A 144,179-nucleotide genomic window follows, 5' to 3' on the forward strand; every position below is an offset into this window, starting at 1 on the left:
TTTTATAAATTATTCCAATTATTGTAATATCCATTTTTATAAAATAATGAAATAAAAATATAAAGTAATGATTAAGAATGTTTCGTTCTACACTACCATAATTCCAGTGCACAGTAACTTTCCGAACATATTATAGAAAAAAGTTTTTTCCTAATTTAAAACGTTTATTAAAAAATTTGTTGATTTTTTTTTTTAGTTTGGCGGACTGAGGATCACATGAAACAACATTTTGAATTCATTACTCTTTCTTCTGATTCTTCTGTGTTTTCTTTCCTTGACTTTCAATAGTTATTCTTTTCCTTTCTCTCTTCTGACCACTAACTTGTTTTCTAGCTGGTGGATAACCAACTAAATTATTTTTTATAAATTTTTATTTAGATTCATTCTCAAAAGTAAATATCACGTTAACTAATCTTGTACATTCATGATAAATCATAAGTGAACATTTATGTCTCAGCATAAGTGATGGTGGTTCTTTAACAAAAAGACCAAAAACTCTTATATTTCATAATAATAAGTTAAATTTTAATAATAAAAAAACAAAAATCATAATTTCTCAAATTCGTACAATTTTAAAACTCTATTTCTCTATGAAAAGAATGACTTCTCACAGACATTAATTAGTTCAGTTTCATTGCTTTTTTTTTGAGTTAAGTTGAATGAGGACAATGTGAAGCAACATTTACATTCATTTCTCTTTCTTCTGGACATTTCTTTTCTTTTCTTCCAATAGTTTTTTCAATTTTCTGTTTTTCTCTTCTGATCAGACGATACTGGTTTCTTTTTTCTCCTTGGTACGTGAATCCTTGAAATTTTGTGCTAGTTTTCTGAACATTATTCTGTCTTTATTATTTCTTCAGATATATTCATTCTTTTAAGTCATTTTGAACCATTGTGTTTCATTTATTTCCGTTTTTTTTTTTTTCTTGTTATAAATGTGGTTGAAGATTTGTTTTGTTATTCTGTTATGCAACAGAATTCATACAGTCCTGTTTTGATTACCATATTGTAATCAAATCACGTCATCAGTATCTGATTTTGACTTTTATTGAGGTGACTTTATTTTATTGACTTTTTTACTTATATTTTTTTGACTTATTATTATTATCATTATTTAAGTTAAATTTCATTTATAATTTATTCTAAATCATATAATGTTTGTAGAACCGTGATCTACCAACAAAGTGTTAGATTTTTATTATTTTCAGAACGGAATTTAGATAGGGCTTATATGAAAATAAAGTGAGATTGTTTATATAAATCATACATTCTAATTACTGCGAATAAGTTTAATTTTTAAATCGTCAAAATTCGTTCAGTTTGTTTTATCTGTTTTAGAACAGTTTAGAATAATAAAATGAGAATCTGGAATTGTTAAAATGATTTAAATATTGTTTAATAATATTATTTACAGTAAAATATAATAATAATAATAAAGCACTCCAGAATATTTGTTGAAAAAAATTGTAGCTCCTTCATAGTTATTTCAGTGGCGGCCACGTTCCTCTGAAAGTGATATGCAATAGCACTGGCAGTAGGAAAAAAGATTTAAATAATTGCATCGAAAAGAAGTTTGTATTTTTTTAATTGAAATCTTACTTCTTTTTACACCCCAGTTTTGAATTTGAAATATGTAAACAAATACAAATTAATTTTCTCATTAATTCCCATTCTTCGTAGAATATTATTAATCTTAACATTGTTGATCTCATGGATAGAATTCTTATTAATGATAACGATAGTATTTTCTGTTGCCCACAAAGCGAAACTTTTGGGCGTTTTATTAGATGAAAAATCTCGTGAAATGATGATAATGATTTATTTTGAAACAAAATCAAACCGTACTATTTTACTCTGGAGCCCTTTAATAAAAAGATAAGCTTTTAAAATTATTAGATATTTGTTATGCCTACAAAAAATAATATTCTTGTTAAAGTAGGTCATCTTTTTGAGCTCTCTTTTTGAGTTTTTAGAAAATACCTACATTTATATAAATTTAGAAACTTAAATATGTTAACTTAACCTTGTGTTTATATTTATTAATGTGCATTCTTTTCTAAAAAAAAAATCTCTTTCTGCACGCCGGAAGGCGAAGGTAGATTTTACCGGTGCTAAGGTGGGGATAAAAAGATTTCCACCTTAAAGTTAAGAAAAACGTAAAATTGTCTCAATACGACAATGGTTGCATGTGAAAAAAGTTTCACATGTTTAGAATACGATAAGCCCTATCTTCTTAAAATTCCAGCAATATTTTGGTCATACCTTGCCTTAAGGGTTGGTCATATAAAATATTGTTTCAGACAAAGGTTTCAGGTAATGTTTAGAGGACTAACGACCACTATAAACCGATTCGATACTGTGCCTATTAATGGAGGTATGATGTTTTTGTCTTCAAAACCAATTTTTTTTCAACCCCCTGGGCCAATGGTTGATGATATCAAAAACTGTACTTAGATAAGTTTTAGGCCCTTATCCAAAGAATAGTAGGAGCTTTAAACGAATTCGATATTTTACTTAATAAGAAAGTTATAGCAATATTTTGTTTTTTCAACACAATACACGCAACACAATACTTCGGTTTACGAGAAAGGACTTAATTATGCTTTTGTTACCATTTTAATAAATTGCCGAACCGTTTGGAAAATCTTCTCAACAATTTATTTAAAATACAGTTAAAAATTTTTCTTTTAGAGAAAGAATATTATTCTATTGATTAATTTTTAAATTATAAAAAAAAAAATAAAAAAAAACAGCTTTTTTGGATCCAGTTCAACATTTACATAAAGGTATTGTCAGAATGATTTTCAATAGATCTCTGAATTGTGAATTATTTTTTAGTTTTTTTGTTTTTTTTTATATTTACCTTATGATTATTTCAAATGTTTGTATTTAAATAATTAATACGGATTTTAATCACATTTTTTTTTTAATAGATATTAAATTATATTATAATATTTTAATATTTACATGGTCATTCTACTGAATATCTATGATTTAATTGTTTGTATATGTCTTCATAGATATGTGCGCACGCGTATATATTTTTTTATTATATATTATTTTATAACATTCTGAAGTTAAAAATATTTAGAGGATATTGCCAGAACAGTTTTAGAATAAATAAATTTATTAAATATAAAATTAACAACAGAATTCTTATAAAATAGAACGTAATATAAAAGGACATTAGACAATTATTCTATTTTATTTTTCAAATGTTAAAATAACATAAACCATGCAATTCAAGTACAGACATAAAATTAATTAGAAATTCCACACAACTAATGCTTTTAAAAATAAAATAAAGCGTGCATACGAACTTAAAAATAAAGGAGTTGAAAGGAAATTTGTGAATTAAACTAACGAAATCTAAAATGTACTTCATTTAATCGTGCATTCGCGTTAAAAACAACTTATAAGGGGATAAACAATGATATTGCATTCTACTTTTCAGTTAAAAATCCCTTCATTTTTTTTAGAAAAAAAGTCTGTTTTATCCAAAACAATGCGATAAAATACAATCTCTTATCTAAAAGAATAAAAATACTGAATAATATTTTCGCTAGATTATCCTGTAGGTGATATGTTCTAATCATACCTTTTTTCTTTTTTTTTTGTTATTTGTTACAACGCATGAATAGAAAAAAAATTAAATTTCGTTTTCAACGATGATTTCAACTACTTTAAGAAAAAAGGTGAAAAAGTTTGCATGACTTTACCGACTGTTAATAAACAAGAGATAAATATTAAAAATTAAAAAACACTCCTGCCAAAAAAAAAAAAAACATTACTCTTTAATGTAGGATAATTAAAGTGTGCGGGTGACAACTTTGTATATAATTTTGTTTTAAAATTTTTTAAATTTATTAAACGTCTATATATGTTAAAATATATGTATAATGTACATATATGTGTAGATATTTTTATTTATTTATATATCCTATGACATTCCCGGTTATGTAAGGTTTCCAACGCGGGCATACTTCTAAATCGGTTCAGTCGTTGAGCTGCTACGGTGAAACAAACATACACCCAAAATACCTTAAACTCGTTTATGGACAGTCGTGTTATAAATTATCAGAGTATAAATCACAGTGAGTATTTTTTTTAAAGTAAGTTAAAAATATTTTATTAATTGTTCAAAGATTTAAAAAAAGCTGTTTTTAGTTTTTACAAATTTATAAATTTTTTTTGGTTAAATTTGTTATTAATGAAGGTTGATTTTTCTTTTTCCATCTATTTATTAAATCAATTTTCTCAGAGTAGAATTTTCTAAACGTTTTAATAATAAAATTTACGGACAACAACAAAAAAACAGAATATATATTTTAGAGGTTGGAACTAAAAAAGAAAAATTTTGCTAAAATATTCATATTTAGATTAAGCTTAACAAATTTGCTTAAGTAAGTTTTATCTAATTCTAATACCCCCCCCCCCCCTTCAATAGAGGCTGAAATAAGAAAAACAACGATTTCAAAAGAGCTTTTCTGAATTTTAGGCTCGGCGTTATGTCCGAATATAGATTGTATATCTGACCCTAAATAGAAATAATTTATTAAGCAATTGGCACCATTGGTATCAATACAATTGTATAAAGTTCCACTTATCAACAATTTTAAAAGTTTACATCCGAGTACTTTCGGAGCTGTTCCATCATCAGGGATTTCCCAAAAGATGTTAATTCAAATTCAAATATATAACTCGCAAATATCTTACGAACATGGCGTTATGGTATTATTGAAGTACAGTTTGATTTAATTTCCTGACGACTGACTTATGTGAAGGTAACAGTTTGAATTTAAATATAATTATACATTTGAATTTGAATGTTTTTTAAAAACGTTTTTTTTTATTATTTATATATGTATGTATTTATATATAGGTAACAAATTTATTTAATAAAGTTTTCTCTAAAATATCTGTGAAGAAAATCTAAATTGGTTTTTTCGGGATATCCAACCTTAATCAATTTTTTTTCTAATTTCTAATTTTTATTTCTTAGTATATATCAATCTGTTCAGCTAGTGTACAATAAGCAACCATCCCGCTGCCCAAAAAGATGAGGATGATATATATGAGATGTAAATGAGGTGTAGTCTTCTACAGTGTTAGGCCGACCATTCCTGAGATGTATGGTTAATTGAACCACAACCATTAAAGTACCCCGGTATCTACTGTCTAGTATTAAAATCCATATAAAAGTAAGTTTTTGTAGGACTGGAACCTCAGAACCTTCGACTTCGAAGACCAGCCGGGTGGGCTTAACAAATTTTGAAAAAAAAAGTTAATATGTTCAATGCCCCATATATAAACCTATATCTGTTTGAAATAGATTTCTAGACCGTCGACTTAAAATCACAACGACACCCAAATTCATATTTGTATGAAACTTAAACGATGGGTTTTTAGCGGAAGGTAATCTAATGCTTTCGTAAGATAACTTAATAAATTGTGTTGGAACTTGATTTATCATTTTAAGCGGGAATCCGAACGTCAGGGTTCAGAATGAAAACATTTGAGGTCGTTCGAAAAAAAAATCAAAACCTACGCGTCAGCAAGTAAAATGATGATAATGGAGTTTGGGATTTTTTGAACACTTTTCGTTCAGTGGATTGCAAAAAGGGGAGGTGCACAACTAGAAGTTGCAAGTGTCCTAAATCCAAAATTTCAACATCCTACGGCTAATCGTTTTTGAGTTATGCGAGATACATACGTACGTACAAAAGTCACGCTGAAACTAGTCAAAGTTTACAGAAGAAAACAAAAGAAAATTTACAGTGACTGACATGTAGGATGATTATTTAGTAATTAAAGAGACGAACGACCATAAAAATTATTATTTAGTAGGAAAAAGGTTGGGGCTAATGGCCGCCGCGAAAATGTCACATGATTTATGTCTCATTACATATGATTTGTTAAATTATTTTACTAATTGCAACTAAATTACGTTCATGAATTTAGTGCACTTACAACAACAAAAACGTTTACAACCGAAAAGTTTGAAAATCCCCCCTCCCCTTGTGCACCTCCCCTTTTGATTGCAATCCACTGAACGAAGTGTTCTAAAAGACGTTTTCTTAACTACAGTAATACGCATTGGAAGTTTTTCAACGGTATACCACAAGTGGTTCTTATTTTCATTGGTTCTAGAGTTATAACCAAATGAAAATTTAATTAATGAAATATTTGGATCTTACAGGGGAAATGCACATTCGTTCGTATCAGACTTCATATCCTTTTTTTTCTTTTTTTTTTCTTTAAATATATTGATTTATTAATATTTATTAACCTATGATTGTAAAAAAATGTTTACGATAAATAATAACGCAATAATAACAATAAAAAAAATTATGAAAAAGTATCAGAAGGTAATAAAATAAAATTTTACGTACTTTTCATTAAAACAAAGATGTGTATCTGTAATTTAATAGGCGTAAAAGGAAGTCCACATCAGATTTTTTAATACTGAAATCATTATGTGTATAGATAACTGAAGGAGTCAAACGGCTACACATTTAACTTTATTAGTCCAAATAGGTAATTTAGTAAGTAAAAAATCTTTAATCAAAATTGTTACAAAACAAAATGTTTAAACAAAATTTGCTTATAAAAAGATTGTGCGACTAGAGTTGAACTTCTAAAACATCAAAGAATCACTTTGTTGTAAGCACATGAACGAAGCAAGAAGTTTATCTCGTGAGGGTTGAATGTCGGAAGTGATTATAGAAAAGGGGAGCGGAGCTAAAAATTGGTCCTTGGGGTACACCAGCCTAAATATAAGTGCAAGAGAATTAATTCCATTGAATCTTTACGTACACTGAAGTACCATTCATGAAAAGAAGGAAAAATTTAATTATTATTGCTAAAAACAATAGTCACTCATTCATTAAAAAAAAAAAATTAATAATAATTATCTCCCTATATAAAAATTAAACTAGACAACTAGTTTAATTTTTCTGTAATTTAACAAAATATTTTGGTTTACGAGAAAGTTCCTTATGCTTTTTTTAAGTGCTTTTTTAAATTAACGATCCATTAGAAGTTTTTATGATTTATTTAAAACAAATTAAATATATTCTCTTTTGCATTAACAATATTACTCCATCGAAGAGTAATTTTATAAAAAGTTTCTACAATTATTAATACAAAAATATCTATTCAAATAATACCTTCAAACTTTTTATATTTCTGTGTTTTCACATATTAATTTACTAGTTTTAAATATGAATTTATTATCTTTATTTATTAGTATTAACTTTAAACACTTCCTTTTTTTTAGTTTTGTATTTTTTCTTTTGACACACTGCTCTCATAAGAGCTTGTTTCCCTTAATTCATTCAAGCAAATGCTATTGCTGTTTCTTTTTTTTTATCTGTGGATTAGTATAAGCCGCCTACCCATTCCTGACGTGTTCTAATGGTGTATTATTATATATACATACCAGAATAATACACTGATTTTTCTGTATCTCGCACATTTTTATTAGTAAAATATCTGAAATATAACTTTGAGAGCTATTTTGATTACGAACTAAAATAATTAATAAATTTAACTATACATAATTAATAATAAATTTAATTTTTTTTTATTTGTCTTATATATTACTTAGATTTCGATCTCCAGTAAGAATATGGAATGTTATCCTCATCAGTTTTATTTTATAGATGTATTTTAAATGAAGTACTTTACAAAATCCTTTACATTGACATTAATGATAGTTTTTAGAGTGGTAATTCAATATTTATTGTCCTGATATCCTTCTAAAAAAGCTGTTTAAGTATTGCATGACTGTCCCGGCTATCAATTATAAAAATCTGATGTGGACACCACATGACTTCCTTGTACTCTTTTTCTTTTTTTATTTCGCAATTGCACCAGGTGGAGACTGGACCCGCGTTTTAAGCTTAACTCAGTCCCCATCCTGCAAAAGGCACCTCTGCAAAAAACGGCCACCCCGAATAATTTTCGGCCACACAGTTGCATATAATTGTTCAGTACAATTTTCATATACTGAACAATGTTATGCTCCACACTTTTTTCCTTATGTGGGTTAACTACTTAACTTACTCCCGAAATTAATTTCTTACATATAAAGACCGGAAATACCCTTTTAGAGAATTGTACATAATAGTACTGAAGACTAATATGACAAACGCATAACATGTAACGATAAAATTCTCAACAACGTAAGCCCGGACCCGAATACTCGTCTACATAATACATGAAGACATGATTCAATATGATACACAAAATACATACATAAATACCGACGATTCAACATCACCCATATACATAAAAACAATACACTTAATACATACAAAAACTAACCTCGCCCAACTACGTATATACAGTATAATTAATAATAATGAAATACACAACAATAAAATACAAGCCCCGACTGAAAAAGAGCACTTCATCAACTACGACCCGCGCGAGGTACTCCTACTCGCCGTTCCTTGTACACCTATTAATTACATATATACTTTTTATTTTAATGAAAAGTACATAAAACTTTGTTTCATTAATAACTTCTGATATTTTTCATATATTTTTTTTACTAAATTTTTATTTATCGTAATTTTTTTTTTTTTTTTACAATCGGAGGATGATTATTAATAAATCAACATTGGATTTTGGACTTTTTCTTACTTTTTGGCTTTTTTGGTTCAGTCGATTGCAATCAAAAGGGGAGATGTAAAGCTAGATGTTACAACAGTTCTAAATCCAAAATTTCAACATTCTACGGTCACGACGAAACTATTAAAAATGGATACAGGGATAGTCAAAATGGATATTTCCGTTGAAATCTGAAAACCTAAATTTTATCAGTCACAATACTTCGTACAAGTAAGTAAAAATATGATAGCTTTCATTAATAATACAAAAATACAACACAACTATTAAACATTTTAACAATGGGATGCATAAATCCTCTATAAAAGCTCAATTTTAACCTACTTTTTAATTAAATGTTACTTTATTACGTCAATAGAACATTACTTAACATTTTATAATACAATTTGAGTAGTTATTCTAGATATAAATTAATAAATGTGAATTTTTCATAATATAAACCAACTTAAAATAAACTCACTGTTAAAATCGTTCCGAATGAAAAATATTGAACTTAGATGATAACTATAATCGACACGGTGTAGCATCTATTCATTTTCATAGCCTTAAGTGATTATATACATTAATTATTTAATAAAAGAATTTACATTAAAAGACCGTCTGTTAAGGATGAAACGTGGTTTTGCATGAAACAGCTTGCAGATATTTCAATTAGCAGGTTTGTTCTGTCTGTACCCGTCTTGCAACTCTTGACTTGTACTGACTCTTAATTAAACCATATAATAAGGTTTCTGCAAGATGTGTCTGCAATCTGCATTTGTTAGAGAATACCACAATTCTCAACCTTATTCTATGAATATGTTCAATGTTACAAATAAGGCTGGTTGTTTAAATTATTTTACACACATACACACACACACACACACACACACACACATATATATATATATATATATATATATATATATATATATATATATAAATTTCTGTTAATTTATCTTACGAAGAATATTTTATAGTATATTAACAAATTTGTTTAATAAAAATAAAGGAATTTCGTATTTAAAGCTTATGTATAAGTGTGATCTGAACCGAACACGCATCCAACTCCAGAAGAACATAATATCATCTTCCTTGTGTATTATTCAAGGAGAAAAAAAAAATGTTATTCACAAGATCAATTATAATGTACTGTAGTAGATTATTTTTTATTTTTTTAGATACATTGTTAGATACCTTAACCGTAAAATTGTAGGTTTTAAACAATTCCAGAAATGATATAAGAATATCAAGCAGCAAATATCCAATGCCAGGATTATTAAGGAACAGGCGCGAATAGTAACGTCTCGGCCTTTCATCCGGAGGTCCCGTGTTTGAATCCCGATTACACATGACATTTTATCACGCTACAAAATTCTCATCTCACCTCATCTTCTGAAGCAATATCTAGCGGTGGTCACTATGGCTAAAAAAAAAAAGCTTAAGGACATTAAATATGAATTGTGGTTTCCTTCTTCAATGGGCCGAGTGTTTACTGATGAAATAACCGAAAATTAAAATTATGTTTACCATAGGAACTATTTTTACCTTAGGAACTGGATCTAAAATGAATATCATTACTTTCAGGGAAAGAATATCTGATTACTTTTCGTTTTTAATCGTGTCATTGTAAAGCTAGTAAAGAAAACAGCTTGTTTCATCTTGTTGTACGACAATACATCATCTAACGCAATGTTACTAAGGAGAATAAACAACGGCATTACATTTTTGAAAATTTTTATTTTGTGATTTTTTAACTGTATTTTTCCAGATTTTCTACATTTTTTTTAGTGAGATATTTTCTATAACGTATCTTAAAGTGGTAAATTGAAACGAGACAAAGATTAGTCATAAAATCTAGAAACTTAAAAGGTTATCAGTATACAATGCTAATCCTAGTTAAGGCAGTTAATTTTATGTGGATTTGAATACTAGACTGTATAACCCACCGGGTTGGTCTAGTAATGAACGCGTCTTCCCAAATCAGCTGATTTGGAAGTCGAGAGTTCCAGCGATCAAGAACTAGTAAAGTCAGTTATTTTTACGGATTTGAATACTAGATAGTGATACCGGTGTTCTTTGGTGGTTGGGTTTCAATTAACCACATATGTCAGGAATGGTCGAACTGAGACTGTACAAGACTACACTTCATTTACATTCATCCATATCATGTGCATTCATCCTATGAAGTAAAACTTTACGGTGGTTCCGGAGGTAATTATTGTTAACCTTGCAGCGTAATGCAGACTAATGTAATTTCCTTTTTTTAAAATAAAATCCTAATCTCCATATTTAAATTAAACACCTGTATTTTCCAAGGATTCTCAAAACATGGGATAATGCATTGTACGTCATAGTAATTAATAGATTAAAGTTAGTTTAATTATAAATTATGCTATTTTACATATAAATTGAAGTTATCTATAATTTGACAGTTACCGGTTGATATCAGTTAACAGCATCGTCTATTATGGCAAGAAACCACTACCACGAGGTTATCGTCGGCTATCGATGTTTTTGTTACCGTTCACTTTGGCTAATTTAATATTTAAGTTTCTTAACATAGAACAATAACATTATATATGTCGTAAAACAACAATTTACTCTTCAAAGTTTAGAAAGTTCACTTGACGCGCAAGGTAAGGATGGTTTGCTAAACCTGCCGCCGGCTTCTTTTTACCTACGACGTCCGCCATGGTAATTATCTTCTCCCCTCTATTATTAGCAATACTTCAGATTAACAATACTTCAGATATCCCATGCGGAATTACAGTTTACACTAATTTTCTGTATTTACGCTCTTTAAACTGCGACGCGTATATAATGTACCATACATACTATGTACTTTGATGTATATATATATATATAGATATATAGTATTTTGTTATTATTTCCAAAATATTAAAACATCAATCTTCTTTCGTGTTAAGGAATTTTATATTTTGCTCTTTTAAAATCAGTAGCTTTAATAAAGCTGTACAATCGGTTAATTAATTTATACTTTAAATTAGAAAGACAAACAACAATAATAATCAGCAAAAGAGAGAGAGAGAGAGAGACAGAGAGTGAGAAAGAAATATAGAGATAGGTAGAGAGAACATTATAGCCATTTAAAGTTCGTTGTAGATTAAATGTTTTTTATTTAATTGTTTATTTTTTTGTGTCAATGAGATCTATAAATTCTATAAATACTACTGTGGTTTTTATAATCCACACGTTTTTTCGTATGTTTTCAAATAAAAATAAAAAATGTATGTAATTTAATAAAAATAGAAAATTTTTGTTTGTAAAATTGTATCTTAATATTTTGTTATACTAAAGATTTTTGCATCTATTTAAAAACTGCGCACACGTACAATTTACAACAATTTGGAATATACGTACAATTTACAATAATTTGACATTTGCAATTTCCGAACAATTTGGAATGATTCCAAATTGCACTGAAATCTCTGTCTCGGAAAATGATTCTGTAACATAAAGTAAGAAAAGAGTTTCATATAAACATAGATCCGAAAACGGTTCGTAAGCGAGTTTCGGCTCGCGAAACATTTAATCCTGGTTTTTGCTCCCTCTTTGAAATTAAACTGTAGTAAAATTCTTGTCGTACAAATCGAGGGATAAATGTACTGCTTCCTTATGTTTTTTGATTTAAGAAATTGAATAAAAATTATCCCAGATCTCTATCTCATCTAGGTTCTATGAAAAACGAGGTAAAACACGAAAACTATTTGTCGGAAAATACACTCTTTTAGGTTTGGAATAAAATAACTTTAATTAAAAGTGGGGGAACCGATCAAAGTTTAAAAATATCAGTGTTTTTTAAATTTACAATTCTTCTTTTTTTTTGTTTCTTTTATTTAACATAGTAAATATAGAGAAATCAAACAATTTCTTAGGAAGTGATTGCGAGGGTAGCAGAGCAGAAAAATCCAAAATATATCGATTTTTTGAATTTAAGAATTTTTTTATGTATTAATATTCCACAATATAAGAATAAATAACTAATCCGAGGAAAGTATACCAACTTTGTTGTCAACTCTTTTGTTGTTGTATTGTACCGTATAGTGCAAAATTTGTATGTATGAAATCAGAAGACAACGTTAATAATTCGATTACTGCCAACTCTCGGATAGTGCAGGCCAAAGAAGAAAGAAGTCAACAGAACAAGAAAACGAAGTAAGAAGACTCACAGCGCTACTCACCGCCACGGACTGGAGTCCGGAAGAAGATCCCAGCAGAAAAACACCACGAAGGGCAGCCACAAAAGAAGAAGAAGATCCTCCTTTCTAACTACCCACCATCCTTAAAACTTACAATTTAGTTCAGTCAACACATACGACTCCTTCCGGAGAAGGAGGCGCATTGCTCCCTCCAAATAACTAGGGCCCCGATAGGCGTATTCCTGCTGGCCCATAAGGTGCTAGTATTGAAAGGACTTCAGCGGACGGACTGAAGGGGAATCACGCCGGGGTACTTATCCATACGGATAAGTACCCAAATCCGTCCATAAATAAAACTTAGAAATTATAACCGCCATTAAATTACCCGTGAAACCCGCCGATAATAGAAAGATACAGTATCAAGGGACATTGTTCAGGCTCTGCGATCTGTAGGGAGAAATATTGAAACTCCCGCCATTCTTGCGTTCCGTTCCAACGTTGATCTTATACAATTATCGTATAGATGAATCGGAGTCTCGGTTATAAATTATCGAAATTATAATTATTACAGTTATTAAATTTTGTTTTTATTTCTAATTGAACATGTAATTAAAAATTATTATAAGTACATAATATATACATTTAATGAAAAAAGGACAGTTTTATTATTACTTAATGAATGTGACGTTCAGAGTTAGAGAGAATTCTATTTATTGTTTCAGCGCGAGATATAATTCTCCGGTAAATGTATTTCATTCCGTTGATATTTACCTCTAAAATATAGACTCCATGTTGACAGCGAAACAAAACATTTAAATAATGAAGAATCGAAATAACCTAATATATGCTTCAGCCTATTCAAAATAAATTGACAGTTTGTTTAACAATGAATTATTCTTTTCAATACTGTATTAGCTATCCTATTCAAAAACTTTGCTGTTGTTTACAAATAATAAACAACAAATTGACATTAAAGTACGATAGTCTAAAAAATCATAAAAAATTTTATTAATAATAATAAGATAAAATGAAAAATGTGTTATATCGTCACATAAACTTTATCACGTTAGCTTTTCTTTTTTTTTTAGATTAATATAAGGAAGAAATTTAAATAAATTATAACTTTCATAACATTCAGAAACTTTTTAAACGGCTTGTCATCTTGTAGGTCACATTTAAAAAACAAATCGTTTTCTTTTCTTTTAATTTATAGACACTATAACCTATATAAAAGAAAAATTATTTGTGTTCAACTGACACAAACAGAACTTACTTCTAAACTAAGAGAACACTAATACTTCTACATGCAATGTGTCTTTTTTTGGATTGATATAAAAAGTCCATCGAAAAGAGGTCGAATTTAAAAAAATTTAACGTGAAATTTTTTATAAAAATAAATGAGAATTTAAATTGCTTTTTTTTAGATATTTTCCAATTTACTCGTATAAATTATATTATGAGTATTGTTTCCGGTCTGCAAACAAATATGTAACATTTAAATGGTAAATAATTTCATTTTTTTATCACACATATTTTATAAACAATATTAAAAAGTTTATTTAATTTTTTTTTAATTTTAATTTTTATAAGTTACATTGAAAGGCTTTAAAATTTAACGTGCTCAGCGCTGCGCGGAAAAACTGTAATATTGAATTGCAATAGAACTGTGAAAATCAACTCTAATTAAAAATTATAAATGGGAGATTGATTTTCAGAAAGAAGTTTTTTCTAAATTTTCTATTTATATCAAAGAAGTAATAAATGAGAATTAAATACCCCTTTAAATATAATTTCCATTAATGATTAACTTTAAAGTTGCAGTAGATTTATTTAAATCATAATTTAATGATTTTTTTATATTTTAAATATTCGAGGAAGTGGAGATTTTCAGGATAATTATTCTTTAATAATAGTATCAAAAAGGTAGGAAAAAATGTGCCCTTCGGAAATTTTGATCGAGATAAGGTACCCCCACTCTTATCTCCATATCTCTCCATCCTCTCGATGGATTTTTTTCTTTTTAAATGTAACAAAAATATAGGCCCATTATATGGAAGTCATCTACTATAAGTTTTCAAGTTTCTTCGTTAACCAGTTCCCAAAACGGTTGTATTAAGCGAAACAAAAGCCAGCAGACATATTTTTGAAACCCATCGGATTTATCTAGTGGTGAACTCGTCATCGCAAATCAGCTGATTTCGAAGTCGAGAGTTGTAAGGTTCAAATCCCATCCGCCCTCCTCCTAACGCTCAGGTAGGCGCGGAAGACACCATGGCTGGTTAAGAATTGCGTGAACCAGTAGTTCAGCTCACCAAACCTCCGACTGGCCCACGGCTTTATATCCGCGATAAGGCGGTGCGTCCACCTTCCCTTGGTGGACGTATCGCACCTAACTTGCCAATCTCGAAAAAGGGCCGCATGTGTGTCCCGCTTGGGAACTCCACGGTGACCCTACTCTCGAGCTAGATATCACACAACGTTTCGACAATTGCACAACCACCATGGTTCATACGGAATGATGATTTTCACGATTATTATTACTTCCTTGTAGAAAGTACTAGGAAGTATTGTGATCGCGAAAAATTTCGGTTTTCAGATTTCAACAAAAATACCCATTTTGACTATCCTGAATCCATTTTGACTAGTTTTGTCGTGACGTTTGTACGTATGTATCTTGCATAACTCAAAAACGATTATCCGTAGAATGTTGAAATATTGGATTTAGGACTGTTGAACATTTAGTTGTGAACCTCCCCTTTTGATTGCAATCGACTAAACCGAAAGTATCCAAAAAAAGCTTAATATCAAAGAAAATTTGAATTTTGGACTTTTGCTTAACTTTCCATTTTAGCAGTGAGGATATTTTAAGTCGTTTTATATTATGAAAAATTCACATTTATTATTTTATATCTAGAATAAATACTCAAATTTTGTTTTAAAATGTTAAGTTATCTTCTATTGACGTAATAAAGTAACATTTAATTAAAAAGTAAGTTAAAATTAAGCTTTTATAAAGGATTTATACATCACATTGTTAAAAATTTAATAGTTGTGGTGTATTTTTATATTATTAATGAAAGTTATGATATTTTTACTTCCTTGTACTAAGTATTGTGACTGCTAAAATTTAGGTTTTCAGATTTCAACGGAAATATCCATTTTGACTATCCCTGAATCCATTTTGAATAGTTTCGGCGTGACATCTGTACGTAGGTATGTATCACGCATAACTCAACAACAATTAACCGTAAAATGTCGAAATTTTGGATTTAGAACTGTTGTAACATCTAGTTGTGCAATCGACCCCTTTGATTGCAATCGACTGAACCAAAAGTGTCCAATAAAGCTCGAAATCCAAAAAATTTGGATTTTGTACTTTTTCTTACCTGCAGTAATAAGCCCTTATTGAGAGCTTTGAACTTTTCAAGGATATATAATAAGTGGTACTTATTTTCATTGGTTTTATAGGTTTTATTTAGGTTTCATAGATAAATAAAATTTTAATTAATGAAATATTTGGATCTTACAAGGAACGTCGGTTCGAATCAGACTTCAGCTCCTTTTTATTAATTTAAATATATTGATTTAAATTTATTAATCATTATTAACCTTTCATTGTAAAAAAAATTTACGATAGTATTCAATAGTAAAAAAAAAAAAAAAAAAAAAAAAAATTGAAACAAGAAATTATTAATGAAATAAAATTTTATGTGCTTTTCATTTAAAAAAAGAATGTGTTTATGTAATTTAATAGGCGTACAAAGAAGTCATGTGGTGTCCACATCAGATTTTTTTGTTTTTAGCTACAAGTTATATGTTCTTTGTTCGACTAGATATCACTTGATTTTCTGTTTGGTTTTTTTATCAATTATTTAGTTGTTTATTGGTATTTATTTTTAATTGTTTCTTTTTATGGATTTTGAAGAGTTGGCAGATATATTCTTTTACTAATGAACTACGATTATTGCTTACTGATAACTTTTGTTACGGATTGACTTATTATAGGAGTTCCTTAAGAACCCCTTATCATATGCTTATTATCAAAAGATTTATTTATGGTTCCACTTAAGGAGCCGATTCTAAATATACTAGTTAAGAAAGAAAAATAAAATTATTTTTCCTTTGTTACATCCTATAACAGTTAGGAAAATAAAAATTATTTTACTAATAAAATTTGAATGCATTCCAGAAAAGTAATATGTCGGTTTTTTTTAGAGTAATCAAATACGGTAGTTATTTATATTTCTCAATAAGTACACTGCGAAAGATGAATTTTAAACTAAGTAAATAAAAACTATGAATACAAATTTGGACACATTGTAATCAATATCTGTCACTATTAATCACCTAATTACATGGTGATATTGTTTACAGTCTTCACCGTTTAGGGATTATATATATATATATATATATATACCAATTGAGGTAACTGTATGTATCCACTGTTTATATGATTCAAACCAATAGTAAGAGTGATCTCTGCGGTTTACCGAGCTGCCACACCCAACATTTAACCACAGCAGACCATAGGTATAATAATTTTCACCGGATATTTAATTATTCGTCATTTCGACAGATAATGCAAGTTTAAAATTAAAATTCGTTATAAATATAATGCTTCGTCAAATCAATTTCAACATAAATTGTAGTTCCTACAATTAATTACTCGGCGTTTTAAAAGAAAGAAAATATTTTTTCTACGGCTGAATTATGACGTTTGATTGTGCGACTGGAAACTGTATCATGAGGATTATTATAAAACAGATATTCATTATAATACAAATCTTCTACCGATCAAATGCCTAGTCTTTTCAACTGCTGACCAATCAGAAGCGGGTATTGTTTAATAACCTATCCTGATTTTAATCCGATTTTGTAGTTAGCAAGTTGAGATTAATATGAAAATACATCAACATTTCATGTTAATGGAAAAGTAAACTCTCATAATTTGCGTAGGGATGATAAAATCCTTATTAAATATTGCAGTGTGAACGAGACTCTCCAAAACTGAATATTATTTGTGCCGTAACCCAACGGCAAGTTTACGGGCCGCCGGCGTATGTGGCGCGAGTGGTAGCGTCTCGGCCTTTCATCCGGAGGTCCCGGGTTCGAATCCCGGTCAGGCATGGCATTTTCACACACGCTACAAAATCATTCATCTCATCCTCTGAAGTAATACCTAACGGTGACCCCGGAGATAAATAAAAAAAACAACGTTTACGGGCCTTTTTTTTTCGCGGAAGCAAGTATGCCTTCCCAAATCAGCTGATTTGGAAGTCGAGAGTTCCAGCGTTCAAGTCCTAGTAAAGGCAGTTACTTTTATAGGGATTTGATAAGTAGATCGTGGGTACTGGTGTTCTTTGGTGGTTGGGTTTCAATTAACCACACATCTCAGGAATAGTCGAACTGAGATTGTACAAGACTGCATTTCATTTACACTCATTCATATATATCATCCTTTGAAGTAATACCTGAACGGTAATTCCCGGAAGCTAAATACAAGGAAGAAAAGAAATTATGTCCGTCTGGAATCTTGATATGCTACATACCTAAGTTTCTACATTTCATTGTTTATCCTTTTGTTAACTATGTCGGATTCTGAGGAAGAAATGTCTTTAACACTGATCTATATTAAAGAAACGAAAGAACAGTTGTATGTATTTTTTGAAAAATTAAAAAGATATTCCTTAAACAATGTATTCTATGTATTTAATGTATAACTTGTGCATTAATGACTATCATTACAGGTTCATTAGCACTTATTTCGCTCACTCTTTTAGGTTAGCTCTAGGTGCTAGTTGGGACACTGGTCGCTAAACTGTTTCGTGGCTCAGTAGCCGTTTGTGGCCCCATTCGGTCTTAGGCTTTAGGGCGACCGAATGGTGTGGTGGCAGGAGAAATGCCAAGCAAACCAATCGTTACAAGCTCGTTGCATAATGTACTATTTTATAGTTAAAATTCATTAATTGCGTTCAATAACCTGTAAGATTATTTTATTGCAGGCTTTTTGATTATTATTAAACGAAATAGTGTCAAACTTCATATTTATCATCGCTTGGTCTGAATATGCACGTAGATATTTTTAAAATAATAGTGTCCCTTTTGTATTAAAATGATTCTGGTTTGAACCAATTTCTTGAAAATTGATACCCAGATCATTTTTAATTTTTAATCAGAAAATGTTAGGATCAGAATTGCAAAAAAATCAATTCCGATTTCTACCTAATAGTTTTAACATCTTATTGTTACCTTTGAAACAAGCAGCCTTGACGTAGAAGAAACACACACTTGTTCTTGATCGATACGCCTGTAGCTATGAGTCATCTTGGAATATTTAAAAAATTATGTATGTTAAATTTTCATTGAGTTGATATTTATGAATGTACTGTTTTTCGTTTAATTCAGCATAATACTTCGACTTACGTAAAAGGGCCTTATTAAGTCGCTGTTATTTTTAATAAATAACTGTACCATTTGAAAAATCCTCCCGCTAATTTTTAAAAATATAATTAAAAAATTTTGTTTTACTGAAACAATTTATTGATGAATTTTTTTAACAATAATAATTTTTAAAAACCTCTGATTTGTGCTCATTCCGTTCAGTGTAAACATAAATATGTGCATAAAGTAGTTTTCAGTAGCTCCTTTTGAATTTTAAATTATTTTTTATAATAATTTATAATAATCTTTATAAATTATTTTATATATTTACATTTTTTACTTTCTCGAACGAAGTAAGGGAAGTATTGTGATCGCGAAAAATTTCGGGTTTACAGATTTCAACGGAAATATCCATTTTGACTATCCCTATATTGATTTATTTATTTACTGTTCAGAATAAAAGATTTATTTATTTAAATATGTTTCGTGTATCTTATAGGAACGGATTTTATGAATTACCCGATAGAGAAATGTTTTCAATATATATCGTTTCATACTTTTTTCCGTCTTACTTTAACATTTATATCACTCTTTTGGTTGATTCTCGATATATATATACTCATTGCTTTGTCATTGATTAGTTTTCCATTTTTCATATAAATTTATTTTGCAACTAAATGTATATTGTTCTCACTATCATGAAATAAAAATATTTTTATAGCATTTTATTATTAATATTCTAGGCTCCCAGAAAAAAGTCTATACATACCATTAATTCTATGTTCATGTGTATGCAATAAAGATAAGTTTTTAAAGGGAATCATGGGAGTCGGGAAGAGGATTAATTGAACAGATTGCTTAGTTGAATAGATTGTATAAAAATATGTTTCGCTAATCACGTTTTTAAATACCTAATCATAAAATAGGAAAACTAATTGAAAGTCGAAGATGTGCTTGGATTTCCTAATTCGTTCCTTCTTATTAATTAAACCGTACTAATTAATGGTTAACGGTCTCTTTAATTACGTTCTTCTGAACGTAATTCATAACGATGATGACTGTTTAAATCTTTCATATAGTTTTATATGGATTTTATAATTGAAATCAAATATTTTCGAACTTGAGATACAGTATACAATATCTATTAAAAAATATTGTCGGGTGTTGGCGGTTCGACAAGAATATTGAGAGACTAACAAACGTAAAGATTTCTTATAAATACAATTTAGTACTCTAACAAAGTGTAAATAAAATAAATAATAGAAACAGCAATAATAGTAATAATAAATAATAAGCTAATAATAATTATATATATCACGGGATTATATATATATTTTTATATATATACTTCGTCGGTAAGAGGCAACGAAGTACGTTTACAGTTCTAAACATGACCTAACCTAACAGTGAAATGAAAATGGGAAAAAAATAATAAGCGTGAAAACCATATATTTCAGTTCAATTAGATTAGAAATAAAGAATATTTTCAAAAAATACCTCGAATTTTGCTAGACACCTAATTTTTTTTCCATTTGATCAACCGCGTGACTCGAATATGTCATTTTATTAATCTTTTTAATGTAACTTTACGAATCGCGCCGCTAGATAGCAGTACTTGATAGTACTATATAGTGTACAAAAACTTGATAATATGCTTCAAATAATAAAATTTAAAATATATTACAGCTTGTTTTAATATTAAATGCTGTTCTGTAAATGAAAGTACTAAAGATGAAACAATTTATTTAATTCCCATCACTTCTTTAAAAACAAAATAAAAGTATTAGTTTATGAGATTATACTAGTATTAAAAAAGGAATAAATAAAACAGAAATAAATTCGAACGGTAAAATCAGATTTAATGATAAATTCATTTATACGTAATATATATCACATTTACAGAAATAATACAACTCTTATGATTATTCGTTATTAAACAATGAAATAGGCCGGTAATAGTTTTTTAACAAATTTTTATTTTTTTTGCTTATTATACGGAACGCTTAAACACTGTTTATTATTGTATATCTGTTTCCTATTATATATGCATGTATATAACATGTACTTTTTTTAAAGAAAATTCTCAATTAATAACAGGTTTTCATAATAGAGATGTAGTGTCTTACCTTTTCTGTTATTAGTATCGATTTGTTAAAAACAGTTTTATTAATATTACAGATTTTTTAGCGGAAGAAATGATATCTACGAGACTCTTACCGAACGGTTTACAATTTCACTCTAATTCTTTTTGAAAAAAAGACAAGATTTGTTTAATGGCAGTCAGATTATACAAACCAAAATACAGTCCAATTTCCTAAAAATATTATAATGATGACCGCTAGAACCAACTATCGCATTAACAACATGGTAACAATAGAAAAGTCTAAACTTCATACAATGTTCAATTTTCTGCAAATATAATTCACTGTTGTTTTGTCAACAGTAAAGTTGACAAAACAACTGTCCTACACTTTATGAATGAACAGACTGTCACTTTCACTACTGTTTACAAATAACTCGCCGGACAATTTTCTGCATTTATCCACTGTCTACTATAAAATGCACGTGATGTGCTGTTCACTTGTTACCACGCGCTTACTGATATCCCCGTCAACGCAACCGCGTTGAACTCGGGCTTATGAAACTGCTCAGGTATCGCCTGTTATCACGACTTCGCTGAACCCGACCTCGCAGAACTACTGACTCTCCGCTAGTCCCTGGCAGTATTTATATCCTGGCCTGCAGAACCAGTACCCCCCTCATACCTTTAATTATTGAAGCGTAATAATTTTCAATGTCCACGCCCTTACGTTTTTCTATACGCTCTTATTTCGGTTCGGTAACCCTTCTGGTCGAACAACAGCATTTAGAGGTGTCATTATCTGTATTATAAAAAACAGATTGTAAAACAGACCTGCTAGTCTAAGAAACGAATCCCTTTTAGTTCATCTTGGATTCTTTTCATTAATATTTTCTCATTCTCTCTTCTTAATGAAAATAAGTCCGTTGCCCTGGTTCGTTGTGCTGATCCCGTTACAATATTGAGTATCCTCTTATTTTGTATATCTTAAATACACTGTTAAGGTAAAGAAAATCACTTCCCCATAGCATACATATTAATCAAACATTTTCGTTTTGCGAAAGCTGTGGTTAATTTCCACAATTATAAATCCTGGAACTGAAACACAAAAAAACTTATTTTGAATTTTTTTGTTCTTTTTTTAATCTTTATTGGTGGGGTTGTTAGGTTTAGAGAAAACTTAAGCAAATTTGTTAAGCGTAACCTAAAAAGCAATCTTTATCATAAAATTTACACTTCATTTTTTCAATATTTTTAAACAGTACTTTTTTAAATTTCTTTTTTTTAATGGTTACTTCCTTATAAAAAATTCTTAACTAAATTTTTCTAGACAGTAAGCCACCCCCAAAATCAAAATCAATTTTTTTCATTATTTGAGATTTGGATATTTTAAAGCTTAAATCTTATTTTTGGTAATCAAAAAAAAGAACCATTGACATCGGGGGACCCAAAATTTTTAAAAAATTCGGAAAATATTTTTTATTACTTTTATTTAAACATTTAATATGAAATTAAATATAAAATTTAACGATTGAATTTTTTTATTTAAAATCAAAATATTCCATGGTAGGAACTTTTGACTTTTTAACGAAATAAGAGTTTACTAGAGAGAAAACCATCAACTGTCCGTAAATAAAGTATCCAAAAGTCTTTCGATTTGATTTTATATTTATTAAAGACAAATTTATTGTTATCATGACAAGAAGTGAAATGCTTTCTCTATACAGTATAACATCAAACTCCAGGGTTTTTCTATAACTGTTTTGTAATTTTTCTAATAGAATAATAATTGTTAATAAAAATAAAAATTTTCTTACCTTTCATTAAATGAACCGACTTTGATTTTTTTTTGGGGGGGGGCAGAAATACTTCTGATAGATCCGTTATAAAGTGTTTCAATGTAAAATAATTGAAAAGATTTTGTTAACAAGCCTTACGTCGTTTAGATCATTGTTTCTCAAACTTTATCGCCCACCGCCCACATTGAGAATCAAAAATTTTCTACCGCCCCCAAAATTTTTAAACTTACCATCTGTTAAAAATAATAATTGCAACTGCTGTTTTTAAGATGCGTTCTTAAAAGCAGCAATTGCAATTACTCTTTTTAGTTTCTTTTTAGTTTTTTGTAATAGTGTAATAGGTATTTAACTTTAGTTTGAAATATTCAAATTAAAACTTAATGTTTGCTTTTGTTTTTAATCAGCCATCACCTTCCTTTTTTTCCTCTTTAGCCTCCAGGAATCACCATCAGGGATTACTTCAGAGGATGAATGAGAATATGTATGAGTGTAAGTGAAGTATAGTCTTGTACAGTTTCAGGTAGACCATTTCTGAGATGTGTGGTTAATTGAGACCTAACCACCAAAGAACACCGGTGTACACGATCCACTATTCAAATCGGTATAAAAGTAACTGCCTTTACTAGCATTTGAACGTTGGAACTCTCGATTTCGAAATCAGCTGATTTGCGAAGACGCGTACACCACTAGACCAATCGGGTGGATCAGCCATCGCCTTCCTATACCGCCTGAACGCCCCCAATTTTTTTATGAGTCTTCTCCCGACCCCCTTAAGGCCTCTAGTCCCAACAAGGGGGCGTTATTGCCCACTTTGAGAACGAATAGTCTAGATTGACTGTTTAAAGCTTTTATTTGTTTATTTTTTATTTTTTTAATCATTACTCAGTATTGGATTATCACAGCCTAATGATATTATTAAGGCTTGTAATTTTTATATTAAAATCATATTCCTGTAAAAATTTTAGAGAATTAGTTGTAAAAAGTAGAAGGGAAAGTAAAACATATTCTCACATTTCAGAGAGCCTTAGTTCATGTTCAGTTATACAAACTGCGCCACGCTTTTATTTAACTAAATATTTTCATATCCTTTAATTATAAATTTAAAAATTATTTCATTTATTTATTTTTTATTTATTGGTTACTTATTAGATATTTATATAATTTATTTTTTACTTTTCAGTGCATTTTTATATTTGTCAATAATTTTTTTTTTTAAATTCTCAATTTGGTTTAATTGTTATTTTTTACTTTTTAAGGGTTTTTCTAATTTGTTTCCTTTTTTTATTAATTTTAATATTAATATTAGTTAAATAAAAGCTTTTTTAAAGAATAATTATTTATATGTAAGCAAATATATTCTTGTAATATTTTTTTGTTTTTTTTTGTATTTTTTTTACTTTTTAGTCTTAATGAACAATAAACTTTTTACATCCAAAAAAAATATTCTTAATAATATTTATATCTGAATATTATTGTTTGTTCAAGTTTGTTTGTTTATTAAGACTAAAAAGTAAAAATATTTATTTTTACACATCGAAGTTATATACGTGTATCAAATTTCATTGATTCTCATACCATAGATGAAAAGATATAGCAGTTGCAAGATTTGATTATAACTAAAACAAGTTAAATAAAAGCTTATAAGAATATTCTTTTTAACTTCTCTTCATAGCATCTCTGTTTTTTTTCTTTTTTAGAAAAAAATATGTTTTTTAGTTTTTCCGTTGCTTATGACACACTTATTCTAAACGGCCAATGGTTTTGATGGGCATAAGTATATATAATTTTTTTTTAATGAAAATAAAGTATATTTAAATTAATCTGACCTCAAAATTGTTGCATTGAAAATAAATACACTTTTTATTTCGACTTTTGAAATCGTTGCCAAACAAAAGACTAACAAGTTGTTGGCAGTTGTTTTACTTTTACATAGACTTTTAAAAATTAAAATTTTAACAAAGATTGAAAAACGACTTATTTTTTAATTCGATATTAAAACTTTTTAAAGTTTATTTTATATTACAATAAAATTATACATCGATATATATCTAAATATATTCTATACGACTACTTCCTTAATCGTATCAAATCTGTATTAATATAATGATCACGAGTTTGTGCAAAAAGTATCATCAATCAACATATATGTATATATTTCTTTCTATAACAATTTGGGAATTAACTCCAATGTTTTACTACATAAAATCGAAATCACGGATTTGTGAAACAGAGTATAAGTCATTTACTATTCGAGTGAGTTTGAAATTACGTTACTTTTATTACGTATAATATTATTCTGAAGACAATAAACGGGAACATGAAATGATGATTGCCATGAATAATGGGTTAGGTTATTTCGAAATGACAGCAATAGTGTAGGATGGGAGATTGAATACTGAATTGAAGCAAGTACTGGCGATATTCCAATCCAGGATGACAAGGTTTTGGTTGCGAGAAGCGGTTTGAATCGTCTGGTAAAGGGAAGGGAGGGTTGATGGCAACTTGGCACTATGTGGTGACGTCATATTGTTGCCAATTCACAGGATATTTGGCAGCCGTTGACTTGAACACTGCTTCGATATTATAATTCCCAATATTATTTCTACGTTCTACATACATTACTTGCAAGTTCAGTTGTGTAATACCGTGGTATTATTGTATACCAATAAATTGTTTGTCATACGGCCAATTGCGATACGTCAAGTGTCTTACACTTAAGTTGTTAACTTTTCATCTATTGATAGAATTCATATAGTTAACTAACTATATTTATACATTAGATTTTATGCTATTTAATTTAAAAATATTGATGTGAACACCACACGACTTCCTTGTATGCTTATTAAATTACATATACACATTTTTTTTTAAATGAAAAGTACTAAAAATTTTATTTCATTAATTAATTAACTTCTGATATTTTTTAAAAATTATTATTGATTTATTATTCATCGTAAACATTTTTTTACAATGAGATGTTAATAATTATTAATAAATCAATATATTTAAATTTTAAAAAAAATTAAAAAAGGGAGATGAAGTTTGATTCGAACGTCCAAATATAATCAAACATCCAAAACATTATAAAATACAAATATTTCATTAATTAAACTTTTATTTGACTATAACTCTGGAACCAATGAAAATAAGTAGCGCTTATGATGTATCATATAAAAACTCTCAATAAGGGCTTATTACTCTAATTATGAAAAGTCCAAAATCCAAAACACTTTGGGTTATGGGCTTTTTTGTACACTTTTGGTTCTGTTGATTGCAATCAAAAAGAGCAGTGCACAACTAGATATTACAACAGTCCTGAATCCAAAGTTTCAACATCCTATGGCTAATCGTTTTCGAGTTATTCGAGATACATACGTACATACTTACGTACGTACAGATATCACGCCGAAACTTGTCAAAATTGATATTTCCGTTGAAATATGAAAACCGAAATTTTCTGCGATCACAATACTTCCTTTATTTTGTACAAGGATGTAAAAATAATAAAATTACTATTTCGTTACAATTTTCAAAATGAGTAATCCTACAAAATCATTAAGTAACACATTATCTTTAAAAAAACATAAGTAATAAATGTCATGACTACATAATAAGACATCTTATTACCACTTGTTCCTTGTACCACTAATACTATTGAACCAATCATTACAAAATTTTAGCTGTATCTTTCTTATGACCCCCGGAATATTACCACCGTTCAAACCTCACCAGTCTCACTGCTATTTATTTTTTTAAAAATCAACGAATGTGTAAATAAATAACCTATCTTTTTTTCTGATTAGCCTGTGGAATCACCGTAAGGTATTTCTTCAGAAGATGAGTGAAGATATTATGTATGAATATAAATGAAGTGTAGCCTTGTATAATCTCAGGTTGACCGTTCCTGAGATGTGTGTATTAATTGAAATCCAACCACCAAAGAACACCAGTATACACGATCTAGTATTCAAATCCATATAAAAGTAACAGCATAAAACTTCTTTTACTAAATTTAACGTCATTGTAACGATAGATATTTTTTATATCGACCATTGTCTTTGTCAATATCGACTTCTTCAGACAGTTATGTAATTTACTAAATTCAATGTCATTATCTTCAATTTATATTATTATCGTAATATACGTAAAAACAAATTAGTTTGATAATAAAATTGAAGGAAATGATGAGTATTTATTTTATCCGGTAAGTTGTGAATAACGATAACTGTGAGAGCAACAGCCCACTCTTTATTACTAAAAGACTATTTTTAATTTTTTAAGTTATGTACGCATATAGCACGATGAAACCCGCGACCGTGATTCAAGTAAATCTATAAATCAGATCTTATATTATATCTAGTTTAAATTCTGGATTAAATACGGACTATAAACCATAGAATAATATAAGTGACAAAATAAGTTTTACTAATTTTGGTTCTTTTTTCTGCTCGACACAAAGGATGGTGGGACTTTTTAGTGTTCTATTCAAACCCATTAAATTCTTTTTAATGCTTTTTTTGCTTCATTTCATCCATGAACTTTTGTCTAAGTCTTTCATCTTTGTCCCCTCCTTTAAACCTTCAACATTGACCACCGACATTGTAAACCAGCTGAATGTCGAAGAAAGAGGCCAATCATAATTTTCCTTATTTTCGCTATTCTCGTTTTAAGATTAGTTATTGAATAAACAAAGTTATCGATGATCTTCGTGGTGGAGTAGTAATATCTCGATCTTTCATCCGGGATGGGGGTCCCGGGTTCGAATATCGATCGACTCATACGCAACTAAATTCGTTTTCCGTGTTCCCACGAACAATGGGAGGGGGATGGTATCTCTCGAGCTCGTTTTTAACGACAGCTGGGTGCCCATGCTCACCAACCATGTTAATTTAAACCATTATTTGTTTCGGTTAAGCCTTGCAGCTGATGAGCTGTGCGTCTGCAGGGTCCAATCAAATGAACACCTGATGTCTGGCTGCCGTGCTTTTGTGGGGAGTCAGAAACCGGACTACCCTGGAACTTTGAGGTCAAGGGGAAAATTGGCCACTCACAAGCGGCGAGTCAATGTGGCGAGAGCCGCATTGTCGGACCATGTGGGAGTTCCTTGATGCTGTTGCTCTGTTCAACCGACATCAGCAGTTTACCTACCGCACTGCTGAGGGAAGCTAACCTAGAGATATATATGGCTGACCACCAGCCAGTTAAGGCTCCAAGTGGTTTAATATGGTGGATAGGTACTTGCAGGCATTCAGCGACCTAGGCGTGGCAGCGAATTGCTGTCTAGCCGAAATAAATTTTAATTTATGGATGTCATATATATTTTTAGTAGTTGACGGGGTGCGCCTACCAATTTTAGTAAATATATGAAACGTGAGTGGTGGGACACGTAAGCCGGTGATGTGTGGCACCGCGCTTAGTCCGCTCATGCTGTTAGGTAATCTCTAGGAGCTATTTAGAATACTGGTCGCTAAACTGTTCGAAGCTCAGTTGCTGTTTGTGGCACAGACATTCGGTCTTTTGCTTTAGAGCGACTGAATGAGGTGGTGGCGGGAGAAATACCAAGCAAACCAATCCCCATGCACAAGCTTCTCTGTAAGCTTATGTGGAAAATTAATTCATTAGGCAATAAAATAAACTTCCAGACAATTAGGAGTCACTTGTAGGCTAAATATTCACTAAATTTCGGTACACTTGGTATTCTAATATCCATATATATTTTCATAATTTGGCTTAATAAAACAACTTAATGAGACCACCTCATTTCTTATTTTCTTTACTAAACTTGGCACGTTTTAAATGCAACTATGCAATTTTTAAGAAGTTATTTACAAATAACGTTAGGTTAGTTACAATGTTTGCCACCTTAAAATGTACCTACTGGTGTGTTTAATTTAAAACTGAACTCTAAAAAAAGTAGGAAAAAGACTTTTGGCAGCAATTTAAAGGTACAACGAAGAGAATCTTAGATATTTTTCCTCTCATCTCCATGAGGTCGATTATAGGGCCACATTTATAATTTTCTAAGTAAAAAAACAAAATCAAAAGCTTTAATTTTATTGTTTTTCTTATTATTATATCTTCGGTTTCCATTTATTACACAACTGCCCAAAGAGGTGTGTAATATATTTAGGGTGTATGTATGCATGTTTGTTCCACTGTAGCATCTCAACGGCTGAACCGATTTAAATGTATGACCCTGCTTTGGAATCCTTACGTTACCTGGAGGTCATACGCTCTATATATATATTTATATGTTTAAATAAATTTAAAAAATTTGAAAAAAATATATACAAAATAGTGCTCCTACATGCTCTTTAATTATCTTATATTGGTAATTATCCTATATTAATGAGCAATTATTTTTGGCAGGCTTGTTTTTTAATGTTTATCTTTTGTTAATAAAATAAATATATTACATAATGAATAGAAATTATTAAGAAAAATATAAAAAATTGAACAAGAATATTTGGTTTTCAAAATCGATTTTTACGTAAACTACAAGATTCGAAACTTATTTCCCTAGACTCTAAAACAACAGATACGGATGTGTCAGTCGAGATTTCACCCTAGACGCCAAATGCCCGTAAATTTATAGGTTCTTTCAGCTAGAGATGTAGAGTAACAAACACTCCATTTTCTTGGTTTGTAGCCCTTTCTTTCCCCCCCTTTCTTTCCCTTTCTTTCGTTTGGTTTTTTCTTTCCAATGAAATTGAGTTTTATCTTTAAAAAAATACAAGCTTACCTTATATCCTATTTTCCTTTTTAATTGTATGGTTTAAATACTGGAAATTTATTTCATTTTTTTACGATGATTGCCTTTTTTTCATTTCTTTATTATATTATAATTTAGCCCTATTATAGAATTTTAATAAAATATATATTTATTAATTTTGAATAAAGAATGGGTGGCAACTGTTTTCTTCAATTTTAGAAAGAACAACTTTCGTAGAGCTTAAAATTCAACTCCTTTCTCAATGACTTTACAAAGTACTTTAACTTAACGACCTTATATATTTCGTACTAATGTATTTATTTTTATCAAAATAAATATTAACTACCAAAAAAAAATTACTTTAATATTTTAAGTTTAACATGTAAAAGATTTGTTTTAAGTAGTTTTAAATTCAATCCAACATATATCAAATGAAGTTATTTAAATTTTAATAGTTTGAAAAGAGTTAATTTTTATGAAAAATTAAAGCTTATTCATATATCATACACTAAACAAAAAAATCTGATGTGGACACCACATAACTTACTTGTACGTCTATTAAATTACATATTCACTTTTTTTTTTTAAATGAAAAGTATATAAAATTTTATTTCATTAATAACTTCTGATATTTTTTATTTTTATATACATATTTTTTTATTGTTATTGTTGAATTATTATTTATCGTAAATTTTTTTTACAATCAGAAATTAATAACTATTAATAAATCAATCAATATATTTAAATTAAAAAAAAAAGTTAAAGAAAAGAAGATGAAATCGAATTTCAACCGATGTGCCTTCCCCTTGTAAGATCAAAATATTTCATTAATTAAAATTTTATTTGCCTATAACTCCAGAACCAATGAAAATAAATACCATTTATGATATATAGTTGAAAAGCTTTCTTTGAGGGTTATTACTGCAGTTGTAAAAAGTCCAAAATTCAATTTTTTTTATATATGGTTTTTTTGGACGCTTTTGGTCCAGTCGATTGCAATCAAAAAGGGAGTTGCACAACTAGATGTTACAACAATCCTAAATCGAAAATTTCAACATCCTACGGCTAATCGTTTTTGAATTATGCAAATTACATACGTACGTACGTACCGACGTCACGCCGAAACTAGTCAAAATGGATTCTAGGATGGTCAAAATGGATATATCCGTTGAAAACTGAAATTTTGCGCGATCACAATATTACCTCTACTTTGTACAAGAAAGTAAAATCGTATCAACATTTGACGTCAATAATTTGAAATTTTTGACTAGTAGAATTTTTTCTAGTAACATCAAACTGACACAAATTGTAGTTATTTAATACAAACTAAATTTTTGGAGCACACGTGAAAATGCTTTGCCCGACCGGGACTCAAACCCTTCTAATAAGAAGAGCTTTTATTAGGCTCTTTATTAATGTTTTTCGGTGAGAAAAATATGTATTACTAAAATTTTTATTAAATTTTTAATTATAAAAAACCAGTTTCTTCGAGAAATATTATCCGCTCAAGATCTTTCCTGTTCGTCTAATTTCTTTTTAATCGTATTGTTTCCATAATACACATCCCATAGACACGCACTCGCACGCACGCACCAATTTATCAAGTGTTATCATTACCGTAGAGTTACATAAACAGCCAATAGATATAGAATTTTCTAACAATGAATTTAATTTTTCTAGTCTTTAGGCGTGCAAAACTAAAATTTACCCGTAATTCTGATTAGTGTTCAACTCCTAATTGTGTCCAATTGAATTTCTAATTATTTCATACTCGCATCTATTTTTAATTTATTAAAGCATAAATTAAATTAAAATGTAGAACTATATTGTGCATTTTAAATATATATTGGTCCTTTTTACTTTTTGTACGAAGTAAAGGAAGTATTGTAATCGCGATAAATTTCGGTTTTCAGATTTCAACGGAAATATCTATTTTGACCATCTGTGAATCCATTTGACTAGTTTAAGCGTGACGTCTGTGCGTACGTACGTACGTATGTGCGTATGTATCTCGCATAACTCAAAAACGATTGCCGTTGATGTTGATATTTTGGATTTAGGACTGAAAATCCAAAAACATTAGATTTTGGACTTTTCTTAACTGCAGTAATAAGCCCTCATTGAGAGCTTTTCAACAATATATCACATGTGGTACTTATTTTCATTGATTCCAGAGTTATAGCCAAATAAAATTTTAATTAATGAAATATTTGGATCTTACAAGGGAAAGACACACCGGTTCGAGTGCGACTTCATCTCCTTTTTTCTTTTTTTAACTTTTTTTTAAATTTAATATATTGAATTATTAATAATTATTAACCTCTGATTGTAAAAAAATTTACCATAAATAATAATTCAATAATTACAATAAAATCTCACTTTCAAATGAAATAAGTTTAAATGAAGTGCAGCAAAATATGTGTATATATAATTTAACAGGCATTCAAGGAAGTTATGTGGTGTCCACATTAGACTTTTTTATTGGATTATATGTATTATTAACTCACCTATGCACAATAAAAATACGTTTTAATAAATACTGATTAACTAAGTTAAAAGTAATTAAGTTTTATATAAATATTAGATAAATGTTTCCTTGTAGCAATATTAATTCCATACATGCGCATCAAATATTTGTCTAAAATTCTATGAGTTAAACTAACCGGAGGGTGTACAGAATACTTTTGTGAAAATACTTTTTCCAACCTTGAATTATTTAAACAAAGTTCTCAACTGCGGAAAAACATTTGAATGGCTAGTGTCTTTCTGTTCCTCGTCAACTATCACTTGAGTACAAAAGGAGTTTAAGTAGAGTAATTTTTTATGTATGTTTGCGGAACAATAGTTAAAATGTAAAAATGTATAAATAAATTTAAAATGTAAAAGTGAACAATGAAGAAAAATTTTTCTGTAAAGATTAGTAAATAAAGACTTATTTTTACTTTAATTTAAAGTAAATTAAGGTTATTTTTAACCTAAACCTTAATGATTATATAACAATTTTAAGATTTCATAAATATTTGTCATGTTTATGATTTCTTTTCTTTAGTTATGAAAGTATATTTTTTATATTAACACTTGAAAAAAATCCATTTAAATGAAAAATATTATTCATTAATTAAAAATTAAATATTTTTAATAATTATTATTAAATATTATTTATGTGTAATTATTATTGTTATTACATACATATATAAAGATACTTATTATGTAAGATAGAGATAATTTTATTAAAATTGTTTTTATCACTTAATATCTAAAATCTTTCCTAAATCTAATCTTACCTAAGGAGAAACTCGATAAATTAGCATATTTAAAAATAATCAACATTATTAGGTAGATTTCATAAGAAAGCTACCTATTGTAATGAATACCATGATTCTACTTCCGGAAAATTTCAACATATCTTCGCGTTTCATATACCCCAGACCTCAAAACCACCGTCAGCTCAAAAGTTTATTTATACATTTATATACATACATATTTCACTTTCTTGTGGACACGATAACTGCCGTAATTTTGCGCCAATCACGTTCAAATAGTTTCAAAAATAACTCGTCCCAAAATCTCGGTCGAGTTTGTTAAAAGCCAAAATCGGATCATGGGGTTGGAAATGGGAGGGGCTTTTTCGAAAAATAAATTGCTATAACTTTCTTATTAAATATAATATTGAACTTGTTAAAGGTTCCTACTATTCTTTGGGTAAGGGCCTAAAACTTATCTAAGTAAAGTTTTTTGATATCGCCAACCAAAAATACCTCTCTCTATAGGCACAGTATCGAATCGGTTTAAAGTAAATCGGTCGTTAGTCCTCTAAATAATACCTAAAACCTTTGTCTGAAACAATTTTTGATATGACCAACCCTTACGGCAAGGGACCGAAATGTTCCTGGAATTGTCAGAAGATGGAGCTTGTCTTATGTTAAACATGTGATACTTTTTTTACATGCAACCATTGTATTGAGCAAATTTGAAGTTTTTCTTAACTTTAAGGTGGAAATCTTTTTTATTCCCTACTTAGCAACGGTGAAATCTTCCTCCGCCTTCTGGCGTGCCAAAAGGGATTTTATTTTTTTACTTTTCAAGTTAAAATATATTTTTGTAATAATAAGATTGCGATGGGTTAAAGAATTCCTCTATTCGAATTTTTATATTATTCATCGTTTTGAGGCATCTTAGAATTGAAAATCCATAAATATTTATCATAAATTTTGTATATATTTTATATATCCAGGGTAATCAAGGAGGAAAGAGAAATAATCTGACAACCGATTCTACAGTTTTAAGTAAGGAAAAACGTTCATACACACATATATCCGAAAATGTTTTGATATCGAGTTACGGCTCGCGAAAAATTTCGCTCGTACTTCAGTACCACCGGTGAAATGAGGTCGCATTGAAATTTTTAAGTTCTTATATATGGCCCGAGAACTGTATCTCCCGTAGTTTTCACGATATCCAACGTAAAACAGAAAAATTCGTTGATGGAAAACACAATTTTTTTTAGGTTTGAAGTAAAAGAACCTTGTTAAATGGCTAATAAACGGGTAAATTTTATTTTGAAAATTTTCATAAACTTAATTTCAAAATTTAATTATGAGAAGTTTAATGTTATAAAATTAAAAAAAAAAAAATTAAAAAATGTAATTTTTTAATTCTAAACACAAATAGATGATTGAATGTGCTTGGCATAAAATTTTTTATTATACTGTGAAACCTCCAACAACGGAAACTTCCTCAAAACGTACGGTTTCTCAAGTCCCGATATATTTTTATAAAATAAATCTCTTCAAGACGGAAAACTTCGCAATAAGGAAACGGAAAAGAAACATAGATTTTACTTTTAATTTTACGTTTTAATCTTGTCCCGTAAGACGGAAAGGAAATTAAAAAATAATTCATAGCACATGACTTCACGATAAATTACCTCGATTTTTAAAACTGCAAGACGGAAACCTCTTCAAAATGGAATTCTTACTAGGTCCCGTCAGATTCCATTTTGGGGAGGTTTTACTGTACTAGTCTATAATTTTTGGGGAGTTTCGCTGAGGACTACTTATCATGTGATCCAATTTACTGAAGGTTTATATAAATGTAACCTATGGTAAATAACCTTTGGAACAATAAAAAGAAAAATATTTTATATTTAATTTAATTGATAACGATCCTTCAGTGGAAGTACTAAATATTTACAATTTCAATTATCTAATAATTAATAATAATATTAAGTTAATAGTAATAATTAAATTATAAAGATATAATTATAACTTTGTTTTAATAAATTGTTCATATTTAATATTTATATAAAATGTACGATTTTATTAAAATATTTGTATTTTACTCAACGTAAAATCCTTTTTGTGTTTGAGTGTGTTCACACGCACACACATGTGTGAATAAGCATGTATGTGACTACATGTTAAATGAGTGACCTTTTTGCATAATAATTAAAAGTTTTATGCATTTCCATTCGTATTAAAAAAGTTTTTTTTAAATCAATTATTAGTAAATTTTATAAAATATTCTGTTTTGTTTTAAAGAACGGTTAAAAAGAATTTCTGATAGTTATTTACAATTTGAGTGATTTATTTTTAGTATAGTAGGATTTATTCCAAAGCAAAGAATATTCTACATTATTCATAAAATATATTATTGCGGATTCATAAATATTAAAATATTTATGAATATTATATACCAATAATATAAATAATAAATTATTGAATATTGGTAAATATCTTATATACAAAAACAAGTAACAATTTTTTTAAATCATTTTTGGATGTATATATTTTAAAAAACCGGTTGTTTTTTAATTTTCTTTTAGTTTTCCTCTAGAGAGATTTTTATTTTAATTACTTCGTATTGTTTTTAATTATTTATGACTTAATTATGCAATATTTAGAGTGAAATTAAGAATAAGAATAAAATGTTCAGAAAATGACTTGGGTCCGATTTGACACCCCCCACTTTAATCAAATAATATTTTTATCTTAAAAAATATTCAATGTTAAAAGTATATTTTTTTAATATATTTTTTGTTTTATTTTCCTAATTAGTACATTTCAGTCCGTTCAATTAATGAACAATAATCAATTCCTCCCTGGCCCAATGAGAGGAAGATGATATGTTTGAAATGTAAATGAAGTGTAGTCTTGTATAGACTCAGGCCGACCATTCCTGAGATGTGTAGTTAATTAAACCCCAACCACCTTAGTACACAGGTATCTACTATTTAGTATTCACAAAAATAAAAGCAACCAGGTTTTACTAGGATTTGAACTTGAGAAAAGAAATTGAGAAAAAAATCAACATCTTAGTAAAAATATTTGGGTCCCAATTAACTCAATTTTCCAAATAAAGTTTTTATCATCAGAATATTATACTGTATTTATAATGTAATTGATAAAAAAATGTCACTTGACCACAAAGTTCGACAAATACATTATTTAATATTTATCATAACAATCTCAACTTGATTAAAAATAGATAAAATATCAGAATTAGAATTAATGTTAAAATTCTTAAGTCGGCTTCCCGACTTAAGAACCTCCGTGGCGCGATTGGTAGCGTCTCGGCCTTTCATCTGGAGATCCCGGGTTCGAATCCCGGTCAGATATGACATTTTTCACACGCTACAAAATATTCATATGATCTTTTGAAGCAATACCTAACGGTGGCCCAGGAGGTTAAAAAAAGTCGGGTTCCCACGAGAAGATCCCCTTTTAAAAAACATTTCCGTTTTATACATATTAATTCTAGATATAGCTACATTTAGTACAAGCAATTTGTCATCAAAATAGGCTGTATTTCAAAATCCTTACCTACCGATTGATCTTTTGTCCGTGCGTTAGGGGTGATGAGGGAAGCATAACTCCAGATTTTTAACATCCCCGCCTCCCATAGATTTTTGAAAAACTCGAAATACTCAAAATGTTTTTGAATGCGTTTTTCTCTGAATCTATGCATTTAAGAGAAAAGTTTTTCAAACAAAAAATGTAGAGGACATTTTCCTCTACAATTACTGTCTTTGAAGTTATGCCGTATAATTTTAAATTGAAATACTATGTGGCGCTGAAGTTGTAAAAAACGTTGTAAACGGCTATACCGGTTTCAAACTAGTACCCAATTCACAACATTTTCACACTTTCACAAGCTACAGCTCCAAAACGGTAAGTCGTACAAGAAAATTATTTAAATACAAAGTTGTCTGTTTTTTGAGATTAACAACTTTTTAAAATGCAATACAGACGAAAAACAATTTTTTTCGGTGAAAAACCCGAAAAAACACGTTTTTTGCAACTTTAGTGCCACCTAGTATTCCTATTTCAAATTATACGGCATAACATTAAAGACATTAATTGTAGAGGGGAATGTCCTCTACATTTTTTGTTTGAAAAACATTTCTCTAAAATGCATAGATTCAGAGAAAAACTTTTTGAGTTTTTCAAAAATCTATGGAAGTGGGATGTTAAAAATGTGGAGTTAAGCTTTCCTCATCACCTCTAACATATGGAAAAAACATCAATCGGTAGGTAAGGATTTTCAAATAATAATACAAATTGACTGTACTAATTTTCAATTTTGAAAATTAACCTCAACAACAAGATTAATATTTTAAGTACAGGTCCCTTTACTTTTTTAGAGGCTTAAAATTTTATTTTTGGAATAATTATTTACCTAAATAAATTGCCGAGATTTGATGCAATGTTATCAATAAAGTTAAAAAAAAATATGGTTTATTAAAATCAAATACGGGTAATGAGTAGTCCTTTGTCATAACTGGATAAAAAGTTATACCAAAGCTGATATATATTTTTCAATGGTTTTCGAATTATGAGGCAAAAAAAAAAATTTGAGAAATAATGTTTATTTTCTTTTCCGACCACTAAATCTAATTGACTTAAAATTTTGAAATTTTAAATAACGACTTTCATCGTACTAAAATTCAGTTTTTTTGTAACAACTATGCCAAAACTCAAAATAGCGAAAAATTTCCCTTTTTTTAATTTTTTCCAAAATTAAATGTTATCAATTTCCTATATATAGTATTATTTACGTTGAGCCAGTCTGGAGATATTAAAAAAAAAATACAAACCATCATATATATTTTAGAAATTTCTGTACCTTTTATTCTGTTTTTTGAACTAAGAAGAGTATTTAAACGTCAACATTTAAAAAACCACGATGTCAAAGATTTTTGTCGACAGCTTTACTTTCCCTTTATATTTGTGCTGCTGCAGCAGCAAAAGAACAACATTAGAAGGTTAAAGTATTATTGAAATAAGATTAAAATATAAGTAAAATAATTTTATAAAGTAATAAAGAGAAAAGGTCAGCCAAAATGAGATGCAACAATATTTATGGCTATTTATTTGTAAAATGTGGATAATAAAAATTGAGGCTAAAAAATAAATAAAATTATAACTGTATAGAAAAATAACTGGTCTAGCTAAATCTCGAACTATCAACCTTTTGCATTAGGAGGTAAGCGGGTCATCCTCCCCCCTTTTCTAATTATTATCGGATGTAATAACTATTAATTTTTAGTAAAGAATAAAGGTTAAGTCGAAGAAAATTTTATTTAAGTAGATTTTTTTATGAAGGATATCCAAGTAATTAGGAGTAATATCGAAGTAAGTTATTTGTTATCGTTATATTCTGTGACTTTTATGTTCGTTATTTTGATGATTCAACGAAAAAAATCTTCAAATAAATTTTTAATTCTTTCATAATTTTTCTTTTTATCAAGTTTCTTGTACATCTTAATGTTTGTAGGTTGTAATTATCAATAATGTCAAAACGTTAAATTTTTTATTACGTTATTGATATCTTAAAAGGTAGAAAATATATTTAAAAATTTTTCAAAATTTTCTGCCAGAGACACTTTCTGATTTTTATGAAGTTAGATACGTATATGTGATAAATTAACCTCTCTCAAAATGATAAAACAACCTAACCGAAAGGATTACTTCAAATGGTAAAACTTGCTTTTTTTCCAAAATATAAACTTCCTCTTCACTCTCTCTGTCTCTCTCTCTCTCTCTCTCTCTCTATATATATATATATATATATATACCTATCTCTATCTCTTTCTCTCGTATTAATATCATTTGGGATAAATTTTGCGGTTTTTATAGACAACGGTAGTTGTAGTTGCTCAATACCGTTATATATAATGTCATTATCTTGTCTTCCTAAGTATTTAAAGTATATTCAAGATAATTAAAACAAAATAAATAATAATAAATACTACAGTTTTAATTTAATTTAAAAAATCGGAGAACACAGTTGTAGGACTTTCCCGTCACGCGGCTTTTTTTTGAAACAGAGCTTACACACACACAACCTAATTTAAAATATTTATCAATTTATTTAAATATAATTTTTTTTTTTTGTTTGTCTAATTCAATGATTCTAACTAAACCGCGAGCGCGCGCACCTTTTTCATTCACGCGGGTGTGGCGGTTCTAGCGGCCGCTTTAAATAATTTTTACACTTTAAATATTATTCATTTATTTAATTCTCTCTGTTCCTTGTGATGTTACCATGTAGCAGACGACTACATCAACTGTACATCATTGCTACACTAGTGCTCTTTGTATTTTTTTATTTGTTAACAAATGTGCTTAAGAAAAATAAGATTAAGCGAAATCTCGAGATACTGAGGGTGACCTTGCTCTACAGCCTCATCCCTTTTACCTTTTAAGTTGAAAATTTAATGACATCAGTGGCCATGTAATCTGAACAAGTTTGGTCAAAATCAGTCGACTATTTCTCAGGATATAAGGTAATTTAGGGTACGACACCAAATACACACACGTATATACAAACATCCGGAAAATTTCCATCTGGTTTTTTGGGTTCCTTAGATGTCAAAACGTAATCTAGTGAAAATCGAATATACCAAAATTGGACCGATTACAATACTTTTCCTTCTAAAACTATAATTGTGCTATAGCATTTGACAGGAAAGTAAAAATCATGGTAATATAACTGAATCGAATAGATTTTTTATTTTAATGTTCCAAGACTGTAGCAGTAATAATCTTTGTGAAAGACAAAAGTAGTAAGTTGAAAAAATTGATCTCACAGTTTTACAATTAGCTAATAATGCGGATTGTGTTAATTTGAGTACAAAAATGGGAATATATTTCCAAAGGGTTTTAATATTAAATCTGTTAAAATTTTTTTTTACCCCTGTTGCAGTAAAAATCTTTCAACCACTGATAATGTTTATACGTTACTTATTTTATCGTTGAAAAAAATTGTGTTATTCGAAGTGTAATAAAAAAGGATTAAGATGTAATACCTATTTAAAAATGTGAACTGTTAATCAAGTTTAGGAAATTATCTGGTATTTTTTAGCGAAGGTACTCTAAAATAAAAATATAAGGGATATGAGGTTACAAGATTCCGTTATTTCCACACAAATATTGTATAAACGTTGTGGTGAAATTACATAACATTACAAAATCATAGCGAAATAAAATTATGGAAATCTCTCTTTTGAAATCTAACGTTTATTTCTATTTATTCATTTATCTCTATAATGGAAGAATAAATTCATGTGAATATTACAAACAAAAAAATTGTAATAATTATATTTCTTAAAAGTATTTTTCTCATCCCAACAAATTTAAATCATATTATCTATCAATCTACATATAATTTTACTCGTAATAAAAAAAAAAACGAGGCGTCGATGCGTGGACAATTTGACGGAAGCGAAGCTTCTTAAGGAGTATTATATAAATTAATGGTACAAAATAACGTATACGCAATACACACAAATGATAATTTAGGTGTAATGGTACCATGATTCGACTTCCGAATATTTCGACATATCTTTGCGTTTCACATCCCCCAGACCTCAAAACCACCGTCAGCTTAAAAGTTTATAAATACATATATAAATTTCACTTTCTTGTGGACAAGATAACTGCCGTAATTTTGCGCCAATCACTTCAAATTGTTCCCTGATATTGGCCAAAATCGGACTGTTGGGGTGGAAATGAGGTGGCTTTTTCGGAAAAAATAAATAATATTGGGTATAACATTTTTATTAAGTAAAATATCGAATTTGTTTAAAGTTCCTACGATATTTTTTGGATAAAGGCCGAAAACTTATGTAAGTAAAGTTTTTTGATATCACCAACCATTGACTCAGGGAGTGGCAAAGATGGGGTTTTGAAGAAAAAAAATCATATCTCCCTTAATAGGTACAGTATCACATCGGTTTAAAGTGGTTGTTAGTCCACTAAACATTACCTAAACCTTTTATCTGAAACAATTTTTGATATGACCCAACCCTTACAGCAAGGGATGACGAAATGTTTCTGGAATTGCAAGATGGGGCTTCTCGTATGCTAAACGTGGAACTTTTATTCACATGCAACCATCGTATTTAGTAAATTTGGAGTTTTTCTTAACTTTAAGGTGGACATTTTTTATCCGCTCCTTACACCCGTGAATTTTTTTTTTAACTTTGTTTTTAATTTATGTATATTGATTTATTAATAATTATTAAACTCTGATTGTAAAAAAAGTTTTACAATAAATAATAATTCAGTAATAACAATAAAAAAAATCAAATAAAAATCAGAAGTTATTAGTGAAATAAGAATTTATGTGCTTCTCATTAAAAAAAAAAGGAAATGAGTTCAGATTCGAATTGAAGTATCCCTTGCAAGAGCAAAATATTTCATTAATTAAAATTTTATTTGGCTATACTCTGCAACCAATGAAAATAAGTACCACTTATGATATATCGTTGAAAGTTCTCAATGAGGGCTTATTGCTACAGTTACGAAAAAATAAAAAATCCAAATGTGTTGAATTTTTGGCTTTTTTGGACAGTTTTGGTGAAACCGATTACAATAAAAAAGGAAGGTGCACAATTAGATGTTACAACACTCATAAATTTAAAATTTCAAAATTCTACGCCTAATCGTTTTTGAGTTATGCGAGATACATATGTACGTACAGACCTCAAGCCGAAAATAGTCAAAATGGATTCAAGGATGGTCTATGGAAATTTCCGTTGAAATCTGAAAACCGAAATTTTTCGCGATTACAATACTTATTTTACTTCGTACAATGATGTAAAAATCGAAATTTAAAAATAACAGTTAATTATTTTAATTGCTCCCAAATTATTTTTATTGGTAACTAGTCCCTAGTTATTGAATTCACTGCTGTAACAATTCGATTTCGCAGAACTTGAAGAGTAGCAGGCTTAATTGGTAAACCCACCGGGTTGGTCTAGTGGTTAACTCGTCATCGCAAATCAGCTGATTTCGAAATCGGGAGTTATAAGGTTCAAATTCAAGCAACGGCAAGAATAATTTTTTACGGATTTGAATACTAGATAGTGGATACCATTGTTCTTTAGTGGTTGGGATTCAGTTAACCACACATCTCAGGAATGCTTGACCCGAGCCTGTACAAGACTACACTTCATTTACATTAATACATATCATCCTCATTCATCCTTTGAAGTAATACCTTACGTGGTTCCGGAGGCAAAACAGAAAAAAGATAATATTCGTGAAGTAAAAGGTTACATATATAAATTTGTTTTTGTTTTTATTCTAATGACGACATATTACAATATAGAATTATAAACAGGTGTTCCAGTCTAAAGTAATAAAAATCATTATTACATTTTCTATTTAAAAATTAAATTCTATTTAAAAATTTCGTTAAAACATTTCATTTAATAGAAGGAAATAATATTAAAAATGTCTATCTTATAAAAAAGAAAATTAAAAAAAGAAGATATGAATAATACATGAGTAATGACACATAATATGAAAAACTAATTTAAATTTAATATTATATTACATTATAATATAATAGGAAGAGAATAGAGCAGCTTACACTTTAACATCAACGTATCACTTTATATTTAAATGTCTTGAAAATAATTACGTGATATTTAATAATTAAAGGTCCGATGTTTAATACAAACACGGTCATGGTTTTAAATGGACTATTATTCAAAATCAGTAAAACATCTTTTATAATTAAATATAAATTATTGTTTTTATCTTTATGTAAAATATTTTTTTTTTCAAACCGAATGAAATATCCAACTTCAAGGGGTTTAAATGGGTAAAACCCCTCAAATTACAAAATAGTTTATTTCATTATATTTTTTGACAATCTAATATTTTAGGTAGATTTCATAAGAAAGCTACCTATTGTAATGGGTACCATGATTCGACTTTCGGAAAATTTCGACATATGTTGGCGTTTCACATCCCCCTCACCCCAAAACCACCAGCTCAAAAGTTTATATATGCATTTATATAAAAATATTTCATTTTCTTGTGGACACGATAACTTCCGTAATTTTGCGCCAATCACTTTGAAATTGTTCCTTAAAAGTAACTCGTCTGAAAATCTCGTTCGATTTAGTTAACGATCAAAATCGGCCATGAGAATGGATATGGGGGCTTTTTCGAAAAAAAATATCGCTATAACTTTCTTATTAAGTAAAACATCGAATTCGTTTGAAGTTCCTACTATTTCTTGTATAAGGACCTAAACTTTATGTCAGTAAATGTTTTTGATATCGCCAACCATTGGCCCAGAGGGTGGAAAAAATGGAGTTTCAAAGATAAAAAAATTATACCTCGCTTAATAGGCGCAGTATGGAATCGGTTTAAAGTGGTCGTTAGTTCTCTAAACATTACCTAAAATATTTGTGTGAAGAAAGTTTTGATATGACCAACCCTTACGGTAAGGGATGACCAAAACAAAAAAAACCCAGTAAAATCAAAATAGCACTATAAGTTTCTTATTAAGTAAAACATCGAATTCGTTTAAATTTCCTGCTATTCTTTGGATAAGGGCCTAATATTTATCTACGTAAATGTTTTTTGATATTACGAATCATTGGCTCAGAGGATGGAAAAAATGAACTTTTGAATACAATAATACCTCATATCTCACTTAATAGGCACAGTGTCGCATCGGTTTAAAGTGGCCGTTAGTCCACTAAACATTACCTAATTCTTTTATCTGTAACAATTTTTGATATAACCAACTCAGACGTCAAGGGATGACCAAACTTTTGCTGGAATTGTATAATGGGGCTTGTCGTATGTTAAACTTGTGAAACGTTTTTCACATTCAACGATTATTGTACTGAGTAAATTTGTAGTTTTTCTTAATTTTAAGGTGGAATCTCTTTTATCCCCTACTTATCACCGGTGAAATCTCCACCTTTCGGCTCGCCGAAAGGGATTTTTCTTTTATTAATAAGAAATAAAACTAACAATGAAATACACATATTATAAAAAAAGTGAAGCTTCTTAATGCAGGCTTCGGGATGAAGAGTCAACTGAGATAAAACAAGCGTCACGAAAAAGCCTCACACGCTAGGTGATGACATAATTCATACAAGAATCGTGTTCAAAGGGTAATACTGTTCTCTTTCGTGAATGGTTTTTGAACAGGCTCATATTTATTATTTTTAGTTTAATAACCGATATATTCTTTGTATTATACAGTGTGAAACAAGTATCTAAATAATTATTTATCTCAGTTGACTCCCTATCAATAATCTGTCGTAAAATATTAACTATCTTTGAAGATTTTTATAAAAAAAAGTAATATCATTTCAGTTTTTCTTAATCTGTACAAAAAATAAAATAAACAATAACATGTATTCAATTCTAATTCACAGATTTCTCTTTTCAGTTCGATAAAAACTTTACGAGCAAAGAATAGAGAGTTGTGTAAATAACAACTAATTTGTTTTTTATAATTTATTACCTAAAAATATCTTTCTAATTTAAAAAAACAAAATGGAAAACACAATTCGTAACATAATTTCTGTAAATTTTTTGATAAAAATATGCGTTACATTTACATTTACGTTACATTTAAATGTATCTATATTTGTAGATACATTTTACTTTCCCACCTAGAGAGCGCTACAGCTCTAGAAGGAGAAGTATTGTAATTGGTCCAATTTGGGCATATGCGGTTTTTAACGTTTTTACACCTAAGGAACCAAAAAAACTGGATGGAAATTTTCCGGATGTTAATTCTCGTTTGTACATGTTTATGTTTGGTGTCGGCTCCCAAATCACCTTATACCTCCAGAACTACTGGACCGATTTTTCACCAAACTTGGTCAGATTTACTTCTATATATGGGACATTGATATCATTAAATTTTCAACTTATAAAGCCAGGGGGTGAGATGAGGCTATAGAGCAAAGTCACCCTTAGTATCTTGACATTTCGCCTAATTAAGGTCATATTTTTCTTAGCCATATTTCTTAACAATTAAAACAGCAATATTTGCAATTTTTTTTTTTCAAAATCGCACCACCATCCCAAAAAATGCTGTTATCGCCATCTGCTATCATGCAGGGTTCACGATAGCAACCTGTACAACTATGCAGGATGTTGTGGCATCACAAGTGAGCGGTAGATTAAATAAAAGAATAATATTTATGGTTTAAAAAAGGACCCCGGTCTGGCCGCGTCTCGAACTCGATCGCCTGGTTGATTCAGTACCTGGTTCGTTAAGCCTCGTGGCTACGTCAGTTTGCTGACTCTCCAAGCGTAATTTGTTCTATATAGGATGTGAAATTAGATTAGTTTAGTTAATGCCGACCGTTGCCGCTAGTACCGTCACCCCGCGCGAATTAAATACGCTAATCACGCGCGCTTTATTTATAATCATTGAATCAAATAAACGCGCGCGCGTGTGTAATCCGTGTAACAGAAACAACCCACAGTTATCAGCTTTTTACTTCCTTGTACGAAGTAAAGGAATTATTGTAATCGCGAAAAATTTCGGTTTTCAGATTTCAACGGAAATATCCATTTTGACCATCCTAAATCTATTTTGACTAGTTTAGGCGTACGTATGTGTCTCGCATACCTCAAAAACAAATAACCGTAGAATGTTGAAATTTTTGATTTAGATCTGTTTTAACATCTAGTTGTGCACCTTCCCTCTTGATTGCAATCGAATTGGCCAAAAATGTCCAAAAAAGCCCAAAATTAATAGAATTTGTAGTTTGGACTTTTTCTTAACTGCAGTAAAATGTTCTCATTGAGAGCTTAATTGAGATACTAAAATATTTTCTATTAAATTGTTAAAGTAGATGTCAAAAATTTCGCAGACTGACAGTTTATTCCTGTTTTAATATTATTACTCATAATAGAAATGATTTTTAATTGTATTAGTAAATGAAGTGAAACGAATAGAAAACTGGCAACTGAATATTTTTTACGATTCATCTTAGCAATTACAATCGTATCTTGACTATATATCAACCGTTTTGAATAAATCAGGTGTCATTTTATTCACAATAAATGTCTTAATTTTATATGATAAAACAAAATTCAATAAACCTAATATTTATTAAAAAAATTATGATTTTGGACTTTTTCTTAACTGATAATAGATAATAGAATAAATGATAATAGATAATAGAATAAGTCCTCATTGAGTGCTTTTCAACGATATTTCATAAGAGGTACTGATTTTTATTGTTTCCAGGATTATAACCAAAAAAAATTTTAATTAATGAAGTATTTGCATCTTACCAGGTGAAGGCACATCGGTTCGTATCCGACTTCATTCTTTTTTTTTTTTTTTAATTTAATTATGATGATAAATGAATTTAAATTATATAATATAATAAGAAATTTAAATATTTATTAACAATTATTAAATAAAAGTTTACAATAAATAAATAATTCAATAATAAAAATAAAAGATAAAAATATTTAAAAAAAGTCAGAAGTTATTAGAGGAATAAAATTTAACGTACATTTTATTTTTTAAAAAAATGTGTGTATGTAATTTAATAGGCGTACATGGAAATCATGTAGTGTTCACATCAGATTTTTTTGTTTTAATTATGATTTCGTATTAAAATTCAGATCGGCTATAATATTTTTTTTTTTTTTTTTTGGTTGTTTGTGGGCGAAAAACGCTTGGGCTATATAATATTGCATTTATGCATTCCAATTTTAAAAATAAATTTAATATGTAATTTTTCGGGATTAATTTTTTTTTCAATTTTGTACATTTTTTACGTGGTATAATATTTTTACGTTGGTAGCCCTATATCAATCATAATGTATTGTTCAAATCTTTCTATTATTCCATCGATTCTTTTTTTCTTCATGAGAGACATCATAGATTTTACTTTTGGTTTCTGTCTGGCGGCTCCTTAATTGTAGTACAATCAATTGACTGAATCTACTGCAGCAGCATCTGATCTTAACAATAGAAAAAAAGAGATCGTCGGCACTCGCACAATGCTATCAAATTTTCAGAATGACTTCTACGTATTGTAAACCAAACGTATAATAAAAGCATTATTGGCCAAAAAATATCTTCACTTCAATAGATACCCACGAGCCATAAGGGATGGGCGGGGATTCTAGCTTAACGTGCACCCGGGAGAATTTATTGATTGTACCCAACAGAGTCCAGTTCCACTTTCTTCTGTCATTTTCAGCTTTAAAACTTCCTTCTTCATTTATTAATAGTAAAGGAATCTTTTTTTATGAGAATTAAACAACTTTTTTATCTGATTATAAGAGGTATGTTATTATAATTATCTAGTATTAATTAACGCAGAAAATAATTAATATAAAAATCCAACCACCCCTTCAGAAAAAAAATCAGTTCATTCTCTCCTCTTCTGACGTAATAACATATAAAAAATTAAATTTGACTTACATCAACATATGTATATAATACATATGTTGAATATTGTTGTGTTCGAATAAGTATGAATATATTTTTCAATATTGTATTTTTTTTATATTTTATTATTAAATAACTCTTTTTTTGGAAAATGTTTCCTTCAAATATATATATTTCAAGTTAAGCTTACTTTTAAATAATATTTACAATTTTATTAAAATTGTAATGTTTATTCACACAAATTACAATAATTTTTTTTTTTTAATTTTGGTCGTTTAAGAGAAATTTTAAAACAATCTTACATGATTTTTTTCTTCTTTACTTATTTATCTTTTATTTTATTTTAATATTAGTCGGTCTGTCAAGCCAGAACTTGCACGCTCGGATTCCAGGCGAACCCCGGAGTCAACTCAGGGGCGCCACAGGGCCTACCTCAGGACCGCTGAGCTCGCTTCGCCAACCATTCCCTTGTTTCCAGAGGGACCGGCGCCTTGGACACCCGCACAGTTCGCTTCAGTCGCCATTCCAGTTTACCCAGAGGGCTCTGCCCCCTGGATCCCCGCACTGTTCGTTATCCTCATGGTTGAGAGAATAATACTGATAAATAGAAAGTAAAGTATTCAGGCTTTATAGAAACCAAATTACAAAAGAGAATAGTAATAACTTTGGAAACTGAAGTAAAATCACCTTTAACGACGTTCATAACTTATTTCATTGTCATGATGGCAGAAATATAATAACAAAGTAAAAGGATTAATTTTTCCTTAATGAATATCTTTAATTTTCTATCCTCCAAGGGAGCTAGGGCCTCGGTCTACGGTTTAAAGCCTTTCCTAGGATAACACGAATGTATCCTGCAGATTTGAAATCAATCTGTCAGTCGGTTCACGCGTGATTTGAGAACAAACTTTGACAAACTTTATTTATACACTTAAAAATTCCCCGTTTGAATTTTGAAAATAGGACGATTGTTTGCAGAGATATTATAAGAACATCCCATTGCACCTCCAAAAACAGCGTCTTAGGGGCACCCCTTTTATTACCAGTTTATGGTGATAATTGGTCTAGCCTCCCACGAGGTGCTCGCATACCTCACCACTCTAGCTTCACACGTAATCTCCACGGGAAGCCCATTATTGTTAAACAGAGAATTTTTATATTTATTTAATATTAGCTTATTTGACATAAATTTAATTCTATTATTTTTGTAATACGAGTATTACAAAAATTACTCATTTGATTGATTCGAATCATTCAGTTCAAACCCAGCTTACACAGCGATAGAGACTCACAGTTCATTAATCCAATTCATTAAAGTTTATGCTTCAACCGGCAAATCTCCACTACTATAGAAAAGGTGACTGTTTTTGTTAGGTTTTTCGAAAAATGTATTTTTTTAATTTTTAGCGCTTAATGGAAGAATACATGTACAAAATGATTACACAATTTTAGAACTTGTTCTGTTGGTTAAAAAAAAGTACATATAAACATCGGTTCGGAAACGCTTCGTTAGCGAGTATCGGCTGACGAAAGATTTTGATTTTACCCTGCGCCTTCGGTAAAATCCGATATGTTTTGTTTTTAATAAATTTGCAAATTCTTACGTTTTTATTTAGTTTCTGTGAACTTTTTCATGCCATTTAACTCAACATAAATTCTCTACATGTTTTGTTTAAAACATTTGCGTTTTTATTTTCCAAACCTATATTTACGTGAACTTTCTTCAGTATTTTCACTTGCAGAACATGTCTTGAAAGTTTGTTACATTCTTCGTGAATCACTCCATATAACTGATTTTTTCTTTTAATTATGTAAACATAATTTATGAAGTTATCTAATGAAGAACATTGTCCTTATAGAGACGATTAGTATTGTCGCGTGTTCGCTGCTGGACCAGCATAATGAGAGACTAACAAACTAATAATTTGTTATAAATATAATATGTAACTCTAAAATCATAGAAGATAAAATAAATAATTAATAATAATCGCAATATGTATATAACATAAAAAATAGTAATTAAAATAAAAAGAACAAGATTTGTTTAAAAACTGTTAAATTATAAAAACCGTAATACAGTTTAATTTTATTAAAACATTATAATGACCGTAATATTGCTACCTAATTTTGCATTAACAACAAGATAACATTATATAAGTCTGAAGTTCATATATAATTCCATTCTCTGCAAATATTATCACTTTTACTGTTTACAATAGAACTACCCTACATTTTATGAATGAGTAGAATATAGTCACTTTCACTACTGTTTACCAGTAACTCGCCGAACGACTTCCTCCATTACCACTGTCCACACTGGAACGCTTGTGACGTACTCTTCACTTGTTATTACCAAACGATTACTGATAACGCCGTCACCGCATCCGCGACGAAGACGGCCTTGCAAAACTATTAACAAAACTACTCACTGTTATCGCGACTGCACCGAATACGGCCTTGCAGAATAAGTCACTTAATTACTGACTGTCCCCACTGATCTCTAGTTAAAGCCCAACAGGGCAATGAGTGTGGGAGGGGGATGTGGCGACCGGAACGTCACTAGGAGGTTGTCTTCCCCTACGGGGTTAGGATTTCCCCACTGATCAATGTAGCTCAGTAAAAGTAGAACTAGGTGCAGGGTTCATGCTTCCACGAACTCGGTTAGCTAGACCAGAAGGCAACGATATAGGACATTCAAGATGTCCGGACGAGGCCTTCAGCGAGTTTAAAAATCACCGATGTAAATGTCTACCGAAGCATTTACATCTGTGGCATCCCAACGAGGGCTAGGTTATTACTGTGAGATGTACAAAAGTTAGAGGGCGAAAGATGACTCCCGTTAAAGCCCATCAGGGCTAGGAACGGGAGGAGTAGTATGGCAACCGGAAGCGTAACAAGGCGGGTGTCTTCCCCTACGGGGTTGGGATGTCCTCACCGATCCTGGCAGTATTTATATCTTCTGGTCTGCAGAACCAGTATCACCCTGTTGAAGCGTAATAATTTTCAACGTCCGCCATCTTACGTTTTCCTATAAATTCTTATTTCAATCCGGTAGCTCTTCTCGTTGAATAACCTTCTTCTCGTTTTTGAAAGTACCATATTCTGTACTACAAAAAACAGATTGTAAAACGGACCTCCAAGTCTGAAAATAAGATCTCGTTTAGTTCGTTCTGGATTCCTATCATTATTATTTTCTCAATCTTTCTCCTTAATTGGAAGAAATCCTTTACCCTGGTCCATTATACTGGTTCTTTTACAGTATTATAATATATTTCGTTAAAATAGCTTTTTTTTATTTAATGCTGAAAAAAATAAATGTAAGCAGTTCTTTATATTTAAAATGATTTTGCAGTCTTCGAATAATAATTAAGAATTAAATAAGAAATAGGTAGAAAGATTGTAGTTAAAAGAACTTTGAAGTAAATGTTTTGTTATTTATTATTTTTAAGTAAATGTAATCAATCATACATTTAAATAATTTTTTAAAATTACGTTTAAAACCATAATTTGATATGTTGCTTTAGAAATATGAAACATATAATCGATTTCTGATAATAAGACATGTAGAGCATTAGTACGTTCAATAATTTATAATACCTGTTACACACCTTATATTCTTATTTATCAGTAAAATAAAATTTTCAATTTAAATAATCATTTATACATCAATTGTATTATTATTCAGCGATAAAATCTTGCATAAGTTACCTTAAGAAAAATATCACTTTTCATTACCAGTTTTTAAATCGTAACTAATTGATAGGATTTAAATTTTACAGGAGGATACATTTTTATTTATTGTAGTGATATAAATATTATTGAAAAGATAAGAATATTATAGTTTATATTATATAGTTTGGCATCAACATATATGATAATAATTTCTCTTTATTTTCCTCTCCTACCATATGTCTCTTGCTCTCTCTCTCTCTCTCTCTCTCTCTCTCTCTCTCTCTCTCTCTCTCTCTCTCTCTCTCTCTCTCTCTCTCTCTCTCTCTCTCTCTCTCTCTCTCTCTCTCTCTCTCTCTCTCTCTCTCTCTCTCTCTCTCTCTCTCTCTCTCTCTCTATCGATCTATCTACATACAATTATATATAAGCCAATTTTATTCATAGACTTTTACCCTACGCTACGTTAAAAGAAATAGTATTATGTTAAGACGATATGTTCATTATTCTAAAAGTTCGTTTTTTTCTTTCAGTAAAGGCTGAACCAATTTCATTGAATTATGTACATTTAAATTCTTTTCTTTCATATTTATTACAGCATATACACGATGATTTTAAAGAAACAAAATGGCTGCTGGTAGATGACATTTTTCTTACACGTCAAAAAAAATTTAAGTACGTTACGAAAAGTGAATTTAAAAAAATATATGTAACGATTAATATTTAATTATACCCGTATAACAATATTATACATAAAAATATCTATGAAAGTTACAGTGTTACATTTTACTTATTTATCTTTGTGCTTTAACACTAGAAAAACCTTGTCTCCTTTACTACATTCTTCCACTCATCCTTCTTCTTCCCTCATAATCTTCTAAAAATACTCTACCAGCACCTCCAACCACCTCTTTCTGGGTCATCCTTTATTTCTTTTTCCCTGGTTGTCATAACAACCAGGGAAAAACCAATGAAAAAAAATTTTCTCACAGTCCTGTCTACTTCCAGTCTCTCGTGATATCCTGCCAATCGAATTCTAACTTTTTTATCCAGGCAAAAATATTGGGTTCTCTATACACTTGCTCCAGTTCTCTTTCTTATTTTCTTTCTTAACCTCGTATCTTCTTATATCCTTATAAGAACTTTCCTTTTCTATCTTATTAATCCATCCTTCATTGTTGTCGTCAATGTCCATGTTTCCGAATACCAGGCTATGATATGTTTGCAAAAAATAGTCTCAGTACGTCTTATTTTTTTTCATCTTCTTGCAAGAAGAATTAGCTTTCACTTTATAAATCTAAAGATTCTCTGTAACGTATAGAAGAGTTCCTGTTGCCACCAGCCTATGTAAAGCATATATTTATGATAGAGGTTTCAAAAAAGATAATAAAAAAACTTGATAAAAATGCTTGTCATTTAACGAGTATCAATCATAGACATGGGTGTCAATGATCCATACATTTTTAAGTTTTCTATATTATAACTTGTCTTTTTTAATACAAACTTAAGTTCTGTACATTATAAGTGCTCTAAATATTTTCCATATTCTCTAACTATCTTTAACTGTTTCTCGATCCAATTACCAAACTTTCGGCGTCTCAGTTAAGATCAATTGCAGAATCTTAAATAATTTATTAAAAATTTTAATAAAACCTATATTGTATCTCGTATCAGTATTTTACGTAAAAACTCATTTCTTTATAATCATTTGATGAAAAAATTACCTTGCGTTTAAATTGAATCATTAAAAAGTTTTTGAAAAGTAGTTTGAAATTGGTACTGGAAAAACCACTTTAAATCATTAAATATGAATTAGGTTTTGATTTTATAACTTAAAACTTTTATTAACTTTTCATTCAAATCCGTGATTGACACTTGATAATTGGAAATAAGTTAGTATTATCTAATATTGTTGAAATCTGTACGTTTATATTTACACATTTATGCCATTATCCGGGCTAAATCAACCCACGGTAATTTTTCGTTTTACGCCCACCTCACTTTGTCGCATTTTTTCACATAAAAATTACTTAATATAACATTGTTTTATAATAATTGATGAATAAAACATTAGAGAAATACCGTAGTAACCATATAACTCAATAAAAACAACCCAATAATGCTTTAGAGAAAACACACGAATGCTGCTGTATACCGTTCATTTTAAACAATCTCCATACTAACATATTTTACGTATTAAAAATATAAGCATTATTGCTTATAATTCTAAATATAGTCAACCAAACTTAACCTACGCTCGTTTCGATCGCTAACTTTGACTAATAAACTAAAAATTAACAGTAATATTTTGATTATTTAAATAATAAATAAATGCGCAGCGGGCTGAGATGACTGTTCGAAGTCTGAGCAGACTCCTTATTATTTTTAAATAATAAATTACTGAATTTATTATTTAAATAATTAAAACATTACTGTTGATTAGTCAAGGTTAGCGAGCGAAGCGAGGGTAGATTAAGTTTAGTTAAATTATATTTATAATTTCTCTGCACATATCCGCTGATTTGGAAAAATTCTGCCTCTACTGTACTTTCTTTTTGAAAATGAGGACTCGCCTATTTCTACCGTCATTCCCTGGACTGCCTGCCTTTTTTCGGTTTTTGAAATTTATCAGCACATACACCTCCTTCAGGTATATTTTCCATTAATTGTTTTATTCATTAATTATTATAAAACATGCTGTATTATATAATTTTTATGTGAAAAAATGCGAAAAACGTGGGGCGCGTGAAATGAAAAAGTATCCAACCTACTGTCAAAAATAATTTGGTGCTCTTCGTTTATAATAAAAATAATTTAATTACTCTTTCAATAAATTTGACAAAGTTTAAGAGAATTCAACTCTGTGTACCTATAATAATTAGAGTAAAATAAACAATAGTGTAAAGACTGTTCTTAGCTTATATAGTGGTTCTTCTCATTTAAATCAGTACAAGAAAAAAATACCCACGGGGTTGGTCTAGTGGTAAACTCATCGTCGTAAATCAGGTGATTTCGAAGTCTAAGTTCTCAGATTCAAATCATAATAAAGGCACCCAATAAAGGTATCCAATTACTTTTATTCGGATTTGATACTAGATCGTGGATAACAGTGTACTTTGATGATTTCTTTTTCTTTTTTTACTCTTTTTCTTCTTCTCCACCTGGCTGTTAACTATTAAACAGCCCAGGGGAGTGTCCTTTACTCTAACGGGTATCCACGTCTCGGGCCGCCGGTCGGATCTCACTTTGTGCCCGCCTCAAACCCTCAAGGAGGATTCACCAGGTCCGGCTATACCGTCCCAGAGTGGGGTCCCACTCCGGGAGCTTGGACTCGGTCTTTATGCCAATCCCTCAAACGGGGACACCCCGATTGGGACATCCCCGCCTGGACTCGGTCTTTTTACCTCGGGCGTGCGAGAGTCCCCGTGCCTTATCGCTGCCATCCTCTCATGCAAGGACCGTACTTACGGCAGCTCCGCAGAGGGCTTTCCCTCATACCCGAGCCCCCTGATCCTTCTCCTAAAGAAACCTCGCCACGAACCCTGCAATGGTATGAAACCTCTTGGGGCTCCGCAACATGGTGGCGATGATGTTCTCCACGCTGATCGCTCCGATTATCGCCGAGCAAGCTAGGCATTCATCCCACTGTGGGCACCAGAACACCATGTGTTCTGTGGGGTATCCGGGTCGCAGTAGGGTCATCCGCCCTTCTCCTACCACATATTTAGGCGCGGAAGACCCCATGGCCGGTTAGGAATTGCGTGAACCAGTAGTTCAGCTAACCAAACCTCCAACCGGTCCACGGCATTATATACGCGACAATGTGGTGCGTCCACCTGCTCTTGGTGGACGCACCCCACCTGAGTTTGTTCAAGAGTACAGATTTACCGGTACAGTTACATTACACTGATAATTCGCTAGTGACTTTATAAATAAAAATATTAAAAGAGAAAAATAAATATAATAAAGTAAAACGGTGAGAAAATAAAATAATTATATAACTCTATTACATTAAAAAAAAGTGAAAATTTGAATTGATGCCTTTGTTCTTACTAAACTAACAGGAATTATTTACTCCTAAATTTTAAGTTATCCAATTAGACTTTATCACAGTATAAAAAGAAACATATAATATTATAACTTTTAAAAAAATGTTATTTCAACCAAAATAAACAGAAAAACATTTTTATGGACATATGTGTACGTGTGCGCATGTATGTTTTCATGATAACAGTAAAATTACTGAATGGATGCATTTTAAGAAATCTTGGTAAGTTTTTCCTTAAACTTTCAAAGGAAATAAGTTTACTAGTTGAGAAAACCGGTGGAAAGGTTAGGTCATAATATTGGAAAATGGTGACCCGATCGCTTTTCTGACTTCAATGTTTCCTTAATATTTCTCTTTCGTTGATTTTACGGCAAAAATACTTCATAAAAAAAAAATTAAATTCCCAAAAATAATTACGTATAAATCTTTATATAAAAGGTTAGTTTAACAATAATACGAATTTTAATGATGTATTTTCTTTTTTATAAAAAATAACATTTTTTCCCCGTGATTTGTAAACACTACTCATAATAAAAATTTGATTTAAACATTTTAAAATAAATTTGGTTTTTTTTTATCTTTCTACTGAATGTACTCTGTGTGTGTGTGTGTGTGTGTGTGTGTATATATATATATATATATATATATATATGTGTGTGTGTGTGTGTGTGTGTGTGTGTGTGTGTGTGTGTGTGTGTGAGTGTGTCGCATTATTTCCCATAGAAAACAGTACGTATATTTGTTGCTTTACATTAACTATCCCATCTTTATTATATTTATAACGCATGTTACAAATACAATGCATGACCAACACATGAACAAACATCGTTAGATTACGTCTATACGTAAGGCATTGATGCCATTAAATTTTCAACTTAAAAGGTCGAGGTAGTGAGGCTGTAGAGCAAGGTCATCCTCAGTATCTCGAGATTTCGCCTAATCAAGGTCATATTTTTCTCAGGCATATTTGTTAACGATTAAAAAATAACAATAATTGCAAAAAATATTTTTTGAAAAATCGCACCCCCACCCAAAAAAATGGTGTGGAGTCGCCGGCTATGATGTGGCGTCACAGGTGAGCGGTAAAATTAAATAAATGAATAATATTTAAAATGTAAAAAAGTAACTCGGTCTGGTTGGGTCTCGAACTCGATCGCTCTGTTGACTCGTTGCGTTAAGTCTCGCTGCGTCAACGATTTTCCAAAAATCGTTGATGCGAATCAACGAAATTAGTTGTATGAAAGTTGTCAATTTACATTAGTTTAATAAGTTCCGACCGTCGCCTCTAGTACCGCCATACCCGCGCGAATTAAATACGTATGCGAGCGCGCTTTAATTAGAATCATTGAATTAGATAAACGAAAAATATTATATTAAAATAAAATTATAAATATTTTTAATTAAGTTGGGTGTGTATGTATGCGTAAACCATGCATCAGAAACAACCCACAGTTTTTGTAGAACTTTCCCGGAATGCGTCTTTTCCGCGTGACAAAAAATTCATACAACTATGTTGTCAGCTTTTTTTATCATTGATAATTCTAGTATGATAAATTATTTCCGTTGAATATTTAAATTCTTTCTAAGATAAAACAGTTCTTGAATCATTTTAAACTATTTCATTGTGTTTTTTCTTTTTCTTTTTTGAGAATTTTTTGTTCTCTATTATATATCTGACCCTCTATATCAAATTATTTACGTTATCTATTCAAATTTTTATTGGTCTAAACAAATTTTACTTTCTAATCCAACTAAATTATTTAACCTTTTTGTGGCTTTGATATCATCTGATCTACCAGTTTAGATATGTTTTAACAAGAAAATACCTCCTTTCTTCTATTTTTACAATCCCTTCATATCGAATTAAATGTACATGTTTAATCTTCATCATCCTTTCATAACGTACAATTTAATTAACCTCATTTTTTTATATTATTCACTAAAGTTCAATTTTTTTACACAAAACGTTACATTAGATCCAAATGTTTTTTATAATTTTTAAAAATGTGTTTAATATTAGCAGTCTCTTATTACCTTAAACTTTTTCGTTTCTTGTATTTATTTGTTTTTCTTCTGTCTTTTTTAGTAATCTATTATAATTTTATTGTTTTTATATACGTTATATTTTCCTATTTAAAAAAGCTGGCAACGTCTGTTGACTTTCCCGGCTCTTAATAAATAATAGAAACTAAAAATGTAGAACTAAAAAACAAAAAAAAAACAGCATATGTATTTTTAGGGGTAGGAAATATATTTTAGGAAAAAATATTTTAAATATTCATATATAGGTTAAGTTTAACAAATTTACTTAAGTAAAAAATTCATCTAATACCCCCCTTTAATAAATTCTAAAATAAGAAAAATAGAATTTAAAAAAAACTTTTCTACATTTTAGGTCCGAGGTCTATGATTAAAAAAATTATATATATTTCGTGATGAATTGAAAAAAATATTTTTGAATATTATTTAAACCGAAGGGAGTTAAATAACAAAAACACATATTTCAATTTTAACAGATAGAGTTTAACTTTTTGAAAATACTTTTTTGAATTTTTTATAAATGGATTGTAGGTAAAAAAATTGCTTCAATAAAATTTTCTGTATAATGAGTCTGAAGAAAATCGAAATTGTATTTTTCGCGATATCTCCCACCCGTTAACGAATTTTGAAAAATAAATTAAAATAATCAATTCCTCATATATAGAAATATTTGAGCCAATTTTAGATAGATTTCATAAGAAAACTACCTATTGTATAATGAAAAATATATATATTGCAAAATTATAATGAAATTCTTTAAATAGATTTACTGCTTCATAATATTATACTACGTACGACAGCGCACGTGCGCTTGCGTGTATATGATCATCGCTGTATGTTTCAATGACTAGTTACAAATTAAAAGTGGTAAAAAAATTATTATTATATTTATTTATTAAAAATTTAATAGTAATTATTTTTTTTTACTTTGTATCATACGTATATTTCATGAATCAGACTGAAATATTGTAATAATAGATATTGATTTACTTTTGTTGGCTAGTTATCTTTATACAACTCAATTAATTACGCCACACTCAACCTTTACTTCTATTGAAACATCAACACTCCAATCAGAAACATTTGTTTTGTCTTCTCAATAAATCTTTCCCAGTTAGTTTCTTTCAATGTTGTTTTATTTATTTACTTTTTATTCTATTGCTTTTTATTAGCTTACTTTATAATAACATACTGGATGATATAAAAATATATATATATATGTACTTGTAAAATACATAGATCATAAAATTAATTTAGACACTGATAAAGGAAAAAAGTTATACATCTGCTGTGGCGGCTTGCGTGTAGGCACTGTGGACTGCAGCACTCCCTGTTTCCACTTGATATTATCCATAACTTTAATATAATGAGCCCTTTTTTCCTTAACCCTTTCTTTATAATTGTACAATATTTATGTATTGTATATTTTCAAATATATATATATATTATATTTTCACATATATATATTGTGTATTTCATATATAGCTTAAGGATTATTCCTTAAGCTTAATGTATATGTATTAGTAGCCATCCCCCAGTTTATGAAAAACATACAAAATCTTTGTATGGAATTATGCGCTTCACAGTTCCAGCGGCGTTTGTTTGGCTGTTGTGCGCATGCGCACATAGGAAGCTGCACGCGAGGCTGCGATGTATAAAGAGCACTGTCGCTCCCGCTGTGCCGACCCTGACGTACTGGTGGAAGGTAGTTTTGTTTTACTGCGCTTGTGTATGGAACGTTTCTTGTTCGTTCCCTTTTCTAGTTTAGTCTGTGGAAGGAATATGAAAAGGGTCTAGTTATTTTTTCAGTAGCGATTATAATATGGCGGAAAGCAAGGGCTCTTTGATTGCCAAATCTGTCTAAAAACACGCTGTAACGGCGAAAAAGAAGGTAATTAGTAAAAATTAATTATGGATTTGTTTCTGTATACTTAGAAATTTAAATTACGCACCATTGGACTACACTGCTTTTAAGGGCATATTTTCTTAAGTTATTATCTAATAGCAATAAAAAAAATTATCTGTTTGACATTTTATTATTTATTCGGTTAAACCGTGTACCATATTCTTGAATGTAATAAAGTAAAGAATTAGATTATTATCCTGTTTCCAGCTATTCTATTTGTTTCATTTTTTCGGTTCCTTGTTTTACAATAAACTTTAATCAAGGCCCATAAAAAAATTTTCTGGAGCAGCACACCCACTTATTTTAGTATGTACCGCCACTGTACATCTTTTTTTAATCTATAAATGATTTTTTTTGTCTTTAAATTTATAATTATATATAATATTTTTATTGTACTATCACGAAAGAAGTTAGTTACATATAAATGACCCACACAAGGTTGTTCAAAGGAAGGATTAGGTCAACGATATCACTTCTATGAGAATATGGAATATGACGTGAAACCTATAGTTGATGGGTGATTCGATAAATTAAATTTAGTTGAAAAAATACACGTTTACAAATTATAACATCCTTGAATTATAACTTTTCAACCGTTTAACTAAAAAAAATTAAATTTAGCAAATGGTCCAATCTTAAAACTATCTACCGGGTGTACAAATAAATATCGGTTTTTTAAGTTTGTTATATCTCTTGAATGTAGTATACAGAGTTGATTTGAGACTAGAATGAAAGTGCAAAAAGAACAGTTTTAGTTGCTCACATGGTAGTAGATTGATTTTTTACCTTTCACTTGATAGCGCTAATAGCAAAAATTATGATTCTAGAATAGAAACTGTTCTCAGTTTACTAAATGTAAATGTAATTTTTAACATGCGTTTAGTAGAAAGTTTAATTGTAATTCCCTGAATGACAGTAATATTCCTCGATGGCATAATCAGTCTGAAACGACCGGATGTCTGTATAAAGGGAAGAATACGGGACGACCGATGGTGTCTAAAGAAAATTTTGAAGGTGTCATAGAGTCTTTCCTGCGTAACCCTGAAAAATTTGTTAGGAAGGCCGGCCGCGAGCCAGCAGTCCCGGTGATGACAGGGTGGACGTTTTTAAGTACACGATGAGTTACAGGCTTTAAAGCTTACCGGCTACGCTGTGCGTGCCGACTTCACCGTCGAAATGTTGCAGCATTAAGATGACAAATTTATTGATCGTATTGCGTTGGTGATAAATCAACATTATTGATTTATGCTGCAGTTAATTCATGAAGTTAAATCACAATTCGTGTTAAAGCAATATTTTATCAAAATTACCTTTTTGGGCTCGGTGATATAGAATAATATTTATATATTATTCTATATCACGTCAGTACATGTCAATTTCTGAATTGCCATTTAATTTCCTTTCCTATGTTAATACTTTTCATTTAATATAATATAAATACAATTTTTAAGTTATTTTAATTTAACTGATATAACTAATTTGAAAATAAATGAATTATAACTGAAAGTTGCTTTTAAGTTATAATAAAAACTAATCCTATTATCTAGTCTCTGTCTAAAATATTCAGTGAAGGCTATGAGAAGTCATTTACAACTTTATAACAATCTTGTGCATTGGTATACCCGACTTGTAGCTAAGTTTGTTGTAACTGGATACGTTTTATTCAACATCTAGTTTGTTATAGAGAGGCTTTGAAACCCTGTTGAGTTTGGCGTAATTGTGTGTTTCCTCATTGCATTCTGACGAGACATTATCCTTCCCATCCCAGAGGGTTTAAATGAAGAAGTTTGCACCTATTTGGTAATTCTATTTCTATTATACTTCCTCTTTTTGCTTTCAATATTTTACTTTTTCTTTGAATAAAAATAATATTATATATTTTTAACTTGTTTTACAATAGACTATACCGTCATCGCTAACTTAGTAATCGCCTTTCATAAAATAAATTACGTCCTTAAAAGCTTTCCCTCCTCCTGGCTCAGCTAAAAGGTTACATACAGATATACAAAAGGTTTAATTTGACAGTTATTTTCATTATCGCAATTGGATCAATACGTGAATAAATAAAAACAGAATAAAATATTTTAAAAGTCCAAAAAATTGGTTCCACTAATAATATATAATTTTCTTTAGTCTTTTTGAACAACGGAAACAAACTCAACTTATTGGGCGTCTAAACTTATTGAAGTATTTTAAATAATCACTCCAAATAAAATACACCTTTCTCTCCAAAAACCAATATGACTGATTGGGGGAACCGTACTTAGAGTATCAATTTTTTAACTTAATTTTAAAGATAGAAAATCAAGACAGAACTGTTCAAACTCTAATAATGAACTGGAAACTGACAAGGGGAAGATTTCCATAATTTCTGATACTTCATCGGTTTTTCAAATTGTGACTCTTATTAAAAATATTCTATGAGATAGGTGTCGAACAAGGTGATTAAATGGGTTCCACGTTTTTTTAATACAAATTTTGAATTTTTGTTAGCAACAATTCTCGAAGGTTAGTATAATTTTAAAGATAAAATGTAATTATGTAATTTGTTCAAAAACATCAACTAGAACCAAAGGTTTTTATAATTAAATTCTTGATTTTTTTTCTCTCAAATATTCTTGTAATTACAGCATAATTTTTAAGATAAAAACGTATTTTATCAAGGAATTCAAAATCGGACCCAATTTTTTTTATTGAACATTTTGATCTTTTTCATAATTTTATTCTAAATACCATTCCGTTCAGGTATTATTTCAGAGGATGATATGTATGAGTGTAAATGAAGTGTAGTCTTGTACACTCTTAGTACGATCATTCCTGAGATGTGTGGTTAATTGAAACCCAACAACCAAAGAACACCGGTATCCACGATCTGGTATTCAAATCCGTGTAAAAATAATTGGCTTTACTAGGACTTCAACGCTGTAACTCTCGACTTTACAAATCAGCTGATTTGGAAAGACGCGGTAACCACTAGACCAACCCGATGGGTATGTATAATTAACTCTAATATTTTAAAACCTTACGGCGATTTATATAAAAATCTGTCAAAGGCAAATCTGGAGTTATGCAATCTTTGTTGGCTTTTTTAAAAAAATTATTTATAAATTTAAATAAATTATATTATATAATTAATAATTAAAAAACTCACTTACCAACAATTCTAATTTATATATATATATATATATATATATATATATATATCTTTAATAATTTATATATTATATTTATTAATATATTTATTTATCGTATGATAAAACATTGTAAATAATAAGAATGTTATTTTTTATTTTATTGTTATTTGTTGTTACTTATATAATTGTATTTACTTATTATATTTACTAATTTATATATTATATCTTTAGAATTGTTGGTAAGTGGATTTTTTAATTGTTAATTATATAATCAAATCAACTGGCCATTCTTGATAAAATTATTCTTAACGTTATAATTATTCAATTATATATTTTGGATTTTTTCTTTTTAAAAGCTGGCAAATTGTTGAAAAAATTTTCTATTTTTTTTCTTCTTTTTTGTTAATATCGGGTGATTCAAAAAGCACTTACAAATTTAAAAGCATACAAAAATTTATTGAGATAACCTAAAGATTCGGTTGATGTCTCATTTCATAGCAAAGCACATCAAGTTTTGACTCACGTAATTCGTTAGTACCGAATTCAGCCACCACTACTGTCACCAGTACTATTCAGAATGGATACTTTTACTGGTGCGGAACGTGCTGGTTGTGTGTTGTTTGTTTCACGATTTGCCGTCAGCAACTGCAGTTCAACGTAATTTTCGTACAGATTACGATAAGGAAACCTCTCTGTTAGTAGGCATACAACTTACTCTTGGCACTAAACTTTTGTAGGACCGTTGTTGAAATATCCGGAAATCTTACAGATAGAACGGCCTGTTCTTCTTCCAGGAGGCAACCATAATCGGTATCGTTTCATTCAAAACATTCTTCAAAATATTCTAATTCCTCAGTTAAACGATGATGATAAAGATAGACGCCATTACTATCAGCCAAAAGGGGCATCACCTCACTATCGCCCAGATGTCTGAGATTTTCTTGATACTCGATTCCCACGTCGGCATATCGATCATGAAGGTTCAATTACATGCATGGCTACCTCATTCCTCAGATTTGACCCCGTTAGATTTTTTCTTGTGGGATTTAATTAAAAATTAGATTTACGTACCACACATTTGCCTGATGATTTTGTTGGGTTAAGACTTCGGATTAACGCCGTAGCTGCAGAGGTAATGCCCGACTTGCTGGCAACAGTCTGGAATGAAATCGACTTCAGGTGGGATGTACAAGTATGTCACATCGCAAATGGAAGCCATATCGTACCAAAATGAATGTTGGGTTAAAAATTTGATGTGTTTTTCTATGAAATAAGACCTCAACCGAATCTGTAAGTTATTTCAATAAATTTTTATATGCTTTTAATTTTTAAATGTTCTTTTTAAATTGCTCTATGTGATTATTAATTACATTTTATTTATTAATTAGAAAAAAAAGTTTCTAACTAAAAATATAGTATTTAAAGATTTCTCTTTTTGTTTAAATTATTTAAAACTGCTTCATTGTTTAATTTTTCTAGTAATTCAATATTTTTCTTAATTTTTATTACAACATCTCAAAATGCTTCATTCAATAATTCCATTGTTAAGAACAGTTTTTTATTCCCATTAAATACAACTTGCGATATCATCCAAAAATCGTAAATGGTTCAAACGTGATATTGATGTTAACATTTATCCCAATAAATGCTTGCTCATCTTCAGTTCTAGTAAACTGTAATAAAAGTTTTGATGAAATTGGATGATCTCTCTCTGATTCTTTCTCTCTCTCTCTCTCTCTCTCTCTGTGTGTCGCAACTCTTTTTAAAATGTTTTACTTCCTTCATTGATCAAAGAATTAATTTAGCTTTTAGTATATAAACTTTTAACAATACTTTTATATTCTTTCCAATCCAATTCTCATGATTGCTTCATATATGTTTTTAAGCTGATCGAATTAGAAGCTTTCTAAATCAACGACGGTAAAGTGAAGAGGAGTCGAGCTAATGCACTGTTTAACTTTTCCTATCAGTATCGTTAAAGTTTTAGTGTGATTTCCCTGTTCTATAGTTTTTTTTTGTAATGCTGGTTGGTGGTTGGGTTGGATTTTGTCTAGTACTTTAAATCTCTTTTCTTAAATTAAAGAAAATAAGAAAAAATATGTTTCAAATTTCTGAAGGCAAACTAATCCGGTTTCCAATTTAATTTCTCTGAATGATCTTTTTAAATTAATATATATATATATATGTATATACAAAGAGGGGTTCAAAAAAGTGTACTCACTGTAATTAAATAATATCTAAACAAAAAGACTTAAACTCACTAATCTTATGTGTAGTTTAGTGTAAGGTATTAAATTTGTCGTGGTAGGCGGAGCTGGTAATTTATGCCGTGCATGCGTGGGTGGTTGATGGTGGAACGAGTCAGTTATGTTAGCCAGTGGAGCAAAAGACAGTCGAGTAGCAACAGTGGCTGAGGTTCGCTTATCGTTTGTTGAACGCAAGGCGTACGAAAGTGGTACTGGAAGTACGAGAACATTCACGAGGTACAACGGCAGATTGTACCTCGAATGCGATTGCCCGCATTCGCATAAATTCGAAGCTGACGGAACTGTTAAAGATGTTCACTAGGAAAGATCCGGCCAACCACGAACACCTACAAGTCCGGCATCCAGTGCTGCAGTGTTGCAACATCTCACTCGATCACCGCTAAAAATGGGTGAACCAGGGAGCGCGTGAAAGTAGGGTGAGCCGGTCAAATGTAAGACCCATTCTGAAGAGTGCAATCTGGAAATGGAAAGTGTACATTCCAATACCGCTACACGCTATGAATTAGGACGAAACAGATCGAAAGATGGATTACTGTGAATGGTTTCAGCAGATGGTTGGCGAGGATGAGGAATTTGCAGGGAAGTTTGTGTGGACTGACGAGATGCAATTCAAACTTAACGGTGAACCGCCACATTTGTTTCTACTGGTCTCCTGAAAATTCTAAGCTCATGTGGACAAGGCAGTGAATATACCACTGGTTGCTGTATGGTGTGGTTTATTAGTGTGTGGTTTGATTGGTCCCTCCTTCTTTGAGGGTAGCGTGAGTCGTATCTTGAAATGCTTCAGACAAGGATTTTGCCTGCTATCCAAAACCTGTGTGGTGATGAACGTTTTTACGTGCAACAAGACGGAGACCCGCCTCACTACCATCAAGATGTCAGGTTGTCCCTCGTAAAAACTCTACCCGGACGGTCGGTGGATCGAAGCGGTGCTGTTGAGTACCCACCTCGGTCTCCTGATTCGACACCTCTGGACTTCTACCTCTGGGGGACCGTCAAGAATGACGTGTATCGACAAAAACTAGCAACAATCGACGAGCTACGTGAAAAAATCGTAGTCTTGTGCTGACATTACACCAAATACACTAACAGCCATTCGGTGTGCAGTTCGACTCCGTGAGCATTGTATAGAAGCTGCGGGTGGTAATTTCAAACAGTTACCATAACCCTCTTAAAAATTGTCATCAAGTCAAGTCAAATTTGTTACGGGATTTTGACTAGCAAACAGTGAATACATTGTTTTATATACACACTTCCAATATTTATATATATATATATATATATATATTATACATATATATTGTATTAGAAAATTAGGTAGCTGAATTTCAAACTAAATCTTTCTCCTAAGATGCATTTTCTTTATGAAACTTCTAATATATATGTACGTTTTTTTGTAACTTTCAGTTCCTTTGATTTTATTCATAGTTTTTTATTTTGTAATGCATTATCAATCAGTAAATAATCAAAATTATTTAAACAATTTTTTAATTTCTAAAAGTTTTTTATGAAGGTTTCTGTAAATTTTTCAGACAATCGTTGTTCTATTAGTTATACTTCTTGAGTAATAAAGACCTATAAAGTTCCTTATTATTCGTCTTAAAGAGTGGCAGGCTATTAATATTTTCAGTTACTGCAAACCAAATAAGGCATACTAAGCGAAGCGTAAACTAAATAAACTAGCAGGTAAACCGATATGATAGGATAAATTAATTAAAAAATAAAAAAGTCATTAGTGTATCGTTTTATTTCGTTACCGATGAGTTTTAACCTTAATAATTTGCTTTATACTACTGATAAAAATTTATGTTTATTCTTGGTTTTTAGCCGATGTTAATTTTTGGTAAATCCATTCGATTACCAAAATATGTTTTTTAAATTTGAGGAAAAGTACTGTATTTTGAGATCTGTTTAACCTAATAACTTAAATGAAAAATCCGCAAAAAAATATAAATAAAAAAGTTGTCTAATAAACAGTAATTTTTTAATTACTCGTTAGACATTCAATAAAGTACTAACTAATTCAGTCAGGATTTTTTTATTATTGAAAACGCTGGTAAGTTCGTTTTAGTAAAATGAACAGAAAAATTTTAACATTATTATAACTGGGACGAAAGAATATTTGAAAAAAATACTTTTGTAGTAACCGCTAGATATACTGCTTGTTAGAGAATTATGTCTACTACGTTGCAATAAATAGCTTTGATAACTTTTTTCCTGTTTAGCTTCCAGGAATCACCGTCAGATATTACTTCAGAGGATGATATGTGTGCGTGTAAGTGAAGTATAGTCTTGTACATTCTCAGGTTGACCATTTCTAAGATGTGTGGTTAGTTGAAACCCAACAACAAAAAAACACTGGCATCCACGATCTACTATTCAAATCGGTATAAAAGTAACTGCTTTTACTAGGATTTGAAGGTTGGAATTCTCGACTTCGTAATCAGCTGATTTGTGAAGATGCGTTCACCACTATACCAACCCGGTGGGTGACCCAAACTCTCCTACTCCGCTTGACCGTGTACAAGTCACCGTGAAAACAGTGCCGTGCTTTCTCTGTGCAATGTATATGTACGCTGTGAACTGTACAGAAATAGCACAGTGAGTTACTGGTTTAAACAGCGTGTGTGTGTATGAACTAACGTCCTATGATGGGGGCTGTATGCTACGCGCGCAAGCCGTCGCAAAGTCCCCATCATATTAATGGTAATGAGCGTAGTACTCATGTAATCAAACATTTATAAATTTATAATACAGGGTCATTCACGGGAACCGGATGTTTTTAAAATAATCATAAAAAATTGAATATTTCCTTTAAAAAAGTTTTATTGGTACTGAAACACTTGTTAAATCAAAGCATTTCTTACTTACTCATGAACGAAAAATTATGTCCGGCAAGTGATGTCCATTTTGGGCAATACATTGTTGTAGCCTTTCACGGTGATTGGCCTCAATTCTTTGCAGCATGTCTACATCAATCTGGGTGACGTGATGACGAAATGCGATCTTTAGGTCCTCCAATGTACGCGGTTTATTGCCGTACACACGCGATTTCAGAAACCCCCACAGAAAAAAATCACAACTACTCAAGTCGGGGGACCGAGGGGGCCAAGGAATGTCGCCGAATCTGGAAACGATCCGTCCCGGAAACAAGTTACGGAGAACAGCCATCGTTGCCCTCGCTGTGTTCGCTGTAGCTCCATCCTGCTGGAATAACACATTTTGAAAATCGATTCCCCGGTTTCGTAACTCAGGGATGAAAAACCTATTCAACATCGCAATGTAACGATCAGCTGTTGCAGTTACAGCAGCGTCATTTTCTTCAAAAAAATATGGTCCAATAACACTGACCTTTCCTATTGCACACCAGACAGTCACCTTTGGGCTATGAAGTGGTCTCTCGTGAAGCTGATATGGGTTTCTTTCTGCCCAATACCGGCAGTTCTGTTTGTTGACAAGCCATTCAGATGAAAATGGGCTTCGTCACTCATTAACAATAACAAATTTTCATTTTTCTTAAAAAATAAGCATTTGTCGACAAAATTGTAATCGCTGCGTGAAATCTTGCTCGTTTAACTGCTGCACGACGGCTATCTTGTATGGATGTAAATGCAGATCTGTATGCAGAATTCGTCTTACCGTACTTGTGCTCATTTGAAGCGCTGCTGAATGCCTCTGAATAGAGCGGCGTGGGCTTCTGACAATGGCTTCCCTTACTCGTTAGATGTTCTCCGGAGTGCTGGCAGTTCGTCGGGGACCCGGTGATTTTTTCTTCAACATTGAACCATTTGTTCGAAGGTTGTTTACCCATCGCAATATTGTGTTACGAGAAGGGACACTTGCATTACGATGGATATTAAACTGACGGCGGAAATCTCGCTGAACAGCAGTTACGGATTCGTCATTTCGCACAAAACTGTCATACGCGTACAGGCGTTGATCTAGCGTCCACGGCTCCATCTCAACGACTAAAATGTAAATGCTATAAACAAAGGAAATGTCAGACACCAGCCACGTGCCCCTCCCACCACGAACGCCCGAGTACAACTCACTTCAAAAACATCCGGTTTCCGTGAATGACCCTGTATTATGTTTTTCAGTTCTATTAAAACCCTTGACCTTCCATATGATTACTCGATCTCGTGTTCAGTTATGAGATGCTTGTGTACGCGCAGTTTGTTTACTAACTCTGTAAGCTAACTGAATTTTGTTATAGTCTATTAGAAGTCGCCAACTAATCATTACATTGTTATAGTGTGTACATTTTCTGTACAGTCGAGAAATATTTGATCACAAATTTAAATCTGTAAATATAATTTTATTTTCAACATAATAAAGTATGTTTTTAATTTACTAATCACGTTTTTCACTCTGCTTGTAAATAATATCGTATAAGTTTTTAAAAATACGAATAGTTATTATCAATAAATGGATATCCGTTTCGCCTAAAACGACCAAATTAAACGAAGACAATGGTAAGAAAATAATTTATTAATAGACTTTTAAAATTAATTCGCGAGTTTCTCGGAGGTTTTAAATGGAATAAGGTGATAATGCAATTCAAAAAAAAGACTATACTCCATTTTAAATTTGTTTTAAATGTAATTTTATAAACATTTATCATATTATAAAAAATTAAATTTACAAATAACAAAATAATTTAAGAAAATGTTAGTTGTTATATATTTATATATGTACAATATATGTATATATATATATATATATATATATATATATATATATATATATATACATATACATTTTATTTAACGATAAATTTCTCTTTTATATTTTGTAAAAAAGTTACTTGTTAAAATCTTTTCATAAAAAGCTTTTTGTTGTTAAATTATATTATGCATTTTTCTTTACAATACCAGTTCTAGTTAAAAAAAAGATTCTTTAGCATTGTTAACCTTCAAAAGAAAAGTCAGTTCACAAAGTTTTGCTACCGATGGTAAAATCTGACGTGATATCTAAGTTTTAAATTTATATGCCGTAATAATTATTATTAAAAAATAGGTATAATTTAAATACTAAGAATTTATTTTTTATTTACTTGTTTGTAATATGTAATAAAAATAAATCCCGTTTTATAATAACAATTAAATAATTATTTCTAAATAGAAATATATAAATAATTCTTAGAATACAGCATCACATAGCCCAGAAAAAGCGAAGCTTTTTGATCCAGCCCCGGAGTTTTCTATGGAATAACGGTTTTTATTTTTAAATTAACATTAAACTAATCATAAACTAATTTATTATATAATATTTTATTACAAAAATCATTTAATAATTAAAGAGACAAATGGCAATAGCGGAAAAACTATTCAGTAGAATTAACTTGAACTGTCCGACATTCAATCAGGCATCTGTGACAAATTTGATGAAGATTACTTGAGTTATTCTTCAGTTACAATCCTTAATGCAGACAGTAGACATCATAACCTCAATTAATTTCAGGTTATTGATATATTTTTCATACGCGTTTGTGCAACGAGTCACAGTGGTGAATGAGTTGAAACTTGTTGATTTTGTGTAGGGTCTACTTGGTAACAACAGATCGAATGTAGTTCACTGTAATTCAAAAGTCAGAGCGTATCTGACAGCAAAATAGTGAGAGCGTCGGAAACGAAAGTCGGTCTTCTTGTGCAGCATTAAGCAAGAATTTTTTAATTATTTTTTCGTTCATTGAAAAGATTTTTATTATACTTCCTTTTAGTTATTCATTAGTCTTTCCCTACTTCCGATTTTTTTTTAAACTGCCATTTAAAATATTTGGATTTTGGACTCTTTCTAAACTGCAGTAATAAGTCCTCATTGAGGAAGTTTCAACGATATATCAAAAGTAATACTTATTCTCATTGGATCCAGAGTTGTAGCCAAATAAAATTTTATTTAATGAAATACTTGGATCTTAAAAAGAGGTCGGTTCGAATCAGACTTCATTGACTTTCACTTTTTTTTTAAATAAAATACATTGATTTATGAATAATTATTAATCCGTGATTGTAAAAAAAAATTACAATAAATAATTATTCAATAAATGTAAAAAAAAAATTATGAAAAAACTCAGAAGTTATTTGTGAAAAAAAAAGTTTATGTACTTTTCATTTTAATTCAAAAATTTTTACAGTGTTAATAATTATTAATAAATCAATATATTTAAATTAAATAAAAAAAGTTAAAAAAATTAAATGTACATGAAGTCGGATTCGAACCAATGTGTCCTTGATTCCGGATCTGACACGTTCTCATCTACACCCATAACAACTTCAGCAGTGTGAAACAAAATTCATATATAAACTAATACAAAATGATGATACAGACACCACACAAAAATTGTTGATGCAATATGGTGTCCACCATAATGCAATTGTGTAACTGTCCGCTTTATTAAAAAATTGGTGGATCGTATCTCACTTTCAAATGAAATAGGTTTAAATGAAATGCAGTAAAAAATGTGTATATGTAATTTAATAGGCGTACAAGGAAGTTACGTGGTGCTAACATTAAATTTTTGTATTTGCTATGAATTTTGTTTTTTGTATGAAAATTTGTAAAAGTTTTTTCTCTGCTATTTCTTTGAGAAATTTAATTTTAATTTAAACTTCACTTTGTTGTTTATTTATTTATTTAGTTTTAACTATTTATTTTATAAATAACAAGTAAGCTCTTTATGTACGTTTAATTTGCTAATTGCTAAAAATGTTACTAATAATAATTAATATCATATGTTTTATTGTGATTTGTATTCAGTTAATTTAGTTATGAATTATTCATAGTTTACTTAGCGTTTCCATCTATGGACATTTATTATAGAATAACTACCTACTAATTTTATCTGATGTCCAATGAAGTATTACAAACATGAAATTGTATGACATTAATTTAACATACCGGCATAGTATATATACTCTTGTTAAATTAACATACGGTAATTTTGTTGATTAAACCAGAATATTTATTAATCAGGTTCTATTCATGCGCATTCTTACTTAGAAATAAAACGTAAATAAAAAAATAGTTTAGGATTTAATTGTATTAAATATATCTCAATTTTTAATCCATGCATAATTAAACATGAAGTATGTTTATTTCATGATTGTGTTAACTTTTACAAATTTTAATGGATTTGATATCCATTTTAGGAAACATTTATCGTTTTGGTTTTTTGTTAGCCTAAAAATTATTGACCTTGTAGTTGAATAAATGTGTTTCTTCTGAGGTTTAACAAAATACTTAAGACCAAAGATTATGCAAACAGAAATTAATTAAATAAAAAAAAAAAAAGACAACACAGTTGTAGGACATTCCCATCACGCGGCTTTTTTCTGATGCACAGCTTACACACACAAACTTAATTTAAAGTATTTATCATTTTATTTCAATATAATATTTTTTGTATATTTAATAAATATACAAAATGATTCTAACTAAAGAATGCACGCATACTGTATTTCATTCACGCGGGTGTGGTGGTACTAGCGGCAACTTTAAATAAATTTTTACACTTTAAATATTTTTAATTTATTTAATTCTACCGTTCACTTGTAACGTCACAAGCTGGCAGGCGACTACAACAGTAGTCTGGCCGCTAAGTGGGTTGCGAAGTGGTTGTGTTTGGAGGGGGGTGTTAAAGCCCCACTTTGGTTGGGAACAAACTGTGGATCCAACAAAGATGCTAATAGAAAAAATACATCGAAAAAGACCCACTGTACTGCCTCCGACAACGTTTCAAATTTATTACTATTTTTTGGAATGGTGGTGCAATTTATTAAAAATCTTTTCGCAAAAGATTTTTTTTTTGTAATTGTTCACAAAGGTATTAAAAAAAAAATGCAACGAAAGTCACCCCATGTACTGCCGTCTGTAACTGTTCAAAATTAAAACCGGTGAAATTTAGGAAAAACTATTTTTACAAATGTTGTTTATTAATATTCAAAAAATTATATATAAAAAATAATTAACCTTAATTATGCTAAATCTGAAGATGATTTCCTCCCCCCCCCCCCTGTAACCCTCACACGCTGACCTTTTTAATTGAAAATTTAATAGCATCAGTGTCCTTACTATAGAAATATTATTGCCCAGTTTGGTGAAAATTGGTCAAGTTGTTCTAGAGATATAAGGCGATTTACACGCCAATATACATACATCTATATATAATACATACAATCGTACATACATACTTGCATTTTGTCGCCGAAATTTCGATGCCATTTTTCGGTTTTCTGGAGTGCTTAGGGAGTCAATTCATCAAGATTCGGTGAAAATCGGATACGCTCAATTTTTACGATCATCATACCTTCCCTCCTATATAGCTATATCTATTATATAGACTGGTAAGTAAAAACAATAATAAGATATAAAAATTTTCATAATTAATGAGAATTGAAAATCTGTTTTGGAATTAAAATAATGTAACAAGACCATTATAGCGGGTCTGAGTAATGGATTCCTACCAATTATTATGAAAGTAATAATTAATATAATAATTGGAAGAATCCAGAAAGGGACGAAAAAGAATAATATTTTTTTGTAAAGAATAGGTCCGTTTTACAGTTATCTTTTGTTATACTGCCCGCTAACACACAATGAACACCTGTTGTACGGTGAGAAGAGACCAGGTTTGGAATTCATAGGAACAAAAGCTTCGGTCAACTGTTCTTACGCTTCAGCTTGGGTCCGGTCCGGTAGGTAAAGAAGCTAGAAGTATCAATAGCCCAGTAAGACCAGCTAAAAGAGAATTCTATTAGAACCAGTCTGCGAGGTGTTACGGCGTCGGTCCCGCAAGGACAGTTCAGCGAGGAGAGGCTGCGAGTTGTGTGGAATCGTTTGGGTTCGGCAGAGTACTGCGAATTAGTCTAGCAAATCGTACGACGACGTCCAGCGTGCAGAGTCACAGGTGTGAGTCTGCGAGACGAGTGTGCGAGATGTCAGTCAAGTAAGGAGAGTATCCAGTTCGATACGATTAAGGTGACGCCACGAGTAATTCCGGTAAGCAAGAAATACTATAGGTGAGTTACAGTAAAACTATAAGTGTACATGAGAAAAGAAATAATGCAATAGACTTCATTCGCAAATTGTTAGGGTAGACAACAAAAGAGATTTCCAACTGAATCACTTAACTAGTGGTTAAAAAGGGTTTAAACCAGCGGTTTCTTTTGTTAATGGGTTTGAATACTGGTTTTCTGTTTATATATCTGGAATAAGTTCCAAAATATTATTTATTTTTAACTCTATCTTATGTGTAATCTGTACTTATTATTTACTATAGAGATTTCTGTCACTATTTCACGTGTAATATTTTGATTGTTAATTCTTTGTTGATTACGTTATGTATTTTTTTCTGTATTCATATAATTTATTATTCATATAATTTAGGATTTTACTTAATTAATTCTAGATGTAGTGCATTCTTAATTCATCTTTTGCTACTAAATTTTAATGTTTAAAAGAGATTTTTTCTTTCTTAATTATAAAATAATTTGAATTTCTCCAAAACTTAAAAATATTATACTAAAAAACATTAATAAAATTTTAATTTTAGTTAATAAAGAAGATTGTAATAAATTGTTAAAAGTTAGAAGACAGTTGTTTATTATTAAAATTGAAATAAAAATATTATTCAACGACAGAGATAATAAAAAGGATTGCCTACAGTTTTTACAATTAAGTTATGTCTTTTATTAATTTATCAAGTTAAAAAGAAAAAAATCTTTTTAAAGAAGTACAGATCTGTGCTAACGTATTTCACAGGAACAAAAAAAAATAAAGAGATAAATTTTTAATTAATTTTTTGTAATTAATTTTTAAATATAATGTTTTAAATTATTTATTTCATTTACGTTGCCAATAAATGATATTATTTATTATGTTTTTAAGTTATACTAACTCATACCCGCGGCTTTGCTCGCTTATAATAATGTAGCCTATAAAAAAGATTTTATTCTATACAAAAAAAGAAAATAAAGAGATTAATCAAAATCAGTGCAATAGTACTCGCGAAATAAACAAATTTCCACGTTTCTCAAACTGCTAAAATTCTTTAAAATTGTATTTCAAAAAATTAACGTACGTTTTCGTATTTTTTTGAAGTCTATTCATCGATTTCCATAGTAACGACTGTATTTTCTCGCTATATTTTTAATTTCCTGTCTAGATAGCGCTATAGCTCTAGAAGGGAAAGTATTGAAATCGGTCCAATTTGGGCATATGCGTTTTTTACCGGATCTTGGCGGTTTGCCATTAAAGGAATCTAAAAAACCGGATGGAAATTTTACGGATGTTAATTTGTATGTACGCGTATGTGTTCGGTGTTGGCCTCTAAATCCCCTTATATCTTCAGAACTACTGTCCCGATTTTAACAAAACTTGGTCAGGTTACTTCTATATATGGGGCACTGATGCCATTTTATTTTTAACTTAAAAGGTCAAGGGAGTGAGGTTGTAGAGGAAGTTCACCCACATTATCTCGAGATTTCCCCTAATTAAGGTCATATTTTTCTTAGACACATTTGTTAATAATTAAAAATCAGTATTTGTAAAAAAAATCTCACCCCATCCCAAAAAATGCTGTTGTAGTCGTCTTCTATGTTGTGACGTCACAGGTGAGCGGTAAAATTTAATAAATGAATAATATTTAGAGTGTAAAAAGGTAAGTCGATTTAGTCGGGTCTCGAACTCGATCACTCGGTTGATTCGGTATCTGGTGCGTTAAGCCTCGCGGCTACACCAGTCTGCCGACTGTCAAAGCGAAATTTGTGCTATACAACATGTAAAATTAGTTTAGTTTAGTTGCCGACAGTCGCCGCTAGTACTACTACACCCGCGCGAATTAAATACGGTATGCGCGTGCGCATTAGTTCATTGAATTAAGTAAACGAAAAATATTATATTTAAATAGAATGATAAATATTTTAAAATAATATTGTGTATATGTGTAAGCCGTACGTCTGAAACAACCTTCAATTATCAGCGTTTTGTAAACTTAAACGCAAAACTTGAGGTTGTTTAGTTGTTACACTGAGCGACTGAAAAGGGGGTGGATGGGTAGTTTTTCAAAATGATATGTAAATAATAATTTTTCTCTTGTTTAGAACTGTTAGTATGCAAACGGACACCCTAAAATTCTTCTTGATGTAGATAGAAGATATGTAATGAAATATGACAGTAGTACAGAGATTTATTCTTTATTGTAACCGAGATGCTCAAGACCATGCTTTAATTTTTCTTGCTTTTAATTTTCAAAATAAGTTTTTCAATTTTGAGTTTTTCCATCTGTATAGAGCTGATGGCCCTGCAAATCTATCTTGTTTCATTGCTTATTATTAAAACAAATTTAATAATGACTGAGAAACTTTAAAATAGTTACATTGATGTTGAAAATAATTCTAGTTCCCTCATTGTAGCGTGTAGTAAAAACAATAGATCTTAATAGAATCCAAAAAGTCCTTGATAAAAGTCAATACTGCTCATTGCAAAAATGAGGGGTTTTTTATGAAGATAAACACATTTTTTAAATTGCATATAAAATAGTTTACACTTCATTTAAATCGATAAATAAATCTGACGATTGTTCGTTTCCATATTACATAAAGTTATAATATTATTATAATGGTATATATTAATAGTAAACATTTTTTGATCCATTAAAAGAGTATATATGGAAAAGGGGGGTAAACTGATTTATCTGTATTCTTTTATATTGGCTGATGTTGTTATACGTATTGTTCAGCGGGTCGAGCAAAAGCAGTGAAGACAAATCATAATGGGGTCGAGAACGCGAGGCGGTCAGGCGGAGGGTGAGATTGCTTTACCGATGACCACCATTCATTCATCCACTACCCTATACCATCCATTCAGCTATAAGTTTAGACCACCATTACAGAAGAATAAGCATATGATTTCAAACCCTACTTTCTTAATGTCTTCTCCCGTGTTCTTTAGAAGATATGGTTCCGGTTCAATATACTCTTCTTCAGCATTTATCTGAGATATATATGATTTATTCCCTCTTTTATAGTAGACTAACTACGTATTTTCTTCTTTTTTTTTCATCCACTACATTTTTCTGTTATCATGTTGAATGATCTTACTCCAGCTAATATTTTACTTTATTGATTGTTAATCATATTTTTATAATTTTTATTCAAACTACATCAGTCAGCACGTAAAATTCAATCATTTTTTTCCAGTTAAAATGTTTTTGATTTTACTTATCACAGAATAATAAAATTATGTTGTCAAAAAAAAAGTCGTACGAATAAAACGTTATCACATATTAGGCTTACAAGGAAATAATGGAGAATGAAGTCATTTCCCGACGCTTTTTTACTTCTTTCTACGGAGTAAAGGAAGTATTGATCGCCAATAGTCTCTGTTTTCAAATTTCAACGGAAATATCCATTTTGACCATCCCTGAATCCATTTTGACTAGTTTCGGCGTGACATCTGCACGTAAGAACATATCTATGTACTTATGTGTCTCGCATAACTCAAAAACGATTAGGCGTAGTATGTTGAAAATTTATATTTAGGACTTTTGTAACATATAGTTGTGTACCTGCTCTTTTGATTGCAGTCGACTGGACCAAAGTGTTCAAAAAAGCTCAAAATTTAAAATATTTGGATTTTAGACTTTTTCTTAACTGCAGTAATAAGCCCTCATTAAAAGCTTTTCAATAATATATCAGTGGTACTTATTTTCATTGGTTCCACAGTTATAGTCAAATAAATTATTATTATTATTGTTAGAGAAATTAATTCACCTAGTTTTTGTGAAGTTATAAAACTATTATGAATTGGGTTATTTAATATAAATCTATAAGAGAAAACCTACTGGAATCTCGTTAAACCGGACAGGTTATTATTGAAGTTATACTTGTGTTGGCGCGTTAGGAAAAACTGATCAGAGTGTATTTTGAGCAAGATACGGAAGTTGCACGCGCCGATGTAACACACCATGAAGATTTGGGCAGCCCCAAGTGAAGCAGTTTGCACGCACATGCGTGTAGTGTCTAATTCAGTCAGTCGTTAATGGAATTAAGTGATGTAAACATAACAGATATTGAGTCGTAATAAATATATTTTTATATACATGGATTTCTGAAGACGGATATTTTAAACTGTGAATATCGTTGTTCATATTCGTAAAACTTTCTTTATATTGCAGCGTATATTTATTTATTTTTATTTTTTTATGAAAATCTGTATCAAGATTTTTTATTCACCCCAAAAAAGTATACTTACGTAAGTACACACGAGTTTTATTTATTTATTTTTTTTATCAAAAAATCCTTTAGTAGTAAGGATAGTTTTATTTATTTAGGACCAGAAAACTCTTTTAAGGTGCAGACTTCGTAATAATAATTCAAACTCGGACAAAAACAACGCGGAACGATATTATTTTGTATTTATTTATTTATTTTACGATCTCTCAGACTCGCGCTTTAACATGGAAAATGTGATGGATTAAATTGTAAGTAAAGAAAAATTTACATACGTTTTACATAATTTTCAATAAAAAGTGTAAAGTTATCTCTATATCCATTCACTTGCCCTGTTGAATATATATTATTTTTTGAAAGATTTCAATCAAAAAAAAAATTATTTGTAACTTACACTTTGTTCAAGGGAGGAAATATCTGTTTGAATGGCGTATGATTCATGACGCTATCTCTATTAATTTTCTTTTATCGGATGATCAAAAAGTAACTGCAGGGTTTCAAGAACGATATAGTCTTTATTTTGCAGCACTCAATAGTATCTTATACGTAACATTGAAGGGAAAATAATTAAGTTTTAGTTTACCCATTCTCCGTCAGATAGCAGCTGAGTTAAACATTTGCATAGGCCAAGCTGTTTCGAGCCCAAGCTTCATTATTATGACGTCACCACAAGATAAAGCAGTGTGCGTTAACGGTTGGCAATAGAAACATTAATGACAGTCATACAAAGTAATTATACGCGAGTCTATCGTAGAGTTTCTCCCGAGTGACAAAAGCATACGTAATTGGTATGAACAATTTTAGGTAGATTTCATAAGCTACCTATTGTAATGGGTACCATGATTTGATTTACGGAATATTTCGACATCTTCGCGTTTCACATCCTCCAGATCCCAAAACCACCATCAGCTCATAAGTTTATACATTTATATATGTATATATATATTTTTCACATTCTTGTGGACACAATAACTGCCGTAATTTTGCCCCAATCATTTTCAAATTGTTCCCTAATAAAAATCGTCCAGAAATCTCGGTCGAGTTTGTTAACTCCGAAAATCGGACCACAGGAATGGAAATGTAGCGGGATTTTCGAAAAAACAAAATATCGCTATAACTTTCTTATAAGTAAAATATCGAATTCTTTTAAAGTACCTACTGTTTTTTTTTGTTTTTTTTGGAAAGGGCCTAAAATTTATGTATGTAAAGTTTTTTGATATCACCAACCATTGGCCCATGGACCAATCCAACCATTGGATTGAAAAAAGTTGGTTTTAAAGACAAAAAACATCATACCACCCTTAATAAGCACAGTATCGAATCGGTTTAAAATGGTCGTTAGTCCTCTAAACATTACCTAAAACCTTTGTGTGAAACAATATTTGATATGACCAACCCTTACGACAAGGTATGACTAAACCTTTGCTGCAGTTATAAGAAGATGAGCTTGTCGTATGCTAAACAAGTGAAACTTTTTTCACATGCAACCATTGTTGTATTGAATAAATTTTAAGCTTTTCTTAACTTTAAGGTGGAAATCTTTTTTATCCCCTACTTACCACCGGTGAAATCTACCATCGCCTTTCGGCGTGTCGAAAAGGGATTTTCTGAAAATCGAAAGTGTTTTGAAATGGAGTGGTCGACTTCAGACTGGACATGATTACACTTCATTTACATTCGTAGATATCATCCTCATTCAACCACCTTACGGTGGTTCCGAAGGCTAATCAGAAAAAGAGAATGTTTTGAAAGGACACTCACCGTGTAGGCCTAAAACAAGTGCCAAAAATACAGCATGAACTGGACTGAAGTCTAAAGTATTCAGTTCGTGGTATCAGTTACCAATTAAAGGTTTCTACAACCACTGTCCATGACGTTGTCCGCAAGCGATTGAAATTTCGTGCTTACAAACTTCAGCTGCTTCATGAAAATAAACCTATCGATAAGCTACAATTAATTAACTGAATTCGTAACAACCATGGTAGAATTCATTTCTGTGGATGAGAACACTCTATGTATAAAGTGTATTCTATTTTCTGGTAAAGCAGTATTTCATATTCTTGGATTTATCGGTCACAATAACTATCAATTATGAGCCTCACAAAATTTTCTGATAGTGAAAGTCTGGTGTGGTGTCATACATAAACGAATTTATGGGCTATTTTTTCTTTTAAATTGAGCAGGCTATTACGGGCATAATGTACTCGGATATATCTTACTTTGTGTTTCCGTTGATTGAAAATATGGTAAGCCCAATTTTCCAAGAGGATGGAACCGTTCACATCGTGCAGAAATTGTCGGACTGCGTTCAACGACAGGTCCCAGAAGGCTGGATAGGCAGAGGAGATCCTACCTCTCGGCCGCCTCTTAGTCCCGATTTGACGTCGATGGGTTTCTTTGTTTGGGGCTAGATATAAGACATCGTATACAAAAAAAAATTCAGTTACTCGACCACCTTCTTCAAAATACAACAATAGCGTGGAAGTGATTCCTGAAGACATGAGTGTGGTATGAGGTAAATTATCGGTTTGACTAAATTTACTAACTAAATTTAATTGTAAATTGTGGAGTTTTTTCGGACATATTTTGATAGATGGATGATTTAGCTTGAATTTACACGTTTGATTGGGATTGCCTAAAAAACAACAGTTGTTTATATTTTTACTTCGTTGTACGAAGTAAAGGAAGCATTTTGATCGTAAAAAATTTCAGTTTTCAGATTTCAACGGAAATATCCAGTTTGATCATCTCTGAATTCATTTTGACTAGTTTTGGCGCGACGTCTTTACATACTTACATATGTAGAAACGATTAGGCGTAGGATGTTGAAATTTTGGATTTAGAACTGTTGTAACATCTGGTTTTGCACCTTCCCTTTTGATTGCAGTCGACTGTGGCGAAAGTGTCCAAAAAAGCCCAAAAACCAAAAAAAAATGAATTTTGTACTTTTTCTTAATTGCCCTCATTAACAGCTTTTCAACGATATATCATAGCCGAACTTATTTTCCTTGGTTCCAGAATTATAGTCAAATGAAATTTTAATTAATGAAATATTTGGATCTTACAAGGGGAAGACACATCGGTTCGAATCCGATTTCATACCAACTTTTTTTTAATATAAATTTATTGATTTATTAATTATTATTAACTTTTGATTGAAAAAATTTTTATACAATAAATAAATTCAATAATAACAATAAAAAAAAATATTAAAAAAGATAGAAGTTATTAGTGAAATAAAACTTTACGTACTTTTAAAAATGTGTGTATGTAATTTAATGGGCGTACAAGGAAGTCGTGAAGTATCCACATAGATTTTTTATTCTTAAAATACTAGTTAATATTAACCTAGTTTTAGATTTCAAACTTTAAATATTTGTAAACTCTTTTTCAGCGTTTCCTTGTTTATCACTCTATTTCATTGACCTTTTAGTGTAGACTTTTTTTTTATTTATTATTATTCCAATGGTAAAAAAGGAATATAAATATTTTGACATTTTTACTGCATGATATTTTATTTAAGTTATACCTGAATAAACTAACCAGAAATTCATTCATTTAACCAAACAAGTATTTCATGATTTGTTATTTTATTTTTTTGTTTCTACTGTATATGAAAAAAATTTGATTACTATCAAATCTTCTTTGTACTGCATTTCAAGGTAGTAAATAATAAACGCTTAATCTTATTTTATAGCTGAAGTAGTGTTGAATCAGATGTTTTTAAGTGGTCATTACATCAGATATATAATGTGAAAATGATAGGTGTTCGGAATACAACCGCGTTAAGGAGCAAGATGGATGATTAACTGATAAGCCGTTATTCCTCGTCTGACACCGGAGTGCCTGCAACCGCTGTTAGGTGAATATTTGTATGAAACTTGGTCGGTCTACCCGGCTGGCACACACAATGGTTCGGTTCCTATAAATCAATATCGGGCAGGCATTCCGGACCGCTACTTACCCCCACCCGCGCAAGCGATACCAGTTTTTCATATCAAAGTCATACATCAAAATAATTCCTACAGCGGATCTAATCTCCCTCCCCCCTTATAAACCCCTTTCCCGTACTCTAAACTCTCCACACAATTCATTTCCATACAACGAAGTACGCCTGGCTCCAATATCAGACGGTTTTACTGATCTGCTGACTGCCCGATTCCCGGCTCTTGCTTGATTTATACACGCTTCGGTTCATCTGCAACTCGATCCTGTTTGTACTATAATCCTTGATCAAATCTCTACTGTGACGCTTTTGCGATTCCATAAAAAAAATGTATAATTCCTTAATAAATAAATATCAAATTGTTTTTTAATTTTATCTATATTTTCTGACATCGTATTACGTTTCTAAAAAAATGATCACATATATTTATATATTTTTCTTTTATTCTTGCTGATATACATATTTAATCCGGTATTAAAGTTTTATTCAATAAGATACCATATTTTCTTTCCGTTGTTGTAATATATATCTGACAACGCAGACATTTTACACCGTACACGCATTATAATGTCATCAGGAAAGCACATAATTCAATGTAAAAAATAAACATATATATATATATATATATACATATATATATATATATATATATATTCTTATCTTTCCCCTACCGGATACATTTTTCTTAAAATAATAAATTTAAAAAATTTATAATTCAGCTAAAGTATTTTTAAAAGAATAGATTTCCACGTAATCATGAAATGTAATATACAAAATTATTTAATTAAATTCAAATGAATTGTACATTTCATATTGTTGGTTTATAAAAATCACTCGAAATACTCTACAAATATGAAAATATTTTTACGAAAAAAAAAATTATAAAAAAAAAAGAAGTAACCTAAATTTTAATAATCTTTATAACCTACGATATCTAATATTTATAAATTGATTATTTTACTTTCCCGGCGATTAAAGATAGAATATATTAAAGGTGGAAAATATGGTGATCATGTCAAAAATGAGGGTATCGGTTTTTTTTGCAAATATTTACGTTGTAGGATCCAACTAGTTTGTCCAGGCTAAAAAAAAAAAAACGTGTGTGCATGTATCTGCGTGCATATGTACGTATGTGTAGAATAGTTTTCGACTTTTTATATCACACAATTGATTAAACCGATTTTCTTCAAATTTCTATATATGATACATTGATTATTTAATTCTTTTTAAAATTCGTTAAGGGGATAGGGATATTGGCAAAAAACATTTCGACTATATTAAAGCAAGATTGTTAACTATAATCCATATTTAAATAGTCCATTTTTCTTATCAAAAAATCAACCCCCCAACTTTGAAAATTGAAATATTTTTTTTTCCAAATACTTTTTTGACATCCTGGGCTGATTAAACTTTGATACACCACTCATTTTCACGTAATTTATGCCACTTTTCTCATAAAAAAATGATGGTACGTAGGTTTGTATGTTTTTTTGTCGTATATGTTCACATTTTTATTTTAGCTGCTATTGGCGCAGAGTGGACCAATGATGTTGCGCCACGGCGTCTCTCTCCCTCTAGAAGCAGTCCGTTCTCATTTAATTTACGGATTATTTTTATTTATATTTTATGTTTGTATTTTTATTTACTTATTATTTATTAATTATATTTATTTTATATTATTCATAAAAAAGGGATTATTAGTTTCAATATTTAGCAGTAAAAAAAAATTCTTTATCTAGCGGGAGAGAGTCGTTGGCGTGCATCCGGCCGGCGCATCACTTGGTCCGCTCTGCGCCAATAGCAACAGCTGAACTGGCAACTAGCACAACATCACACGAAGACAAACAAGACTAAACGAAGAAGACGGCGTCCCCAAGCCAATTCCCTGTTATCAATACGACTATCGTTAAACATTATAATTCTATTAAAAATCGATTCACTCCTTATGCCTATTTTATATATAAAAACACCAAAGTATTTAGAAAAATATTTTCTGCACTCTAATATTTCTTTTCTTAAAATATATCTGTAAAATACTTAATATTCTCACAAATATGAGGATACGAACGTGTCGTGAGTCAGAGACCGGAGCGCCCTGTCTAATTGGTGGGGCTAGCGCAGCTTGCTCTGACCGGCTCCTCATAAAACAACATAGCTGCCACTAATGGGTATTAAATAAAATCACATTAATAAATGACAACGTTATTTCAAGTGGTGTGTAGCTAAATTTGAATCATCAGTGATTCTTCCTCGCATGTCTAAGATTCTCATGTTGACATGTTTCATATTTCCATGATAATTTTCCGCGGCTATAGCTCACAATCCTCTGTTATTCGAATCAATGTGCCTAACTAAAGCTTTTAATGAATGTTTTTTCAGTTAACTCTTCAATCTGGCCCAGCCATCTTTTCGGCACTTTTCCACGTGACCAGCTGTTCTGTACGTTTCTGTGTTTTCCTGTACGACTAGCTTCTCAAGATTTTCGCGGACCTACGGACTATATGGCCGAAAAAGCGGAGGATGCGCTGGAAGCATATTGCAGACAACCTCCTCTGTATACCCAGCTCTTTATAATCGAGTTGTTCGTCCTCTTTTCCTTCCACACGACGCAAAGCATTCTTCTGTAAGCCCACATTTTGAATGCATTAATTCTCCTCTGATCTTCCACGTTCATGGTCCATATTATAAATTTACTGATACTTCTAATTTACTGATTTACTTTACGTTGGCTGCTACTAAAATGGTCAGTCTTCTGCCAGCCAGTTTTTTCTTCTTTATTATGGTCTGTGACTCAACGTCGTAGATGACTACTCTCTTTTTCTGTTTAGCCTCCGGAATCACCGAAAGGTATTACTTCAGAGGGTGAATGAAGATGATATGTATGAATGTAAATGATGTGTAATCTTGCACAGTCTCAGGTCAACCATTCCTGAGATGTGTGGTTAATTGAAACCCAACTCCCAAATAACACCACGATTTTGTTTTCAAATCGTATTCAAATCGCCTTTACTCAGATTTGAACCTTAGAACTCTCGACTTCGAAGTCGGCTGATTTGTGATGACGAGTTCACCACTAGACCAACCTAGTGGGTAGGGAAGATTAGCACCTGAAGCAGTCTCATCTTTGCATTCCTCGTGATTGCCCTATCCTTCTGAATAGTTGTCTGCTTCGTAAACGCCTTCGCCAAGATAACTGTCCTTCATATTTCGGGCGACGAGCACCCACCTTTATCTATTGTTTATCTTAAAACGGTTAACCTTTTCGTAATTACACAGCGAGTAATTACACTAATTGGAAGATCGTTGACTCTGTCTGCTATCATAACTCAAATGTTTTTCCAATGTTTAATTTCAGCTTTAGTACCTCACTTTCTTGCTGAACTCGGTCGAAGATCTTCTTCATTTCAACTTCAGAGCTTGCGAACAGAGTCGTATCATCAGCAACCATTAAATCGGTTACACGCCGACCTCTGATTCGTACACCGCCGTGCCAGTTTTTCAGTTCCTCCGTATGATATATTCGCCGCAAACGTTGAATAAGAACAGAGACGGAATACAATCTTGTCGTACTCTTCTCGACGGGTAAAAGGGTTCTTTTGTGTCATTTTTCAGTTTAAACACCGCACTGTTCATTACATATATAGGTTCCGAATGAGAAGAACAACATGATCAGGAACACCTATTTCCTTCAATAGTCGCCACAGATCTTTCTACCAGATCGAGTAGAAGGGCTTGGGGTAATCTAGGAAGCACATTACAAGAGGAGTGTTGAACACTCTGGCTTTTTTATCAGCTGTCTAATATTTAGAATTAATTTTTGTACCAACTGTCAAATAAAAAAACACTTACAATTTACTTATATTAGAATTAAATACGCTGATAATTGCGTTCTTTTTATACCACCTATTACTTAAAAAAAGGTGGTTGTTTATACTAATTTAAGTTAATTTTAAGGGGAAAACCGCACAAATTTAAATCAATGAATTTTTAGTATTACTCTGTAATTTATTTATTTTTTAATATAAACTTTACTTTTAAAAATCTGATTAATAGATTACATTTAAAATATTTTACTGTGTTAATAAACTTAATAAAATTAATTTTTATACTTTTATGTTAAAATAATATTTTTGGTTCACTATAATAAATTTAACCTGGCTAGTTAGATTGTTGTTTAATTTTAGTGAAACAGGTAATGGAAATCCCATCTCCATGTTTCATTTAGTTTAACTAACAGTTCATCTGTGATTGAAAACAAGATTTGAAGCGAATTAAATTCGGCCGAACTCTCTGGTTTCAGAGCTCGTTTATGCGTAATGATGGATTCACTCCATGTACCTCTCAAAGTTTATCTATGCTGCGTATTACATAAAGCGAATATAACCTCTCTTCCAAAATAGATAGTTTGTTATCTAATAAAGATTTAAGTTATATAAATATGTAATATGAATGTTTCTTATTTATTTATTAATAAATAATCAATATATAAAAATTGATCATTTTTATATAAGTGTTTTTTTGGCTATATATTGGACCATACTAGATTGAAATTTAAATTTTATAATTTTGAAATTAATTTTTTTATGTATTTCCTGAAGACTTCTATTATTTAAAACGTCGGTATTCAGATATCACAATTATATAAAATAGAATAAAATCCAGTTTCTCATATATCTTACAATATATTTTATATAAAGCACTTTTTATTATTGTATTAATGAAGTTTCTTCCCTTTCCCAAAATGATATTAATTTTTACTTCCTTGTACAAATTAAAGAAAGTATTGCGATCGCAGAAATCGTAGGTTTTCAAATTTCAACGGAAATATCAATTTTGACCATCTCTAAATCCATTTTGACTAGTTTCGGCGTGACGTCTGTACGTACGTATGTATCTCGAATAACTCAAAAAGTATTAGCAGTAAGATGTTGAAATTTTGGATTTACGACTGTAGTAACATCTAGTTGTGCACTCTCCTTTTTGATTGCAATCGACGAAGCAAAAGTGTTCAAAAACGCCCAAAATCCAAAATATCTGGATTTTGTACTTTTTTCTTAACTGCAGTAATAAACCCTTATTGAGACAATTTCAACGATATATCATAAGTACTACTTATTTTGATTGGTTCCAGAGTTATAACCGAATAAAATATTAATTAATGAAATATTGGATCTTACAAGGAAAGGCACATCGGTTTGATTCAGACTTCATCTTCATTTCTTTTTTAACTTTTTTTTAATTGAAATATATTGATTCATTAATAATTATTAACCCGTGATTGTAAAAAGATTTACAATAAATAATTATTCAATAACAATAAAAAAAAATATATAAAAAATTTAGACGTAATTTGTGAAATAAAATTTTGTCTACTTTACAATTTAATTCAAAAATGTTTACAGATTTTAATAATTATTAATAAATCAATATATTTTAATTTAAAAAAAAAATTAAAAAAAAAGAATATATATGAAATCGGATTCGAACCGATATGTCGTTCGTTATATGAAGTATTGTGATCGCAATAAATTTCGGTTTTCGAAATTTCCATTTGACCATCCCTGAATCCATTTTGACTATTTTCGGCGTGACGTCTGTACGTACGTATGTGCGTATGTATCTCACATAACTCAAAAATGGTTAAACGTAGAATGCTGAAATTTTGTGTTAAAAGTCCAAAATTATTTTGCATTTGGGCTTTTTCTTAACTTCAGTAATAAGCCATCATTTAGTACTTTTCATCGATATAATAAGTTGAACTTATTTTTATTGGTTCCAGGGTTATAGACAAATAAAATTTTCATTAATGAAATATTTGGATCTTAGAAGGGGAGGTACATCGGTTCGAATTAGCCCTTTTCTTTATTTATTTTTTTAATTTAATTATATTATTAATTAAATGAATTATTATTAACCTCTGATTGTAAAAAATTCTTTACGATAAATAATAATTCAATAATAATACAAAAAATATCAGAAGTTATTATTGAAATAAAATTTTATCTACTTTTCTTTTTTAAAAGAATGTGTTTATGTAATTTAATCGGCGTACAAGGAAGTCATGTGGTGCCAACATCAGATTTTTATTTCCTCTTTTTAATGGTTATTTTCCTGGGCGTATCCAGTTTAAAATATTTATTTTTTTAAACTGGATACTCTAAATATATTGACTAGGGATAAATATGGATATAAAAACGGTTTAGGATAACTCATGCGGTAACCTCTGTTAAATCGGGAATAACAGTTCTTTATGATTCGCATAATAGAAATAATGTGGTCTACAAATAATGTTTTAGATATCAGAATTTATAAGTTCCCAGCAAGGACAGTATAGTAGAACAATTGGTATTTATATCGTTAAGTTGAGAGGGTACAACGAGTTTGGTTATGAGAGATTGATTTAATGGTGGCTTAGTGATCAAGCGTGTCGTCTGGGAGAGATACAGTGCGGAACCGTGGAGAAACAGCATAAGTGGATTAGAAAGAGGGGAGAAGTAGGAATGATCTGACTGGCAGAGACAGTGTGACATCAGTGTGTTATGTAAGGGTAATTTAGGGAGTGGGAGGAGGAAAAGCTGGTACTGTTCGGAACATATAATATGTTACAATGGATTAGTTTGATTCAATTTCGATTGAAACGAAAATATATCCTGTAAATATAAATTTATAATTAATTAATAAATTGGCCGAATATTATAAAATACAAATATGTAGGTGGATGATGAATTTTTCGCAAATTAAAAACGAATTATGTTTGATACTTTGTTATAAAAGTCTTGCAGGAGAATTGATTCAGAAATCGTTAGGGGAAGTGTCTTCTGTTTTAATGATGCTATCGAGTTCCTGTCAATTTAGCAATTTATCAAAAATAACAAAGAAACAAAAGAATTTTATTCTAAGATATAACTATGAGAAATCGAGTCTCAAATAACTGACAAATAGAAAAATGTTTAATAAAGGTTTTAGATGAGTCTGTGAAATACCATTTACGCACCCCCATAAATGGGGCAGTGTCGGACTCGCATGGGTTCTGCTGGATGTTATTAACAGCCTATTTGTACCCGCACCCTACCGACTAAACCTCCTATCTCAGCGGTTCTCCTCCTCCGGGGTCGGTCCTGCAGTTTAAGCATTGCGCGAGCCCGGGAGGTGCCTTTAGGGTCCAGGGGTCCGGAGTCCCCGTGCTTCATGACCGTCGCCCATCCGCACAACGGCTCCACAGGGGGCTGTCTTTCGCCCCTTCACCTTCAACTCTTTTGTATGAAAAGACCTGAGACTTCAGGTCTTTCTTTACGGTTTTCTTTGTATGAAAAGATCCAGCAAGATCCTTGCTGGGTGATCTTCAATCCTCTTACTGATCTGGGTTCTAAATCAGGCTGTCCCATTCTCTAGCTTCTCTCGCTTTAGTTTTCAGGATGCTTGCTGCTAGTTGTACTACTGTCCCTTTCCGCTTCCGGAGAAAGCCAGCTTAACCCGACATCTTGTCTGACCACATCCCACCCCTGATATTGGTTTAATACAGTAAACTCATTTTATTTTCTCTGCTATATAGATACACCCTTCAGCTTTACAGTATACTATAGAAGTATTTTTAATCGGGTAAAATTTTGCGAATTAGGGATTTTGCAACACTTGATGTATCATGAATCCCTCTAAACAAACATAATTTCATCTCGAAACAAACATAACTTTAGCAATAAAAAAATTTCGAAAGTGTGTCTTACATACACGTACGCACGTATGTGTTTTGACCGGCTTTTTTTGTTATATCCAGATTGGATTAAACGATTTGCATGAAATTTTGGCATGATTTCTTTACATGAAAGCATCGATGTCGATTAATTTTCGCTAAAATTAGTGAAGAGAAGAGAAAGCTGTGAACCATTGCATTAAAATGTCAGTGGTTATATATTTGCGTGATTTCATTCAAGGATGGGGATAATAATTTTTTTCTTTTTTTATCAATTATCGTTTTGTTTGTTATCTTCAGACTCGATTAACCGATATTTATGTAATTTTGAACAATTATGTTTGAGTTTGATGTCATTTAACTTTGATACAATTTGTTAAGAGGGTGGGGAGATACTATCAGCTTGGGTGTCATATTTAAAAATTTTGCTGAAGTATAGAATATATATATATTTTTTTTTACTTAATCTTTAAGTGCTTAATGACATTTTTACTTTCCCGTTTAGATAGCGCTGTAGCAGAGCTATACCTCTAGAAGGAATAGTATTGTAATCAGTCCAATTTGGGCAGATGCGTTCATCACCGGATCTTGACTTTTGACGTGAAAGGAACCCAAAAAACCGGACGTAAATTTTCCGGATGTTAATGTACGTGTGCGTGTGTTCGGTGTTTCCTCTAAATCGCTTTATATCTCCAGAACTGCTATCACTTTATATCTCCAGAACCGATTTTGGCCAAACTTGGTCATATTATTACTTTTATATATGCGGCATTGATGCCATTAAATTTTCAACTTTAAACGTCAGAGGGGTGAGACTGTGGAGCAAAGTCACCCTCAATATCTCGAGATTTCGCCTAATTGAGATCAAATTTTTTTAGGCACATTTTTTAACAATTAAGATGTAACAATGTTTGCCAAAAAAAGTCTACAAAATCGCATCTCCATCCCGAAAAATGCTCTAAACTTCTGCTATGATATGATGCGACGTCACAGGTGGGCCGTAGATTTAAATAAATGAATAATATTTAAAGTGTAAAAAGGTAACTCGGTCTGGCCGGGTCTCGAACTCGATCGCCAGATTGACTCGGTACCTAGTACCTTAAACCTTTTGACTACAACAGTCTGCCGACTGTGTAAGCGAAGTTTGTTCTATGTAACTTGTGAACTTGCATTAGTTTAGTTAGTACCGACCGTCACCGCTAGTCAGAACGCGGCTTTAGCCGCGTGACGGAAACGTCCTACAACTGTGTTGTCAGCTTTTAATATTATACTTACTTTTCCTCCAGAGTAGTTTGTCGAGGGCGAAGCCCTATTTAGTTAGAATTACATCATTTTGTCGTCAAAGCTGGGAAACTTATGTAAGTTTTTTTCTATTTTGGCTATTTTATTTAAACAAATTAAAAACTTTACATCATTTTTACAACTAGGAAATATTTTAAAACTATGAATGGTTATATTACTATACAGAAATGCTATCCAGTGGTAGTATTTATATAGTTTTACGAGAATATTTCTGCAATGAAATTAGCCTAACAATTATGAATGAATGTTAATATTATTAGGTAACTTTAAAAATCACATCTTTATATCTTGGGTTTTGTCATATTACAGGATTATTAGGATAATCAACCTATTATTGAGTGGGAAATAAAGACTAAAGAACTAGGAGATCAAAATTGTAACGTTAGTTTACCTCTGAACATTAATAAAAGTTGAAAAAACTTTATTGATATCGAAAATTATGCGTGTGTTATCATGAATGAATTCTTTCATCAGATTGGTGGACATATTATTATACTAATCACATTTTGATGCCGAAATACTTTACATATGATAATGAAAGACTGGATACTAGACAATTGACTCGCGTAACCTCAAATTTATCGTATATGATATTTGTTTAACCCTGCAATTAATTTTGAAATAAAAAAAATATTTATTTTATATTTTACAATTTATTGTTATGCCAGACTGGAATCTGACGATAGGACAGTTTCGAAAATTTACAAAATATTAAGTTTACAAAATACTTAAAAACATATAAAGTTTACAAAAGAAAAATTAATAATTCGACCAAAGAATAAAATTAAAAAAAAATGCAAATTCGTGAAATAATCGAATTTTAATTAATGATACGCACGCGCGGACATACCTATATACTTAATTATGTATCATTCTTTTAGGTTATATCCATGCTATTGTTGAAAATAAATGAAAATCAAAAAGAAACACGTCGTTGTACTAATAGAATTTCGATTCTTTGAACCTTAATTATATCAAAGTAAATGTATTTTAAAATATGTTCAGTGATCTAATTCTTACATTGTTATTAAATATTCGTTTGTGGTTGAAAAAAAAATTAGATAGTTGCCCGTTTCAGTAAATAAGTGAGGTACCAAATAACTTCTTAACCGATTTCCATAATTTCTATTAAATTTAACGTGATGTACTTGTTTCTGCGAGTTGCATATGAATGTGCAATAGTTTTCACGTATTTTGAATAGTTACAATCTTTTAATAACAATTCATAATGTACTAGAATAAAGCGATATCCGGATTTAACATGTTTTCAAATAGTTCCCTACGTTTTAACAATTCTATAGTTTGCGTCATATTAAATTATATTCTAAATAAGAGTTAAGAGGCAGGGCCCCATGTTTTGATACCGTACCTTAAGAGAAATTTGAAGAGAGAAAAATAAATAATATGGTTACTGAGATGGAAAAGATGAATTTTTTAACCCTACGTAATTTGGAGAATGTTGTACGAAGTTTTTGGAGAAGATGAATTTGTTAACACTACGTAATTTGAAGAGTGTTGTACGAAGTTTATGCAGAAGATGTAATCGTAATTTAAGAGTATTGTACGAATTTTACGGAGAAGATGAATTTGTTAACCCTACGTAATTTGAAGAGTGTTGTACGAATTTTTTTTTCTAACAGCGTAAATATGTTCAACCCATCTGAAGTACTAATGAATAATAATGCCAAGGTATTTATGGGAGCTTACTTCAATAATGAAACCGCATTTTTAAACAGAAGGAGGACCTTGAGTAAAACAGTTACAATGTGACAGACGAGTTTCATCTTTCGCTGTGGACCAGATGGTATATAGTAGTAGATAGGATGGTATGTAATATAGAATATAATGGTAAATATGATGGTATATGATATAGATATGGTATATGCTATAGATATATGTATATGATAACATGATATGTGATAGCAGATGATATATGAAATAATGTAGCTTTTTAGTATTGATAATAATTTTTTTATCATGTGTCCATTTAAAAAAAATTATTAAAATCCAACTGTGATAATCGTTTTCTATGTTTTTGTGAGAAATTATAATTAGAGCATTGTCAACGTATTAAAATATTTTACTTGTTTTTATCGTTTAGTGCATAGCATTCACATTTATCTTAAAAAGAACTGATCCTAAAATGAATCCTTTAGAACTCCTTTCTGTAACTCATGAACCTTTTAGAACTACGCGGTTTCTGTCATGAACCTTTTAGAACTACGCGGTTTCTGTCATTTTTAATGCTATATACGTTATTTATTTTTATTTTTAGTAATTTAGTACGTTATTTAGTAATTTTTAAACAGATTGTACAGTTTTTTACCAATTAAATAATTTTAGCCAGTTATAATAATGCTGGATAGACAAGCAACGTATAACTTTTTAAAATGTCTAAAATTATTTCGTAATCTAAAATATCAAAACTTTAGAGAAGTCAAGAAAAATGGTATAGTTTCGTCTATGTAACAGTCAGTGTACATAATACTCTTAATGTAAATAAAAATAGGTTACTTCCTTTCACCATTCCATCATTTTCAAATAAAAGAGATTACGAAGTGTATTTCCGTTTCTTCATTTAGAAGTAATTTAGTAAAAACCGATACGACTTTACATTATAATATATACAACATATTCTATATTTAGTTGTAAGCTAACGTAAAGAGATCAATTAATAGTAAGTGGAAGGTATTCTGATTACGCACTTAAACACCATTGCTTACCTATGATAACGGTTAAACAACTCGATAATTATATAAGCCTTGATATAATTAGGTATATTAGATATGGAAATCTATATAATCATTTCCCGTGTATGGATTGTTGATTACCAACAATTCTATATAATAAATCGTTTTGTCATTGTATATTATAAGAAACGAAAAAATCATGTAACGTAGAAGATTTTTGTTTATAAGAAAACAAATGTACGTAATCTTATTTGAAATGTAATTATATAAATATTCTATTTTGGATTGACAAATACTCGAATCTTATTTTATTTATTTATTATTTTCACACACAATAATAACTCATTGTATAATTTTAATAATAATATGAAAAGAAAGTTCAGTAAAACAATTTCTGCAATATAACATAAAATGTGCAGCCTGTATGAAATTTTAGCCTGTATAAAATTTGTATGAAAATGTGCAACCCTCTGCCAACAAATCCGTGTCCTGTGTTACCATTACTATAGAATTTTTCTAAAGTGAAAAAGAAATTCTAAAATACATCGCTAGCAACTTAAAATAACAATAACAATCTATAAATATTGTAATCTTAAAATAGTAATTTTTTTTAACAAATTCTTCAGTAATTAGATTAGAATAATAACTTTTCAATTTCTAATAACTATAAAAAATAATAGGGCACTGTAATCTCATAAGTTTCTTGATTCCTTTATATTGTTAGGTAAAAAATTGTACCCTTTCGAAGCCACAAATGAATAAAAATATCTATATAGATCCAATTTTGACAAAGGTAACACAACTTTATCATTCCTATTTAAATTAATCTTGACATATATGTGCATTACACATTACACCTTTTACAAAAAATTTGTTTAGGACTTAAAAAACATACAAATATCTTAAAGGCAATATGTTAAGTTTTTAAAAAGTGGAAAAGATTTGCTAAATTTATTTTTATTTGAAATCATTCTAATTATATATGCTACCAATAATGGCTTTATATTACAACAAGTTGCAACCTCTCCAACAAGTTATACAAAACATTAGATTCCATCAATGAGTGATATAATATTTTCAGTAACTTTTTTGTACAAAAAATCTTAATGAAATAGAATTAATGTATACTTAAGGCGATTTATGTTTTAAATTTATTTATATGTTTCTTCCAAGACAGATTCACATCTAAAATGACTCCAAGATACTTAACCGTATTTACGTGCGGTATAGCTTGGCGTATACAATTTATGAAAGTATTAGTTTAAATTGTGATATTTTATGTAGTATAACATTTCTGGCAGACATTTTAACTGAAAAATTATACAGGGCGTTTCATAATGTTCTTCGGAGTTTCGAAAATTCATTAACAAAAAACTATTTCACTCATAAGAATAAAACAAGTACTGTACGAAAGAGTACTTCAAATAGTTTTTCCACATATACTAGGTAGTTAGTGAACCATTTGCTCGCGAGGCATCGACAGTAGAGAAAATGGCTGCCACGGGAAGCGAGAAATCGTTTTGTGTGTTACATTTTCACTTGTCAAAGTCAGTAATTTCTGTGCAACGTGCGTTTCGGTTGAAATTTCATAAGGAACCACCAAGTGACAATTCAATTCGTGCATGGTATAAACAATTCAGTGAAACTGGTTGCTTATGCAAGCGAAAATCAACTGGTCGTCCATCAACTTCAGAAGTCAATGTCCAACGTGTGCGTGCTAGTTTCATTCGCAGCCCGTCAAAATCGACTGCAGCTGCAGGCAGAGAATTAGGAATTCCGAAAAGAACAGTGTGGAGTGTTCTCCGTAAATGTTTGTTATGCAAACCGTACAATCTTCAATTAATCCAGCGTCTTTCTGTTGGAGATAAAACGCGTAAGCTCGATTTTTGTTTTCAGTTACAAGAAAATATGTTGTTAGATGAAGGTTTTGTAAACAAGATAATTTTCAGCGATGAAGCTACTTTCCATATTAGCGGCAAAGTAAACCTTCATAACGTGGAAGTTTGGGGAACTGAAAACTCACACGCTTATGTGGAACACATTCGGGATGCTCCGAAAGTAAACGTTTTTTGTGTGATCTCTCGCGAGGCAGTGTATTTTGCGAGGGCCGTTCTTTTTTACGGAAACGACAGTAACCGGCATGATATACCTGGATATGTTACAATTATGGATTATGCCTCAGCTACTCAACGACTTCATTTTCCAGCAAAATGGTTGTCCTGCCCGTTTTGATAACGAGGTTCAACAGTAAAAATCCGTTGAGACAAACAATCGAGTTATTATAGGCAATTTACGTTTTTTTTTCTTCCCTCCTCAAGGCCCGATCCAAGATCCCGTATAACACACCCTTGAGGGTGCCAGTTGCCTCTACTCCTCTACCCCCTGGGAGGCCATGCCAGACCCGGCTATGCCGTTTCTGACAGCATTCCCTAGTGGCTGGGTCTCGGTCTTTTAATAAGTGCCTGCCTCTAACCCGGGGCCCCGGACCGGGTCTCGGTTTTTCTTTTCCCCACCTAAGGACCCTAGGAGTCCCCGTTCAATCATTTGTTCAATTAGGAGGGGTGGGACACCGGAGCATCCCACCCCTTCTGAACGGGGCTGTCCTTCCTGCCCTAACGCTAACACCCCTAACTCATCTTCCACTTCTTCCAGGATCTTCTTTTGGATGATGTTACCTTACTGACTATTGACCAGTTCCGCTCACCATGAAGCATTACCTACACTATATTATCTGCGGTAACCTCTCTCAGCCGCGTCCGCATCATCATCCTCTCTTCCTCCCACCTTCGGCACTGGAAGACAGTATGTTCTGCGGTATCCCGCTCTCCACAATACTGGCAGCTTTCAGACGATCGTCTCTTCCTGCCGCATAGATAGCTATTAAAGCTACCATGCCCCGATAAAAATTGGGTTAGCTCAAACGTGAGTTCCCTGTGCTCACGTCTGAGGCAAGGCCTGATATCTGGTATTAACTTCTTCGTCCAGAAACCCACCTCTGATCCAGTCTATCTGTCCTGCCAGCGTTCTGTCGTCTCCTTCCTGGCCATGCTCTTTGTCGTCCCTTCCCTTCTTTGCACCCGTTCTTCCACCAAGAGCTTCATAGGGGGGAGAGAGGCAATCACCAGAACTGCCTCTGAAGAGACCTTTCGGTGTGACCTAGCAACGCCGATAGGCAGTTTAACTGGCAGTACGCTTGCGCACAGTAATATAATGCTAGCTGATAATCTTTTGCCTGTTTTTATTTCCTCCACTAATCGTAATAAAAATGATTAATAATGAATAGTACATTAATAAAATTTTTTTATGGTGACATTTTCAACATTTTTTATTTTGTAGAATAAGACACTAGTCTTAGATTTACCAAATTTAATAAAAGTAGGTTTACCCGTTCCGCAGAAATAATTATTTTGTTGAAAATCAAAAATGACCTCTAGATGGAAAACAAAAAATAGGACTTATATCGTTATGAACGTTCTTGCTCATTTCGGTGTCCTGAATCGGTACCTGAAGTTCGTGGAACACGTCCGTACACTTTCAGCTTCTTAATCTAATGTAAATATTGTCACTCTACTGTTAAATTTTCCCGTATTAATCATTTACGTAAATAACAAATAAATTAATTAATTAATTTAAAAAAAAAAATTTCCAATTTGATTTTGTTTTATTTATAATTTTTACAAGAGATTTTTTTTTTAATCTTTATTATCAATTTATGATGAGCATAAGTTATAAATCAATCTATGTACATCTGTATAGTATAAGTTACTCTGAAATGTCATCTTAATAGAAATAACATGACATTTAGTCTTCATTTATAAATTATATACATGAAAAGATAGATTAATAGTTATGTGATTATGGTAAGTTTACGTAATATATATTAATAAATTGGATGCGAACCTTGGAAGGAAGTACAAGAACAAAAGAAAGACGGAAGGAAAACAGTGGCAGTGTCTTCATATTATAGAAAGGTCAAATGGTAGGTCTATATTTATTCAGTATAACACCAACTCTTGGGTTTAATATCATAAGACTGTTGAAAGTATAGTCACGTACAAACCTGGTACATTTTACACTTAATATATTATCCTATTGCCATCTGTGATTATAACCTTACATCTATATATAGTAAAATAGACACATAATATAATATCACTCAGTTGCCTACAATAAACAGTTTTATTTTATAAATATGTACTGGTATATATATATATATATATATATATATATATATATATAAAATTAACCTTTACTATTTTATAAAGTTCATTAATTTTATGTATATATCATTGTGCAGTAATAAGTTTTCTTTTTTCATTATTAAATAAAGTAATTCAAGTACAGTACTTTGTATTTCAAGGGCAGTTAATATTTCAATTAAACGAAACCGAAACGAGATTAAAGTATAAAAAACAGTTATTCATCATTTTTATAATGAAAGTATATCCTTAAAAATATCTCCTTTAAATTTAAGGACTAATAAATAATAAATGTCAATTTCGGAGTTTCGTAAAGTGACTTAATACATTGTTATAATAAATTATATACATTACAAAAATCATCTGCCTTCGTGTATAGTTTTTAAATTGAATCAATTTACTGAATTAAAAAAATAATTTTATTATGAACAAAATGAGATTTTATTTTTTTCAATCGGTTAACAAATAGTCGAGTTATGGGAGAAAATTTATGTTGTAATTTTATGTCATAATTATTAGGTCTATTATTGTGAAAAAAGTATTACTTAATTTGATACTAATTACAATACTAGAATTAACAATAAATAAAAACAATTAATATTTCATCGAATTGAATGTAAAGTGGAGAACACGAAAACACATAATTACAACATCAATTTTCTACCATATCTCGACTATTTGTTAATTGATTTTCAAAAATAAAATGTTATTTTGTTCAAAATAAAAGGCTTAATATTTTACTCAATAACATAAATTTTAATAAATCTAATATTTATGCAGATATAACGGATTTAAAAATAAACATGGCCGCCATTTTGTAACATACGAACGTATTTAGTTCCTGATTTTTTCCTATTATAACTTTATTCCCAAGACGCTTACCAAATATTAATGTAATTCGTTTTTCCGAAATTAAGATATAAATTTTTACATAAAAATAACAAAATGGCTGACAGTGGGAGAACGAAGGAAAAATTGTTTAGTTTTACAAGTAGAATCGGAAAATGTATATAGCCAGCCCACCATTTTAGAAACAACTTGTGTGTATATATATATATATCTTCAATTTATTATCAAAGATTCAAATAAAGTTTGTATTTGAGTTAGAACAAATGATTACTTTTCGAAAAATGATACAACGAAATATAGTCTGTTTAAATACGGACTATATTATGCGCTTTAGCCGGTCTAATATTTAGTTAATCTGTTGAAAGTTTGTATAGAACCGCTGATAGTGGCAATTCACTCTGACTGCGCAATTGAAAAAGTTCTCTAAAAGTTAAGCTCGGTTCGAGTGGAACAAGAGAGAGCGGGAGAGTTAAACAGTGGAGACGGGAGGGAACGGTTAAAAAAAAGAACTAGCGAGTCGGGGGTTGAAGTTATGCTCCACATAGACTATTAGATTTTAATGGGTTCTCAAGATGAAAGCTTTCGCTAGAGTTCTGTAAAAGAAAAAGTTGATATAAACCCCAATTTGAGAACAATCCAGATAACGGCATGATTCATTGCTTGTATGATAAATGGAGAAACTTCCGGTCGAAAAACTACAATAAATTCATAACGTGTTAGGTGTACGCTTCATCTTCATGTATTCATTCTTTCGACGGTTGCCAATTTAAACTTTAAATACGTCATCGTATTCCGTTTACTTCCATTTTAAGATTTATAGAAGAAACAAAACCTGCGCCAACGAATTATCGGTTTTTTTACTATTATTTTTTTCCATAGGTAATCATTTTACCTCAAATTTAACAATTTTATGTAATTAAAAAGTTACTTAATTTAAATTTTAAAAACCCAACGACAAGTTGTATAACTTTTCCGTCTTTTGAGAGAATCTTCTTACTACAATCAAAAAATTATTTTTAAATTAAAATCTTATAGAAATCAATGTTTCTTACGACAGACGTCACGATAATATATTTCAAATTTCTATTTTAATAAGTTCGGAGATATAATAATCGATTGAAATTCATTTCCTACGATTTCTTTTTAAATATTAACAATATCACAATAGAACTTCTAAGAAGGAGGAAGAATTGATTTTCTGAAAATAATTTCTTTTTTCTCAAATATTGCTTGTAACGAAGAGAGAATAAATAAGTAAGGAAAAAAATTCCAATTTACCTCTGTGAAATTTTTATCGAGATACAGTATTTCAAATATTATAGCTTGTGTTTAAAAATGAATATCGGGGTTTCAAAGTTATGTAATATCTATTAAATTTTACTTACATTGATATATTATACATGACATAAACGAGCAACTTAAACGGTTTTTTCTATAACTGTTCAATACGAACATCATTCGTCACACGGCACACATCCAGTCGATAGGACAGTTCATCCCATACTTTAATCATCAAGACTGAAATAATTGATGCGAGAGATGATTCAATCCTGTATCTCAAGTCGGGTAGGTCAGCTGATAACATTGGCACACACTTGATTCTTTATAAACACCAAAGAAAAAAATCTCACCAGGTCAGAACAGGCGAGCGTGGCAAACAAGATCTGTCATGTGGTCCCCGGTGACCAATCTAGCGGTCGGGGAGAATTTCATTTAACCGATTACGTATACCGTTACGCCACTGAGGGGGCGCACCATCTTGTTGCTAAATAAACTCCAGTGTTTCGTATAGCAGTTGAGGAATTAACTATAGTTATAGCAAATCAAGAAAGTTCATTCCAGACACACTTTCTTCCGTGAAAAAGGACGACCCGTAAACTTGCCGTCGGTCGGGATACGGCACAAAAAACCTTTAGTTTTGGGGAGTCTCGTTTACAGTGAAATATTTTGTGAGGATTTTCTGATTTCCAGATACACATATTATGAGTGTTTTCTTATCTATTAACATGAAATATTGATTCGTCAGTGAATACGACCCGATAAAGAAAGTCTTCATAGTTACGGTGCATCATTTAATTTTCAAAGCTAGCACGCAAACCATAATCTATATTTTTTAGAACATACAGACGGCTAAAAACTGTAGGAGCGGGTCTTTCATTTCATATATAATTGATTAATGTATGTGTAACATGAGAAATATTAACACAGCTTTTAAAATCCCCATATTCATTTTCCATGAATTTTGGAGGAACGCATGTTGTTCCTCCATCTCGTTGATGGACTTTTCAAAATTTTTGCTATCAACATTATCCTACATATAAAAATATTCTAAAAATATTAAAATGTTTACATTTACATTTTCTAAGCTTATTATTTATTTATTATTATTATTTAAATAAGCTTATTATTTTTCGAACGGTATTCTTACCGGAAAAACTTTATTGTCTTCTGAATAAAAAAATGTATATATTTCTATGGTCATTTTTTACACCCTACAGTACTTTTTTGCTTGAACTTGCAGTACTTATTAAAAAATTCATCCAAAAAAACACCATGTTACAATTCTACAAAATTCGTCGATGAAAAAAGTCATTGTTCAATCTATTATTTGGTTTGCTTGGCATTTCTCCCGCTACCACCCCATTCGGTCGCTCTAAAGCATAAGACCGAATGTTTGTGCCACAAACGGCTATTCAGCCTCGAAACACTTTAGCGACTAATGTCCTAAACAGCTCCTAGAACTTACCTAACAGCGTGAGCGGACTAAGCGCGGTGCCATGTACCACCGGCTTACGTGTCCCAACTGCTCACTTGTCATATATTTACTAAAATGGGTAGGCGCACGCCATCAACTACTGAAGATATATATGACATCCATAATAAAATTTATTTCGTCTAGGCAGCAATTCGCTGCCATGCCTAGGTCGCTGAGTGCCAGCAGGTACCTGTCCACCATTTCATAGCGCTTGGGGCCATAATAATTGGCTGGTGGTCAGCCATACTCAGGGTTAGCTTCCCTCGGCAATGCGGTAAGAGTCTTTCCCTTAAGAAAACTACGAATGCCGGTTGAACAAAGCAACCGTATCTAGGAACTCCCACACGGTCCGACAATGCGGCTCTCGCCACTTGTAAGTGGCCAATTTTCCCCTTGACCTCTAAGTTCCAGGGTGGCCCGGTTTCTGCCCCCCTTCCCTCCCCCACAAGAGCAGGGCAGTCAAACATCAGGTGTTCATTTGAGTGGACCTCCCCACAGACGCACAGCTCCTCAGCTGCCAGGCGGAACCGAAATTGATATTGGTTCAAGTCAGCGTGGTTGGTACCCGTTGCCCTTAAAAACGAGCTCGAGACATATCATTCCCTGTATACATACCAAATCCTGTATAAACTTATACAAGGATCTTCCCTTAGTCGTGGTGTCCCATTCCAGCTGCCATGCTTCCATCGTGAGGAAATTTATTAGTTAGACCATGCAAATATTTTGAAGTTTTTCATATTTACAAGTAATCTGTTAAATAAAAATGGGCTACGGACTAAGCAGTAATACAGTCATAGTAGCTTCAATAACAAGGTTAAGTTTACTACGAGTATTTTATGTATTATTGTAAGAGGCAGATCATCACTACAACAATAAAGAACAGAAAAATTTTAAATGATGAACAATTTATTTAAGTAAGAATTTCTCATTATTTAAACAACTGTCTTGAAGAAAATATGTGTAATTTAAAATACATAATTTTAACTATATCGTTCTTTAATCTTGACAGTTTTATTATCTATGTGCAGTTACAATAAAAAACTTATTATTTTTTGAAAACCTACGTTCAATATAAGTTTTAATCTTGAAAAAATAATATATGTATGTATTAAATATTCATCCAATTAAAATTCTGTGTATTTACGCTTTTATAAAATTTAAATTACCACTTAACTTTTGATGCGAACTAAAATTTCATGTTAATTACCAGAATAAATTAAAATTTGTTCTAGCTGAAAATTTTCACATGAAATTACACTAATAAATATAAAATTAATAAAAAAAATACTATACCAGTTGCTACGTGGAAAAAATATAGAAATATTAATGAAAAATTGTCTTAATGGGCCATTACCCTATATTTTTCTCTATGAAGCAACCGACGATTAAAATTTATTTTAGTTTAATATACCTTTTCAGCCGGGTAAAGTAAAATCCTTTGGTAAATGGACAAAAAGTAATTAAACCTAGACTAAATATTACTTTTCATTAATTCATTAGTTTTTTTATTATTATTTATTTTTAAATTAGACACATTTATTATAATATACACAATATGTCATATTATAAAGATATCTGTTTACTTAAATATAACATCAAATATTCCTTTTAACACTCGTTCTTAATAATGAAGCCCTTTCTTTATTATTATAGTTCTATACCACGAAAAAGAAAGATATAAAATTGCAAAGATGAAAAAAGAAATATCTAAAAAAAAAGATGAGATGAATTTTTGTTCTTTAACGAGATTTTTCATCTCTTTTAGTCTTCTGGGTATAAATTATTCTGAAACATGTAATAAATTAAAAGAAATAAAAGCTATTTACTTTTTTTAAATATTTATATTATATTAATGTGTTGACGATTCTGGAGATTGAAATTATGTTGTTAAGAAAATATTCATTTCTGTTCTTTTTAGATTTAAATTAACAATATTAAAGTTTATTCAAGTAAATTAGTTATTAAATTGTTTTCTTTTCATCAAAAGTTTACTTATTTTTCAAGAAAAATTGAACTCTATCTTAATTTATCAACTGTTCAATTTATAATTTTAGTGAAATAGGAATTTTAAATTTCAGGATTTTTAAATTAAGTTTATTAATTAATAGTTTTACGAAAATATAACAACTGTGTAAAATAAATTAATTATAAAAATTCGTATTAACTGTACAGTGCCTTCAAAATAATTAAAAATTAAATTTTCATTAAAAAAACTAATACTAAAAAAAATTCTTTTCAGCGAATTACAGTTAATTAGAGAACTTTTTTCCGTGTATTTTTTTATTTACAATCAGTTTCCTGAACAATCAAACTATAAGTAAATTGTACGGTAATAATGACGTAAAAGGGAGTGATACGTCCCAATACAATATAAAAGTTTTATACGCAGTATAGTACAATAAAAATACAACGAATAAAAATGTAACTAATAAACAAACAACAATAAAATAATGGTTAACAAAACAAAAAACAGAACAAGCAATTGAATATTAAAAAAAAATTGTCACAAGTCAAACATGAGAAAAAAGAAAACATATAACAAATTAACACCGGTCAAAAAAAAAGAAGAAATTAATTAACAAAAGATGAATTTTTCAAAAATTAACATAATTAGAATGGAGAAGAAAATATTAAGAAAACATTACAGCTCTAAAATCGTCAATGGAGAATATAGGCTTAAAAGTTCAAAGAAATTTATAGAAATTTGGAAATAATACAAAACTACGATGAAAAAAGAGGAGTTAAATTTTATGGACATCTATACAGAATTGATGAGAACAGATTAACTAAGCGGTTATGTACTCACCTTAAAAATAAGCAGAAAAACAAAAATTGCACGGATTAATGAAGTTGACAAGGATTTAGAAATATTATGTATCTCGAAAGAAATAATTGAAAATAGAAACACATTTAGAAAAGTAATAGATTAGGGTAAATTTCCAAAAAAGCCAAAAACTAAAATTTAATATGAAGTAAAGAGGGAAGAAAAAAACAGGGAAAGAATGAAACAATTTTGGGAAAAGGAGAAAGAAGTCTAAAGCTATAAAACGTGGTCTTTAGATGGGCCAATTTAAGGAAACAATCGAACACCTTCTCGTTCATCTGACACAGGCATCTCCATATCGATGCTGGCAGGTAAGAACCGATCCCTGGGTCCGCCGAATACTACAGTTGTGGCCAAAGTTGTGGGGCGGACGTTTGCAGATCTTCTCTGTTCGGTGAAAGGGGCAGTTTTACCAGGAGAAACCGGAGTCCTCTCCGTCCGGCAGGACCTCCATCTACGGCTTTGGGGCGGACAGTGACGACGCGGGTAAACTCTGCAAGGATATTGCCGAAAAGGAGGAGGGCGCTGCTACTGTCCTGGCTGGTAGAGGCGCAGAAGAACCCAAGTCCTGGTTAAGGACGTGGATACCCTCACGTCACGGACGAGTTTTTTGGGAGCTTCGAAAGACGATAGGTGATTCGGTCACTATTGACGTCCTGTTAATGCGGCCGGCTTACGGCTCCACTCAGGTGGTTACATTGGCAGTGCCGTCAATCCTGGCGGACAAACTACTGTCCGATGGGCAAATTCGAATTTGGTGGGCGCGGCCTGTGGAGTGGTGCTGCGTACATCAGACGACCTTTGTTTCAGATGTTGGAATCCAGGGTCAAGTTCTGTTCTAGCGCAGAAGAAGCGGCCACAGTTTTACTTGTGGTAAGGCTGGCCATTTACACAAGAACTGCCAGTAGGAACATAGGTGCTTATCATGCAAGTAACATAGTCATGCGCCTGGGGGTCGGGATGAAGATGGCTCCAACAGCAACTGGTACTGCTTCTTCGTAGGAACATCATGGTGTCTCTGAGGAACAGCCCCATCCGGGAGGGGGCGGGAGGCCTCGGTCTTCCGCCTACGATGATCGGGTGGGAACTTCCTTATATCAATTATAAATATTATTTCTTGTTTTCTTTATAAAATGATAATAATTAATCATCATTGAATTTGTTGAAAAATTTTTATTTTTTTGGATCAAATTATTAAAATAAACAATTCTAAGGCAATAATAACAATTGAAGATATTTATGATAATAAAAAAAAAATAGTTTTATTTTTCAAACATTGTTGATTTTGTACGATAATGATTAAAATAAGATTCTTATTTTCTAATATTTGTTACTTTTATTGGGTTTGGAGTTTTTCTTTCTTATAAGTATACGATAATAGTAACGACGAAGCGATTGGGATCAACCGAAGAGCGTAAGTTAAACTTGATAAAACGGCAGCAGGTGTTAACGTATAAGCCCTGAATACGTTGTATCACTCTTTTCTATAAGCTTCCTAAGCTTATAAAATATCAGTTTTAGTTCTTTAGATAATATATTGTAACATTACGAAGGCTCTTTATAACGTAATCTGATTCGGCAAAAATCGCTTTATACATATTTGGATCTACATCAAAAGATAATTTCTTAACAGGATTAGAAAACTTTTTATTAGTAGTTAAAAAAAAAAAGAATTTATTGGATGTATTTGAGCCATTATTTAGCATTAACTATGAATAAAAACGGTCCAGAATGGTGATAAAATACACATACCATAATTAATAACGTGAATTGTTCCACAATCAATGAAATTTACAGGCAGTCATGTTGCCTTGTATTTTAATGTTTAAAGAGGATACTTTTTATAAAATAACCAGTTGCAGGGCGTGCCCTGGCGAGCAGCGTCTGGGAATGCTATTATTAGGTGTCCAAAATTGATTAATTCTTGGTTAAAAATGTTTTTTCTTTTTTCAAATGATGACAATTGATCAAGGAAGAGCGGAAAAATAATAGCAAATCTTCCCAATTAAATTTGGTTTAGATCGATTTAATCATCTTTTAAAGATTTCGCACTCTTCAACATGTTCATCAAGGTCCAAAATATCCATATACAAATTCACTCAATACGAGAGCTGGAAGCTTAAAAAATATAAATTAAATTAATTAATGTATATATTGTATTCAATTTACCAAACAAGTTATCATAATTCGAAACTAACCTTCCTTGACACAATAAAAAAGAGAATTTGGCTTCAAAATCAATAAGTCGCTAAGGAAGATATATAGGATTCAGAATTCTTCTAATTTTGACCATTATTATTTCTTCTAATTTTGACCTTTATTGTTTACTGTTTGATTTGACCCACGGGTTTTGCCTATATGTATATTTAATTGTAACTACAAGGCCAAAAAAAAATCATATATACGATTCTAAATGGATAATCGCTAGTATTTTCAATATCGATTTATTTGTATCGAAAATAGTTGTGTTTTATGATCTACTACGATATTACATGAATAAATTACGGTAGCAAAATTTATTAATTTATTTTATAATTATTACAAGACTGACTAACAATAGAGCATTAGACAAATTCATTTAATAAGAGTAAGAAAAAAAGTGAAAATTTATAGAGTAAGAAAAAAGTGAAACATTTTTACAAATAAAAAAGGAGGAAATGAAACCTGCCTCTTAACATATATAATCAATTTTATGAAGAAAAACAATCACGTAAATAAAAGATTATATTATTAATGTATATTTGGCATATATATCAATATATAACAATACAACACTCCAATTTTTTTTTGCTTCATCGTTACTATTATCGTATAGTTATAAGAAAGAAAAACTCCAAACGCAATAAAAATAATAAATATTAGAAAAACAGAATCTTTTTTAATCATTATCTATAAAATCAACAAATTTGAAAAATAAAACTATTTTTTTTTTATTATCATAAATATCTTGAATTGGTATTATTGCCTTAGAATTGTTTACTTTAATAATTTGATCCAAAAAAATAAAAATGTTTCAACAAATTCAATGATGTGTTATTAATTATCATCATTTTATAAAGAAAACAGGAAATAATATTTATAATTGATATATATTCTAACGCAGCAGCTGAAACTAATGACGTTGTCAAAGAAAGACAAAAAAAATGAAAAGAAAATAATACACTCTTTGAAAAAATGCTGAATAACGTCCAAGCCAAGTGAAGTGAAAGAGCTCTTATTAATAAAAGCTATAAAAGAATGGAGTTAGGGGATGAGTAAAGGTGAAGTAAATATAAGAGGGTAGATGAAGAATGAAAAATTGAGAATGAAGAACGGTCTGTTGTCGAGTGCGTGCTTCTTGAGAGGCTAGGGTAATTAGGCCTAGAAGCAAATAAAACTAAGCTCAATTTGTGTTGTCCAAGCAGGCAGTCGTCAGTATTGTACTGTTTGTTTTTATGTTGTTGGTACATTCATTCTGTTTGATTAAGAACAAGTAAAATATTTTGTTACCTTAATGATGTAGTTTACGTTCTTTTATTCAGATTTTTTAATTATTTAATGCGTATTGTTTTCAATTCAACTGGTGTATCGAATTCATAGTATTACTATTATTGCTATAATACACGTAATACGTCTGTCCAGTTGGTGTAATAAATAACGTGCTAGACTTAACTCAAACGTTCTTGGTTCGGTTAACATTATAAATATCTGAATTTTTAATTGCTTGGCATCATAACTCTAGAGCATTGGATCTCAAACTTTTTCGCCCACCAACCAATCAAAAATTTTCTAGTGCCCCCAAAATTTTTAAACTTATCATCTGTTAAAAATAATAATTTCAATTGCTGTTTTTAAGATGCGCTCTTAAAAACAACAATTGCAATTATTGTTTTTAAACGTGGCATATCCTATTTCTGAGTTGGAACTTACATTTCAAAGTAGAATAATTAAAACGCATCTTTAATCATATTTGGAAGTATATTTTATTAGAAATGCTTTCAAAAAAATTACAATTGTATCGATATAGTTATTATATAACTACAATAAATTAATTTTCATATTTATTTCTATCAATACGTTGCTTAGATCGGGAGATATGCAGCATTAAAAACAGAAGTGGCCTTCTCTCTAAAAAATTCAATATTTCAGTTGAAAAAAATCGTAGATATATATATAAAAAAAAAATTAAAGCTAACGTCTTAAGCTTTAAACGATTTTAATGCAGTTTGCTGAAAAATTTCGTTTCCTCCATATGCCCGATCAAACACGAAGAAAATCTTTCAAATTATTAAAACTTTTTTTTTCATTGACACTTTTTTCTTACTTTGATGACTTTTGAAATCTGAAGTATACTGTCAAAAAGTAGATTATACAAGTTTTAAAATGTTGTTTTATTCGTCTCTCTCAGCCTCTTGGTTGTAAAGTTAAAGTAGTTTGAATACAATCATCTTTTATCACAAAATGTAGATGTCCCTTTAATTGTTTGTTATAGTGTATCGGTTTGCGTGGCATTTCTCCCGCCACCCATATCCTAAATAGCTCCAAGAACTTACCTAACAACGTGAGCGCACTAAGCGCGGTGCCATACACCACCGGCTTACGTGTCCCTACTGCTCACTTGCCATATATTTGTTAACATGGGTAGACACACCCAGTCAACTACTAAAAACATATATGACATCCATAAATTAAAATTTACTTTGAGAACGAATGTTCTAGAGCTATGCTGCAAAAAGGAATGTGTGGTAATCAGCCAAGAAATTGGGGTATGGTTTTTTCGACGTTCCATGATCCAGGGACCCGCAAAAACAATGTGGGGTAATGTTCGTATTACATGTTTTGGCATATTTAATGCTTAGTTTTGACTGGATTAACCGATAATCTTGATGAAATCTGGCATATAGACTCGTGTATATGGGGCAGTTTGTTGGGAAACGTTTTGGGGTCAATGCCTCCAGGAGATGCGGTACATCTTAGGGTCAATTTTCTTAAAATTTTTGCAAACATAACCCCTCTTTATATTATGTTATAAATGCTTAAATGGTTATCTTAACATTTAAAAAAATATTTGCGTCTAAACAAATTCTCCAAAAAAAAAAATCTTTTTATTTATTGAATATTTTTTACCGACTTCTTTTTATGATTTTCTAAGCTTAGTAATAGTGCAAGTAGTCCAATAATAAATAAAAACGAGTGCATTAGTGCGTGGAGACTCGACGGAAGCGAAATATTTTACGCAATATTATATGAATGGTGCAAAATAACGTATACGCAGTTACGGAAATGATAAAATTAACCCAGCAGTACGTTGCGCACCGAAATGCAAGTTCATAATTTTTATTAATTTACTATTATTATTAATTATTTTTATTACATTTAATGGAGGAAATAAAAAAGGCAAAAAATTATCAGCTTGCATTAGGATGCGCAGCTCACAGCCGGGTTAATTGTTCGCAGTAACTCGATTGCTTATCAACGTATTTTTATAAATTAGGTATCATTTTTTTTAAAAATAAAATGTTTAATAAATTTTGTAATAAGTAAAAATTTGATCAAAAAAATAATAAAGATATTGAAAATTTAAAAATTAAGATGGCCGCCATTTTGAATTTTTTTTTGTAGAATAATGCACTTAGATTTGCCAAATTTAATTAAAGCACGTTCTTGAGAAATAATCTTTTTGTTTAAAATCACAAAACTGCATTCAGAAGGGAAACAAAGCAAAAAAAGGACGTATATCGAAACGAACATTTTGCTCTTTGTGGTATCCTTAATCGGTACCTGAAGTTCGGTGAATACGTCCCGGAATTTCCGTATATTATTCTCCTAATAATTACTGGCTAATACCTAAGTATAGTTAGTTTGATTTTTGGCCTACCTTAAAACGAAGAAGGTTTTCACATCAAACTGTATATGTTTATATATATATATATATATATATATATATATATAAAACATATTTTTACTTTTTGGGCACAATTAAATATGTTCAATTCTTCCCTTCTGATAAGGAATAGATGTGTGGAATGTCTATAATTAATTTAAAAGGGAGAAAGCTCAGATAACTTTTTACATTCCATTGTTTTATGGCTGGCACTCTGTAACAGTTGCTGCTGGATGATAATGAAATAATGTATTTTTTGGTGCGTAAAAAAATACTATGTTTGACTGGGACTTAAACCCACAACCTCCGGATAAAATATAGAGAAGCTACTACTCCGCAACGGCGCTCAGCAATAAAGTATATATATATATGTATTATGTACGTTTAAGCTTTATTCTTACACATAAACATTGCTTGACTCAGTCGAAAAATAATGTAATGGATTTTAAGTTGCTTTTTATAGCCTCATATTATTCTGGTAACGTTTACGTGATTTTATCACGTAAAAAGTTAAGAAAATAGTTGAATGGAGGCTATAATTTATCAAATAGATTTAAGGTAAAAAAAATAAATTTAGGTTCTGGGGGATGTGAAACGCCAAGATATGTCAAAATTTTCCGGAAGTCGAAACATGGTACCCATTACAATAGGTATCTTTGTTATGAAATCTACCTAAAAAAAAGACCACTATACTAGTATTTACTGAATAATTTGAAATTGTAACTTTTTTCATATTTATTGTCTGGATAGGCGTTTCAGTATGGGTTTGCCTTCATCATCCCCAACTTCATCCAGTTTTTGAGTAATCTTTTTGATTATTTCGTCATTACTTCCATACCTTGGAAGACTTACATAAGCTGTAGACCAGTCAGTACGTAGAAAAGTTTTTTCTCTAGTGGTTAAGACATTACCTCCCTCTGTATAGCGTTTAATCAACGGTGAAACGATTTGAATAAGTAATAAAATTTTGTTATTTTGTGAGTAAAATAAGTTTACATACAAGCTAGTGAGACTTACAAGTGGTATTTTTGGTTGGTAAACCGAGGCGTAATTTTACATGAATTTTACCAATATGTTTCTGATTTTTACTTTCTTGTTTGAAGTAGAGGAAGTATTGTGATCACGAAAAATTTCGGTGTTCAAATTTCAACGGAAATATCCATTTTGATCATTCTTCAATCCATTTTGACTAGTTTCGACGTGACGTCGTACATACATACAGATAGAGTATCTCGCTTAACTCAAAAAACGACCGTAGAATCTTGAAATTATCTATTTAGGACGTTGTTATATCTAGTTGTGCACTTCCCCTTTTGATTGCAATCGACTTGACCAAAAATTTCCAAAAAAGCTCAAAATCCAAACAATTTGGAATTTTCACATTTTCTTAACTGCAGTAATAAGCCCTTACAGCTTTACAACGATGTTTCGGAAATGGTACTTATTTTCATTTTTTCCAGAGTTATAGCCAAATAAAATTTTAATTAATGTAATATTTGGACTTACAAGGGGGAGGCACATCGATTTGAATCCGACTTCTTTTCCGACTTTTTTTTAAATTTAAATATATTGATTTATTAATATCAGAGGTTAATAATACCTCTGATTGTAACTTTTTTTTTTTTACAATAAATAATAATTCAATAACAACAATAAAAAACAAAACAATAGGAAAAAATTTGAAGTTATCAGTGAAGTAAAATTTTATGTACTTTTAAAAATGTGTAATGTAATTTAATAGGCGTACAAGGAAGTCCTGTTATGTCTACATCAGTTTTTTATAAAACTGCCACAATTAAACGGCTGCCCCGAATAAGCAGTGATCCTCTTAATTGTAATTCACTGTATTACAAATGTTTATTTTAACAACTCAGATTTCAATATTAAGCTACTTATATAACCTTTAGATATAAAAATATAAATCACGGGTCAAAAAAATTGTTATTTGTTTAGTTTAGAACAGGAATATAATTTATAGGATCGCGTTTTAAATGAACGCTATTTTTCGAGCTCTCAAAAGGTATCTGAAATATTATCTTGACTCGTTACTAAAATTTAACAAAAAATTTAATTTTTTTTTTCATGAAGAAATGTCCTTTAAGTACGAACAGAGAGTGGTAGAACTAATAAACAATATCTAAAATTAAATTCCCTTTAATTCATTCCACTCTCTCAACTCGTAATCGGCGTCTGCACTTAATTATCTCTTTAGTAATTCGCTTTGATATTTTAATTAAGAATTTTAAAACTTTACACTCTACAACATCCTAGTATCCTAGAAATTCTATATGCAAGCCCTTTCCATTAAAGTATTATATGTCTTCTTTATTTAATATTTACATTTTCTTTCAATTTCAGTTAGTTCAAATGTTGTAGGATTTATCATTCGATTATTTCTAAACATTTCTAAGTAACCAATCCAAAGGTTTTTTTTTTATAAGTGTAGCCCATAATATTATCTTTAAAAAGTTGAAGAGGTACATAATGTTAGATTAAGATAACTTAAAAAATAAATTATATTTATAGTACCACGGGACGGGTTTAATAGTTAACACGTCGTCGCAAATCAATTATTTAAACAGAAGACTTTTGAAGTCGAATGTTCTAAGATTCAAATCCTAGTAAAAGTTAGTTGTTTTTATACGGATTTGAATACTGGACAATGTATACCACTACATACATTGGTGGTTGGGTTTCACCAATTAACCACATGTCACAGGAATGGTCGACCTGAGTTTGAACAACACAATACCTCATTTACATGTCAAACATATCATCCTGATCTCATTGGACGTTGGGAGGGTTGCTTATTGTTCTTTAGTTGAACATATTTAAAGAAAGATGATTAATTTAATCCTGGAAGAAAATGGACGTCCTCTGAAATTTCTAGTATGTGAAAACAATAAATATAATTAAAAAATTCAAAAAATATTATTTTCTTTAGAATTTATTACATTTCATATTTATTTTTACATAATGGATGTTGTTAATGTTTGATTATTTTATTCTTGCTTCATAAATGTAAAGAGCAGTTATTTAACATAACAAGAGGTTAGAATTTTTATCAATGTTGATATGATAATTAGAATGTAATAAAGATTAAATACTATTAATTTATTCTGCTTTAATCCTTTTATATGTAATAAAAAAAAATAATAAATCGCACTAAATTAAAAAAAAGTACTTTGTTTTGAAATTTTCATTATACACTGGGTATCCAAAAAAAAATTTCGCGATTTTAAATTTAATTTACCTTACTATATTTAGAATAATAAATTATGTATTTTATTTCATGAAAGTACATATTCTAATGTATTTTTTACCTCTTACTGTAACTTAATATGTGCACAGTTTTCAACTCTGCAGACGTCAAACTGATTAATGTTTAACAATTTTTGATTTCCTGGGCTTCCGGGGAAAGTTCTACAACTGTGGGTTGTTTCTGATGCACGGCTTACACAAACATACGTACATAACTTAATTTTAAATATTTATCATTTTATTTGAACATAATATTTTTTCGTTTATTTCATTCGATGATTCTAACTAAAGCGCGCGCACATACCGTATTTAATTTGTGTGGGTGTTCAACAAGCAAAGAGAACAAATTTCGTTTGTACCGTTGGCAGACTAGTGTAGACGCGAGGTTTAACGCACTAGATACCGAGTCAACCTGCCAATCGAGTTCGAAACCCGGCAAGACCGAGCTATTTTTTTACAGTTTAAATTAATTTGTTTAATTATATCGCTTATCTGTGAGGTCATAACATACCAGACGACGACAGTATTTTATGGCGTGAAGGTGGGATTTTGTTAAAATTTTTTTTGTTATATTTTAATTGTCAAGAAATTTTCTTTAGAAAAATATCACCTTAATTAGGCGAAATCTTGAGGGTCAAGGGGACGAGGCTCTGCAGCCTCGTCCCCTTGACCTTTTAAGGTGAAAATTTAAAAGAATCAATACCACATATATAGAAATTATCTAATCGAGTTTGGTCAAAATCGGTTCAGTAGTTCTGTAGATATAAGGTGATTTTGAGGCACATACGTACAAAAACTAATATTAACATCAGCAAAATTTCTATACGGTTTTTGGGTTCCTTAGGTGTCAAAACGTCAAGATCCGGTGAAAACAGCATATGCCAAAATTGGACTGATTATAAATATCTGTACTTTCTCTTCTAAAGCTATAGCGCTATCTAAACGGGAAAGTAAAAATTATCATTTTTTTCTGTTGAATCCATTTCAAACAGAAAATTGAAATATGGAAACCTGTGGTTCCCGAACTTTTCCGAGTCGTGACGCTCTTTTTCAATTAAAATTTTTCCATGGCGCCCTACCCTAAGTAAAAGTATGACTACTCGTAAGTAAGATATAAAAATAAATAAAACTCGTGTATGTTCATTATTTTTTTACTTTATTAACATTAAATTAATAATTATAAATGTCTTTATCAACTACGAGGGTAAGTCAATTATTATCCGCAATAATATATAGGAATATATTTTGCGGATAATAATTAAATTTATTATATAGCAATAAATTTTATTGCAATACAAATAGGAAACTTACATGTACATCATTTTTCAACATAGTCCCCTTGCATTTCAACGCTCTTGGTCCATCGTTGCACAAGCTTCCTGATGCCCTCATAAAAAAAGGTTTTCAGTTGAACTGCGAGCCAGGAATGCACCGCATCTTTGACTGTTTCATCCGAGGTAAATTGACGGCCCCTTAATGCTTCTTTAGGTGAACCAAACAAGTGATAGTCAGAAGGGGTAAGATCAGGACTATACGGAGGACGAGCCAGTACTTCAAAGTTGAATTTCTGGAGCGTTTTAGCAGTGCGGGCAGCAGTATGTGGACGGGCATTGTCGTGTAACAACACAATACCTTTCGACAGCAGTCCTCGGTGTTTGCTTCGAATTTCAGGCTGCAGCTTGGCAGTAGGCATCTCACTGTAACGCGCGCTGTTTATTGCCGTGCCCCTTTCCTCATAATGTTCCAGGACTGGGCTTTGTGAGTCCCAAAAAACCGTAAGCATCAGTTTTCCTGTGGACGGTTAGGTCTTGAACTTTTTTAGCAGGGCGAATTTGAATGTTTCCATTCCATACTCTACCGTTTACTCTCCGGCTCATAATGATGGATCCATGTTTCGTCACCGGTGATGATTCTGTCTGAGAAGGTGTCCCGTTCGTTACCATAGCGATCCAAATGTTTTTGGCAGATGTCCAAGCGCGTTTGTTTATGCAACTGTGTGAGTTGTTTTAGGACCCATCTTGTGCAAACTTTATGAAACCCAAATCTGTTGTGGATGATTTCGTAGGCAGAACCGTGACTAATTTGCAGACGATGTGCCACTTCATTATTAGTTTGTCGTATGTCTAAGAAAACCGTCTCGCTTGCACGCTCATCTTTCCCTCATTTGTGGCGGTAAACGGTCTTCCGGCTCCTTCGTCGTGCGTAACACTTGTGCATTTTTATTTAAACAATTTTAGAACTTTCTCCTGAAATTTAGTGGCAAAAAAAATAAAAATGGGGTAATATTTCCGACTTATATTTTCCTTAAATATTTTTATTCATTTGTGCATTATAAGACTTAAAAGCATTGTTTATTTTACGTAAAACTTTTTCTAACGTAATGGTGTACAGATCAGATATATTTTTTACGCTTGCAAACGGATGAAAAATTTTAGTTGGCCAGTAGAAAAGAAAATTTTTATTAATTAAATCACAGATTTTTAATTATATATTTTAAAGCAATATCATTAAATTTTTTATGTTTTTAAAAAGTTTTTATCCATCATGAAAACCAATTTTCTTTTGAAAGTTTTATAATTTAATCAGTAATTGCCACATATTTGGGTTTTCACACAAAATGAGCAATTTTAATTATCGTAAAAAATTTTAATTCATTAAATAGATTTCAAGAGAGCACACAGTTGGTACAAAAGTGAAAAAACAATAATTTTTTAGTTCGAATTTTTCAGTGTTGTACATTTAAAAAACTATATTATCATTAAAATCGTTTTCAAATAAGTTTTTTAATAGTTACTTATAATTACAACTAAAAAGTATTTCAACCCACCAGGTCGGTCTATTGGTAAACTCGTCGTCCTAAATCAGCTTATTTCGAAGTCGAGAGTTCTCAGGGTCAAATCCTAATAAAGGTGGTTACTTTTATTCTGACTTAAATACTACATCGTGGAAACATCTGTCCTTTGGTGGTTGGGTTTCAATTAACCACACATATTATTTAAAAAGAAAAAAGATTATTTTTTTTATTAAAATTTTTATGAGAATTTTAAAAATAAATAAAATTAGGGTTTAAAAAATCATCTATTTTTATATGTAAAAAACTCCCTTTTTTAATTAATTACTTCCTTGTACGAAGTAAAGGAAGTATTTGATTGCGAAAAATCTCGGTTTTCAGATTTCAAGCGAAATATCCATTTTGACCAACCCTGAATCCATTTTGACTAGTTTCGACGTGACGTCTGTACGTACGTACGTGTGTATCTCGCAGGGTGTTGGAATTTTGAATTTAGGACTGTTGTAACAACTAGTTGTGCACCTCTCCTTTTGATTGCAATCGACTGTACCAATAGTGTCCAAAAAAGCCCAAAATCCAAAAGCATTTCGATTTTGAACTTTTTCTTAACTGCAGAAATAAGCCCTCATTGAAATATTTTCAATTATGTATTATAAGTGGTACTTATTTTGCTTGGTTCCAGAGTTATAGCCAAATAAAATTTTAATTAATGAAATATTTGGATCTTACAAGTGGAAGACACATCTGTTCAGACTTCATCTTTTATTTTTTTTTAAATATGTTGATTTATTAATAACTATTAACCTCTGATTATAAAAAACAAAATTTACGATAAATAATAAAAGTAAAATAAAAAGATGAAATGTATTAAAAGTTATTGATGAAATAAAATTTTATGTACCTGTAATTTAAAAAAAAAATGTGTATATGTAATTTAATATGCACTCAAAGACGTTATGTGGTGTCCACATCAGATATTGTTTATGTGGATTTAAAAAAAAAATTAATTTCAGAAGCATAATAAGATACTTTCCATCGGTTTTTCATTTAATTTCTGTAATTTTATTTACTTATACTTGTAGGTTAATCAAAAATCTGCGTTTTAATCGATCTGATAAAATATTTACGTTAAAAAATAATGAAATATTTCACTAAAAACGAAAAATCATCTGAATCATCTCTAAATAAAAGATTATGAAAATCCTTTAAATAATATTTTAAACGTATTTTTTACTACGTATTAATAGGGGAAAATTAACAAAAAAATATATATTTTTTTTTATTGCTTCTTTTTAATTAATCTCTTCATTTTACTACTAGTTCTAACCCGTGGTGGTTAAATTCATGATCGTAAATCGAGATTTCGAAGTCAAGATTTCTCAGGTTTTCTTATTAAAGGTAGTTGCTTTTATATGAATATGAACACTAAATCGCCTTAAATTTTAGGTTGTGTTATCAAAGTTTACTTTTTATCTATTGATTTTTATTAATTTTTGTTTCCAATAAATCACTACTAAATTAATGAAATTTATCTGAAAAAGATATTCTGTTAAATATTCTAAACTATAAAATAGAAACGTTTACGTACATCCTTTAAAGTACGTGGGATAATGTTTAACTGTAACTGTTAGGAAAGAATTTCTCTTTTTTATTTATTTTATGTTTTAGTGCTGGGAGGAGTTCGCCCCAGGTCAAAGGGTGGATGGCCCGACTCCGCCCAAACGATAAGTCTTGTTTCCAATTCCTCTGCTAGAGCACCACCGTACCTGCAAAGTTGTGCTCGGCTCGATAAGTTGTTCAAAAAAGTACGTGAGCAGAGTTGTGAGGCTGCAGCTGTAACAGCTCTTTTACAGTTGTGTCGAATTTCAAATAGTACAGCAGTGTTTTATGTGTTATTATACTAATATTTAAACTGAAATTTTCTTTTCAGTATAATTTTTTTTTTTTAGTTTGCTTCATCGAACCAAAATTTAAAATTTTACATATATATATATATAACAGTTTTAATCCCTTTACTTCCCATCAAAAAGGTTATAGACAGCAGACGTAAACGGGTTGATTACCAACATTCAAATCAAGAGTTTTCCGTTAGAATCTTCTTACGCTAATTAAAATTTATGTATCATTAATAAACTGTTTAGTCTTCACTGCTGTAAACAAGTGTTTATCTTCATTGAATAAGATAGTTAAAGTAAATTAGATCAGAAGCTTTCACGAATATCCCTTTTCATAACGATGAATGTAAAGCAAATTAGCTCTAACATCTCGACTAAAAAAATTTATATTTATTCCTAGTTATACAGGGCGTTTCATAATGTTCTTAACAGTTACAAAAATTCAGTACAAAAAAAGTATTTCACTTACATAAATGAAAGTTAAACGAGGTGATGCAGAGAATTAAACAGTTTTTGGCAAAATCTATAAATGTTCAATATGTGCTCCTCCGGTCAACACGAAAGTCTAGCTCTTGCCAAACTCGTTCTAACATGTCATTTTCGATAGAGTTGATTGCATTGATTATGCGATCCTTTAGCTCAGCGATATCGTGCGGCATTGGTGGGATAAACACCTTATCTTTCACGTAACCCCAGAGAAAGAAATTACATGGCGTGAGGTCTGGTGATCTTGGTGGCCACAGTATAATGTGTTGGTCTTCTTCAGATGCACGTCCTATCCAGCGCCGAGGTAATGTTGTGTTAAGATACTGTCGAACCTCGTTATCAAAACGGGCAGGACAACCATTTTGCTGGAAAATGAAGTCGTTGAGTAGCTGAGGCATAATCCATAATTGTAACATATCCAGGTATATCATGCTGGTTACTGTCGTTTCCGTAAAAAAGAACGGCCCTCGCAAAATACACTGCCTCGCGAGAGATCACACAAAAAACGTTTACTTTCGGAGCATCCCGAATGTGTTCCACATAAGCGTGTGAGTTTTCAGTTCCCCAAACTTCCACGTTATGAAGGTTTACTTTGCCGCTAATATGGAAAGTAGCTTCATCGCTGAACATTATCTTGTTTACAAAACCTTCATCTAACATCTTTTCCTGTTAACTGTAAACAAAAATCGAGCCTACGTGTTTTATCTTCATCAGAAAGACGCTGGATTAATTGAAGATGGTACGGTTTGCATAATAAACGTTTACGGAGAACTCTCCACACTGTTGTTTTCGGAATTCCTAATTCTCTGCCTGCAGCCGCAGTCGATTTTGACGGACTGCGAATGAAACTAGCACGCACACGTTGGACATTGACTTCTGAGGTTGATGGACGACCAGTTGACTTTCGCTTCCACAAGCAACCAGTTTCACTGAATTGTTTATACCATGCACGAATTGAATTGTCACTTGGTGGCTCCTTAAGAAATATCAACCGAAACTCACGTTGTACAGAAATTACTGACTTTGAGAAGTAAAATTTTAACACACAAAATGACTTCTCGTGGCAGCCATTATCTCTATTGTCGACGTCTAGCGAGCAAATGGTTGACTAGCTGCCTACTATATGTGGAAATTACTGTTTGAAGTACTCTTTCTTACAGTACTTTTTTTATTCTTACGAGTGAAATAGTTTTTTGTTAATGAATTTTCAAAACTCCGAAGAACATTATGAAACGCCCTGTATATACTTTAATCAATATAATAATTTTCGTTATATTTTAGTGATTTCTTTTTTTTATCACTTTTATTAAGTTCAAATAATATTTGTTTTTTTTATACCTAATCATAATAACAGGATAATTTTAATTTTTTTATTTTTAGTCTTTATTGACATCGTTAATAACCTTCAGCTGTAAAAGTAAAATATTTTAGGTATTTAAGAAAAATACGTATATTATTTCTTGTGATTAATAGTATTTTGGTTTCCTTAGCATTTCTCCCACCACCACCCCATTCGGTCGCCCTAACGCATAAGACCGTATGTCTTATATGAAACAGTAACCGACCAGTATCCTATATAGCTCCTAGAGCTTACCTTAAAGCGTGAACGGACTAAGCGCGGTGCCATACACCACCGGCTTACGTGTCCCAACCGCTCATTTTTCATATATTTACTAAAATGAGTAGGCGCACTATCAACTACTGAAGATATATATGACATCCATAAATTAAAATTTATTTCGTCTAAACAGCAATTCGCTGCCACACCTTCAGGTCTTTGAATGCCAGCAAGTATCAGTCCACCATATTAAAGCGCTTGGAGCCTCAATTAGGTGGTGGTCAGTCATACATCTCTAGGTTAGCTTCCCACAGCAATGCGGTAGAAGTCTTTCCATTAAGTAAACTACTGATGTCGACTGAAAAAATCAACCACATCAAGGAATTACCACACGGTCCGACAATGCGACTCGCCACTTGTGAATGGCCAATTTTCCCCTTGACCTCTAAGTTCCGGGATAAGAGCAGAATAGTCTAACATTTGACTGTTGAACGCCGCTATTTGACTGGACCTCCCCGCAGACGCACAACTCATCAGCTGTCACGCGGAACCGAAACAGATTGGTTGAAATTAACATGGTTTGTGAGCACCTGGCCACCCGTTGCCCTTAAAACGAAATCGAGGCATACAGTCATTTCAGATTCCGTACATACTTATACAGTAATCTTCCCTTAGTCGTGGTGTCCCATTCCAGCTGCCATGCTTCCATCACGAGGCGCTGCAGCCTCTTCCGTAAGCGGGAGATGGTCAACTGAACGAAATTTTGATCCGGTGTATTGTGATCACCGTTCCGTTCCGATAATGGCCCGGCCCGAAAACGCATCCCAAATACTTCGAACTCCTGGTCTTTTCGCAATCTCCACATGGCATCTCGAACTTTCACCACTAAATTGATTGGGCGAGCCTTTCCCACTACGGTGGTAGCCTCACAGTAGGTAGTTTTAAAAACACCAGTGCATAAAATTAAGGATCTGCGCTGGGAACTGCTTAAATTTTGAAGAAGTTCAGATTCATATCCAACCTATACGCCCAAACGGGCGCCGCGTAAGAGATCATGCTTTTGAAAACAACTCGGTACACCATCTACATTTGACGGCCAGACTACCCATAGTCCTTCCAAGGAATCATCCTAAGTTTGTGCATCTCTGAGACGACATCCGCCGCTACTTGCTTAATGTGGTTGCTAAACAGCAACTTTTCGTCAAACAAAACACCTAGGTACTTATGAACTCTCACCCGGCTGATTACACAGTCTTCATACTCAATGTGAGGGTTTCGACTGTACGATAATTTGTCTGCACCCTTGAGAAGCATAAACTTTGTCTTGTTCACAGAAATCTTTAAATTTAGAATTTCCACCTAGCCCTCTGCGGTTGACAAGTCCACTTGCGCTCAATCTTCCAGCTGCCGTCGTGAATTACTACGAACTAAAAGGAAACAGTCATCGGCGAAAGCCTGGGCCGTGACCCCTTCTGGAAATATCAATCCCAGAAACCCTTCAAATACCAGGTTCCACAGCAAGGATCGAGAACGGAACCCTGCGGGCTTCCCCTGGTGACGGATTTTTCCACAGCTAGATTCGCATCTTTAAACACAGCCGTACGATTAGACAAATAGTCACGTACTACGGCCAGCAAGGCTACAGGAACATTGCGGCGTTCTAACCCATAGAGAAGAGAACTTCAACATAAGGAAGGAAATGCTGCCTCTATGTCAAAAAAATTGCCAAAACATATTTTTGGGGCAGCACTTGTCAACAGTGTGTCATTACTCAAAAAGCGTGTTTCTTCCTTATAGCGAACCAACAATTCTTCGCAACGATTTTCATTTGTACCACTAACTCAGAATATTGGATGCACTGCTTTTTGAGCCTGCCGCATATCAATAGGACGAATGACGCTCACTGTGTGTTTGCCATTAATCGACGTGCTCCGTCGACCAGCTGTCGTAATCTCTTCCATGCTCTCTCGTTCTGCCAAAAATCCGGTGTGCCAACGAAAACATGTTGCTTGTAACACACACATACTCACACTTGATCGAATGCTTCTTTTAACATTTCGTATATTTTAGAAGATGATTTTTTTTTAACGGATACAAAATTGAATCGCATAACGTAGATCGAAATTTTTTTTCATGGTGGACGATTACCAGACACACTTTACACGAACGGTCGCTGACGCTCAATGAGTGTAAAAAACAACCTGAAATTGTCACGGGAAGTAGTTAACACATCTGGGTATTTGAATGCTTGCAGGACTGCCAGTTTACGCATTCAATTACAAATTTTACTGCGAATATGCTTTAAATTTCATTATGCTTTAAATTGCCTTGGGAAAATCAGTCATCACTTTTTGGACCCTCCTCGTAATATCGTTTCTGTGTCTACTTTTCTATGTAAAAGTATTTGCAGCTTACATTAATAATCGTTAACAAAAATATTAACGAAATTTTTAATTTTATCTCAATTATAATTTTTTTTTATTTAATTGAGATAACCGGTTTGTGGCATTCTTCCTTGTACCAAAGGGCTACTTCAATGAATTTTTATATTTTTTTTTTTTTACTTTTGTGCGACGTGGTGTGGGGGGCAACTCAATGATCTCAAATGAGACCAATGATCATTTGATATATAATTTTAAAGAGCTCGATGAGACGATAAAAATTATGAAATTAAACTTAATTATGATCGCCCAATCCAAAATGGCGGTCAACAATGTCTTTCTTTCAGATAGATAGAACTTTATGGTTTTCTTTAATTTTTTTGTTATATAAGGTATCCCGATTTTCTTTTTGGAAATCTCCGCTGTGAGAGGCTAACTTTAATGCTCAATTTAGAGTATTCGGTCTTCATGGTTGGGAGGGAGGCAGGGGCGGCTCAAAAATTGTAAATGGAACATATGGTCATGTGATACATTGTTTTAAAGAAAGGTAAAGACCTTTCTTTACGTTTATTTCTTTACGTTTGGTCTTTACGACCAAAATGTGTCATTATTTAATTAAAAAATGTAAAAATTAATTAATAGAATTTTTCAATTACTTCTTTTAATTAAACTTAATATATATGTAATATACTTATTATAATGTAATTACTTTATCATAGGTATTTAATTGTATGTTTATAGAACATGTATATATCTATACTTATATAAAGAAGAAAATGGTTTTTGTTTTTTCGGGGTAAACAAAAATTATTCAATCAATCGCAACCAAATTTTTACAAGTTCCTTGGCATAACTGAGAAGGGTTTTAGATGTATTTGATCTCGAAAGATTTCGAATAAATATATTTGTAGTATTGAATATTTGCCGGTTGAAGCCCAAACTTTATTGAATTGAATTAAGGAACTGTGAGCCTGTATCACTATGTGAGCTGGGTTTGAATGATTCGAATCAATTGTATGAATAATATTACAAAAATAATATAATTAATACAAAATTAAAAATAGTATAGTTAAATATAATTATAGTAAATAAATTTAAAATTCTTTTTTAACGATATGAGCTTCCTTTGGAGATTGCGTTGAGGCTAGTGGTGAGGTATGCGAGGACCTCATGGGAGGCTAGACCAATCATCACCCATCAACCGGTAACAAACGGGGTGCCCCTGAGACGCTGTTTCGGGAAGTGAAATGGAGTACTCTTATAATATCTGTAAACAACCGTCTAATTTTCAAAATTCAAACGGGGAATTTGTTAGTAGGTCGGAAGCTATATTTTATATGCATCAGCTACACTCGATCTAACAGATCACGGTTATTCGGTAATGTGTAAATATATAAAGTTTTCTGTTTGTTGCTATCGTATCACGTGAGAACCAACCGACGGATTACTTTCAAACTTGCAGGATACATTTGCTTTTTCCCAGGGAAAGTTATAAAGTTATGAAGGAAAAAATAGGATACAAATCCTTTTACTTAATTATTATATTTCTGACACCATGCAATGAAATTAGTTATGAATTTTTTGTCGTCATAGGTGAATGTACTATAGGTACCATAGTTACTATTATTCTATCTTTTGTAATTTAGTTTCTTTTTCAGGTTTCTATAAAGCCTGAATACTATAATTATTATTTATCAGTATTATTCTCACAACCATGAGGGTAACGTACAGTGCGATCATCCAGGAGGTAAAGCCTTCTGGGTAGATGGGAATGGTGAGCGAAGCAAGCTCTGTGGACATGGGATAGACCCCTTGGTCCTGGGAGGCTCCGAAGAGCCTCTGAGGTGGCTCCGGGATTCTCCTGGGCTGACCTGAGCCCCGAGGCTCCAAGTTCTGGCTAGATGAGCCGGCTAGATATATATATATATATATCTTATATTATGTACGTATATCTATGTGCAGTTTTATTTACATTCAATATTGTTTGGTGGCTGCATCTTTCGTTCACTGAAGTTGAGTTCACTAAGGGAACTAGGAATAAATTTTGTTGCTGCGAACAACATTTTTGGTGGTATGTTATTATTCATTTGGGTCGAATTTTATGAGACATTTACACACGAATTGGCTCTATAAAATGTAGAACTAGGCGCAGGGTTCGTTATTCCGCGAAATCTATTAGCTAGTTCAGAGGGCAACGAAATCCGGATGAGGCCTGCAGCGAAGGCAAAAGCTGAGTTTATAAAATACTGATGTAAATGTCTACCGAGGCATTTATATCAGTGGCATCCCAACGAGATATAGAAAGTTAGAAGGTGAAAGACGACTCCCGTTAAAGCCCATCATGGGTAAGAATGGGGGAGGGTGGCGACCGGAAGCGGCATAAGGCGGGTGTCTTCCCACATGGGGTTAGGACGCATCTTTCTTTCGTAAAATTTTCAAAAACAGTACATAATACACCACCTACCATCACAATCAACAGAAAAAACACACATAAATAGCTAAGAATCGTAACTGCATCTTTAGAATCGTAGCGAAATTATATTCTTAAGTACAGCGTAAGTGGCTGTTAAAATTTATTTTTATATTTCTTACTTTGGTGCATAATAATGAATAAAGAAATTAAACGATCGGTTAGCAAATCATTCTTGGGATTTGTTTTCTATTTATTCAGTCCCCGAATAACTACTTAGTCACAGTGAAATGAGTGAAAAAATATACATGAAGTATAAAGGAAAATTTAATAATGCATTCAACTAACAGTTCAATGAATGTAGGAAAAACTAGTATTTATTATCTGAGTAATGTTCACAGTAAGCACGTTTATATTATAGTATGAGTATAAAGTTGGATTTATAATAATAAATAGTAAAACATTATTTTCTTTTATTACTATTTTTTTTTTTTTTTTTATTTTACATTTAGATATTTTATGCGAAATGGTAGAATATTATTTTTTCCAGCAATAAACTTTTCTTTTTTTTTTTTAAAAAAAAAGATGATAAATTTATTGTTTGCTATAATGTTTTGCTACGTCATCAACATTTCATTGCTGTTCATCAACGTAATCCCACATTTCATCGGGCTATTTTAATCCAACATTAAATCACCCAGGAGATATGGAACAAGTATTTATTATGGGATGGGGAAAAATATTTCTTTTAGAGAGAGAGAGAGTGTAAGAGTGAAAAGATGTTATTGATTGTCATAACTTCACAGTTCATGTTTTGTTAATAATTATTACTAGAAGAATATTCAAAATTAACATAAAAATAATAATAATAATAGTGAATACTCTTACATATTTCAGTACGAACATCCATATTTATAAAAAACGGGATATTTTTTAAAGTCCATTCACAGCAGGTGTAGAGTTCATTTTTACTTCTTTTTGGATTCATTTATGCATTAAAATAATACATTTTATTACCCTTTCTTAACAAAAGATTTGACACAAAAAGAATGGCCGGATTTCAAAACTATACATTCACCTACCAACCTCGCGTAGTCAATGAATTAAATTTGCACCATATGAAACTAGTCCTAGAGTTTCAAATACCATCTGCCAGATTTCAAATGTGCCGGACCTTGGCTCTAAAGCGGGGGATTAGAGGCAGGCAATGTAAAACAAAAGATCCGAGACCGGGGAGGCCAACCTGCCGTGCCGGACGTATAGCCGGCGGGTGGGGGACGCCTCCTTTGAGAGTAAAAGGACACTCTCCCCGACTGAGTATACTTAATTGGATATCCGGTCGGGGAGAGTAGGGGAAAAAAAAAAAAAAAAAAAAAAAAAGATTTCAAACTACTTCCGGTATCCACGATCTAGGATTTGAATATTAAATCGTAAACAACATAGCATCTACGTAACAGAAAAAGTTTTGTGTCACAGTACGTAATAACAGTTTATCGTGCGTTTTGACGGCTTTTCAGGCTAGATCCACTACATTCATCGATTTTATAAACAATCTGAAGAATAAATAAAGAGTGTTTATGTATGTGAAAAGTCCAGAACGACTACATTCTTTAGAGGAAAATGTACAACGAATTCAAGAGGCTTTTTAGCGAAGCACGAAAAAGTCCACTCGTTGCACCAGCCGAGAACTTGCGATCCCTGTTTGACGTGAGTTAAAAGACAACGCTTCTCTTCGTGCAAGTGACCTTACAAAAAAAAAAAAAATCATAAAGATTTCTGTGATATTCTCTTAGTCGATAGTCTCAAGTTATTCTCTTAGACCCAGGTTTGAACCCCAGTCAGGCATGGCATCATTTCATACGCTACCAGTTTCCACCAGAATAATCACATCTGTAATTTCCGCTCTTTCATGACAAACAACTCTTAGTCGATAGGAAAAAGGATAAGTTAATTTTTAGTGATGAAAAAAAATTTCATTTAAACTGAAAAATTTCGCCTCACAGTGCACAACTAGATATTACAACAGTTCTAAATCCAAAATTTCAACATCCTACGGCGAATCGTTTTTGAGTTAAGCGAGATACATACGTACGTACGTACAGAAATCTCGCCGAAACTAGTCAAAATGGATGTAGGGATGGTCAAAATGGATATTTCCATTAAAATGTGGAAATCGAAATTTTTTGATATCACAATACTTCATTTTCTTCGTACAAGGAAGTAAAAAATAATAAAAAAAATCAGAAGTTATTAGTGGAATAACATTTTACGTACTTTTAAAAACGTGTATATGTAATTTAATAGCGGTACGGGAAGTCATGTGGTGTCCATATAAGATTTTTTAATTTGTAGTATTGACATTTTTTAAAGGAACACAAACATTTTTTAAATTTAAAAAAAGAAGCTTTGTTTATAATAAAATACAAATTAGGAAATATAACAGACTTTTCTGATAATTTACGTGTTTTTATTCTCTTTACTGACATCACTTATCTAAGGAATACAAAACTTTGAATGAGTTTTTGTAATCAGAACTCTATCTGAATTAGAACTTATATTATTCGATTCGCTTTTTTCTCTCTCTCACTCACTCTTACATTAGGTTTCATGTAATTTGACGTTTCTTCTTAACTTTTCTTTCAGTTATTTTATCTTTTTAAAAACAGAAAAACATTTTTATGCTGTCAAAATTTCAATCACAAATGTAATATAATATTACTTAAATTTATCTCTGCTCACGAATTAAATTCTTTTTTATAATTAAAAAACAACGGGTAAAAAACTGTTATAATCTTTTTTAGAGCTAACGATTAATGAAAAATTTATTGTAAAGGTTAAAATACAAAATTTATATAAATTTCTTTGATTTCTTTTACGTTGGTTTTGAAGGGAGGGGTGTAACAAATCATAAATACTTCGGATTTCATAAATTTCGTAAATTATTTGCTGCTTAATTCAATAGAAAATTTACGAAATATTTAACAGTATAAAATAATAAAAAAATTATTAATAAATCAGTTATCCTTCAGGGAGTAATTTAGGTCCTTTATTATTTTAAATGTTAACCAACGTCCTTCGAGATTATATCCTTCCTTCAAAATATTTGTTCTTTGCGAGGAAAAATGCCTTTGAATTTAAAAAAAAGAGAAAGAATTACAAGAAAGTTATTCTTTAAAATTTGTAATTACTTCCTGTAATGAAGAAATGGAAGCAGTGTTCCTGATAGAGGAATTTAATGTTCTCATTAACATCTTTGTAACATATAACTGAATATATACGACGTGATAAACTGTGTAAACCGTTCGGCTGGCTTTATAATTAGTAATAAAAAATGTTTACGAACGTAGAACCCACAATAATTTTGTTTCATGACCTTGTCCAGAAAATAGAACATGTTTCGGTTGATCTTATCTACACCAGGACATTTCATCGACGTTTTTAATTTGTGCAAAACAAATCCCTGAGATGTCAATAATTAAATATTGTTTATCCTATTGGATTTTATGTGTGGGAATTAATAGAATGTTTAACATTAATTCTTTACTGTCAGAAGAAAATTAAATACTATAGTACACATATTTAATGATAGATTAAGATTATTTATAAAGCTATGATATTAGTCAATCCCTAAGACATTAAATATAAAAATATTGTAACTAGATTACTTGTACAATTTTTATAATTTTATAATTATTTTAACATTTTCTTTCTTCTTTTATTTTCCTTTTTAATTTTCCATTCTTCCTTTTTATTATTTTTCTTCTTTTATACAGAGTGTCCCACAAAGAAACTGAGAATCTTTCAGTAAATGATCTATTGGTGAAAAGTCTGAAAAAGGTTCATATAAACAAAGATCTGGAAACGATTTGTTTTCGAGTTACGTTTATCGGTTTGTTGGTTTGTCCCGAATGCGTTCCTCTACCATTCATCCGATTACGATGAAACTTCGATGAGTTTTTATGTGCACTCCTGCAAAGGTTTTTGAATTAATTTGGACCAGATAGGTGGCGCGCTGGGATCGAGATATTTCGAAAAATTATATTTATTTTAAGATTTGGCTCATATTCAGAATATGTGTTACACGGAAAGAAATACGTCAGCAAAAATGGACTCGCTAGATGGTGATGAAAAATTGTATTTATGGTCCGATTTCGATGTTTACGAAACAAACAAATATATAAACAGACTTTCTTCTTTATATATATATATATATATATATATATATATATATATCGAAGATTACTCGTGCAGATGAAATACATATTACAAAATTTTGTATTTTTTAAATTCGTCCGGAAGTTCTCGCAAGGAAAAAGGACCTAAGCAAAATGAAAAAATTTGAAGATCTCGAAGGTAAAAGCATGTAAGTTCCGACACCTTTTTATTAAGTGATCAGAAAAAGACTGTGGAAAAAGTATTAGTGAATAAAGTGTAAAAATAAAAAAATGTTTTAACAAAATTGCATAATTATGATAAGATTTTATTAAAAGTTTTGCAAACAAAAAAAAAATATTTTTGACATGGTCTGAACGAAATATTTTTTTGTTGGTTTAGTGCTGCTTATCTGCTGCGGCTGATGTGGTGTCCACATCAGATTTTTTAATCTGTAGTAATGAAATTTTTTAAAAGAACACAAACATTTTTGTGTTCATTTTATAGTGGAAGGTTGCTTTGGGTAACGTAACCAAGTAGCGCGGGCGAAGCCACGACGATGATGCTAGTACTATTATTTAAATATGACGGGGATTTTTTTGGTCAGAATAACAAAAATACTACTAGATGTATCGCTACTAAATTTTTAACCTTGTTTCTTCGCATAACTGACAAGGTTTTTGGATATATTTCATCTCGAGAAAAAAAAAAAAATATATATATATATATATATATATGTGTAATTTTTTTTGTTTGTCTCGAACAAAAAAAAAACCTTCTTATTTATGTAGTAGTATAGATTTTTAGTATAATACTATAGCCTAGAAAAAATTTCCCAAAGGATTGGCCTGAACATTTCTTATGAAAAGACGGAAATAATAGCCATGGATTCCCAATGTATAAACAAAATCAAAGTTAACAATAAAGAAATAAAAATAGTTGAACAATTTAAATACTTAGGTGAAATCCACTGCAGGTTGAAGTAAAAACAATCACGTAAAACAGAATAACTAAAATTAAAAGAGCACAAAATCTAACTTGGCAAACATACAAAAAAAATGTCTTTCAATAAAATTAAAAATTAACCATTATATAACACAGTTGTTCTTCCGGTGGCGCTTTATGCTTGTGAGACTATCTTTCAGATTGAATGAAAGTAAAACGGATCAATTGCTTAAAACAAAAAGGCGAATTATCAGAACTTGTTTAAATAAAAGTTATCAAAAGAATGGATTCTAGTGAATCGCCACAAATGAAACAGTCTACAGACAAGTCGATCCGATTCTCAGTAAAATGAAAAAATGAAAGATTTCCCATTTTTTCCACGTATTAAAAATGCCTGAGGATCGAATTCTAAAACAAAGAGGAATATTAAAAAAAAAACCTGTGGAAAATATGTTGGAGTAATCTAGAGATTTTCAAGAAATTGCCTTGAGGGTTGAGGACGCCTATGATAAAATTAAAATTAACTACGCACTCAATACAATAGATTCAACGTTAAAAAATTAGAAAGGTATAACAAATTGGAAGTCACAGACGAGATCAGGAAGCAACTATCGGATAGAATGAATAAATACTGGAAAATCGAAAGGTTAGACTAATACAGAAATTAAAGAGGAACTGAAATATGGATGACTTAAGTTGTCCAATGTAGCTTTAAAAGTAAAAAAAGTATACACTTTACAATTAAGTTAGTACATTTCGGTAGAAATTAATATAATTTTTACAGATTTAAAAAAAAAAAAAGTGTTTATATAAAATAATTATTGTTAGCGATTTAATTTTCATTGTCAATGTTTTTTTTTTTTTTGACAGTATAAGCAAGATACTGGTGTTAATGAACATTGAGCATTAGTAGATGTTATAATAATTCAGTATATAAATTGTGCTATGCAATTTTTTTGTAATGTTGAAGATTTTCTTTCGCGTTTATTGCTTAGTTAAAATCTCCCATACTTTGATATGTTTTGTTTTTAATAAACTTCGAAATTCTGAAGTTTGTATTTTTGTTTCTATGGACTTAACGAAGAATCAAATTTTCTTAAGTGTCCTTTAAAACTTTTACGTGTTTATTACCAATTTAAAAAAAATTATTTTACAACTAACATAAATGATATGTTTTTCGACCCCAATTTTTTGTATTTTACCCGAGATTTCTCGATAGCTATTAAAAATACAGTTCTGGGATTTTTTCTTCAGTTTTTCAGGTCAGATTTCATAATAAATCCACTGAATTTACCCTTTAATTTGTAATTTAAGAATTATAGTCTGGCTTAATTTTATCTTTACCGAAGACTTAAAAAGTAGAACGAAATCTTTTGCCAGCCGACATTCGCTAATGAAGCGTATCCAAACCTATGTCTGTAAAAACTTTCTTCTTTATTTTTACCAGTAGAACATGTCCTGAAAGTTTGTTGCATTCTTTGTGAATCACTAAAATCGCTTATACATATTAAAATGCGTTTTTTTACAAATAAACTTTTATTATATGATTTTCTTTTCAGGAGAACTATTTATTTTCTGTTAATCATGTTTAATTTTTTTTTTTTTTAATTTTATTAACCGACTTCATAAAAATGAGGTATGTTCTGCTGTTTAATCTCCTTTTTTCATCGACAAACAGACAGATTTTCATGATTCATATATACACATATATATATATATATATATATATAGTGGAAGAAATCCCCCTGGTAATCCCGTTGTAAGTTTTATCCTCTATATAACATAAGTGAAAGATCCTTTAAACAAAAACTTACATGATCTACAGAGAAGAACTGGGATTTTTTTTTAATACTGGTTTGAAGTCAATGTAATATTCATAGTAATATTCTTTTTCTAAATGTAATATTCTTTTTCCCTATTATTCAGGAAAGTTAAATGGAGAACTTTATTTAACTGTTATACATATATTCTTGTTTACTAGGAAATTGGCCTTAAATTTGGACTTAATTTTAGTTTTAGTTTTTAATTTTTTACGTCCAAATTGGACTTAAATTTATTTTCTAAACATTTTATTATTTTTTTAAAACATTACACCTAAACTGTAAAACCTACCTCAGAGCAATTTTTAATCTAACATCAAACAATTTATCAATAAGAATTCTCGAGATTTACAACGCTAACTTACTGTGTTGGTCTAGTGATGAACGCATCTTACCGAATTAGTTGATTTGAAAGTCGAGAATTCCAGCGTTCAAGTCCTAGTAAAGCCAGTTATTTTTACACGGATTTGAATACTAAATCGTGGATACCGGTGTTCTTCGGTGGTTGGGTTTCAATTAATAACGCATCTCAGGAATGGTTGACCTGAGACTGTACAAGACTCATACATATCATCCTCATTTATCCTCTAAAGTAATACCTAAACGGTAATTACCAGAAGCTAAACAGGAAAATGAAAGAAAGATTTATAACGCTGTTATCACTAAAGTACTTCAGTAACAGAAAAAAAAAAAGATCAAAATGAAATATATAAATTAATTATCAATTATAATATATGGTTAAAAATTTACTATCACCCTCAACAAAACTTATTAACAAAAAAGTCTTTAAACAAATTAAAAAACATATATATGAAAAAAATTAAAGCTGTATAAGGACCTTCAACTATGCTCTTCAACAAGAGTTTCTTTATGGTGAATCATCGATTTAAATTCTGTTGTTAGTTTTTTTGTTTGTTATTTTTATTGTTAAATTTCATTGTGATTTTTCTATTCAAAATCATATTACACAATTATGTAATTAATATCTAAACATCCTAAGACGTATTTGAAATAAAAATCTTTAAAGGGTAAAAAGTGGAAAATTATGAAATCTCTTATCGGTGATTTTTTTTTCAATAAAAGATTTATGCAAAAAGTTAATTTAATATACGTGTCATTTTATTACACAAGTCAATAAAACGAAGTTATTTCAATTAAGAGGATGCTTCTTTTAAAATAATAATAATAATTTAATAAAAATAATTTAAAAAAATAACTTATAGAGCTGCTCCACATAGGTAGAAGACATTTTCCTAGAATATCATACGGTCAAGAACTTTCTGTTGAGGAAATGAATCTGTAAATTACATTATATTATATTCCATTAACTTAGAGAAACAAGGTTGAAATTAATCGTGTAACGTACTTGCCTTAGAGGGAAACTTGCCTTTAGTGAACGTAAGTTAAATCAGTACCCTGTAATCTAAAATCTTATTTATTCATAAGGAAGTAGGAAAACCGTTGGTATTTCCTACATTGCCTTTTTATATTTACCATAATATGGTTATCTTGTCAAACGCGGACGATTCTCAAGGTCGAGCGGCGGTTTTGAAGTGGAAAACTGCCTCTTTATAATATGTGACAGTGAATGATATATCGCATCGCATTCTCGTACGGTTATTTTTCGTGTTAGGAAAACGTTTTAAACTCTAGTAATATCATAGACATGGTTGCTCTTCATCACTCCATCATAAACTTATCCCAGGAAACCGGCTGCTCATAACGAACTCTTGTTCTGATGAAGAGGCATAGGCCTTAGGGATTATTTAAAACTACACTAACGTCACTGTGTTATCTTAATAATTAGTGTTATAAGCAAATTATATCAAGATGTAAACTAAAACTTTTGTTAAGATCAGTACAGATTTCAGAAGTTAAATTATTTTTTATCGACGTCAGATGAAATTATTCCACTTTTATAATAGGTTTATGGAATATAAAATAGCGTTTTTTTTATTTTAATTAAGACATTTTAATATTATACAAGATATTATTCAATTTAAAGTAATCCCCCTCCCCTATTTTATTTAGTTTCAATCTCTTCATTTCATCTAAGTACAACTTTATAGCATCATTCAGTGGCGGGTGATAATTAAAATTAGTGGGGGTGCTGCCCCCAGAAAACTTTTTTCTGGGCCTTTTCAAGGCCGTGGTTAAAGTTTTCTGTAAAATAAAAGAACCAAAAAAAGCATCAAATAGAATAGCTGGAAGCAGGATAATAATCTAATTCTACAGTTTATCGCATTCACAGTTTTTAAGCACATTATGCTTAAAAACAATTCTGTCAATACAGAAAATATTTTGTAGTATTATTAGTATTAGATAATAACTTAATAAAATGTCCGCTTAAAAACATTGAATAGCCAACGGTACTTAATTAAAAGTTCTACGTAAAAAAAAAACAAATTCATAATTAGTTTTTGCTAATTACCGTCTATTTCGCCATCCATTGTGTTTTTGAACAGATTTGGCAATCAATGAGCCCTTGCTTTCCATCATCTTCTGATCACTACTGAAAAAACAACTAAACCGCTTTCATATTCCTTCCACCGACTAAACTAGATGGGACGCCCTAGGAGTGGCAAGACAGGGGAACAGAAAGGACTGCCACGACTCCCTGAGACGATCGCGCATTGTCTAACGGCGGGGTTATTTATATACCTAATTAGATGACAGTATAAGAAATCACAATGAAAAACAACCATCATAGCTACCACAACAAAGCTTCAGAGTTTAGAACATTTTTTGGGATGGTGGAAAGATTATGCAAAAAGTTTTTTTTATTAAAAATATTGTTATTTTTTAATTTTTAACAAATGTGACTAAGAAAAATATGACCTTAGTTAAGCAAAATCTCGATATATTGAGGGTGATCTTGCTCTACAGCCTCACCCCGTTGACCTTCAAAGTTGAAAATTTAATATGGGGGATCTTGATCCCCAATATATAGGGTATTGACCCTATATATAGAAGTAATCTGACCAAGTTTGGTGAAACCGGTCCAGTATTTCTGGAAATATAATGTGATTTAGAGTCCCACATCGAACACTCACACGTACATACGAACATGACCATCTGAAAAATTTCCATCCGGTTTTTTGGGTTCCTTAGGTGTTAAAACGTCAAGATCCGGTGAAAACCGCATACGCCCAAGTTATACCGAATACAATAATTTCCCTTCTAGACTATAGCGTTATCTAGACGGGAAAGTAAGGAACGTACAACTTAATAAATAAATAAATAATTAGTTTATTCAGATTATAGCATAATTAATTACCTATCGCTTCAGGAATGGTAAGTAAGCTATTTCATTGATACAAATAGGAACTATTCCAGAATTTAACTGGAAGAATCAAAGGAAAACCGTGGGAAAAACCTTGGTAGGTAAATATTTACTGCTTTAACTGAAATCTTAATATTTTTTTTTTATTATTATTTATTTAATTATGTTCTATCTGGTATATCGCAAAATTGAAAAAGATAATATATTTCCAAATTTAATTTTAATAATAATTAAAATAACTTATTTTAATCCCGTATATTCTCACGTAAAGTAATCTAATAACAATAATATTATTAATAAATAAATTGAAATTATTATTCATAAAGTTCTTATATAAGAAACTTCAATTTTGAGAAATTTGATTAAAACTTTATCTCAAGTTTTAAAGAAAGTTGGAATTCAAATATACAATGCGGCTTCTCGCAGGCATTTCAATGATTCTCCCCCGTATAACTGAACTCCGTTGGCTTCAGAGGTTATTAAAGAGCATTTCAAATGCTCAGGCATGTTCTTAATATGGCTCAGCAACCTGAGCAATTATATATCTTCTCTATTATATGCGTGTAAGTACATAAGTCAACCCGTTCTTTCTGTATTTTATATATATATATATAAAAATATGTGCATAAATGAAGTTATATAAAATGTTTTAAATAAATTTATTCATAATAATAATTAATATTTTTTAATGAACACAAAATTTTGTAGTCTTTTATAGTCACCAATTTCATGTAGTAAAATATAATAAAAAAAATCTTTACTATATAATTGCGTTAATAGAAGTGCCATTCAATTTGATGGATATTTCAGGACCATAACTATGATTTCCTAATACAAAATAATATAAATTTACATAATTAACAGTTGTAATTATAACTTCGAACAGTAGTAGACTTCGCTTATTTTGTATTAAAATTCAGCACAATGAAAATGAATTAATAAAGTGAAAATTAAAGAATTGTTCATTATTATTATATAACCTCTAAAATTGTACTATGTGTATTAATTTTTACGCTTTTACTTTTATATTATTACTTTATTAATTTATTTGTCGGAAAAAATATATAAATATTGCGATGGTTTAATATATATATATATATATATATTACACAGGCCAAATGGCAACTGAACTTTTGACGTATTGACGTATTTATTAATAAAAAAAGCTGACAACAATTCGGATGCGCGGCTTACACACACAACTTAATTTAAAATATTTATCATTTTATTTAAATATTCAATTATTGTAACTAAAGCGCGCGCGCATACGTATTTAATTCACGCGGGTGCGGCGGTTCTAGCGGCGACAGTCGGCACTAACTAAACTAATGTAATTTCAGAAGTTAGATAGAAAAACTGTGCTTATACCGTCGGCAAATCGGTGTAACCGCGAGGCTTAACGTACCAGATACCGACTCGGCCGTGCGATCAAATTCGAGAACCAGCTAGACCGAGTTACTCTTTTACATTTTAAAATATTTATTATTACTATTTTTTATTTATTTATTATTATTATTAATTATTTATTTAATTCTACGCCCTTATGTAACGTCACAAAATAGCAGTCGACTACAACAGCTGTACGTCAGTACTACCAACCTTTGAACTATTAACTAAATTAAATAATTTTTAAAAAAATAACGAAAGAAGACATAAAAAAAATACTTTTGAAGCGATTTAAAAACCTTCTTCTTCTCTTCGCTTTAAGATAATGAAAATCGATGAAGCATTTTAAATATACGAAAAATAAGAAAGAAATAACTGATTAGGGAATGTAGGTATTACAATAATTTAGATCGACTGATACATAAAAATTTAATTTAGGAAAATGAACATAACAAACAACGAATTTATTATAAATTAATGAATTCAAATTTATATCTATTTATTCATTTTTAAAAATTACAATTTTGATAAATTCGGTTTTATTATAATTATAGAATGTCAATTGGTTACGTGAACTGTCATGAAAAATGAAATACTATACAAAAAAGATGTTTTATTTGTGTGTAACGTCATCGCATAACCACAGTATACTTCTAAATAATTCAAAATATTCTAAAGAAATATAGACTGGAATTTCAATAGCGTTATGGTATGGAACTGTCACGAATTTACCATAAAATAGAACTGTGTGTAGAATATTGACGTTACAAAACACTCTTCATTCTATAATTTTCATACACGATAACTTGCTGACTATACTTTCACACACACACACACACACACACAGAGATATTGAGTGGGTGAGAGACTCCCCCACACACAGACACACATAAACTGATACCTGTGTGTGTTTAGATGCGTACAATATAATATATTCTTTTACAATACAGTTCTGTCAGACCATTTTTAACAGTCAAGATGTCTGACAATAAAAGGTGATGGTCGCTGTAAGTAAACAGGCGACAGTCAAATGTAATATCGCGCGCGCATCACACACACACACACACACACCATGACAAACAAAAAAGAATCCATTTAACGGAAATTTCTTCAATAAGAAACACAGTAAACAAATTTCACTATTTATGAAGAGAAAATAACGCTTAATAATAAAAGTATCACTTAACATTTAAAATACCACTTAATAAAATATCTATTAATATCTTACGTTAACTTTAAATATTACTTGCTATTTAAAGATATTTAGACATCAATCATACAATTTTTTTTCATTTAAAAAACTCAAAATATGATATACAGTCATAATACCGGGTGATTCAAAAACGACTTCTCAGTTTTTAAAGCATATAAAAATCTATTTAGATAACTTACAGATTCGTTTAAGGTCTCATTTCAAAGTAAAACACATTAAGTTTTAACTTACTTAGTTGATTAGTGACATCATCATTGATTAGTGAAATCATCAATAACATTTTTGGAGTTTTTAAAATGTTTTTAGGACGAAATAAACAAATTCTTTTTTTTAAATCAGGGGGATACAATAGTCATAATTCCGAAAAATGTGCTGGTTTATTCAATCATTAAAGAAAAAAATTAAAAATATTCTAATAAAAGGGGAAAAACAGTAAAAAAATTAATATAATATTAGATAATTATAAATAGTGTGGTATAATTTTTATTATAAATATTGGGTACTTTTCGTTTCCCTCTCGCCAAAATCTTTCACCTGGAAATAACTCAAAATAGCCGGAAATATTTAGCAGGTTAGAAATATATACGAATATATATTGCCATTTTTATTACTATTTATGTTTATTTATTTTATAAATATACTCTAACCAAACTTACGCTCGCTTCGCTCGCTAACCTTGACTAATTTACAGTAATCTTTGGAGTATTTAAATAATAAATTCACTAATTATTGCAATTATTTATTATTTAAATAATCAAAACATTATTGTTAATTAGTCGAGGTTAGTTAGCGAAGCGAGCGCGGTTAAGTTTGGCTGATTTTATAATTTGCATCTAAAATTATAAGCAATAATACTTATATTTTTAATAAGTAAAATATGTTAATGTGGAAAATGTTTAAAATGACCGGTATAAATCAGCATGTTAGTGTGTTACCGGGTTATTGGGTAATTTTTCCAACCTGGTTGTTGTTAATATCAATATTTCCTGCTAGTTTGAGTTATTTTAAACTTGTAAACTTTTGAGAAGGGAGAAACGAAAAAGTACTAAATGTTGTTTGAAAATAAAAATAGTCTGTTTTGAACAATATTTATTGATTTCGAGTAATACTAACAAAGTACGATAAAAAAATACCTCTTTACAATATAATTTTCGTAGGACATGTTACAGACACCTATTGTGACACGCAAAAATACAAGATATTTAAAAAAAACCATTGAATTTAAATGTAAAGTTATAAATTAAGAATACAAATAAAGAAAGACTAAATACAATCGGTAAATAAATTTGAGTACGAAATGTAAAAATAAAAATTAACATTGTCCACATGTGGACTAAAACCGATTTTCAGTCAGTATATAAAAAAAAATTTGCAAAGAAAGAGGTAACTGAACTTGAATATGGTAAAAAGAATAAAGCTATCTTTCTTCCTTTGCAGCAGTAGGTCTTCTTCTCGTTTAGTTTAGACCTATTGTTAAGGTTTCTTTCCTTAAGCTGAAAATTGATACTACATCAAAGTTAATTAATTATTTGTTTGTAAATAAAAACTTAACTGTGTAAATATTTCTATATGAAATATGTAAAGTATTTTTTATTAAGCATAACATACATTAATATATTACATTTTAATATAAATCTATGCAAAAAATGAATTCAAAACACATGCTGTTTTGTTTCATTCGATCACTTTCCTTCTACATAGTTTCATTTTTATCCGAATTTATTTTCAAAATTAGAAATCATTCTTTTTTTATAAAAAAAGATTCTTTATCTATATGGAACTCTATGGACAACTCCGTCTTCAACTTTATGCAGAAAATGAAATCAAAACATATCGTGACAAGCTTAAACTTTCATTCAATCATTTTCCTTCTGCACGGTTTCATTTTTATTTCAATATAAGACAACTTTTATTAACTCCACACACATCTTCAACTCTATGCAAAAAATTAAATCAAAACATATTCTGTCAAGCTTAAACTTTGATTCGATCATTTTCCTAACTACATGAAGTTTCTTTTATCTTTCAATGTAAGACTTTTTTCTACATATAACACTATGCCTAAACCTTCTTCTTTTTTTCTCTTTTTTTGGTGAGTCAGAGGAACCCTATTTACGGGCGAACTGTCGGACTCGATAACAAGTTCCGCAAGATATTAAAAGTGCGTATGTGTGCCTACGCCCTACCGACTAAACATTCTATCTCACCAACCCCTCCTCACAGGGCTGGACCCGCAATTAAGCATTACCACGCTCTGGGAGGTGCCATCGCTGTTAACTACCAGGATGAAGGAGTGCTAGACCCGGCTATGCCGTTTCCAGCCACCCCACTCCAGTAGCCGGGACTCGGTCCTTTATTGTCGTTGTCTCTATCTAACAGGTGCACTTCGGAGAGGGCGCCCCCGTCGGGTCTCGATCTTTTCAGCTTTTCACCCGCCAGCCTGGACGAACAGCCTTACTCCACAGAGGGCTGTCTCTCAACCTCTCGCTCCCCAGTCCTTTTGTTGCATTACCACAGCGACATAACGTGAGATAGTAGAAAACCAATGTTTACTCTCTAATATCTTGTTGACAATGTTCTCAGTGTTCAACGGACTCACCAGCAACTCGCATGCCCGATGTTCACCAGCCCACCTGCCACACTCAAAAATTACATGTTCAGGGGTGTCCGTCTCGCCAAGTACGGGAACCCCTCATCGTCCGTCCTCCGCATCTCGTACAGGTAAGTCCTAAATGCTCCGTGGCCGGTCAGAAATTGGGTGAGCCAATCAATAACTTAGCTCACTGAATTCATCCCGTACCACGTCCTGATGCACGGAATGAGGCGGTGGGTCCACCGGCCCTTATGAGAGGCGTCCCACCTGACTTGCCACTAAGTAATCATCGCCTCAAATGAGCTTTGAGCAAATCAGCTTTGAGGAGCTGTATGCTCTCCTAGCATTCAGTCTCCTCCTGTGATTGCTGGGATGCCAGCAGACGGGTGCAGAACTGGTTGGAGAGGAGCAGCCTGCGCCTGTGTCCAGAGAAGACGGGAACGTTGGGGTTTACGGGACGGCGGGGACTTTCTCCGATTGACCTTTGAGTGGGGAAACATCGAGCGGATATCTTAACTGTAATTAAATACCTAGGAATATGGATGGACACCCGCAGGTCATTTACTACGCACACGAAAGAGATATGTCTCCGGGCTGAACTCGCTGTGACGGGGCTTGGCTGGTTAATGGGGAACGTGACAGGACCACGAACATCTAAGCGGCGGCTGTATACCCACCCACGTGGTAGATTCAGTTTTTCTTTACGGTATTCCCATTTGGTACAGAGCGCTGGAGGTTGAGCGAAATCGGCTCTTGTTGGAGGTTATACAACGTCGCATTGCTGTACGAGTTGCGGCCCATACAAACTCTGTGTCGACAGAGGCGGTAATGGTGGTTGCTGGCATCGTACCACTAAAACAGTTGGCTGGCCTAAACATACTTATGTTGAGCTAATATTTTTTTGCAAACCATTTATATACTAGATCTAGACAGACGTAAGAGATATAATGAACAAAATGTATCAACTTATTTTTAAATGATATTTTTACTAGTGTTTCGTATCTTACTAAATTCATCCTATAGATTTCGTTGTAGGATAAAAACAATATGTGTCGTATTAAAATGGGATCCTATAGAAAAAAAAATGGAAGTAAACGCACGTTTACATATGTCTTGTTGCATATAATAATTCCTAGTTAAGATAAATCAAGTTTAATTTTAACGTCATTTTTTCATTTTCACGGTTTTCTACCCGAGGTGATAGTTTGTTGTTGGATTCTAATTAACAATACCTATTTTCATGAACCTAGGATGTATCACAGTTAGATATTCATTGTCACGTTATTAAGAAGGCGTTTCAAAATAAGTTAGGAATTTTTTTTAAGTTTTATTTTTTATTTTTTTCTAATTGTTTTAATAATATGAGTAGGTCTACGTAATAAAATCCGCTCGGAAGAAAAACGTCGTTTGCAAGAAGAAATGCAAAAGTAATAAAATCTGATTTTGATAAAAATAAGAAAAGGAATTTGAAGAAAAGCCATTAAGTGATTACTACTGAACATGAACTCAAGTCGTCTACAATGTGCTAAATTTTTTAATATTACATTTTCTTTATTAATTTTTTATGAAATTCTTTGATTATTACAATTATATCAGATTCAGAATTACGAAACAATAATACGCTTTCATGACAAAAATAGAATGAAAAATTATGAAATACTCATCCTCATCTCAATATCAAACAGTGCAACTTTTACTACCTGATCTAGATAGAAGGGGAAGTATTGCAATCGGTCCAGTTTGAGCCTACGCAAATTTCATCGGATCTTGAAGTTTTGACACTTAAGGAACCCAAAAAAGCGAATGGAAATTTTCCGGATGTTAATGTTCGTATGTACGTGTGTGTGTGTTCGGTGTTGGATCTCTAAATTACCTTCTATTCACAGAACTACTGGACCCATTTTGACCAAACGTTTAGATTACCTCTATATATGGGACATTGATGCCTCATATTAAATTTTCGACTTAAAAGATTAATTGAGTGAGGCTATAGAGCAAGATCACACTCCGTATCTCAAGATTTCGCCTAATTAAGGTTATATTTTCCTTAGTGACATTTGTTAACAATTAAAAAATAACAATATTTACTCAAATATTTTGCAAAATCTCACCCTTATCCCAAAAAAATGCTGCTGTAGTCGTCTGCTACGTTTTGACGTTACAGGTGAGCGGTAGAATTAAATAAATGAACAATATTTAAAGTTTAAAACAGTAACTCGGTCTGGCCGGGTCTCGAACTCAATCGTCCTGTTGACTCGGTACCTGGTGCGTTAAGCCTCGCAGATACTCCAGTATGCCGACCGTACAAGCGAAATTTGTTCTATGTAAGTTGTGAAATTACATTAGTTTAGTTAGTGCCGGCCATCGTCGCTAGTACCGCCACACCCGCGCGAATTAAATACGGTGTGCGCTCGTGCTTTAGTTAGAATCATTGAATTAAATAAACGAAAAAATATTATATATAAATAAATTGATAAATATTTTTAATTAAGTTGTATGTGTAAGCCGTGCATCAGAAACAACCCACAGTTGTAGGACTTTCTCGGAACGCGGCTTTAGCTGCGTGACGGGAAAGTCCTACAACTGTGTTGTCAGCTTTTTTATTTAAAAAATCGTTCACTTTTCTGATAGTAATTTGCTACGAGACTATTAGAGAAACTTTCTTTGTAATATTTTTCTAATTTAATGCATTTGTTATTGAAGAAGGCTTGATTTACTTAAAAAAATGTCGAAAAAAGAATCTTTTCTATTCTTTTTTTTAGTTTGCTGGAAAAAAGATCTGAATTTTGTTTATAAAAATTTCATATTATTTATTGCAGTCTAATTTTAATATTCATCAATACAATTTAAATAAAAACTTAACATAAAGATTAATATATAAGATTAAATTATATAAAATACTTTTTATTTATTGTGTACATAAAAAACAACTAAATAAAATGTAAAGTGTACGTGAAAATAAAACGTGCACAGCATTGCATAAATTTATGAAGTAAAAATGTGGATACACCTTCATCGCTTCTTTTACGTCTACCTAAGTGCTTCCTAGTGGACTGCTTACTTAGCACTTCTTAGTGCTAAGATAGTTGCAACCTCATATATTACAAGCGTGCTATGTAATAACCTTTTTTACCTGTTAAAGAAAGTTCAAAAAAATTTTTTCATGTGCAATAAATAAAATTGAAATCAATAAATGTAACTGTTTACCTTTAATAAATTAATTCCGTTATTTTTATTATGATTAAAAAGGATTTTATATAATCTATAATTTATTCATAAAATTATTAACCTAATAATATAATTTTATAAACTTATAAAGCAATATATTAGTATATAAAGGTACAGAGTGCAATTCAGACCCGATTTTTTTTCTATATTTTTATAAAATACTTTTCTATCTTTTAAGTAAATTATTTAACGAATATAACGGAATATTTTATAAAAATCACTTTTTTCTGAATGAACTGATTCATTAATCCTTAATGTATTGAGATTTTCCATCAGTTTACGGAAAGAAAAATACATAAAAGTAATTTCTACAAATGCAAATGCATTCTTCATAATAAAATTAATTTATACCCGTTTTCATTTAGTAATTCTTTTTCTTTATAACTTAATTCTTTAAGAAAGTTTTTCTTTTTAATTAAATTTTTTTCTGTTTATTATACTAAAACTACTTTATTTTACTTTATTTTTTACTTTTTTAAATGAAAAAGCAATTATTTATTCTTTTTTTTTTTTATTCCCAGAAAATTGGTTTTAAAAATATACATAATGCTAAAGTTGAAGTTATTTAAAAAATTTATTAGATTTAATGCGACTGTTAACATCTTTTTTTTACCATGTACTGTATTTTGAATAAGAATTATATTCATTTTATTTAGTTGATTTTCAGGAAAATAATTAAATAGCAATATAAATAATTTATACTTTATAATAAAAATCCCTAAATAAAAATAAATCTTCTTAGTACTCTAAGATTTATTGAAGTTTATTGTTATGCATTCATATAACAAGAAGATGTGTGTGTGTGTGTGTGTGTGCGTGTGTGTGTGTGTGTGTGTGTGTGTGTGTGTGTGTGTGTGTGTGTGTGTGTGTGTGTGTGTGTGTGTGTGTGTGTAAATGATAACTTTACGGTTGGATTTTAAAATAACAAGA

Source organism: Lycorma delicatula, chromosome 2 (genome assembly GCF_047948215.1).
Source record: "Lycorma delicatula isolate Av1 chromosome 2, ASM4794821v1, whole genome shotgun sequence".
Classification (NCBI taxonomy): domain Eukaryota; kingdom Metazoa; phylum Arthropoda; class Insecta; order Hemiptera; family Fulgoridae; genus Lycorma; species Lycorma delicatula.